The 143403-nt window shown below is 44.4% G+C and overlaps 7 protein-coding genes and 1 long non-coding RNA gene across 17 annotated transcripts; 3 read left to right on the top strand and 5 right to left on the bottom strand.

Moving 5' to 3' along the window:
• Window positions 1-3644: 3644 nt before the first annotated feature.
• LOC124006080 (serine/threonine-protein kinase PAK 1-like) lies at window positions 3645-24522 on the bottom strand. 4 transcript variants are annotated; one of them, XM_046315841.1, is made up of 16 exons: window positions 24354-24522; window positions 15198-15245; window positions 14310-14522; window positions 14049-14143; window positions 11308-11455; window positions 10975-11012; window positions 8458-8568; window positions 7522-7738; window positions 7276-7299; window positions 6461-6524; window positions 6074-6235; window positions 5685-5802; window positions 5323-5422; window positions 4938-5134; window positions 4711-4848; window positions 3645-4513 (listed from the first exon to the last, which is right to left on the bottom strand). In XM_046315841.1, exons 3-16 carry the CDS (start codon window positions 14494-14496, stop codon window positions 4427-4429), a joined length of 1686 nt encoding a protein of 561 aa, XP_046171797.1. In that variant the 5' UTR covers window positions 14497-14522; window positions 15198-15245; window positions 24354-24522; the 3' UTR covers window positions 3645-4426. The 4 variants fall into 4 exon arrangements, with proteins under 4 accessions (XP_046171797.1, XP_046171798.1, XP_046171796.1 ...); XM_046315842.1 differs by lacking the exon at window positions 15198-15245 and having other exon boundaries at window positions 14310-14516; XM_046315840.1 differs by lacking the exon at window positions 15198-15245.
• A 677-nt stretch (window positions 24523-25199) lies between these two features.
• Window positions 25200-29819, top strand: LOC124006096 (aquaporin-11-like). The gene is made up of 4 exons (XM_046315868.1): window positions 25200-25766; window positions 26405-26715; window positions 26808-26924; window positions 27211-29819. The coding sequence occupies exons 1-4, from the start codon at window positions 25444-25446 to the stop codon at window positions 27297-27299; spliced, it is 840 nt and encodes a 279-aa protein (XP_046171824.1). The 5' UTR covers window positions 25200-25443; the 3' UTR covers window positions 27300-29819.
• Window positions 29820-32204: 2385 nt separating this feature from the next.
• Window positions 32205-41523, bottom strand: LOC124005852 (methylosome subunit pICln-like). 3 transcript variants are annotated; one of them, XM_046315476.1, is made up of 8 exons: window positions 40872-41521; window positions 39494-39630; window positions 39284-39388; window positions 38900-39010; window positions 38759-38764; window positions 38462-38635; window positions 32586-32652; window positions 32205-32421 (listed from the first exon to the last, which is right to left on the bottom strand). In XM_046315476.1, coding segments are annotated over exons 1-8 (720 nt in total). In that variant the 5' UTR covers window positions 40991-41521; the 3' UTR covers window positions 32205-32420. The 3 variants fall into 3 exon arrangements, with proteins under 3 accessions (XP_046171432.1, XP_046171435.1, XP_046171434.1); XM_046315479.1 differs by lacking the exon at window positions 38759-38764 and having other exon boundaries at window positions 40872-41523; XM_046315478.1 differs by lacking the exon at window positions 32205-32421 and having other exon boundaries at window positions 32585-32652; window positions 40872-41522.
• A 6850-nt stretch (window positions 41524-48373) lies between these two features.
• LOC124004830 (remodeling and spacing factor 1-like) lies at window positions 48374-51196 on the bottom strand. 3 transcript variants are annotated; one of them, XM_046313646.1, is made up of 5 exons: window positions 50893-51196; window positions 49755-49822; window positions 49144-49318; window positions 48765-48982; window positions 48374-48614 (listed from the first exon to the last, which is right to left on the bottom strand). In XM_046313646.1, exons 1-5 carry the CDS (start codon window positions 50928-50930, stop codon window positions 48409-48411), a joined length of 705 nt encoding a protein of 234 aa, XP_046169602.1. In that variant the 5' UTR covers window positions 50931-51196; the 3' UTR covers window positions 48374-48408. The 3 variants fall into 3 exon arrangements, with proteins under 3 accessions (XP_046169602.1, XP_046169604.1, XP_046169603.1); XM_046313648.1 differs by lacking the exon at window positions 50893-51196 and adding an exon at window positions 50445-50652 and having other exon boundaries at window positions 49755-49825; XM_046313647.1 differs by lacking the exon at window positions 50893-51196 and adding an exon at window positions 50411-50652.
• On the top strand, window positions 50783-55632 carry LOC124004828 (GTPase IMAP family member 4-like). Of its 2 annotated transcripts, none has more exons than XM_046313645.1 (3): window positions 50783-51159; window positions 53538-54197; window positions 54447-55632. In XM_046313645.1, the coding sequence occupies exons 2-3, from the start codon at window positions 53669-53671 to the stop codon at window positions 54512-54514; spliced, it is 597 nt and encodes a 198-aa protein (XP_046169601.1). In that variant the 5' UTR covers window positions 50783-51159; window positions 53538-53668; the 3' UTR covers window positions 54515-55632. The 2 variants fall into 2 exon arrangements, with proteins under 2 accessions (XP_046169601.1, XP_046169600.1); XM_046313644.1 differs by lacking the exon at window positions 50783-51159 and adding an exon at window positions 52437-52600.
• Window positions 55633-58378: 2746 nt separating this feature from the next.
• Window positions 58379-59101, bottom strand: LOC124004914 (methylosome subunit pICln-like). Its single transcript, XM_046313730.1, has 3 exons — window positions 59082-59101; window positions 58689-58825; window positions 58379-58583 (listed from the first exon to the last, which is right to left on the bottom strand). Exons 1-3 carry the CDS (start codon window positions 59099-59101, stop codon window positions 58387-58389), a joined length of 354 nt encoding a protein of 117 aa, XP_046169686.1. The 3' UTR covers window positions 58379-58386.
• Window positions 59102-63910: 4809 nt separating this feature from the next.
• Window positions 63911-80683, bottom strand: LOC124004827 (remodeling and spacing factor 1-like). 2 transcript variants are annotated; one of them, XM_046313643.1, is made up of 17 exons: window positions 80441-80683; window positions 79231-79322; window positions 78987-79079; window positions 74412-74617; window positions 73369-73541; window positions 71695-73216; window positions 71248-71374; window positions 69151-69351; window positions 68829-68933; window positions 68629-68708; window positions 68489-68537; window positions 68286-68389; window positions 67253-67320; window positions 66642-66816; window positions 66252-66481; window positions 65917-66090; window positions 63911-65532 (listed from the first exon to the last, which is right to left on the bottom strand). In XM_046313643.1, the coding sequence occupies exons 1-17, from the start codon at window positions 80592-80594 to the stop codon at window positions 65003-65005; spliced, it is 4083 nt and encodes a 1360-aa protein (XP_046169599.1). In that variant the 5' UTR covers window positions 80595-80683; the 3' UTR covers window positions 63911-65002. The 2 variants fall into 2 exon arrangements, with proteins under 2 accessions (XP_046169599.1, XP_046169598.1); XM_046313642.1 differs by having other exon boundaries at window positions 68286-68392.
• Window positions 80684-106207: 25524 nt separating this feature from the next.
• LOC124006251 lies at window positions 106208-110314 on the top strand. The gene is made up of 4 exons (XR_006833748.1): window positions 106208-106266; window positions 106379-106817; window positions 107092-107137; window positions 108306-110314. It is a non-coding gene; the product is annotated as an uncharacterized LOC124006251 (long non-coding RNA).
• Window positions 110315-143403: the final 33089 nt, after the last annotated feature.

The raw sequence follows: 143403 nt of genomic DNA on the forward strand, positions 1-143403 counted from the left end.
AAATGCAACAGAAAAGTCCCACGTCTGTAATTCCGATGGTGTCCACAAGACAGCCACAGTGTATGTGCAAAGTTTCCGACGGATAACTTGAAGTATGAGCGAAACACGTGACATTTAGTGTGAAGTCACCCAGGTACATTTAGGCAAATCGTGAAGGTGCCATACCGGGTCAGTGGATTAATGCTCTCTATGGTAAAAGGAAGAAAAAAAGAGATTTGATGTAAAAAGGAGAGAAAGAGACAGTGACTAAAGCTGATCTGAGGTCCAGGTAAAGATTAGATTGAGGTTTATTGTCCTACAAGAGGAAATTCTTACAGCTCATTTCATTACACACACAAACCCCGTAGAAACACGGCAGGAAACAGTCAGACACTGTATATGGTAGGATGGGCTGGTGTTGTACCAGCAGCTATAGGATGCAAGGTCAATAAAACCCTGAGAGAACTGGACCAACAAAACCACTAACCCAGAAAGGACAGAGAGAGAGAGAGAAAAGAGATACGAAGGAAGATGTGATGTTTTGCTCATCATCTGCATGGGATACAGTGGATGATGTTTCGATGTTTGTATTAATGTATCATTAATGCCAGTTGACTAGTAGAAGTAGAATGAATCTGTACTTTGGAAAGTAGCCTAAACCGTAGAATTAGACTGAGTAGAACAGACATGGAACCCCTGACCTTGTCAATGACTGGTAAACTCATACACTCACAATGCCTGACGTTGAAAGGGGATTCCCGTTCTACCCATTCTTATTGTTATATGACCTACTATACACCATCTGCCCTGTACAGTAGGCTTAACAATGACCTTAGGCAAGGGCTACAGACAGTATGTGTGTGTCTATAAATAAACAGTGTTAAACTTAACAGTGACTCTCTGTTGTCTCCGTTGTTCATTCATTCTCTCCCAGCATCACCCCATAATCATCACCAGCTATACACCAGCACCAATAGGCCTCCCATCCAAGCTGAGCACCAATACACCAGGCACCGATACAAATCTTCAACCCAATACACCAGCACCCATCCCAGAAGCAGTTGACCTACCCCAGCACCAAGACCTATCACAGCACCAATGAAATATCTAACCTAATACAGCAACTAGGCTATTCGTGGACAGAGGGAGGGACGATAGATATATATGTAGGCTATGCTATGTACCCTCATATTCTCGGACTGTCACATACCCAACAGAATCAAAAAAGAGCGGACCCTGAAACAAACAGACCGTTAGATAGATCTGGTAAATCTAGAAATCTCCCGGTCAATTTAACCGTCTGGTCATTCCCTCCGTGTGTCGGTCCCTCCGGAGACAATGACGGCTCTACACAGCAGCAGACGCAATCTATCATTCTTCATTCAATCAACTGTTATGATCAGAGTGTCCAATGGTCACCCTACAGCCTATTCATGAATACTAACGAATAGTCAGTCATCGTTTTATTTATCTATTTGTAGAATAGCCCAGTAAACTACTGTTTTACCGTGACAGTGTTGCAGTAGGTTGTCTCTAGCGCAAGAGAGGATGATCTGCCTTTAAATACATGGGACTCGTTAACTAATAATAAAACAAGAAAAAACAAGAATCCTATTACCACCAGGCAACAATATATTCCAGACTTACCGGACGGTGATTATAACAGCTACTCGTCCGTTGTTATTATGTTATTATTTTATCTGTCTGTTTATCCGTTTAGTAGAAAAAAAAGCACGCGATCTGTGTTGCCGCAGCCTCCTGCAGTCTGGTGTTGGTATAATAACAGCCGCGTCTGTCTCGCTCCAGAGAAAGCACCTTAGCGAGAGAGAGAGAGAGAGAGAGAGAGAGAGAGAGAGAGAGAGAGAGAGAGAGAGAGAGAGAGAGAGAGAGAGAGAGAGAGAGAGAGAGAGAGAGAGAGAGAGAGAGAGAGAGAGAGAGAGAGAGAGAGAGAGAGAGAGAGAGAGAGAGAGAGAGAGAGAGAGAGAGAGAGAGAGAGAGAGAGAGAGAGAGAGAGAGAGAGAGAGAGACGGCAACTCCCACCTGTTGCTAACAGCACATGCATCTATAATTACACAGTAAGGAATAATGCTCCAAATAGGCTGAAACTATTACGCTCGTTCTTTGGCATCGAATGAAAAGGTTGTTGTTTGAAGCTCAGACTAGAGGGATGCAACATAACGGATTTAACCACACCGATTTTAAAGTGGTATAGTCTAGTTGATCATTATTTAGTAGCCTAGGCTAAAGTGTGTGGGTGCACCTCTAATCTTGGGCAGTGAAGCTCTTTGTAATCTGTAACACATTCATGTAATGCCAATAGTACATGGGTGATGGAGAAGGCCAGAGGGGTTAAACCTCTGTAGGAGGCAATGAGTGAGGATGCAAGGAGTATGCAATTGAGATTCTCCCAGAGATCGAGGAATAGACAGAGACCGGTAAACGAGGCAGAGAGGGGAAAAAAGGGATAGAAATAAAGAGCTGGTGGGTTGCGACACAGACGCACACATACCCTTTGTCTAGCCAGGCAGATTAAGACTGTGGCAACAGTAATTACCAGTTGAATCAGTGTCTTGAGTCTTATTTCCCATTCAGATAGGAACCCCACCCAGAGGAGGAGAAACACTTACAATAACACTTTATATAAACAGACCTAACCAGGGGTACACCCAACAGACCGAGACAGACAGACAGACTCTCTCCATAATAGAGATTTGTCTCAATCAAAATGAGACTTTTATAAGCATCATAATTATGTCTATAATACACAGGAAGAGATAACTATCGCCACCCTTATCTGAACTGGTCTGAACCAGTTCAACACTGTCTATCCCAGTTCTAAACCGGTCTAACCTCAGGTGGACTATATTATTCTGGGGAACTGAAAAGATTTTAAGGTTGTCTAGCCTCTTCTCACAGCCGCAGGAGCGTGCAGAGCACTAGAGGAGCGTGCAGAGCTCTAGAGGAGCGTGTAGAGCACCAGAGGAGCGTGTAGAGCACTAGAGGAGCGTGTAGAGCACCAGAGGAGCGTGTAGAGCACCAGAGGAGCGTGTAGAGCACCAGAGGAGCGTGTAGAGCACCAGAGGAGCGTGCAGAGCACTAGAGGAGCGTGCAGAGCTCTAGAGGAGCGTGTAGAGCACTAGAGGAGCGTGTAGAGCACTAGAGGAGCGTGTAGAGCACTAGAGAAGCGTGTAGAGCACCAGAGGAGCGTGCAGAGCACCAGAGGAGCGTGCAGAGCACTAGAGGAGCGTGCAGAGCACTAGAGGAGCGTGTAGAGCACTAGAGGAGCGTGTAGAGCACTAGAGGAGCGTGCAGAGCACTAGAGGAGCGTACAGAGCACTAGAGGAGCGTGCAGAGCACTAGAGGAGCGTGCAGAGCACTAGAGGAGCGTGCAGAGCACTAGAGGAGCGTGCAGAGCACTAGAGGAGCGTGTAGAGCACTAGAGGAGCGTGCAGAGCACTAGAGACTAGAGGTTGTCCAACTGTCTGCTAGAACTCTTCCACCGGTGACAGTTTAAGGCCGAGGTTTAGTTAACGCTACATTTTAAAAACAGAACAAACCTCCTGGTAGAAAGTATACTTCTTATTGGTACCTTGGTATTCTTCAACTCCATCTGAATAAAGAAAAACACGTTGCTAAACAAAGAAAGCAGACAATATTTTTCTGGTTGTTTTAGTTGGGTTTTTATGCAGTTTTTTCACATGTAATGTACATACTCTCTTCAGAAGTTTGGGACTAGTACCAGTCCAACATTGTACCATACCGATTGTACTGGAAAAATAGGATTTAGATATGTTCTTCTATACTGTATCATACACAGGCATCCTTCATGTACCATCATTATCATCATCATCACCATTTGTATTATTATTATTATGATTTGAGACATTCCATAAAAAGGTGTCATGCGTCAGTCAGCTAGACAGAGAGAGAGAGGGAGAGAGGAGAAGAGATAAGGAGATACGTTTGATCAGACTGAAAGACTGTCCCAAATGGCACCCTATTTTTGACAAAAGTAGTGCACTATTTAGGGTCTATGGTGCCGTTTGGGACTTAAACAATAACAGTACCACTTTGCGTCTCTTCCTTACACTGTAATCAACCAATCACTTCTCCCCAAAACAAAACACCTAAACACATGAAAATAACAGTCAGACATAAACAAACAAACAGTTCAAAGGTCAGATCAGATCCAGTCCAGAGCCACTGTCTGTTGAGAGTTCAGACACTTTCCTGCTGAAACTACAATTCCCATGAGTCTTTGGGCCTGGAACTTTTCTCCAATCCAATCAGTGTATTTGTACCAGCAATGACATCAGTAAGAGCGTCCTTCCCACAGTCACCATGATAGGTCAAGGGTTTGAGGGGGATGGGACACCCTGAAACACCCCCTGTCTGGGTCCATAGGCGAGAGGGGGGGGGGGAATCCATTGTGCTAGCATCTAGCAGGTTAGCGGTTAGCCTTGGCTGCTTCTTTGGCTGCCAGGATGAGAGGAGTCAGACTGGATAAAGGCTTGGCCACCTTCAGGAACTGGTGCTGTGGAGGAGGAGGAGAGAAGAGAGGAAAACGAGGAGAGGAAAGATGGGTTTAGTTTTATTAGTGGTAAAACTAGTCATGTGGTTTGATGCAGAAACCAACCTTATGCTTCTCTCTCTCTCTCTCTCTCTCTCTCTCTCTCTCTCTCTCTCTCTCTCTCTCTCTCTCTCTCTCTCTCTCTCTCTCTCTCTCTCTACCTGTAGTAGGTCATTAGCGCTCCCTCTCTTCTCCACATCCATCTCCAGGCAACAGGTGAGGAAGTCTCTGAAGACTGAGGACAGTTTCTCTGGGTTCTGAAGCTCTGGAGTCCCGTTGGTCGCAATCAGATACAACGCCTAGGAGATAGGACAGGACATACAGGGGCCGTTATAGGCACACAAAGACAGAGAGACACACACACATTCGCTCTCTCTCTACCTCTTACCCTGAGTGGGTTCTCATTGAGGTAAGGGGGTTCTCCCTCCACCATCTCTATAGCCATGATGCCTAGAGACCAGATGTCAACTTTAGGACCGTAAGCCTTCCTGGTCACCACCTCTGGAGCCATCCAATAGGGAGTCCCCACCATGGTGCTCCTCTTACTCTGCTCTGGAGTGATCTGGGCACAGAACCCAAAGTCAGCTAGAGAGGAGAGAGAGAACACACATGTTAGAATAGGACATTGCACTCTAATGCACATATAAGACTAAATATGCAATGGCACAGTGGTAGTGCTGCATTAGAACACAGACTATGAGCTCCCTCTGCTGGTCAAATGGAGACACTGCACATTAATGCCCCCATCTCCAACCCGTAAGTGTGTTACATACTGAGTTTCACTGATCCGTCTATTCCCAGAAGGATGTTGTCACTCTTGATGTCGCGATGGATCACCTGGTTAGAATGGAGGAACTCCAAGGCCTGCAGACACTGGAGAGAGAGAGAGAGAGAGAGAGAGAGAGAGAGAGAGAGAGATGTACAAAAGTGCTTAAGGCATCACTTTCTGAATTAGAAAGCAGGCCGACAAGCCATGTACACACACACACACACACACACACACACACACACACACACACACACACACACACACACACACACACACACACACACACACACACACACACACACACACACACACACACACACACACACACACACACACACACACACACACACACAAAGCAGCACTGACCTCCCGACACACAGCAGCGATCTGAGCCTCGTCCATACATGTTTCCGTGACAACGTCAGTCAGAGAACCTCCAGCCAGATACTCCATCACTACCCATAGTTCCTCCCCCACCAGGTAACTACAGAAACACAACAACCACGCCCATGTTACCATGGTAACATCAAATATCACCACTGTACCAGTTCGTCAATGGTAAGGGGAAGATAGATGATGTGAGGGACGGTTAGGGTGTGTCTGTGTGTGAAAAAGAAGAAGCCGAAAGACAAGATGAAGATATCTAGTCCTCACAACTAATATGTGTGTTTACATGTCAATGTGTGCGTTTAGGAGTGTGTGTGTTTGTAAGCGTGTCTCACCTGTCTAGTAAACGATGTGTGTGTGTGTCTCACCTGTCCAGGTAGTTAACAATGTTGGGGTTCTTGTTTTCCCTCATGACCAGGATCTCGTTGATGATGAGCTCCTTCTTCGGCTGCTGCTGCAGGTTCATCTGTTTAATGGCCACCTCCTGGCCTGTAGCGATGTCTATGGCTGTATATACCGTACCTGATGCACTGGAGGGAGAAGGAAAGAGAGGAGGGGAGAGAGACTTCTTTCATTTCAAAGTAAAGAAGTAAAGAAGTGAAGTGTGTGTGTGTGTGTGTGTGTGTGTGTGTGTGTGTGTGTGTGTGTGTGTGTGTGTGTGTGTGTGTGTGTGTGTGTGTGTGTGTGTGTGTGTGTGTGTGTGTGTGTGTGTGTGTGTGTGTGTGTGTGTGTGTGTGTGTGTAGTGTAGACTCACCCCTGTCCGATCTTCTCAAAGCGCGTGTATTTCTTCTTGGGGTCTCCCACACTGACTATACTCCCTGAGAGGAGGGAGGAAGGGAAAGAAGTGAGGTTAATAAATAGCCTGGTTCCTTTCTAGGTTTCTTCCTAGGTTTTGGCCTTTCTAGGGAGTTTTTCCTCGCCACCGTGCTTCTACACCTGCATTGCTTGCTGTTTGGGGTTTTAGGCTGGGTTTCTGTACAGCACTTTGAGATATCAGCTGATGTACGAAGGGCTATATAAATAAATTTGATTTGATTTGATAAATGAAACAGAAAGACAGAGTCAGACACAGACACAGACACAGACACAGACACAGACACAGACAGACAGACAGACAGACAGACAGACAGACAGACAGACAGACAGACAGACAGACAGACAGACAGACAGACAGACAGACAGACAGACAGACAGACAGACAGACAGACAGGGAAACAGAGAAGAGGCATAGAGGCAGAAGTGGGACCATTACAGTACAGAGACTCTCAGAGATTCCACTTTAAAACCACTGTAGGACCACGGCTGTCAGGGTCAGGTCAAAGACATGCTGGTCGGACTCAGACAGATGGTGAGAGAGGAAGAGGAGGAGAGAAAAAGAGACAGTAACAGACAGAACATCTTGTTAGGTCCACAGTTGGAGGTGAGACTGTCAGATGCTCAATTTAACAGAATCACTCAGTAACTCCAGGAGATTGGACAGTAGAGAGAGAAGAGGACCAATCAGATGCCAGGGTTGGATGGGAGGGTAGGAGGGTAGGAGGATGTCTGAGTGACAGTATTGTTTCTTACCAGTAGAGGGAGACCTGAGTACATCTGAGGCATGGAGCATCATAGGATGATATAGTTGAACTAGTTATACACACACACACACCTCATCCAATGGATTACAGAGTACACACACCATTCATCACTACAGAGTATCTTACGGAACAATGACAGGAGATAGTACAAGGGATCTGAAACCAGCAGCCAGTGCAGTTTACTTCTATTGCAACTGTCAGACTAGCTGTGTGTGTCTGTGCATGCGTTACTTACGCAGTTTCTCCAGTATCTCTTCATCAGACATCTTCTTCTTGCGTGTTTTGTCTGCGGGGCGTGGCAGGGAGGGGCCAGGAGCAGGACTAGGGGTGGGGCTAGTGGGGGGTGTGATGGCGGAGGTGGCGCCCTCCGGAGGTGGGGGGGAGATAGGCGAAGTGGCAACGTCTCTGGTGGGAGGAGCTGGGAGGGGATCTATCACAGAACGAGTGTATATCTGAGGAGAAAGAGAGAAGGAGAGAGGAGGAGGGAGGGAGGAAGGGAGGGCGGGAGGGAGAGTGTGAAAGAAGGGAGAGAGAAGGACAACGTTAGCCTTCTGAGCTATAGCTTATGCAATTGGTGGTCCACCAAACCAACTCAGTTACAGTTACTGTTCCTTATTTTACTGTGTCTGTGTGTCCCAGTCAGGTGCGCTAAGCTGCTAAATCACCGTGGCAACAGTGGCGCCATGGCAGTAGCCCTGTCTGAGACGCCACTTCAGTTCGGACCGAAAGAAAAGACCCCCTCTCAGCCAATCAGAGAACAGACTTCTCTAGGGGATTTCTCTGGTGTGTGTGTGTGTGTGTGTGTGTGTGTGTGTGTGTGTGTGTGTGTGTGTGTGTGTGTGTGTGTGTGTGTGTGTGTGTTTTCTGTGACAACAGAGAGGCAGTGTGAGTTTAGTATCTAAATTCAGCCCCCTGCTGCCGCCCATGATCGTCACACACACACACACACACACACACACACACACACACACACACACACACACACACACACACACACACACACACACACACACACACACACACACACACACACACACACACACACACACACACACACACACACACACACAATGCTGAGTCTGTTAGTGAGGAGCAGCACAAGGATAGTGTGACTTTATTTACCTTGTCTGGAGCCAGGGGGCTGAGTGTATGTGTGTGGCGTATGTCTTACTGATTTGGTGTGTTCTGGTCGGGGAGCGACAACAGGAGGGGGCGTGGCCTCATCTTCCTCGTCCTCAGATACGGTTGCTATGGCAGGCGTCTCTGACACAGCCTTGGAGCTCTGAAGAGGATGTAACATCACTTTCAGTTAGCTCACTTTCTTTTCCTGTTAATACTCACTCCTTCTCCATCTCCCCCTTTCTTCTCCTTCTGACTGACTGACAGCCAGGCAGATAGAGAAGGTGAATGGAGGAAAATATACGGATTCACAGACAGTGCAGACAAAGGGAGAGAATGAGGGATGGAGAGGTAAAGAGAGAGGGAGAAGTAGAGCCAGGGAATGTTGATTGGCACACCTCTCCATTTTGTCCTCTGCTCTCTCTTCCACCATCTCTTATCCTCTCATTCTCTCTGTTTATCCCGTTTTTCTCTACCCTCCAATCCTTTTTGCCATTCTTCATCTATGGCAGATGCTCTAAACACACATTGATAGTTGAGATATGTTCCTATCAAAATGCACCCTATTCCTTATATAGTGCCCTACCATGGCTCATAGGGCTCTGGATAGAATTGTGGTGATGGGCCCTGATCAAAAGTCAAATCAAATCTAATTGTATTTGTCACATACACATGGTTAGCAGATGTTAATGTGAGAGTAGCAAAATGCTTGTGCTTCTAGTTCCGACAATGCAGTAATAACCAACAAGTAATCTATCTAACAATTCCAAAACTACTACCTTATAGACACAAGTGTAAGGGGATAAAGAATATGTACATAAAGATATATGAATGAGTGATGGTACAGAGCGGCATAGGCAAGATACAGTAGATGGTATCGAGTACAGTATATACATATGAGATGAGTATGTAAACAAAGTGGCATAGTTAAAGTGGCTAGTGATACATGTATTACATAAAGATGCAGTAGATGATATAGAGTACAGTATATACGTATATATATGAGATGAATAATGTAGGGTATGTCAACATTATATTAGGTAGCATTGTGGCTAGTGATATATTTTACATAATTTCCCATCAATTCCCATTATTAAAGTGGCTGGAGTTGAGTCAGTGTGTTGGCAGCAGCCACTCAATGTTAGTGGTGGCTGTTTAACAGTCTGATGGCCTTGAGATAGAAGCTGTTTTCAGTCTCTCGGTCCCAGCTTTGATGCACCTGTACTGACCTCGCCTTCTGGATGATAGCGGGGTGAACAGGCAGTGGCTCGGTGGTTGTTGTCCTTGATGATCTTTATGGCCTTCCTGTGACATCGGGTGGAGTAGGTGTTCTGGAGGGCAGGTAGTTTGCCCCCGGTGATGCGTTGTGCAGACCTCACTACCCTCTGGAGAGCCTTACGGTTGTGGGCGGAGCAGTTGCCGTACCAGGCAGTGATACAGCCCGCCAGGTTGCTCTCGATTGTGCATCTGTAGAAGTTTGTGAGTGCTTTTGGTGACATGCCAAATTTCTTCAGCCTCCTGAGGTTGAAGAGGCGGTCTGTGTGGGTGGACCAATTCAGTTTGTCTGTGATGTGTACGCCGAGGAACTTAAAACTTACTACCCTCTCCACTACTGTTCCATCGATGTGGATAAGGGGGTGTTCCCTCTGCTGTTTCCTGAAGTCCACAATCATCTCCTTAGTTTTGTTGACGTTGAGTGTGAGGTTATTTTCCTGACACCACACTCCGAGGGCCCTCACCTCCTCCCTGTAGGCTGTCTCGTCGTTGTTGGTAATCAAGCCTACCACTTTTGTGTCGTCCTCAAACTTGATGATTGAGTTGGAGGCGTGCGTGGCCACGCAGTCGTGGGTGAACAGGGAGTACAGGAGAGGGCTCAGAACGCACCCTTGTGGGGCCCCAGTGTTGAGGATCAGCGGCGTGGAGATGTTGTTGCCTACCCTCACCACCTGGGGGCGGCCCGTCAGGAAGTCCAGTACCCAGTTGCACAGGGCGGGGTCGAGACCCAGGGTCTCGAGCTTGATGACGAGCTTGGAGGGTACTATGGTGTTAAATGCCGAGCTGTAGTCGATGAACAGCATTCTCACATAGGTATTCCTCTTGTCCAGATGGGTTAGGGCAGTGTTCAGTGTGGTTGAGATTGCATCGTCTGTGGACCTATTTGGGCGGTAAGAAAATTGGAGTGTGTCTAGGGTGTCAGGTAGGGTGGAGGTGATATGGTCCTTGACTAGTCTCTCAAAGCACTTCATGATGACGGAAGTGAGTGCTACAGGGCGGTAGTCGTTTAGCTCAGTTGTGCACTATATATGATTAGGGGCACCCAGGTGGCGCAGCACTCTAAGGCACTGTATCTCAGTGCTGTCACAACAGTCCCTGGTTCGAATCCAGGCTGTATCACATCCGGCCATGATTGGGAGTCCCGTAGGGCAGCACAGAATTGGCCCAGCGTCGTCCGGGTTTGGCTGGGGTAGGCCGTCATTGTAAATAAGTATTTGTTCTTAACTGACTTGCCTAGTTAAATAAAGGTTAAATACAAAATGTGAAATGAAATAGGGTGTGTCAGGAGACTTACGGCAGTGTTAGAACAGCTGTAGTTGTCTGAACTCTTGTCTGTAGAGGAGAAGGAAAACAGGATAAAGGAGGAGAAAACAAGACAAATAGTGTGCGTGTTCTGACAAATAGTGTGTGTGTGTGTGTGTGTGTGTGTGTGTGTGTGTGTGTGTGTGTGTGTGTGTGTGTGTGTGTGTGTGTGTGTGTGTGTGTGTGTGTGTGTGTGTGTGTGTGTGTGTGTGTGTGTGTGTGTGTGTGTGTGTGTGTGTGTGTGTGTGTGTGTGTGTGTGTGTGTGTATACATGTGAGTGTGAGTGTGTGTGTGTGTGTGTGTATACATGTGAGTGTGTGTGTACCTGTAAAGCTCATGTATTTCTGGCTGTTGTTGGTCTCCTTGGAGTCATAGAATTTGAGAACATCAAGGACAGCCTGAGGATTCTTCTTCTGTTCCAGCTTAGTGATGTTAGAGGTCTGGAGTAACCGAGCCCATTGCTCCGGCATGCCCTACACACGCAATGTTAGTAACAAGAGAGAGATGTCGTGTCTGCAGTGGTCAGAGAACTGGGTCATATCTCCATCCTACAGTATCATCCCCCACTCTGCTTCCCTCTCCCTCTACTCACTCGCTCCATTCCTCTTAAGATCTCCCCCTATGACAGACAGAGAGGGAGCAAGAGGCATTGAGGGTAATAGTGAAATAGAGTGGATGCGTCTGAAATAGTTCCATATTCCCTATAAAGTGCACACATTTTGACAAGGGCCCATAGGACTCTAGTCAAAAGTAGTGCATTAATATATTAATATATACACAGTGAGGGAAAAAAGTATTTGATCCCCTGCTGATTTTGTACATTTGCCCACTGACAAAGAAATGATCCCTCTATAATTTTAATGGTGGTTTATGTGAACAGCGAGAGACAGAATAACAACAACAAAAATCCAGAAAAATGCATGTCAAAAATGTTATAAATTGATTTGCATTTTAATGAGGGAAATAAGTATTTGACCCTTTTGCAAAACATGACTTAGTACTTGGTGGCAAAACCCTTGTTGGCAATCACAGAGGTCAGACGTTTCTTGTAGTTGGCCACCAGGTTTGCACACATCTCAGGAGGGATTTTGTCCCAGTCCTCTTTGCAGATCTTCTCCAAGTCATTAAGTTTCCGAGGCTGACGTTTGGCAACTCGAACCTTCAGCTCCCTCCAAAGATTTTCTATGGGATTAAGGTCTGAAGACTGGCTAGGCCACTCCAGGACCTTAATGTGCTTCTTCTTGAGCCACTCCTTTGTTGCCTTGGCCATGTGTTTTGTGTCATTGTCATGCTGGAATACCCATCCCCGATCCATTGTTAATGCCCTGGCTGAGGGAAGGAAATTCTCACCCAAGATTTTGTTTGATGGTACATAGCCCCGTCCATCGTCCCTTTGATGCAGTGAAGTTGTCCTGTCCTCTTAGCAGAAAAACACCCCCAAAGCATAATGTTTCCACCTCCATGTTTGACGGTGGGGATGGTGATTCCTAGGGTCATAGGCAGCATTTCTCCTCCTCCAAACACGGCGAGTTGAGTTGATGCCAAAGAGCTCCATGTATATGTGCTTTCTCAAGCAGGGGGACCTTGCGGGCCCTGCAGGAATTCAGTCCTTCACGGCGTAGTGTGTTACCAATTGTTTTCTTGGTGACTATGGTCCCAGCTGCCTTGAGATCATTGACAAGATCCTCCTGTGTAGTTCTGGGCTGATTCCTCACCGTTCTCATGATCATTGCAACTCCACAAGGTGAGATCTTGCAAGGAGCCCCAGGCTGAGGGAGATTTGCGAATAATCACACCAACTGTTGTCACCTTCTCACCAAGCTGCTTGGTGATGGTCTTGTAGCCCATTCTAGCCTTGTGTAGGTCTATAATCTTGTCCCTGACATCCTTGGAGAGCTCTTTGGTCTTGGCCATGGTGGAGAGTTTGGAATCTGATTGATTGATTGCTCCTGTGGACAGGTGTCTTTTATACAGGTAACAAACTGATATTAGGAGCACTCCCTTTAAGAGTGTTCTCCTAATCTCAGCTCGTTACCTACATAAAAGACACCTGGGAGCCAGAAATCTTTCTGATTGAGGGGGGGGGGGTCAAATACTTATTTCCCTCATTAAAATGCAAATCCTCCCTAAAACGCCTGGGCATGCTCCTGATGAGGTGGCAGATGGTCTCCTGAGGGATCTCCTCCCAGACCTGGACTAAAGCATCCGCCAACTCCTGGACAGCTCATCAGGAGCATGCCCAGGCGTTGTAGGGAGGTCATACAGGCACGTGGAGGCCACGCACGCTACTGAGCCTCATTTTTACTTGTTTTAAGGACATTACATCAAAGTTGGATCAGCCTGTAGTGTGGTTTTCCACTTTAATTTTGAGTGTCTCCAAATCCAGACCTCGATGGGTTGATACATTTGATTTCCATTGATCATTTTTGTGTGATTGTTGTCAGCACATTCAACTATGTAAAGAAAAAAGTATTTAATAAGAATATTTAATTAATTCAGATCTAGGATGTGTTATTTTAGTGTTCCCTTAATTTTTTTGAGCAGTGTATATAGTATATCACAAAAGTGAGTACACCCCTCACATTTTTGTAAATATTTGAATATTTGTATATCTTTTCATGTGACAACACTGAAGAAATTACACTTTGCTACAATGTAAAGTAGTGAGTGTACAGCTTGTATGACAGTGTAAATTTGCTGTCCCCTCAAAATAACTCAACACACAGCCATTAATGTCTAAACCGCTGTCAACAAAAGTGAGTACACCCCTAAGTGAAAATGTCCAAATTGGGCCCAATTCGCCATTTTCCCTCCCCGGTGTCATGTGACTCGTTAGTGTTACAAGGTCTCAGGTGTGAATGGGGAGCAGGTGTGTTTAAAAAAAAAAATATGACATTCACGGAGGAGGATGGTCCTCACCATCCTCCTCTGAGGATCCCCACTATTCTACACAGGCCATAGTTGATCAACTGAATCATTGTTAAACACCCTACTAGATACAGAACCTAGATCTCGAGCATGTAGACAGACCCTAGTAGAGCATAGATGTAGAGTACATGGACTCACTGTGAACTCTCCAGTGACCGCATCGAAGCCCACATGGATGGTGTGTTCAAAATCAGAAGGCAGAGAGATCTCTGGACGCTCCTTCTTCTTGTTGGCTATGAGAGAGATAAAGAGAGAGATAAAATTAGGAGAGAAAGGGAGAGAGGAGAGGCTCATGGGAAGGCTAACCATGCAAGCTAGCGCAAGGAATCCTGGGGGATTTGGATGTCTGTCTTCCCCCTGGTTACCTCCCTTCATTGTGCACGCGCACACAGGACTCACTCTTGTCTCCTCCTCCTGTCAGGATGGACCTGATGGAGCGATCTTTCTTCTTCCTGTCCTCTGGGTTGGGGGGGAGGGGCTTGGAGCCATGGGGGGCGGGATCTTTGCTGCAAGAGCCAATCAGAGTGCTGGTGTTCCTCATGGGCGGGGCTGGGGGCTTGTCCTCAATGTCCCCATTATCAGACATCTTCACCAATTACACGCCGGCTGCTCCTGGAACAACCAATCAACATTAGGTCACAGAACATTACCAGTCTACCAGCCTATCAACTAACATGACATTAGTCCACTAGCCAATCAACTGACAAAATATTTAGCCAATCAGCTGACAACACCAGTCCACTAGCCTGTCAGCTGACAGAACATTAGTACTCTAGCCAATTAGCTGACAGAACATTATTCCACTAGCCCATCAGCTGAGAGAGCATTAGTCAACTAGCCTATCAGCTAACATGACACAGGTAGTAGAGCTACCAGTCCATAGTTGACAAGCTGGTATTCTGTTTGATCCAGAAACACACGTATCATTTCCAGGCCAGTTTCCCGGTAACAGAGTGTGTGCGTGCATGCTGCAAACACTGACCACCGAGTCACAATCCAGGAAGAGAAAGACACACACAACCCTGCTACCTCTGCTCACAAACTAATTCTACGAGCCATTGAACTGAGGAGAGAAAAGAACAAGCTAATGACTGGTTGTACCACAAACATCTAAAAATGGCACACACACACACACACAGATTCTTACACACACAAAGTAATTCACATAGGGGATGTAGGCTAACCTGCTATAGTGAATGCTCTGGTGGACACAGTCTACCAAAGGGAACAACTATCGACACACACACAGGACAGTTTTACAGAGTTCATGTCAAGAGAAGAGCTTACCAAGAAAAAATGTCCAAAAGGACTCATTTGAGATAGAAAGTTGGAGCACTAAAAGAACAAAGCAGATTGGTTTATTTTAGCTCACTTTAATCCACTGTACAGGAGAATAACAGAGTTCATGTCGTCTCAATGCAGGAATGAACCAACTTCCACATGGTAAATAATGTGACATTTACATCTGATTTGTAATCATCTGGTACACTGACCTCATCATACCTCAGGGTTAGTGTGACAGAGTTAATATCGTATACCGCAATGCCACAGCTTGAAATGTCTCCCTTCCTGTCGCTGAATTGCTAGCTCTTCGGTGGTGTAGCTGTTGTCAAGCGGGCGGTCTCTCGTTTGCGAACCACTTGTTAGAGCGCAGTAAGAGGACTGGGACAGTGAAGGAAGCTACAGTACACTTCTAGACACAGTGACGCCTGTGTTACAATAGCAGTGGCTAGGTTCTGTCTGGCCTTACCCAGGTCTGTCTGTCTATCAGGCTGGAACTCTGATCTTGGCTTCAGCTTCTGTCTCCTCAGTCCTCCTTTAACTGCAGGGGGGGGTTGTATGTGTGAAAGAATGTGAGAGTGTGTGTGTGTGTTTGGACTTGAGTTCTGTTCTGCTGCCTTCCAGTCTTAATGAGGTCACAGTCTGTGATGTCAGAACGAGTCATGGGGTAGGAGGTGGGGTTTGTGGCTCACACACACACACGTCATGAAAGTGTGGAACTATAGTATTTTTCTCACACAAACACTAAACAGATGTATAAACAAATGCACACAGTCTACAATCACACACCTCTTCACATTCACAGCTCTGGTGACTAAGAGAGCAGCTGGCCACAAGGTGGATCACACACACATACTGTACTTGATATGGTTCTGTAATTCTAGAGCACCTTTGTCACCTCCTCCCTTCTTTCCATCTTCCCTCCCTCCTTCAGACATCAAACACATCCTCCCCCGTCTCACCTTCCCCCTTCTCCCCATCTAAATCCTCCTCTGGCGAGCAGACACAAGGGAGGTCTCAGATTTTAGTGTATACACACAACCCTGTCATCACACATCACCCTACTAACACACACACACACACACACACACACACACACACACACACACACACACACACACACACACACACACACACACACACACACACACACACACACACACACACACACACACACACACACACACACACACACACACACACACACACACACACACACACACACTGAGCAGAAGACTAATAAGAAGGTACATCTTGAGCTACGTCCCAAATGGCACTCTATTCCCTTTACAGTGCACAACTTTTGACCAGGGCCCATAGAGCTCTAGTCAAAAGTAGTATGCTATGTAGGGAATAGGGTGTCATTTGAGATGCATCTCTGGTGCTTTCCACTGACTGAGCTGACGCTATAGATATCAAACAGGGTTGGACTCAGATTACAACCCTGTCTCACCCCTGTCTGAATGTATTTTTTTTTTGTGACCAATTTAAAAAGTACAAAACACACACATTGTTTTGTTGTCTGACAGAGACAGTGGGTTAGCCTGCTGGTGTTCCTCCCTGCTGATCAGCTGAATTAGCTAAACCTCCACAGCCAGCAGGTGAAGAGAGGGGAGGCCTCAATACACCAAGCCCAAAAGACCTCACTATCCCTGGGGAGTTGAGGAGACAGAGACCCCCCCCCCCCCCCCCATGGTGCAGCTAATGACTAGACAGATCGAGCCTACGCTCATCGTTTTGTGTGTGTTTGTGTGAGATGACATTTTTTTCAACAAAAGAAAGAACAATATCAAGAGACAAAAATTAAGAAAGGAAGCAAGAAAGCGAGAAAAAGATCAAATAGTATTCCTGTCCCACCATGTTAATGAGACAGCCCCTAGGGCAGAGAGAGAGAGAGGCTTCCAATGCATATTTTACCATATTTTAAAACACACACACACACCAGGTTTCAGTCTTTCAAGTAGATGAGAGCAGACTGTTCTCTCTGATACATTAGCTTCTTGGTTTATTTAAATTCCCAAACAAAGATCAGAATTATCATCATTGTCATGAAAAGATATCAACGTAATCACAACATAATCGTGCTTTTATCGTCTAGGAAATATAGCTAGGTCACTGATCTGGAGAAAGTTATACATGCTTTTATTGTAACTCTTTGTATACACTCTTTGTCAATCAGTCACTCCATTGTCTACAGTTATTTCAAAATGCTCGCTCGGCTTTCAACTGGCACCAGAAAATAATATAATAATATAATAATAATATATGCCATTTAGCAGACGCTTTTATCCAAAGCGACTTACAGTCATGTGTGCATACATTCTACGTATGGGTGGTGCCGGGGATCGAACCCACTACCCTGGCGTTACAAGCGCCATGCTCTACCAAAATGTAACCATGTCAGCTTCTCTGGCTACCAGTCACTTTTAGAATAGATTTTAACACTATTAGTCATGTTTAAGGCTAGACTCGGTTTAGCCCCCATCCTATATATCATCCTGAGATCCTCCGGCAGGACACTGTTGATCATTCTAAAGTCTAGGTTGAAAACTAAAGGAGACTGAGCATTTGCCATTAGGGCCCCTAGACTTTGGAATGGTCTGCCAGGGGATTTCAGGCTTGCAAATTCACTGCCTCTTTTTTAATCCCTGCTTGAAGACACACTTTTATAAAAGATGATCTTAATGTAGGACTTCAATATATGCTTAAATGTGCCATTTTTTTCTATTGTCCTTCCTCGTTTCTTTGTTTATTTGTTAGTACTTTCATTTGATAATTTTATGATGTAAAGCACTTTGTTACTTGTATCGAAAAGCACTATACAAATACATGATTATTATAATAATGACTGTATGAATATTATGTATGAGGACAGAATGCTTATTATTTGAAAATAGATGGGTTCATAAAGAGAACTTGAAGGTGTGTGTGTGTGTCCCACTCCCAGGAGTCCCACAACAGGCCCGAGCAGATGGCAGAGAGGACATAGCCAAACACACAATTAGAGAGAGAGAGAGCAGCATAGCATAGCGCCTGCTGGCTGGCTGTGGAGGGGGAGGGGAGGGGGGGTACATTTTTGCATGAGTGGGGAACAAGCCAAGCCTGAACTGGACATGCAGTGAGAGACAGCGAGATATTGAGAGAGAGACAGTGAGAGAGAAGGTAAAGAGAAAAAAAAGAGGTTGTGGTACTGCCCTGGCGCACTGTCCTGCCCCCTCTGGTTGCCTGGGGTTACGGTGTTGATGGATGGACAGTGACAGGAAGACTCTCACTCTATTCACACACAATTCAAATGACCAAACTCACACAGACCAAAACCTGAGAGCTCTTGCTCTCGTTCCTTCTATTTCCATCCCCCTCTCTCTCTCTCACACACACACACACACACATCACCTCATCTCACTACAGGCACTCCACCATGCAGAACGGATGACAATTGATTCCAAGAGACATACCCCCTGTGTGTGTGTGTACCAGCTGGTCTATGATACTGCAGTGTTCTCTCACGCCTAAGAGCAGGAAATGAAGCCAAACAGAGAAAATCAACAACACTCTCTCATCCATGACCGACTGATGACATCACCAATCACCATGACGACCTACTACATCACCATGACCAACAAACTATACCGAACAAAAATAAAAATGCAACAATTTAAAAGGTTTTACAGAGTTACAGTTCATATGAGGAAATCAGTAAATTAAAGTTAATTAGGCCCTAATCTATGGATTTCACATAACCGGGAATGAAGATATGCATCTGTCCAGAAAAAAATAACTTTCTTCTGAAACTCGTCAGTCTATTCTTATTCTGAGAAATGAAGGCTATTCCATGCGAGAAATTGCCAAGAAACTGAAGATCTCGTACAACGCTGTGTACAACTCCCTTCACATAACAGCACAAACTGGCTCTAACCAGAATAGAAAGAGGAGTGGGAGGCCCCGGTGCACAACTGAGCAAGAGGACAAGTGCATTAGAGTGTCTAGTTTGAGAAACAGATGCCTCACAAGTCCTCAACCGGCAGCTTCATTAAACATTACCTGCAGAACACCAGTCTCAACATCAACAGTGAAGAGGCGACTCCAGGATGCTGGCCTTCTAGGCAGAGTTTGTCTGTCCAGTGTGTGTTCAAAAACAAGGACATTTCTAAGTGACCCCAAACTTTTGAACGGTAGTGTATATTTCCTTCATTCTTTCTTTCACTGGAGGACATTAAGTGCTTACAATCCAAAGATGCTTTGCAGCCCGGCACTGTGAGAGGTCTGTCCTCCTAATAACTCTAAGTGAGCTCAATGTCAGCTTAAGAGAAAAACACACACACAGCAGCCAGTGTTGATAAATCAGTGTATGTTGGCGTCTTAAAAATGTCAACCTGAGAAGGCTTTCAAATACACTTTAACATACACTCTCCTCTGGCTGTGTGTGTGTGTTTCGGGAATTGATGATGACAACAGTCAAGATTCCCAGTGTGCTCATAGGGCGTATCCTAGTGCGTGTGTGTGTGTTCAAATGTATGACTAGCCTTCCTCACCTTTCATCAATGCACTGTGTGTGTATGTGTGTGTCGCGGCTCTCCATGGGTGCCTAGAGATATCACAGGAATCTAGTCGCCAGCAGATTCTTAGGGTGGGGTGCATCCCAACATTCTACTGTGGCTCCCCCTTTTCCTCTCCTCCTTGACACTCCATCACCATGACATCATCATGAGTTCCACCAGGCGATTGTTTTGAATCACAAAGAAGAAAAAGATCCATCTTCTTTCTCTCTGTCTCCCTTTGCATCGCTCTCTTTACATCTGCTGTCTGTTCGTTTAACCGTGCCTAGAGAGACGCTCACACTGACTGCGTTCTCCTTTACCTCTGAAGATGTGTGTGTGTGTGCGCGAGCGCACATGCACGCATTGAAGAGGGAAGGGGGTGAGATGGATAGAGGAGTAGAAAGCAAGGGAGCGAAGCAGAGAGAAAGAGAACAATGCCAGTCCTGAGGAATACTAGGAGCTCCATTATTCACTAAAAAGTGTTTGAAGCTGATCCCTCTATTTTACCCCCTCTACCCCTTGCCCTCTCTCACCCTATTTCTCTGAGAAAAAAGGGAAGGGTGTGTGAGAGAGAGAGAATTGAATGAGAGCTGTGAGCCACTGACTAGTCTAAGTACCCAACACATAATCTCTCTCTCCTTCTCCCCCTCCCTGTGCCTGTCCAGAGTAAACTACAGGGAGAGGGCTGGTCAGTGACCTCACCACTGAACTACTCACTCCTCATATGATAACTATTAAACACAGAACTGGAACACACACACACACACAACCATACAGGTATGAGGGTCTCTGCCCACCAGCTGTCTGGCCCTGCCCACCAACCCAATCACCATAAATAATGCATGTTGCAAAGCCTGCTGGGAGCCCAGAGCTGCTCCACCCCCAAGAAAAGGAATGATATAACTAGACAAGTGTGTGTGTGTGTGTGTGTGTGTGTGTGTGTGTGTGTGTGTGTGTGTGTGTGTGTGTGTGTGTGTGTGTGTGTGTGTGTGTGTGTGTGTGTGTGTGTGTGTGTGTGTGTGTGTGTGTGTGTGTGTGTGTAAAAACGTATCTAGCCTAACTAGAGAACAAAAGTAGTTCAGCATGGTAGCAGGAGGCCCTTAACTATTCAAATGGTAAATATTTAAACTCCAACCACTGTTATGGTTTTATAAATGCATTGTATGCACATCGAGTATTGCTAGCTGCAGAGCTGTCTGTGATTGTTAGCAGATCTCCTGAGAGAGAGAGAGAGAGAGAGAGAGAGAGAGAGAGAGAGAGAGAGAGAGAGAGAGAGAGAGAGAGAGAGAGAGAGAGAGAGAGAGAGAGAGAGAGAGAGAGAGAGAGAGAGAGAGAGAGAGAGAGAGAGAGAGAGAGAGAGAGAGAGAGAGAGAGAGAGAGAGAGAGAGAGAGAGAGAGAGAGAGAGAGAGAGAGAGAGAGAGAGAGAGAGAGGTCCTTCTGTAGCTCAGTTGGTAGAGCATGGCGCTTGTAACGCCAGGGTAGTGGGTTCGATTCCCGGGACCACCCATACGTAGAATGTATGCACACATGACTGTAAGTCGCTTTGGATAAAAGTGTCTGCTAAATGGCATATATTATTATTATTATATTAGAGAGAGAGAGAGAGAGAGAGGTGTAAAATAGCCAGCAACTCTCAGAGACACTTTACCCTGCTACTAACCTGCTGGCTAGTCTTTCAATACATAGGTGTAGCCAGCTAACTAGTTAGCCAGCTAGCATGATAGCCAAAGAGAGATCAAATAAGGACTTCTTCCATATTCTGGCTATAGCAAACTACATTTTTGCCAACAAACTATCAATTGAATAAAACACTATCCCTTTAACACTAAACTAACACCCAAACTATCCCATTGGTTAGGGGACATAGTCACTTTAACTCTATCCTACCCGGTGCCCCTGCACATTAGCTCTCTACCAGTACCCCCTGTATATAGCCTCGCTACTGTTATTTTACTGCTGCTCTTTAATTATTTGTTAATTTTATTTTTTACTTATCTAGTTTTATAAAAATTGCATTGTGGGTTAAGGGCTTGTAAGTAAGCATTTCACTGTAAGGTGAAACCTGTTGTATTCGGCGCATGTGACAAATAAAATTTGATTTGGTTTAACGAAACACTATTCCTTTAACACTAAACTCACACCCAAACTATCCTACCCCAGACAGTTTGTGTTCCGCTGCTCAGACATTGCATGCATCAACCAATGGTTGCATGCCATGTCATAGACTATAACATACATGGTTAGCTGATACGTAAAATACCTATCCAGGTTTTGTAAGATCTAGCATGCATCAGCAATGTCTGAGCAGGGGAACACAACCTATCTATTTAACACCCAAACTTTCCCTTTAACACCAAACTATCAGACTCCTCAGACATTTCACCACACCGCCAGCCGACCAGATGGCAAAACAGCAGGGTGTGTGTGTGTGTGTGTGTGTGTGTGTATTTGAGAGGATAATGGTTATCAATGGAGGTCATCTGAGGTAGAGAAAACAGCTCAATTAATATAGAGAGGAGGTGAGATCCCTACTGCAGCTGTTCACGCATTCACACTCTAAGCAAGGCAAAAAGAGAGAAAGGAAGAGCAAGAGGACTTAACTACAGGTCCATAAGGTCAGCAGCAGGATGGGAATTTAAAGGTTATTTAAATGCTAATGCAGCACTACCTGTCACTGTGTGTGTGTGTGTGTGTGTGTGTGTGTGTGTGTGTGTGTGTGTGTGTGTGTGTGTGTGTGTGTGTGTGTGTGTGTGTGTGTGTGTGTGTGTGTGTGTGTGTGTGTGTGTGTGTGTGTGTGTGTGTGTGTGTGTGTGTAGAGGGAAAGAGAGAGAAGGTATAGGATGAGTAAAGTGAGAGAAAAGGATAACACTTACAAAAGAAGAGAGAGAGAGAGAGAGAGAGAGAGAGAGAGAGAGAGAGAGAGAGAGAGAGAGAGAGAGAGAGAGAGAGAGAGATATTTATAGTTGATAGCATTATTCTTGCTTCAGTGGTCAGGTTAGCTCTGATGCCAGTATTCTGTTCTCTACAGTACTACACTAGAAGGAGAGAGCTCAGGGTAGAAACAAATGATGGAAATACTCCCTCCCTCTGTGTGTGTCAGAGAGAGAACACACACACACACACAATTAAACCTTGGCCTGGCAAAAGTGTCCAACCCTAAACAGTCGGTCAGGTATAAATACCTGACAGGTGAGAGACAATGCAGCCAGGAGACCACATCCACGTTCTTACCCCCTTTACACCCCCACATCCTCCAGCATCTCTTCATATCACATTGATGAGGCTAATAATAACATTATTACACTGTTTTACACTTGTACATAACATGCACCCATCCCACTTTCCTCCAGCCAGCCAATCACATCTCACTTATTCCTCTACATATTGATGCCATTAAACCTTTATGGGGCACGAAGGTCAATGTTGACTCAGGCACATTAACAGAATTGAGACAAGACCAATGGTGAGAGAGACAACACTAAGATGGGGCTACATCCCAAATAAAAACACTATTCCCTATATTGTGCACTACTTTTGACCAGAGACCCCCATATAGGAAAAAGGGTGCCATTTGGGATGCAAACTGTGTTGTTTCCCCAACCCAGATTAGCCTAGTCTTCTTGGTTAGCCTGATATTCCTGATGTGTCATTTATTCAAAGTGCCAAGTCAAACTGAGTGAAAGCACTGTCACTAATCAGGCAGCTACAGCTACACTTATCTAGCCTACCCTCTCTTTCTGTTTCGTCCAGTCTTTTTCTCTTTCAGCCTGTCGGTCTCTCCCTCCCCCTTTCGCTCTTTTCTCCCCTCTCTGTCTCTCTATTCTCTGTCTGTGTGTGTCTGTCTGTCTCTCTCCCCCGTACGTGCTATACGGGATCCTTGGGACGTCCCTACCCTAAACCCTAATCTTAACCCCTAGCTTTACCATACCCAAACCTAACCATTTGAAATGTCAACTTCAATGGGGTAGGGACACCGGAAGGATCGGAAGGTTCCCCCATGACGCATAATGATTCGTTTCACATCTTTCTCATAAAGACATTAAATAAATGAAAATGTCTGCATTAAAATGGATACACTCTGTAATATCTAGCCTAGACTATACATGAGATCAGAACAGTTTAACCATGACATTTTTTTGCCAATTTTCATCCAGGCGATCAACACACGGAGTTTATTTCATTCAAATGATAACTGTATATTCCCAAATGTTTCAGTCATACCGTTTGGCCCTGAAGCGACAGACAACTGGTCCACGCGCGCACACACACACACACACACACACACACACACACACACACACACACACACACACACACACACACACACACACACACACACACACATATACACAGGAGCTCCACCGCCACACACATAATGCACCCCGTTCCTTTCTCCCATGGGCAACATCGGTGTAACGATAAATCTGTGTCGCGGCCCCAAGTCCATCCACTGATATAGCTACTGTATGTACGTTCCCTTTCCGTTAGACTGTAGCGCGGTGAGCACGCTCCTCATGCCTGCCTGGTGGTAACAGTCCTGTAATGTACCGGTAAAGGAAGGTAAAACTAAAAAGACTGTCATGCCCGGTTCTGTCTGTGGATAAAGGAATAGGAGAAACTCACCTCTCGTCGTGTCTTTTGAAAAATTCCTGATGGCGATCCGATCTCTTTGCCAGCACTCACACACATGCATTCGCTCAAGTCGCTTCAGTTTTTTCTTTCTGCCCAATTTGCCAAACCCTTCTTCTATCGCTCTGCCCAGGCTCTGCCAATCCCTGGCTATTGTTAGATACACACCACCCTGCTACATAGCAACGCCCGCCCACTATACTCGTTTATAGAATGCCAGCGGGTCAGGCTGACGCTCAGTCGTGTGCTTATTGGTCTGTCTGGCTGTTTGTTTCACTGGGAGGTGAGGTGGGTCTCACCATGAGTTTCCCGATTACTTTTGGGGGCTGCATCTCAACAGTATATGTATATCGCTTCCTATCCTTGTGTTCTCTCCTTGTGCCCACTTTATTCATCTGTAGGCTACAGACTTGACAGGTGCAAAGGTCAATCACTGGGCTGGATTTTACATTAGCCTTATTTAGACTTATCAGCATAATTTATCATCAGACTAATCACTGAATCTTCTGAAGGAGAGGATATAAGGAAAGCATGAGAGAACACGTGTGTGTAATTGAGTGAGGGTGATGGGCATAGACATAGGCCTGTCTCAAAAAGCATTCTATTCTCTTTGTAGTGCACTACTTTTAACCAGGGCCCATAGGGCTCTGGTCAAAATAAGTGCCCTATATAGGGACCTAGGGCCATTTGGGCCATACATTACATGTACATGGTATGACATCATTGAATCTGTATAGCTACTGTTCTCTCTGGTGGTGGGTGGGGGGATCACACCACATAGCCTGGCCACGTTATAGCAGCAATGGGCATGGAGGTAGCAGCGCAGTGTAGAGAGAGACATAGAGGAGAGCAGGTAGCCAGAGAAACGAAAGAGGAGGGAGGGAGGTAGCCAGTTGCGCACCAAATGAGCTCAAGCTCATCATCATCTACAGCAGAGCGCATCTCTGATCACACACACACACACGCGCGCACACGGTAGCCTGCTGCAGCCGTAAGAAAACAGATCCAGAGGAGCACGCGAGAAGTCACATAAAGAGAGAGAGGCGGAGAGACTGAGGAGAGAGGCAGACATCTGCAGATAGAGATGTCAGGCGTTGTGGTGTCTCTGTGTCTGCTAGCGGTCTTTGTGCTGCTGTGTGAGCTGAGCAGGAGAATCTTAACCAAGCTACTAGCTCCCAGAGGGCTGTGTCTGTCTGCTGTTTACGCAGTGGAGCTGGTCTCTACGCTGCAGCTGTGTATCTGCAACCTAGAGCTGCGTCTATTGGGGGAGGTGGGCCGGCTGCAGCCTCAGTTCTGTCTCAGCCTCACATACCTGGCATCTGTGGTCCATGGCCTCACCTTCCATGGAGCCCTGGGGAACCCCTGTAGCACGCTGGAATACACCTACCGGGGACGCCTCACTGCCAGGTTCTATTATATTCTACTGTATTCTATTGTTGTCTCTATCTAATGGATACATTATCTATTCTATAATTGTCTCCATGTAATGGATACATTATCTACTCTATTGTTGATTCTATGTAATGGACACATGATCTATTATATTGTTGTCTCTCTGTAATGGATACATGAACTATTCTATTGTTAATTATATGTAATGGATACCTATTTTAGTATATTCTTTATAATAGATAGTATTGGATGAAAAATCTATTATATTCAAAGTAAAGTGTACACTACCGTTCAAAAGTTTGGTGTCACTTAGAAATGTCCTTGTTTTTGAAATATTTTTTTTTTTGTCCATTAAAATAACATCAAATTGGATCAGAAATACAGTGTAGACATTGTTAATGTTGTAAATGACTATTGTAGCTGGAAACGGCTGATTTTTAATGGAATATCTAAATAGGAAACAGAGGCCCATTATCAGCAACCATCACTCCTGTGTTCCAATGGCACGTTGTGTTAGCTGAACGGTAGTGTATATTCTGTTAAATTCTATGGGTACATATTCTATTCTATGCATAATGACATTCTATTGCCGTCTTTCTATAATGGATATGTATTATATGGATACATATTCTATTCTACTCTATTGTATTCAGGAGCGGCGTGCTGAGGATGGTGTGCCAGTTCATGGCAGCAAGCGTGGCTCGTACCATGCTACAGGGGCTGTGGGCCCTCGGTCTCTCTGACCTGCACCTGAGACACACACTCCAGGGCTTCCAATGCATTAGCCCCATCCACACAGACACACACACCAGCCTGGTGCTCCCCGGCCCTCTGGTCACCGCTGCAGCTGTGGAGCTGGCAGGGGCCTTTGTCATGCAAACCGCCTTCACACACACACACACTATGGACCAGAGGTACCGGGTACATGCCATAGCAGCACTCACCGCTACCTTGACCTATGCAGGTGGGTTACCGTGTTTAACCCTGTGTGTGTGTTATTGTTGCAGGTGTCAGTGATAGGAACAGTGTTTAAGCCTTTGTGTGTTTGTGTTGCAGGTGGCAAGATGACCGGGGCTGTGTTTAACCCTGCGTTGGCCCTCTCCACCCAGTTCTCCTGCAGTGGGCACTCCTTTCTGGATTACTGCCTGGTCTACTGGCTGGCTCCTCTATTAGGTACGCACACACACACACGCACGCACGCACGCACGCACAAACACACACACACACACACACACACACACACACACACACACACACACACACACACACACACACACACACACACACACACACACACACACACACACACACACACACACACACACACACACACACACACACACACACACACACACACAGGTGAACTATGGGGTCACTTTCTTTTCTGTTTTTCTGACATTACTCCCACTCTCTTCTTCCCTCCTCTTTTCTAACCCCCCCCCTCCCCCACACCCTGCAGGTATGATGTGTTCGGTCCTGTTGTTTGATCAGATGTTGTCTGGTAGAGCTGATCCCTACCGCTCCCTTCTGGCTAACAAGAGGAAATGACCCTGGGTCATTTTCATTAGTGCACATGTAGCAAAACCGTTTTGTAACAGAATACATTTAACTACATTTAACTAACTTTTAGACAAGTTCAGGTAGTTCCTCCCCTTTTCGGTTAGTTTTCTTCTGTCTGGTGTCTACGGCCCTGGACCCACCATCAATCCCTATGAACCGAAGACCCTGATGCATAGTGACCTCTTTAAAACTAAGCACATTCAAACAAAAAAAAGACTATATATTGAGATGTTTTTTTATCTAGTATGATTTGTGCAGTGGTGGCTGGTGGCACTTAACAATTGGTCTGGAACGTAATGAACCATTTAATTTACTCGAATCCAGACATTTTTATGAGCTATCTTCCTCTGGATTGATGTAAAAAAAAAGATTTCTGTAGTTAGTAGTGTTAGTAGCATATTTAAAACTATTTGAGATAGTATTTTATGTACAGTTCTTCAATAGATATGCCTATGGTCAACTTGAGGAGTATTGTCAACCTTTCCAAGTCACCCCGTTCCTCCGCAGTCCACACACTCCACTGGCTTCCAGTCAAAGCTCACATCTACTACAAGACCATGGTACTTGCCTACGGAACAGTAACAGGAACTGCCCCTCCAATCTACCTTCAGGCTCTGCACAAATCCTACACCCCAACCCGAGCACTCTGTTCTGCCACCTCTGGTCTCTTGACCTTCCCCCACACCTATGGGAGGGAAGCTCCCGCTCAGCCCAGTCCCAGCTCTCCTCTGTCCTGGCACCCCAATGGTGGAACCAGCTAGAACAGCAGAGTCCCTGCCCATCTACAAAAACATCTGAAAACCTACCTCTTCAAAGAGTATCTTAAATAAGTCCACAGTATCCCCCCCCCCCACACACACACACAAAAGTATTTTGTGAACTAACACTCACACTTTACTTTTCCCCCTTACTAGCTGTGACTTGGCTGAAAGCTACTTTGAGGAAAAACATGCTTGCTATTACTGTGATATGTGGTTGTCTCACCTAGCCATCTTAAAATTAATGCACTATAAGTCACTCTGGATAAGAGTCTGCTAAATGACAAAAATGTAATTTAAATGTATGCAAACTGGGTCAGACCTAGGTGAATGATAAAAAAAGGTGCTCTGACAATAGTTTTGATGATTTAAGTTGGTGAAATTAACAGTTAAAATGGTCAGAGTTGAGTTGCTTTTCCAATCCTTAAGCTGTGAGTGAGTGTAGCTCCGGTGGCCTGCTACACCAGACACTTAACTTTTGCAGATCAAGAGTTGCTCCTATTTATTTAAATGAAACATGGACGTAAACGCTCTGTGAGAGGCTTGCGCTGCTCAGCGTAAAATGACGCTCTGGCTCAATTTTTATGATTGACACAGCTTGTTCCCAAGGCCAATAGTTTTAATTGGCTCTCGCTCTGCTCGCGCTGCTAAAAGCTTGAGCATAGCAAATAAGAAACCTTGGTTTCTGTGGCCACGGGTGGTCTAGTGCAGTGGTCCCAAACTTTTCAAAACAATATCTATGGGCTAAAAAAATCCAAATTTAAAAAAGGAACTGATGCAGAGGTGCCGTCAGGGATTTTGGGCCCCATGAAAAGATATCACATTGGGCCACACCACCACAGGCCATACCAACCCTGCGCAATTGCTGTAGCCACACACCTCCAGAACCCAATCGTCCCATTCAAAGCTTTAAATAACTCTAGCTTTGCAGGTTTGCAACTCTCTTGTAGTCCAATATTTATTGACAGTGAGCTGTGAAAATATAACACTGTGCAGACATGCATGCAACATTCTGCATACAGTGGAATTCACTATTTGATGCAAGACTGATACCCTCTATAAGAAATGTGCTAAAGGCCATCATCTTTTACAGTCAACATGTCATTTTAATGGTAAAATTCTTGAATGGAGAATTCTCTTAACATTAATGAATAACTTAAAATAAATATAACTTAAATATACATTAACCTCTTCAATTAAAATAAATTAACATTATCACCTATAGAATGATATAACAAACAAAATAATAAAATCAGAAGTATATTTTTTAAACTGTTTTCAGTCTGTTCTCAGCCTGTGGGCATCATGTGTGTAGTGATCCAATATCCATAGCCATGCCATTTAAGAGTTATCACTGGACCATGCTCAGCGTTACTCACCAAGAGCCCAGCGCCGAGCCTTTTTGCTGGCAAAGTCACTGATCAAGTCTTTGATATCCAGTTTTCTAGCTAATTGACTTTCAATGGACAGAGGGGCAAGACTGCAAAGCCTGTCCTGGGACATAGTGGACCTCAAATCGTTTTTAGCTTACTGAAAGCTCTCTCGCCACCAGCAATAGTAATAGGCTGTGTGCAAAATATACGTAAAGCAATGCACACTTCTCCAAAAATGCTTTGCAGCTGCATCTTACAAATTGCATTCGGGAGACCAAGAGGGGCAGGTTAGGGGGGAAAGTGGCAGCATATACAGTGTTCAGGTGTCAGGAGACCAAGAGGGGACAAGTTAGGGGGGAAAGTGGCAGCATTTACAGTGTTCAGGTGTCAGGAGACCAAGAGGGGACAGGTTAGGGGGAAGTGGCAGCATATACAGTGTTCAGGTGTCAGGAGACCAAGAGGGGACAGGTTAGGAGGGAAAGTGGCAGCATATACAGTGTTCAGGTGTCAGGAGACCAAGAGGGGACAGGTTAGGGGGAAGTGGCAGCATATACAGTGTTCAGGTGTCAGGAGACCAAGAGGGGACAGGTTAGGGGGGAAGTGGCAGCATATACAGTGTTCAGGTGTCAGGAGACCAAGAGGGGACAGGTTAGGGGGGAAGTGGCAGCATATACAGTGTTCAGGTGTCAGGAGACCAAGAGGGGACAGGTTAGGGGGAAGTGGCAGCATATACAGTGTTCAGGTGTCTTACTTCATTTTGAAACTCAGGTGTCAGATCTCTGGAATACTTCATGATCAGTGGTTGGCACACAGAAGAGACTTTATCCTCACGAATATGTCCAACTTTCAGAACAGCAGAAAATGATTCTACAATTTTTTGCAGTGGTGTGGAACCAAGTGTCTAAGTCACTTATGTTGTCCATAGCAGTAAAAAACAGTATTCCAAAACTGCTGCACTGTCCTGAGCCGTCTCCTCTTGAGAGGTCTCATCATGGAATCTCCTCTGGCGGCTGTGTTCCTTGCCCGCATCTCTTCCTTTAAGGCTCTGATATTGGCTGCCTCTGTGTCAAGTGAGATGTTTCCTGACTGGAGAATCACATTCCTGTGATTATGCTAACTGACATGTCATTCAACACAATGCTGCTCACCTCCTTCAGTTGGGAGTAGGGCTGGTTCAGGGGTATGGGGATGAGGAGACAGGGCTGGTTCAAGAGTATGGGGATGGGGTGACAGGGCTACTGAGCCTGAAGATGCATCTGTTGGGCCTGGCACTAGGCAGGGGCAGGGAGAACTGATTTAGTATGAATAGCTTGCTAAAAGTTGCCTGCATTGATTAAATCTCAGCTGAAAGAGAGGCTCAAAATGTAAACACTCAGAATTTTCTGTGAAGATATTAACTCACTAATGTTAGGGGATCAAAAGTAGCCTATTTCACTACGGACTACGCTACCAGGTTAATTTCCACCACTCACGGACTACACCCACCTTCCTTTGTGAACAATTCGGTGACATACTGTCGCCCTTCCTTTTCTCTCTCCAGTCTTTTTCATCTATGGAAACCAGATTTTTCTTTAGGAAGCTGAAACATTATGCTCCACTGGCACTCCTCACTCGCAATTCACTGCTAGCAAGTACCGTTCGCGCCTGGTTTGGGGGCAGAGGCTCTATGGATTTTTACTTTTTTGCCAAAAACAAGAAAAGAAACCGTTAGTTTTATTAGTACATTGTAAATAAAAAATATATTAAATGATAGATGAATAAATTAATGTTGAAAAAAAATGTACCTAATGTTATAATACTTGTTTAGGGCCCCTGTCAGTCACAGGCCCATAGAATCGTCCTACCTTCTCCCACACATATGCAGCCCCTGAACTGATACACTACCCATTTTTGAAATTGCTCCTTGTGCATTCTATTATACATTTCAAGAGTAAGTTTAAAGCCAGACTGAGACCCCTCGCCCCACAGTTTGGGAACCACTGGTCTAGCGGTCTAGGCTACTGTCTCTGGTGGTCATTTACAGCCTACCGTTTGGAATCCGGCCCAAAGCAATTTCAGCACACTATCCTATCTATAATGAACAAAAAAAAACAACATGCAACAATTTAAAATAATTTGCTGAGTTACAGTTCATATAAGGAAATCAGTCAATTCAAATGCATTTATTCGGCCCTAATCTATGAATTTCACAACTGGGCAAGGGCGCAGCCATGGGTGGGATTGGGAGGGCATAGCCCCCCCAGACAATCCCACAGGTGAAGTGTCTTGGGCTGGTGTGGTTACATGTGGTCTGCAGTTGAGGCCGGTTGGACATACTGCCAAATTGATAGAGAAATGAACACAAAATCACTGGTGGACATTCCTGCAGTCAGCACTCAAATTGCATACTCCCTCAGCTTTAGACATCTGCAGCATGGTGTTCTGTGACGAAACATCACATTTTAGAGTGGCCTTTGTCCCCATCACAAGGTGCATCTGTATAATGATCATGCTGTTTAATCAGCTTCTTGACATGCCACACCGGTCAGGTAGATGGGTTATCTTGACAAACGATCACTAACAGGGATGTTAAATTTGTGCATATGGAACATTTCTGGGATCTTTTATTTCAGCTCCTGAAACATGGACCAACACTTTGCATGTTGCGTTTATATTTTTGTTCAGCATAATAAAACAGACTTCAATATTAAAACATTTGCTGACACCTCAGCGTAGCTCCTATGTTTACTCCTCTGGAATGTGCACATAACACAAACACACTGTTATTCATACAAAAACTATTTATTTATTGAAGAGATTTCATACAAAGACAACACTGCTCCCTGTTGGGGAAAACTCAGTACAACTGGTCTTCAGGTACAAAACACAAGAGAGAATATATATGTGTGTGGAAAATGATGCCTTGGGGACAGGAAGTGGAGAGGTTGTATTCTCCTATCCCACAATGTACCACAAGTGCTTTGACTGGCTGAGATCCATCTGAAAGAAGCAGAGGGAGCAAAAAATGACAGTGAGAGACTTAGCTACAGTATGGTAAAGCAGGTCCATAAAGTTGACAGCAGGATGTGGATTTAAAGGTGATCACACAAAACATCACACTAGCATACTGATAATTATAACGTAGTATTATGATATGTTTTTACTAGTGGTCTATGTCTGCATCTTCAAACTGTCCAGCCACCGTCGACCCTGCATCCACCTCCACCCCATCTGCAAAGACAGACATAGAAATAGAATGACTAGAACAGCCAATATACTGATTATCATGAAACACATGCAGCTTTCTTCATGCTCATGTGTTCATAACGGGTGTGGGCTATGCTCTGAACTATATACCCGCTGGTCAGAGTGAGAAAAAGAAAGTGAAAGTGTTTTTGTTTTTTTCTCTTTCAAGATAGGGGCTCTGAATGCCTTGGAAGACAAAGTACATGTGACAAAGTCACACAGGAAAAAAACATTCATACTGGAAATTCCAGCAGTGTGTGTCAAACAAACCTGGCCAGATTGATTTACTATACTGAGTTCTATTTACTTACTACGTTAAGTTACAGCGCATTCATAAAGTATTCAGACCCCTTGACTTTTTCTACATTTTGCTACGTTACAGCTTTAGCGCCAGAGGAGATGGTAGCCGTTTTACAGGCTCCTAACCAATTGTGCTATTTTGAATGTTTTTTGCTTTGTTTGTAACTTATTTTGTACATATGTTTCTGCCACCTCTTATGACTGAAAATAGCTTCTGGATATCAGATCAGCAATTACGCACCTTAAACTGGACAAAGATTTTTTCTTTAATGAGTCGGACGCAAAGAATTTACTCCAGATACTCGACCAGGCTCAAAGAGAAGACACCAGTACAGGGTACACAGGTCCATGTCTCTTGTGATAATTAGTTGGTCGAGTGGGTAACCCGCCTCTACCATCCGTCCTACTGGCCAACGTGCAATCATTGGAGAATAAACTGGATGATCTCCGTTCAAGACTATCCTACCAACGGACATAAAAAAAACTGTAATATCTTATGATTCACAGAGTCGTGGCTGAACGACAACATGGATAACATACAGTTGGCTGGTTTGTCTGTGCATCGGCAAAACGTACAGCTGGGTCCATTAAGAGGGGTGCGGTCTGTATATACTGTCAATAACAGCTGGTGTGCGAAATTAAATATTAAGGAAGTCTTGAGGTTTTGTATCATGATAAGCTGTAGACCACACTATTTACCAAGAGAGTTGATCTATATTTATCATAGCTGTAGAGTTACCACCACAAACCGATGCTGGAACTAAGACCGCACCCAACGAGCAATATTGCCATAAGCAAACAAAAAAATGCTCATACAGAGGCGGCACTCCTAGTGGTCAGGGACTTTAATGCTGGCAAACTTTAATCTGTTTTACCTAATTTCTACCAGCATGTTACATGTGCAACAAGTAGAGAATAAAAAACATATACACACATATATATACACACACAAATATAATGGCATATATATATATATATATATATATATATCACACACACACACACACAAAATAAAGGGAACACTTAAACAACACAATGTAACGCCAAGTCAATCACACTTCTGTGAAATCAAACTGTCCACTTAGGAAGCAACACTGACAATAAATTTCACATGCCGTTGTGTAAATGGAATAGACAACAGGTGGAAATTATAGGCAATTAGCAAGACACCCCCAATAAAGGAGTGGTTCTGCAGGTGGTGACCACAGACCACTACTCAGTTCCTATGCTTCCTGGCTGATGTTTTGGTCACTTTTGAATGCTGGCGGTGCTTTCACTCTAGTGGTAGCATGAGACAGAGTCTACAACCCACACAAGTGGCTCAGGTAGTGCAGCTCATCCAGGATGACACATCAATGCGAGCTGTGTCAAGAAGGTTTGCTGTGTCTGTCAGCGTAGTGTCCAGAACATGGAGGCGCTACCAGGAGACAGGCCAGTACATCAGGAGACGTGGAGGAGGCCGTAGGAGGGCAACAACCCAGCAGCAGGACCGCTACCTCCGCCTTTGTGCAAGGAGGAGAACTGCCAGAGCCCTGCAAAATGACCTCCAGCAGGCCACAAATGTGCATGTGTCTGCTCAAACGGTCAGAAACAGACTCCATGAGGGTGGTATGAGGGCCCGACTTCCACAGGTGGGGGTTGTGCTTACAGCCTTGTGAGACCTTATGCTACTGCGGTTGGCCCTGGGTTCCTCCTAATGCAAGACAATGCTAGACCTCATGTGGCTGGAGTGTGTCAGCAGTTCCTGCAAAAGGAAGGCATTGATGCTATGGACTGACCTGCCCGTTCCCCAGACCTGAATCCAATTGAGCACATCTGGGACATCATGTCTCATTCCATCCACCAACGCCACGTTGCACCACAGACTGTCCAGGAGTTGGCCACCTCATCAGGAGCATACCAAGGCGTTGTAGGGAGGTCATACAGGCACATGGAGGCCACACACACTACTGAGCCTCATTTTTGACTTGTTTTAAGGACATTACATCAAAGTTGGATCAGCCTGTAGTGTGGTTTTCCACTTTAATTTTGAGTGTGACTCCAAATCCAGACCTCCATGGGTTGATAAATTTGATTTCCATTGGTAATTGTTGTGTGGTTTTGTTGTCAGCACATTAAACTATGTAACGAAAAAAGTATTTAATAAGAATATTTATTAATTCAGATCTAGGATGTTATTTTAGTGTTCCCTTTATTTTTTTTGAGCAGTGTATATATATTTTTTAAACCTCTAGACCATCTTTACTCCACAGAGACGCGTACAAAGCTCTCCCTCGCCCTCCATTTGGCAAATCTTAACATAATTATATTCTTCCGATTCCCATTCATAAGCAAAAACCCACAGTGACCGTCCCTACATACCCCAACCAGAAGCCATGGATTACAGGCAACATCAGCACTGAGCTAAACGATAGAGCTGCCGCTTTCAAGGAAAGCGAATCTAACCCTGATGCTTATAAGAAATCCCGCTACACCCTCAGACGAACAATCAAACAGGCAAAGCGTAAATACAGGACTAAGATTGAATCCTACAAGACCGGCTCCGGGCACTGTTCGGATGTGGCAAGGCTTGCAAACTATTACGGACTACAAAGGGAAGCTCAACCGCGAGCTGCCCAGTGATACAAGCCTACCAGACGAGCTAAAGGACTTTGAAACAAGCAACACTGAAGCATGCATGATAGCACCAGTTGGTCTGGACTACTGTGTGATCACGCTCGCCGTAGCCGATGTGAGTAAGACATTTAAACAGGTCAACATTCACAAGGCCACAGGGCCAGACGGATTACCAGGACGTGTACTCCGAGCATGCGCTGACCAGCTGGCAAGTGTCTTCACTGACATTTTCAACCTGTCCCTGTCAAGTCTGTAATACCAACATGTTTCAAGCAGACCACCACAGTCCCTGTGCCCAAGAGCACAAATGTAACCTGCCTAAATGACTAAAGAAGCATAGCACTCACATCAGTAGCCATGAAGTACTTTGAAAGGCTGGTAATGGCTCACAACACCATTATCCCAGAAACCCTAAATCCACTCCAATTTGCATACAGCCCCAACAGATGACGCAATCTCTATTGCACTCAACACTGCCCTTTCCCACATGGACAAAATGTCCATGTGAGAATGCTGTTCATTGACTACAGCTCAGCATTCAGCACCATAGTGCCCTCAAAGGTCATCATTAAGCTAAGGACCCTGGGACTAAACACCTCCCTCTGCAACTGGATCCTGGACTTCATGATAGGCCGCTCCCAGTGGTAAGGCTAGGCAACAATATATCTGCCATGATGATCCTCAACACAGGGGCCTCTCAGGGGTGCGTGCTTTGTCCCCTCCATGACTGCATTGCCAAGCACGATTCCAACACCATTATTAAGTTTGCCGACAACACAACACGATAGGCCTGATCACAGACAACGATGAGACAGCCTATAGGGAGGAGGTCAGAGACCTGGAACTGTAGTGCCAGGAGAACCTCTCCCTTAACTTGATCAAGACAAAGGAGATGATTGTGGACTACAGGAAAAGGAGGGCCGAGCACGCCTCCATTCCCATCGACAGGGCTGTAGTGGTGCAGGTTGAACGCTTCAAGTTCCTTGGTGTCCACATCACCAACAAGCTAACATGGTCCAAACACACCAAGACATTCATGAAGAGGGTACAAAAATGCCTATTCCCCCTCAGGAGACTGAAAAGTTCTGGCATGGGTCCTCAGATCGTCAAAAAGTCCTACAGCTGCACCACCGAGAGCATCCTGACTGGTTGCATCAGCACCTGGTATTGCAACTGCTCGGCCTCTGACCGCATGGCGCTACAGTGGGTAGTGCATACGGACCAGTACATCACTGGGGACAAGCTTCCTGCCACCCAGGAAAAGGGATACAACCTTTATACCAGATTGTATCAGAGGAAGGCCATAAAAATTGCCAGACTCCAGCCACCCTAGTCATGGACTGGCTACTATTTTTTAACTCTCCGTTTTCTTAAAACTGGATTGTTGGTTAAAGGCTTGTTAGTAAGCATTTCAAGATAAGGTCTACTCCTGGTGTATTCGGCACAATTTTTATTCTAAAATTAGGTCAATCTACACACAATACACAAAACAAAAACAGGTTAAGACATTTTAGCAAATGTATTAAAAAAATAACTTATTTACATCAGAATTCAGACCCTTTTCTATGAGACTTGAAATAGCATCCTGTTTCCATTGATCATCATGGAGATGTTTCTACAACTTGGGAGTCCACCTATGGTAACTTCCAACTGATTGGACATGATTTGGAAAGGCACAGACCGGTCTATATAAGGTCCCACAGTTGACAGTGCATGTCAGAGCAAAACCCAAGCCATGAGGTCGAAGCAATCATCTGTAGAGCGCCGAGACAGGATTGTGCCGAGGCACAAATCTGGGGAAGGGTACCAAAATATTTCTGCAGCATTGAAGAAGTTTGGAACCACCAAAACTTTTCCTAGAGCCGGCCGCCTGGTTAAACTGAGCAATCAGGGGAGAAGAGCTCCAGTGGCAACAGCCTCCTGGGACTAGACAGCGCTACTAGGGGAGGTTCATGTATCATGAAATAAACTAATACGGTACTCTGGTGAATGTGATCAGCACGCAGAGCTGGATGCGTGTCCCTGCTGAGGACACCTCAGACAAGGTTAAAGGTCAACTGAAGGGGTGTGTGACCCTGGCGAGGGGGGTTGGACCCCTTGCATCCCAATGGTCTACCCTCTGGAGTTGCCCTTCATCAGGAGACACAAAGTGGCTGGGGAGAAGCACCTAGAGTGCTGGGAGGAGGAGTGGAGTCGCACCATGGTTCTGTTCTCTGGAGAACCATCCGGTGCTCAAGAGGAGTATTAACTGTACTGGCTTATTAGTTGCCAGTATCAGGCCGACTTCAATGCTCTTATTTTAACTTCTAGAGGACTCCATGGCTAAGCTTCCTCATCTGACAGATGCTTGTTCCATTCAAGCCAGTCAGGATATTCTAAGACCAAGTAGCTAGCCTGGTAATATTTTTGTAACCTATATCAATGTTTTTGCATGCATCTTTTATTGTATTATGTTATGTTCTCTTTGTTATGTACTTGCTGTTATGTAGTGACTATGTAAAGCGGGATCATTGTCACTCTGTCCTCAAGTGCCATCCAGGCTGTATCACAACTGGCCGTGATTGGGAGTTCCATAGGGCGGCTCTCAATTGGCCCAGCGTCGTCCGGGTTTGGCCGGTGTAGGCCGTCATTGTAAATAAGAATTTGTTCTTAACGGACTTGCCTAGTTAAATAAATCTTGTGGTTATTACAATACACACCACATCTAACAAGCAGAGCCGAGAAATTCAGTTTCAAGAACCTCCACTGTGTATTATTTACATCCCATTCATTCAACTTTGCCTGTGTGGTTATAATATTTCAGTGTGTGTGTGACCTACCCTTGTATCCTGTGTTTGACTATGTGTGTGACCTATTCTTGTACGTGTGTGTGACCCACCGTCAAACTCTCCATTGGTCTCATCAGTGCGGACCCCAGCCATGTGAAAGGTGTTTGCGACAGACTGAGCTAACATGCCCTCCAGTCTCTGTAGAGTGGCCTGGCCTTCAGCCCTCAGCCCCGACACACCCTCCTCATATGTACAGAATGACGGGATATCACCCTGACCATGCTCTGGGGGACAGAGAGAGAATACCACCAGTGAGTGCGTGTGTACCTGTGTAGTAGTAGTAGTAGTAGTAGTAGTAGTAGTAGCAGCAGCTGGTAGGGTGAGTGCCTAGTTGTTAGGCTTCTTACCTGCCTCTTTTCCGTTGGAAGGGAGAAAGAAGGTGGAGATACAATGTTAATATTATCTTCTTGATTACTCCATCTATGTGAGTTCATGAACTGTATGTTAAAGTGTGTCTGTATGCTTGTATAAATGAGTGAGTTACACACCTGCCTCCTCCACATCGTACTCATCTCCGTCAAAATCCCCGTTGGAGTCTTCGTCATCTGGGTCTGGGTGCAGGGCCTGACACTCACACATCGCTGAAAACATAGACTCCACTGGACACACACACACACACACACACACATTAGGGAAATCCTAGCTGGCATAGCGATTCCAAACTAGAGCTGCATGTCAAAAAACTGGAGACAAAAGCTTTAGACATCCATAATGCATGTGTGTATAGAGATGTTTGAACTTGTTATTGGCTATTGTACAGCACTGGTTACATTATATGTGGAAGATGTTATTATCTGTGACCTGCTTAATAAAGATGCATTGACTTAAATTTAGCCCTGCACAACTAGACATCCCTCTCCCCTCACACTTACATGCTGCCTTGTCGCTAGGGACGAAGCGGATCTCTGTGATCCCTTCACACTCATCATCCTCATCCTCATCCTCCTCATCATCATGGGCATTCTCCTGCATCTCATCTGGGGAACACACATACACACACTTTAGGATCTTCTTACTCGATCACAAGTTTGCGTTTCACTGCGGGTTTGATATTGACACTGATGGACAGGTGTGTCTCTCACCGTTGAGTTTTGCATTGACCATGACATATAGATGTTCCTGTGGGTAGGCACTGAGGTCTCGTGAGATGGCGTGAAGGCTGATAGTGGGGTACTCCAGAGAGAAGCCCATCCCTGACCCGTCAAACCACGACAACCGCCTGGAAAACACAGGAAAGCAACATTCCCACTCAGCGTCAACAAAAAGGAGATGATCGTGGACTTCAGGAAACAGCACCCCCCCTATCCACATTAACAGGACCGTAGAGGAGGGGGAAAGCTTCAAGTTCCTCGGCATACACATCACTGACAAACTGAAATGGTCCACCCACACAGATAGTGTGGTGAAGAAAGCGCAACAGCACCTCTTCAACCTTAGGAGGCTGAAGAAATTTGGCTTGGCACCTAAAACCCTCAAACTACCTGCCCAGAGGGTGGTGCGGTCTGCCCAACGCATCACCGGTTTCAAACTACCTGCCCTCCAGGACACATACAGCACCCAATGTCACAAGGCCAAAAAAAGATTATCAAGGACAACAACCACCTGAGCCACTGCCTGTTCACCCCACTACCTTCCAGAAGATGAGGTCAGTACAGGTGCATCAAAGCTGGGACCGAGAGACTGAAAAACAGCCTCTCTCAAGGCCATCAGCCTGTTAAAATGGCCATCACTAGCACAGAGGCTGCTGCCTATATACAGACTTGAAATCACTGGCCACGTCAATGGAACACTAATCACTTAAACAATGTTACATATCTTGCATAACTCATCTCATATGGATATACTCTATACTATTCTACTCAATCTTAGTCTATGCTGCTCTGACATTACTCGTCCATATACTTATACATTCTTCATAATCATTATTTTACTTAGATGTGTGTGTATTGGGTATATGTTGTGAAATTGTTAGATATTACTGCACTGTCAGAGCTAGAAACACAAGCATTTCACTACACCCAAAATAACATCTAAACACATGCATGTGACCAATAAAATTTGATGACTATTATATGGTGGAAACTCATTGTATTTCCTTGATTCATCTTGTCCCCCCTCCTTGCCTCCTCAAAACGGAGGAACCTCAGATCTTCCCGGCCAATGTGCTTTGAGAAGGAGACAAGGAGGAAGGATGTGAGGTAAGGAGAAGTGATTAATCAATTAAATATAATTGAGATCCACGTCAAGTAATTGACTAGTTAGCTAACATGATGCAAAATTCAAGTTCAAGGTGCTCAAGTTGAAGTTTATAAAAATAAAACATGTTAAGTGTATATTTTCAAAGAAAAAACACTAAGGAAACATGTAAGTCTTGAAACTTCCTGATTTTAGAAATTAGCTAGCATGCTAACAAACAAATGTCAACTGGCTAATTAGACACCACACCAAAGCGTCACATACGTTTCAGCAACGTAGAGAGTCCCTGTGCCGAGACCCTTCCCGTCCAACACCGCCGTCGTCTCGCCTTGTTCATGCCGGACTCCCTCGGTGGGTGGGGGGACACTCATTAGCAGAACCATCCTCGGAAACCGATGGGGGACGGCAGAGAACTCTCTTTTGGGTCGGTCCACAACACTGCACTTCTGTGACCAGGCTGGCTAACTTCGTTTCCCAAAACTGCCTATTTAACTCTGTCTGAACAGAAACGGATAGCTAGATGTCTGTGCAGGCAAGACAAAATAAAAGACGATATAGCTATCGATAGCCTGAAGAGTTAACGAGTCCGAATATTTATTTAGACATTCCCCTGAAACGTTAGTGCCATTAGCTTGCTCGGTAGCATTTACTCGACCCAGCTCCCACTGCTCGCTAGCAGGTAGCTAACGTCACCGTTCTTATTATAGTTCAGTTGTAACAACTACGCATCCCTGCCAAGAAAATAAGTTGCGACAAAGTAAATATGGCTTGTAATAAAAAATGTAAGCTCTTATTGGTCTTATTTTTTTAGGTTCGGGTTCTTTATTATAGCTCAGGGTTTCAAATAGATACATTGTAGAAATAGGCGAGGGTTATGACGCTGTGGAAACGAGTGACGGAGAAGAGAAGGAACAGCGACGGCAAGACAACATTACCGCTAACTACAGGTCGGGGGGTGTACGAGGAAGTGATGATTTTCCTCTTCCTACGAGCCGCGCGAAAAGTTAAAAACAACATAACTACTTGGCCAAAGGTATGTGGACACCTACTAGTCGAAAATATAATTTCAAAACCATCAGAGGCAATAGAGATGATCAGGGATGTTATCTTGATAATTGTGTGATTTGGACCATTTTCCTGTATTGCCAAGCATTCAAAATATAACTACTAAGTACTTTAGGTGTCAGGGAAAATGTATGGAGTAAAAAGTACATTATTTTGTTAAGAAATGTAGTAAAGTAAAAGTTGTCAAAAATATAAATAGTAAAGTACAGATACCCCAAAAAACAACTTAAGTAGATACTTTAAAGTATTGTTTACTTAAGTACTTACACCACTGTCTAGAATGTCATTGTATACTGTAGCGTTAAGACTTCACTGGAACTAAGGGGCCTAGCCCGAATCATGAAATACAGCCCCAGATCATTATTCCTCCTCCACCAAACTTTACATTTGGCACTATGTAATAGAGAAGGTAGCGTTCTTCTGGCATCCACCAAACCCCGATTCATCTGTCGGACTGGCAGATGGTGAAGCGTGATTCATCACTCCAGTGAACATGTTTCCACAGCTCCAGAGTACAATGGCTGCAAGCTTTACACCATTCCAACCGACGCTTGGCATTGGGCATGGTGATCTTAAGCTTCAGTGTGGCTGCTCGTCCATGGAAACCCATTACATGAAGCTCTCGACGAACAGTTGTTGTTGTTGCTTCCACAGGCAGTTTGTAACTCTGTAGTGAGTGTTGAAACCGAGGACAGACTATTTTTATGCTCTTCAGCACTGGCAAACTGACTTTTTGGAAAGGTGACATCCTATGATTATGCCACGTTGAAAGTATCTGAGTTCTTCAGTAAGGCCATTCTACTGATAATGTTTGTCTATTGAAATTGCATTGCTGTGTGCTTGATTTTATACTCCTGTCAGCAACGGGTGTGGCTGAAATAACTGAATCCTCTAATTTGAAGCGGTGTCCACATACAGTGCATTTGGAAAGTATTTAGACCCCTTGACTTTATCTACGTTGTTATGTTAATACCTTATTCTAAAATGGATTAAATTGTTTCCCCCCCCCTCAATATACACACTACCCATGATGACAAAGCAAAAACAGGTTAGACATCTTTAGGCAAATATATTTAAAAATATATTAAAAAATAAACAGAAATATCACATTTACATTAGTACTCAGGCCCTTTACTCAGTACTTTGTTGAAGCACCTTTGGCAGCGATTACAGCCTTAAACCGTCTTGGGTATGACGCTACAAGCTTGGCACACCTGTATTTGGGGAGTTTCTCCTATTCCTCTCTGCAGATCCTCTCAAGCTCTGTCAGGTTGGATGGGGAGCGTCGCTGCACAGCTATTTTGAGGTCTCTCCAGAGATGTTTGATCGGCTTCAAGTCCAGTCTCTGGTTGGGCCACTCAAGGACATTCCACATTCTGCCACATTCTTGTCCCGAAGCCACTACAACGTTGTCTTGGCTGTGTGCGTAGGGTCGTTGTCCTGTTGGAAGGTAAACCTTCTCCCCAGTCTGAGATCCTGAGCAGGTTTTCGTCAAGGATTTCTCTGTACTTTGCTCTGTTCATTTGTCCCTCTCCTGACTAGTCTCCCAGTCCCTGCCACTGAAAAACATTCCCACAGCATGAAGCTGCCACCGCCGTGCTTTACTGTAGGGATGGTGCCGGGTTTCCTCCAGATGTGACGCTTGGCATTCATCAGACCAGAGAATTTTGTTTCTCATGGTCAGAGTCCTTGAGGTGCCTCTTGGTATACTCCAAGTGGGCTGTCATGTGCCTTTTACTGAGGAGTGGCTTCCCACTGACTACTCTACTATAAAGGCCTGATTGGTGGAGTGCTGCAGAGACTGTTGTCCTTCTGGAAGGCTCTCCCATCTCTACAGAGGAGCTCTGCCAGAGTGACCATCTGGTTCTTGGTCACTTCCCTGACCAAGGCCCTTCTCTCCCGATGGCTCAGTTTGGCTGGCCAGCCAGCTCTAGGAAGAGTCTTGGTGGTTCCAAACTTCTTCCATTTAAGAATAATGGAGGCCACTGTGTTGTTGGGGACCTTCAATGCTGCAGACATAGTTTGGTACCCTTCCCCAGATCTGTGTCTTGACACAGTCCTGACTCTGAGCTCTATGGACAATTCGTTTGACCTCAGGTCTTGGTTTTTGCTCTGACATGCACGTCTTCTTCTTCTATGGTATATTTGCGATCACACAATTGAATGTGCATACCGCCACCTATTCAGCAGGATGGAAACAGGATTCCCCCCCGAAACCAAACTACCAAAAAAGTAATTAAGAAATTAAAATAAATCAAACTTATTTTAAAAGTAAATAAAACAGATGTGATCACAGGAACTTGAGAGGGCGGGTCTTCCAGAGCCAGTACCCCTTGCAAGTCTTTCAATGTAAAATTCTTGAATCCCAAAAACGTTTCACCTGCAGCCACAATAATGTCTAGTTTCTTCGACTTCTTTGAGACTTGTGCTGTACAGTTTATAACTGGCAATGAATACAATGAAATCCACCTTAACAGGGCATCTTTTGTCTGGAAGCAAACATTTACAACAGGCTGCGGTGTATCCACTAACATCTCTTCACTAGCATCACTTGTTTTCTTAATTCTTTGAATCTCCTCCACATGGAGATTCGATTGACCGCTCTAACTTTTATCACAATTTCCTTCACCCTTACTGGGCTCTCCAGGAACTCAGGATCATGATCCCCACCACAATTGAAACACCGTCGCCCTTCTACACACCTTTCTTCTGTATACTTTGTTTATCTGCACACACTTGAAACATGGCCAAATCCTTCACAATTCTTACACTGCAGTGGTTTGGGGACGAAAGCTCTTAAAGCATATCTTACATAACCATTGCTCTTTATCAAAAAACAACAGAACCGACAGACTTTATTTTTCTCTATTCACCCAGCGGGTCAGACGCCGGGCACTAACCACACCAGGAATTCTCTTCGGGTATTCAAGCTGAACATCCGTCGTCAACTCCTTTGACGGGTGCTCTACTCCGAAGTTCAAAACACAAAACTTATGTGGTCTGGATTCTTTTGAGGCCCACTGTAATCTTCCTCTGCTCTTCAGAAAAACAATTAATCAAATTAAGACCACTCCTGGTTACTCTGACATGCTCCACTTTTTGAAGTGCATACTTCAAGATTTGACACTTCAAACGGGTTTCCCCACATACGCATCCTTACTAATCAAACGCTTCCCAACATTCATTATCATTTACACACGTATCCTCCACTCCAATTTTAGACTATTTCCTTTTTGTTCCAGTTTCGATATTACTCTTGTTCATTCTGAACATTAGTCTTCACCAAATGTACTCGACACGCAACTTAATTCCAACTCAGCATCCACTTCAGCCATCTTCCTCTCCACAATTCCATCCTCTGACGTGCACAGTCAAATGTGGGACCTTATATAGACAGGTGTGGGCCTTCCCAAATCATGTCCAATCAATTGAATTTACCACAGGTGGACTCCAATCAAGTTGAAGAAACATCAACGATGATCAATGGAAACAGGACTGGAGCTCAATTTCGAGTCTCATAGCAAAGGGCCTGAATACTTATGCAAACATTTTTAAAAACCTGGTTTTGCTTTGTCGTTATTGGGTATTGTGTGGATTGAGGAATTTTTAAAAATGTAATCCATTTTAGAATAAGGCTATAACGTAACAATGTGGAAAGTCAATACTTTCCGAATGCACTTTATATTGGCTATCAGGAGTCCAGCAGGCCCGCTTGCCATCTCCTCGGGCTCAACCTAAGTCTTTGTATGTGCCCCACAATGTTACCCTATTCCCTATAGTAGGGTTCTGGTCAAAAGTAGTGCACTATATAGTGAATAGAAGTGCCTTCATCTTCCTGGTTTAAGATCTATTCAGCTTTCTTTTGTGTCCAGATCTAGTTGTTTTCCTGCAGAGGAGTGGTTGTCTAAGTGGTCTGGCAGGACTGTGTTGCGGTTACCATGGCCATAGGTAGTGGTACTGTCTGAGTTTACTTGGTTCTATACTTTGCTCTGGTGCATATCAACTTCAATATGCACCAGAGTTCCTCTGTGGAGATGGGTGAACCTTCCAGAAGGACAACCATCTCTGCAGCACTCCACCAATCAGGCCTTTATAGTACAGTGGCCAGACGGAAACCACTCCACAGTAAAAAGGCACATGACAGCCCACTTGGAGTTGGCCAAAAGGACCATGGGAAACAAGATTCTCTGGTCTGATGAAACCAAGCTTGAACTCTATGGCCTGAATGCCAAGAGTCACATCTGGAGGAAACCTGGCACCATTCCTACAGTGAAGCATGGTGGTGGCAGCATCAGGCTGTGGAGATGTTTCTCAGCAGCAGGGACTGGGAGACTAGTCAGGATCGAGTGAAAGATTAAGGGAGCAAAGTACAGAGACATCCTTGATGAAAACCTGCTCCAGACCGTTCAGGACCTTAGACTGGGGGTGAAGGTTCACCTTCCAACAGGACAATGACACTAAGCTCATAGCCAAGACAACACAGGAGTGGCTTTGGGACAAGTCTCTGAATGTCCTTGAGTGGCCCAGCCAGAGCGCGGACTTGAACCCGATATAACATCTCTGGAGAGACCTGAAAATAGCTGTGCAGCAACACTCCCCATCCAACCTGAGAGAGCTTGAGAGGATCTGCAAAAAATAGGAGAAACTCCCCAAATACAGGTGTGCTAAGCTTGTAGTGTCATACCCAAGACAACGAGGCTGGAATCGCACCCAAAGGTGCTTCAACAAGGTACTGAGTCAAGGGTTTAAATACTTATGTAAATGTGATATTTCAGTTGAATGTTTTTATAAATTTGCTAAATATTCTAAACCTGTTTTTGCTTTGTCATTGAGTATTATTGCACGTAGAATTATGAGGAAGAAAAACAATACATTCTTGAATAAGGCTGGAGCGTGACAAAATGTGGAAAAGGTCAAGGGGTCTGAATACTTTCCGAATGCACTGTTTACACTGTAGTCTTTATCTGATACGGCATTATCAGTCAAGGGTAGGTAGCCTAGTGGTTAAGGGCGTTGGGCCAGCAACCGAAAGGTCGCTGATTAGAATCCCCAAGCCGACGAGGTGAAATATTTGTTGATGTTTCCTTGAGCAAGACGCTTAACCCCACTTGCTCCTGTTAAGTTGCTCTTGATAAGAGCATCTGCTAAATGACTTAATGTGAAAATCAAGTAGAACATAATCACAAATCATTTGTAGACCGAAAGAAGCCCAAATAGATATAATATTTGACTCAAACAATGACTAAAACTATTTCAAACCTTGCTTCCATTTGTATACGATACCTGGGAACAGATTTCCAAAATTAAAGTAACTTTGAACTGATTGGGGGGCCAAATAAAACCACTATTTGTATAGTAAAATATTTCAAAAGCAGATGACAAGGTGCATTTGTGAGATGCTTGAATATTGGTTTTTAATAACTTATAAAACACCTATGTTACAGCATCAACTATAAACATACTGTACATACACTGTGGAGGAATAACAGGGTGATTTCTTTTTTTCAGACTAAACATTTCAAAATATTTGATATTTTGGGGGGGGGGGAGAAAACATAAGAACAATGAGCTGGAATGATAGAATCTATAAAGAGGTTCAGATGGAACTCTGAGGATGAAAACAGAACAGACAGTGGACTGAGGACCAGATACAGCATTCACACCTGGGGCCATATTCATTAGGGCACACAGCAGCAAAACATTTTGCAAGTTCAGGTAGTCCCTCCCTGTTTCAGTCCTTTTTCGGACTTATGAATATGACCCCATCTTCTCAAATAGTAGTAGGTTGTAGAATGTATAGACTGGAATGGAGAGTAGTAGACTTCTGTGGATAAATTATTCAGTCCTCACTGAGTGAGAGAAGGAACACTTCAACTAACACATAAAAGTCAACAGTGAATTGATTTACTGAACATAGCTAGTTAGATAATTTGACAGTGTCCATCTGCCAGCCCCCACTGTAGTTGTAACTGTGGTCAAATCTGAAATGTGTCATTTGAGATGAATCAGCCTGTATGAATCTATTTCTGGTAGTTCTCTTCCTGGTTCACAGCAGAGCAACAAGAGCAGCTCTTCCATTGGTTTAAAACATCCAACTCACTATTTTCTGGGATTATTAAACACTTCAGTCCATTCGCTCTCTCCTTCATGGTATATAGAACACAATTTTAGAGGGAGACAGAGAAGAGAGAAGGGAACATCTAGTATTTTACAGGATCAGCAGCCGAGCAGAACAGCTAAGGAGGGTGTCTGTCTGGTGCTCAGGACAGTCCTTCACCCTTTGGCCGTGTATTGTGTTGTGTGTCTGTGTGTTGGGTGGCGCTAGTGCGTTTGGTCCAGTAGTTATTCATCCTGTTTAGAGGAAGGGAGGAGGAGGGAAAGGAGAAAGGGAAGGAGGGATGATGAGGTAATGAGAGATCCAGTTGAAAGGTTGTTGGTGAAAGGCAAGAAAGTAAAACAAAATATAACGAAAAGTCTATGTCATCATGCGTCTGACTGGTCAGGAGGTGGGGGGCTGTTAGACCTGTTCTGCCCAGCTTTGGCTGCTCTGTCCCTGGGTAAGGCTGCACTCTCTGCCCCAGGCTGTGTTGAGCCTCTAGAGGCCTGCTGTCGATTAGGGCTGTTTGATTCCTTGTCTTTTGATGATGGCTTTCTCAGCTTCTTCTCCTCTTCATCCTCTTCTTCCTCGTCCTCATTTTTTCCCTCTTTCTCCTCCTCTTCATCAGAGTCGATGCGGTTAAGTCGTTTGCGGATAGGACGATCTTCCTCGGATGACGACTGAGCTGGAGAGACGACGGCGCCGGGGTTTAGCCTTATCCTTATTGGTGGTTGCCTGGGAACACTCGGATTCTGACGTCTCGCGGTAGTTCACCTCCCGCTTCCGGCCCCTCCTTAAACCACACCTCTTCCTGTCCCCATCGCTGTCCCTCAAATCACTGGTCTCTACAAAGAGAGAGAGAAGCAGAGAGAGAGAGAGAGGGGAGGGAGAGAGTTGTTTTACTTTCAACTGAACATGTTCTTTAACATCCAGCACCAAACCTCTGGATTTCTGTGTGTCTTCTTTTCCCAACTCATATTCCAAGCCTTACTCACCCATCTCCTCTTCACTCTCCTCCTCCTCCTCCCCCCATCCTCTCCTCTGTCTGCGTGGGCGTTTCTTGCACTTTGCTGCGGTCCTGGAGGTTCTCTGTTTAGGTGCCCGTCTCTGTGCCCGTGTAGACTGGCTTACGAAGCCCGGGTCGCTGGCAAAGCTGTCCACATCACTGGCTGCTTCCTCATCACCTGACGCTACAAACTCCTCCTTCTCCGTACTACACACACAAACACACACGCGTTAAAAGTTTGCATTTATAGTGCTCAAACAAAATATGACTTTACAATATGGGGTGTAGCTCCAAAGAGTAGCACCCACCCATACATATATACACAGAATTACTAGGACTGACTTAAGGCCAGTCAGGCACAAACACACCTGGCGCTGAGCTGAAACTCCTCCTCGCTCTCTGCAGCCGTGCTGTCGCTCTCCAGGTCGTTGAGTCTCCTTCTCTTCCTGCTCCTGGTGGGAGGGGCCTGAGCTGTGGTTGGTCCTCGTTTCTCCTTCCCCTCCTCCGATAGGATGGTGGTAATGTCCTTACCCTGCCCCACCTCTACACACAGGACCACAGGGTTACACAGGCAGTCCACTTTTCTGTCATCTAAAACCTCTTGTTCCTCATCCAAAATGACACCATATTCACTTAATATAGTGCACTACATTTGACCAGGACCCTTAGGGCTAGGTTCCCAAACCTGACCCCAATTATTCTCACGCATAATAGAGAGACACGTGATGGTATACAAATGTAAGCAATGTTTGAAATGATGAAGTTTTAGTCAAATATTATATCTGTTTGTGCTTCTTGGGGTTAATTTGCAATCTACAACTTATTAGTAATTATGTTCTGGCCCCCCGACCTTCCGCTTAAGAAAAAAATCATCCCACAGCTGAATCTAGATGATGATCTCTGATATAGAGAATATGGTGCCATTTGAGACAGCCATTCAGTTCTCAGTCTACACACTCACTCCCTCTCTATTTCTCACCTCCTCCATCCTCATCTCTGACGTCTTCCTCTATCGCTTCATCAATGGCGTCATCAAAGTCATCAAACCTGGAACACACAGACACCACACACACCAGGGTTTACGTTTTCCTAGTCAGTCCTGGGAAAACGAGGAGCCGGACACACAGTGGAGAACGACTGCCCCCTCTCATTTAAGAGAGAGGGGGCAGTTGTTTTACAAACAGACAGTTAATACTGTTAATATTATCCAGCATACACAGTACATTGTGTATTTATAGTAAGCCCTCAGCAGTTGAAGTCATCCCCCTCCCCAGTCCTGAGTTGCCTCAGAGCCATAGCCTTTACCCGGGTGGCAGGTAGCCTAGCGGTTAAGAATATTAGGTAGCAGCCTGCCTGTTGGCTCTTGGTCAGGGTAGCCAATCCTTCTCCTTGAACTTTTAATTCATTTTAGACATCTCCTAACTTTTGCCACACACGGAGGGAGGCGCTGTGACTGTAGCCTGTAGTATATTGCCGCTCTGATGACATATGATGGGCTATCAACAAGCTACACACGCCATGCTCCACTCTCGTGAAAAGCAAGAGCAGCAGCATCAATTATTCAATTTCTCTCTCTACTGCAGCAGTCGGATATGAACGTGCCCTTCCGGACAAGTCAGTTACACTTACACATACCTGAGACCCATGACAATCATATCAGATCCGACCCAGACCCATGACAATCATATCAGATCCGACCCAGACCCATGATATTATTTATAATTCTGGATCCGGACTTGCTCAGGTCCCAGATCGGGTCTCAGGTACAGGTGAATCCGTGAAGATCTCTAGCTCAAACTGAGCATGTTATGTCTCCATGAGACGCCATCTTAACTGACTTCACTTGGTTTCAATGCGCTATGGAGTCTTCACATAGGAATGAACGGTGTCATGTGATCGATGGCTTTGTCCATTCATATATACAGTCATTGGGACAACGTGACCGAGAAGATTTAAATTTCCCGGCCATTTGAGAAATTTACCAGACCCATATGTTCTGGGTGCGTAACCCATTAGGGTGTCCACCAGCAGTGCTCAATTAAGGAGCTAATAAAACATCATTTTCAAACATTTGCCAAAATGCAATTCGTAGAAAAACGCCATTCTATACCGAGTACCTGGTGCGAGCAGTTTCATATGTGACAGAGATGAACATCTCTGTTAGAAACTTCGAATGAAGGGGAATCTGAAGACGCAACTAGGATGGGACACTAAAAATGACTAGGATTGCGCCTTTGGCATCTGCACAACGAAAAAAAGTTGATATGAAAACCAATGGAACAGCAGAGAAATGCTGGTTTCAATGGCATAGGAGGAAGTCTTTATAAAATAAAATGCCTCCACGGTTCTATAGTGTGATTTTTCCGAGGCTATTTTGAAGCAAGGTAAGACATGCCTCATAATATAGAGTCAAATATTCAGGTTTCAAACAATTAAGTATGTGTTTTAAAATGCGTACTGCCTCCAGCTCACAATGCAAAGTAGTGGGTGACATGCTCTTAGCCTGCCTACCATAGCCCATGCACTTGAATGGCTTCAATTACCAGTTGAGAAAAAAACAAATAATAGCTCTTTATAAATCGTGGCTAACAAAAATGTTTTTAACACACAACTGCATTTAGAATTGTTCCGCAATGCCATGTTTCATTCTAGCAGCAACATAAATTAACCTATAGACCGACGGTCAAATGCATTTACAGCGACTGATATTTACATCAATGAATTCGACTAAATTTCAATGGGATTGTTTTTTCTCCTGTTCAATTGGCAGGTAACAATTTTATTTAGCTGCTTTATTTCATTTATTTTTCATCTGCCAAAAGCCGGCAATTACGGGCTTACTGGTGCTCTTCCATGCAGTCCCTAGGAGGGGTGCGTCACTTGAGTGGGTTTTAGTCACTGACATGGTCTTCCTGTCTGGGTTGGCGCCCCCCCCCCTTTGGTTGTGCCGTGGCGGAGATCTTTGTGGGCTATACTCAGCCATTCTGATAGAACATTCTGAACATACAGTGCGGTAAAAAAGTATTTACCCCCTTTCCGATTATATGTTTGCATATTCTTTGATAATGAATGTTATCAGATCGTCAACCTGAGTTTACAAATAACCACCAAAAAAATGTATACTTATTTTATTTATGTAAGTGACAAAGTTATGCAACACCCTATTCCACTGTGTGAAAAAGTAATTGCCCCCTTACACTCAATAACTTGTTGTGCCACGTTTAGCTGTAATGACTGCAACCAAAGGCTTTTCCTGTAGTTCTTGATGAGTCTCTCACATCATTGTGGAGGAATTCTGGTCCACTCTTGGATGCAGAACTGCTTTAACTCGGCGACATTTGTGGGTTTTCAAGCATGAACTGCTCGTTTCAAGTCCTTCCACGACATCTCAATTGGGATTAGGTCTGGACTGATAAGGCAATTATAATTGTATTGGCCTTGATTTTAGGTTATTGTTATTATCTCCCAGTGTCTGTTGGAAAGCAGACTGAACCAGGTTTTCCTCTAGGATTTTGCCTTTGCTTAGCTCTATTCCGTTTATTTTTATTTTAAAAAACTCCATAGTCCTTGCAAATGACAAGCTCATAACATGATGAAAGAAAGTGAAACTGTTTTTCTCTAAGGAAGTGGGAGGGGCTCTCAATACCTTGAATGACAATCACACAGGAAAAAGACATTCATACTGGAATTTATAGCAGTGTGTGTCAAAACCTGGCCAGATTGGTTTACTACACTAAGTTATACTGTATACTATACTTCGCTAAAACTTCAACAGACTGTTCATTGTATCACCTGAACATTAGTAGTGGAAGATGGCAGCGGCTGGTGAGTATTTACGGCTTGTTGCTAGTGCTACTCTCTGACATACAAAACTACAGCGCATTTCAATCTGATATCAGTAACGTAATCTAGGTGTGGTTTCAGCAGGTTGTAGCACACCTTGGATAAACATTTTAAAGGCTCTATAGCCCTGATACAACAGACATTGTTCAAAATAGAGCTCGCCAGTTGGTAGTCCTAGAACCTGGAAATTAGTTACCTCTGGCCTGCCATTCCTATGGGAGAAATGAATGGGGTTTTGAGATAAATCCTGAAAATAAGGTTTGAGGTTAACACAGGTTTGGGAGATTTTATATGTTTTGTTATACGTGATATCAGTCAGTGAATTATTAAGGCTTTTGTTCTTGTTTTGATTACATAAATGCTTCAAAATTAACAAAGAGTGACAAACTGATTAAGATTTTCATAGAACAAAGCGTGCAAGATATCCCAAACCTGTGTTTGCCATAGACCGCCATTTATCCCCCCGAAAAAACATTAATTTCCCCATAAATTTTGTCCAACGAACCATAGCATAGTTAATGCCTCCAAAAAGACGCCATTGCTCTCCATGGGCTTAAAATCTGTACTTTAAATCGAATCAAACTTAATCTCCCTTACGTTGACCATTTCCAGCGGTTTAACTACCGACAACTAACGACAAAACAGATTACTATAATATTTGTAATAATTTTGTGCACAGGTTTTGAATTTGCCGTGTTGCATATAGAATTTACTCAAGGCCAGGAGCCCCACTACTTTTGTGGACAAAAAACTAAAACATGTCTGTGAAGACCTTTTTAACTATGAACCACAGCTAACTGGTGTTTACTCTTACTGATTTTAATCTGTGATTTTATAGCTTTTTTATGAATCTTGCTGATTGGTTATTCAGGCTTAAGTATTTAAATAAATAATTATAATTAAATGTTTTGTGTGGCAGTGGTAGAGCGCGTGGCGGTGGTGCTGCTGGGTGGGAGATGGGCTGGGAAGAGCTCCAGTGGCAACAGCCTCCTCGGACTAGACAGCTCTACTGGGGGGTTCAACGTGGGGAAACAGACCGACACATGCATCATGAAGGAAACTAAAATAGACAGTACTCTGGTGAGTGTGATCGACACGCCGAGCTGGATGTGGGTCCCTGCTGCGGACACCTCAGAGGAGGTTAAAAGTCAACTGAAGAGGAGTGTGACACTGGCCGAACAGGGTGGACACCCTGCCTTCCTATTGGTCTACCCTCTGGGGTCGCCCTTCCTCAGGAGACACAAGGTGGCTGTGGAGGAACACCTAGCACTGCTGGGAGAGGCAGAGGAGGTGTGGGGACACACCATGGTTCTGTTCTCTAGAGGAGACTGGCTGGCCGGTAGGGGGACCTCTATAGAAGAACACATTCAGACGGCTGGGCCAGAGCTCCTATGGCTCTTAGAGAAATGTGGGAATAGGTACCATGTCATTAACAACAAGGAGAAAGAGATGGAGAAGGTGAAGGAGCTACTACAGAAGATTAAAGAGATGGTACGAAATAGGGAAGAGATGGCAGAAGAGAGAGAAGGGATGCCGCCGGTGAAAAGGAGGAGGAAAAGCATGGAGGAGCCAAATCAAAGTGAGTGCACCTCATAAAAATCATATATTTATGCAGGATATTCAACCTCATCATGTCAAAGGAGCCCCAAAAGGACAGGACTGGGTTGCCCTATTATACTTGTGCTATATTTCAGGTGATTTAGTGTACATTTGAATCTATTGTTCAGTGTTCAGGTTGACGTTAGAATGGCATCTTTAGGTTGAAAAATGTCTCCTCAGAGAAATATTTAGCCACAGCAATTCAGTGTTTTTTCACTCTGTTTTGTAGTGACTGGAGAGAAGTCAGCGGCAGGTGGAGAAGTTGGAGAACCATCCGATGCTCAAAAGAAGGACTAACTGTACTGGATTAGTTGCTAGTATCAAGCTGACTTCAATGCTCTTATTTTAACTTATAGAGAAGGACTATTCAACCTTTTCTTGCCCAGTGACGACCTCCCAGGCTAACCCGCGAACCCCCATCATACGTTAGCAGATTTTTATTTTTAATATTCACATCTTGTCATATCATCAGCTGAATGATAAGGGCAAGGAGAATAAGCCTAGTGAACATTTTAAAATTAATAGATTTGGTAGATCGTTTACTTTGACCTCCCCACATTATAATTGGAAGAGGAAGTGTAACTCTTAACATAGCCTATTAGCTAGAAAGGTAACTTCAAACACATTTTTGCTAAGAGCATCTGTTTAGCTAGTTCAAGAAAGGTTAGCCATGTGCTGGCAAAAATGTATATCCAAGTCAAGAAAGCTTACCAGCAGCAAGTGGCACTACCTCACTAGTAGCCTAGCCACGGATGCTTTTTCAAAGCCCATGTCAGATGCAATTGGCTCCAATTAGTGTAATTTGCTCAATATTAGGAGTTATAAAGTTGACATCATTAGAAAGATGATATGCTCCTCTTTTCTACTGTAGGTATGTAATTCCAAATTAGTTTGTTGTTGCTTACGATATTTAGAAAAATGATTGAAATAAGAAATCTACTAATATTTTTGCTGCGGACCCCATGCCGCGGACCCCCGGTTGAATACCCCTGTTCTGGAGGACTCCATGGCCAAGTCCACTCTCATCTGACAGACATGCTTGTTCCAAACAAGCAGTTGTTTTAAATTATATCAATGTTTTGTATGCATATTTTACTGTGTTATGTTCTGTATGTTAGTCATTTTCTGTTATGTATTGTGTGATCATTGTTACGCTGTCCTCTGGCAATATCTGGTGGCTGTTACAATACACAACACCATTAACCCTCTAGAGTCGAAGCCCTGTCTAAGGAGGCGGGAGGGTTCTAAACTAACATATGGACTTGTTTTAAGACGGTCATACCAAGGATTATTTAGCTATTTGATTTTTAATTTTATGATCCCTTAAGGTATCAAAAAATATATAATAACAATTTGGGATGAAACATTGAATTTTACATTACTGCTATTAGCCAATAAAAATGCATTGAATCTCAGATTAACTTTATGGAACAACAAATAGTCCCCCTGAGGTGTCTATCCTGCAAGACATCTGAAATATATACAGTTGAAGTCGGGAGTTTACATACAGTGTACACTAAGACTGGAGTCATTAAAACTTGATTTTCAACCACTTGTTAACAAACTATAGTTTTGGTAAGTTGGTTAGGACATCTACTTTGTGCATGACACAAGTAATTTTTCCAACAATTGTTTACAGACAGATTATTTAATTTATAATTCACTGTATCACAATTCCAGTGGGTCAGAAGTTTACATACAAGTTGGAAGTTGACTGTGCCTTTAAAGAGCTTGGAAAAGTCCAGAAAATTATGTCATGGCTTTAGAAGCTTCTGATAGGCTAATTGACATAATTTGACTCGATTGGAGGTGTACCTTTGGATGTATTTCAAGGTCTACCTTCAAACTCAGTGCCTCTTTGCTGGACATCATGGGGAAATCAAAAGAAATCGGCCAAGACCTTCGAAAACAAATTGTAGACCTCCACAAGTCTGGTTAATCCTTGGGAGCAATTTCCAAATGAATGAAGGTACTACGTTCATCTGTACAAACAATAGTACGCAAGTATAAACACCATGGGACTACGCAGCTGTCATAGCGCTCAGTAAGGAGACGTGTTCTGTCTCCTAGAGATGAACGTACTTTGGTGCGAAAAGTGCAAATCAATCCCAGAACAACAGCAAAGGACCTTGTGAAGATGCTGGAAGAAACACGTACAAAAGTATCTATATCCACAGGAAAACGAGTCCAATATTGACATAACCTGAAAGGCCACTCAGCAAGGAAGAAGCCACTACTCCAAAACCGTCAGAAAAAAGCCAGACTACGGTTTGCAACTGCACATGGGGACAAAGATCGTACTTTTTGGAGAAATGTCCTCTGTTCTGATGAAACAAAAATAGAACTGTTTGGCCATAATGACCATCGTTATGTTTGGATGAAAACGGGGGAGGCTTGCAAGCCGAAGAACACCATCCCAACCGTGAAGCACGGGGGTGGCAGCATCATGTTGTGGGGGTGCTGTAGGAGGGACTGGTGCACTTAATAAAATAGATGCCATCATGAGGGAGGGACATTATGTTGATATATTGAAGTAACATCTCAAGACATCAGTAAGGAAGTTAAAGCTTGGTTGCAAATGGGTCTTCCAAATGGACAATGACCCCAAGCCTACTTCAAAAATTGTGGCAAAATGGCTTGAGGATAAAAAAGTCAAGGTGGCCATCACAAAGCCCTGACCTCAATCCCATAGAACATTTGTGGGCAAAATTGAAAAAAGCGTGTGAGGAGGCCTCAAGGAGGCCTACAAATCTGACTCAGTAACACCGCCCATCCTGTCAGGAGGAATGGGCCAAAATTCACCCCAACTTATTGTGGAAAGCTTGTGGAAGGCTACCTGACACGATTGACCCAAGTTAAACAATTTAAAGGCAATGCTACCAAATACTAATTGAGTGTATGTAAACTTCTGACCCACTGGGAATGTGATGAAAGAAATACAACTATTATTATTAACTACTATTCTGACATTTCCATTCTTGAAATAAAGTGGTGATTCTAACTGACCTAAGACAGGGAATTTTTACTAGGATTAAATGTCAGGAATTGTGAAAAACTGAGTTGAAATGGGTGGATATATGTATAATATTTTTTTACATGTATTTAGCCCCTTATTTTAGACACTAAACTGCTGTATCTCCATATTTACACTTTCATGCATTTAAAAAAAAACTGGTACCGGGGACCTTCATGTGAGGCTTGTGAGCATCCTAGATCAAAACGCAGAACAAAGTAATGTTGGTAAGAAGCTCATTTTTCAATAGAGTGGTCACAATAATGTGTAGGCCAAACCGTTGAGACGCTACATCTTTTTTGCAGCCCATGCAAAAAAACATCCCTATCTTCAACAGAGATTATAATGGGGATTTGTTATTATGTGAATTCAATTTCCACCGGGCCATGAACATTTTAGACTAAGGGTTAACAACACAGCCGAGAAACTCAATGTTTCAAGAACCTCCGCCGTGTATTATTTATTTCCCGATCAATGAAATGTTGCCTCTTGGATTCTATAAAGTACTATTTCAGTGTGTGTGTGTGACCTACCCTCGTATCATGTGTTTGACTATGTGTGTGACCTATGTTTGTGACCCACCCTCAAACTCTCCATTGGCCTCATCAGTGCGGACCCCAGCCACATGAAAGGTGTTTGCGACAGACTGAGCTAACATGCCCTCCAGTCTCTGTAGAGTGGCCTGGCCTTCAGCCCTCAGCCCCGATACACCTTCCTCATATGTACAGAATGACGGGATATCACCCTGACCATGCTCTGGGGGACAGAGAGAGAATACCACCAGTGAGTGCGTGTGTACCTGTGTGTGTGTAGTAGTAGTAGTAGTAGTAGCAGCAGCTGGTAGGGTGAGTGCCTAGTTGTTAGGCTTCTTACCTGCCTCTTTTCCATTGGAAGGGAGAAAGAAGGTGGAGATACAATGTTAATATTATCTTCTTGATTACTCCATCTATGTGAGTTCATGAACTGAATGTCAAAGTGTGTATGTGTGTGTCTGTATGCTTGTATAAATGAGTGAGTTTACACACCTGCCTCCTAGCGATTCCAAACTAGAGCTGCATGTCAAAAACTGGAGAGACAAAAGCTTTAGACATCCATAATGCATGTGTGTATAGAGATGTTTGAACTTGTTATTGGCTATTGTACAGCACTGGTTACATTATATGTGGAAGATGTTATTATCTGTGACCTGCTTAATAAAGATGCATTGACTTAAATTTAGCCCTGCACAACTAGACATCCCTCTCCCCTCACACTTACATGCTGCCTTGTCGCTAGGGACGAAGCGGATCTCTGTGATCCCTTCACACTCATCTTCCTCATCCTCCTCATCATGGGCATTCTCCTGCATCTCATCTGGGGAACACACAGACACACACTTTAGGATCTTCTTACTCGATCACAAGTTTGCGTTTCACTGCGAGTTTGATATTGACACTGATGGACAGGTGTGTCTCTCACCGTTGAGTTTTGCATTGACCATGACGTATAGATGTTCCTGTGGGTAGGCACTGAGGTCTCGTGAGATGGCGTGAAGGCTGATAGTGGGGTACTCCAGAGAGAAGCCCATCCCTGACCCATCAAACCACGACAACCGCCTGGATAACACAGGAAAGCAACATTCTCACTCAGCATCAACAAAAAGGAGATGATCGTGGACTTCAGGAAACAGCACCCCCCCTATCCACATTAACAGGACCGTAGAGGAGGGGGAAAGCTTCAAGTTCCTCGGCATACACATCACTGACAAACACTAGTCACTTTAACAATGTTACATATCTAGCAAAACTCATCTCATATGGATATACTCTATACTATTCTACTTAATCTTTGTCTATGCTACTCTGACATTACTCGTCCATATACTTATACATTTTTAACATCATTATTTTACTTAGATGTGTGTGTATTGGGTATATGTTTGTGAAATTGTTAGATATTACTGCACTGTCAGAGTAAGAAACATAAGCATTTCACTACACTCGCAATATCTTCTAAACACATGCACGTGACCAATAAAATTTGATGACTATTATATGGTGAAAACTCAATATATTTCCTTGATTCATATTGTCCTCCCTCCTTGCCTCCTCAAAATGGAGGAACCTCAGATCTTCCCGGCCAATGTGCTTTGAGAAGGAGACAAGGAAGAAGGATGTGAGGCAAGGAGAAGTGATTAATCATGTTATGATGCTGTGGAAACTAGTGACGGAGCAGAGAAGGAACAACGACGGCAAGACAACATTACCGTCAACTACAGGTCGGGGGGTGTACGAGGAAGTGATGATTTTCCTCTTCCTACTAGCCGTGCGAAAAGTTAAAAACAACATAACTACTTGGCCAAAGGTATGTGGACACCTGCTAGTCGTAAATATAATTCCAAAATCATGGGCATTACTATGGCGTTGGTTCCCCTTTGCTTATATAACAGCCTCCACTGTTCTGGGGAGGCTTTCTACTACTAGATGTTGGAACTCGTTTCATTTCAGCCACAAGAACATTAGTGAGGTTGGGCGCTGATGATGGGCAATTAGGTCTGGCTTGCAGTCTCCGTTCAAATTCATCCCAAAGGTGTTCAATGGGGTTGACGTCAGGGCTCTGTGCAGGCCAGTCAAGTTCTTCCACTCTGATCTCCATAAACCATTTCTGTATGGAACTTCGCTTTGTCATGCTGAAACAGGAAAGGTCCTTCCCCAAACTGTTGTAACAAAGCTGGAAGCACAGAATAGTTGAGAATCAGTGGTGGAAAAGGTATCCAATTGTCATACTTGAGTAAAAGTAAAGATTAATTAATAGAACATGACAAGAAAAAGACCCAGTAAAATACTACTTGCGTAAAAGTCAGTATTTGGTTTTATTTGGTATTTGCTAAAATATACTTAAGCATCAAAATTAAAAGTATAAATCTCATATTCCTTATACTAAGCAAACCATTTTACATGTTTTAATTTACAGAAAGCCAGGGGCACACTCCAACATACATACATAATTTACAAATGAATCATCTGTGTTTAATGAGTCCAGAGGATCAGAGGCAATAGAGATGATCAGGGATGTTATCTTGATAATTGTGTGATTTGGACCATTTTCCTGTATTGCCAAGCATTCAAAATATAACAAGTACTTTAGGTGTCAGGGAAAATGTATGGAGTAAAAAGTACATTATTTTGTTAAGAAATGTAGTAAAGTAAAAGTTGTCAAATATAAATATATAAATGTGCTTGATTTTATACTCCTGTCAGCAACAGGTGTGGCTGAAATAACTGAATCCTCTAATTTGAAGCGGTGTCCACATACAGTGCATTTGAAAGTATTTAGACCCCTTGACTTTATCTACGTTGTTATGTTAATACCTTATTCTAAACTGGATTAAATTGTCCCCTCCCCCTCAATGTACACATTACCCATGATGACAAAGCAAAAACAGGTTAGACATCTTTATGCAAATATATTTAAAAAATAAACAGAAATATCACATTTACATTAGTACTCAGGCCCTTTACTCAGTACTTTGTTGAAGCACCTTTGGCAGCGATTACAGCCTTAAACCGTCTTGGGTATGACGCTACAAGCTTGGCACACCTGTATTTGGGGAGTGTCTCCTATTCCTCTCTGCAGATCCTCTCAAGCTCTGTCAGGTTGGATGGGGAGCGTCGCTGCACAGCTATTTTGAGGTCTCTCCAGAGATGTTCGATCGGCTTCAAGTCCAGCCTCTGGTTGGGCCACTCAAGGACATTCCCGAAGCCACATTCTTGTCCCGAAGCCACTACAACGTTGTCTTGGCTGTGTGCGTAGGGTCGTTGTCCTGTTGGAAGGTAAACCTTCTCCCCAGTCTGAGATCCTGAGCAGGTTTTCGTCAAGGATTTCTCTGTACTTTGCTCTGTTCATTTGTCCCTCTCCTGACTAGTCTCCCAGTCCCTGCCACTGAAAAACATTCCCACAGCATGATGCTGCCACCACCATGCTTTACTGTAGGGATGGTGCCAGGTTTCCTCCAGATGTGACGCTTGGCATTCATCAGACCAGAGAATTTTGTTTCTCATGGTCAGAGTCCTTGAGGTGCCTCTTGGTATACTCCAAGTGGGCTGTCATGTGCCTTTTACTGAGGAGTGGCTTCCCACTGACTACTCTACTATAAAGGCCTGATTGATGGAGTGCTGCAGAGACTGTTGTCCTTCTGGAAGGCTCTCCCATCTCTACAGAGGAGCTCTGCCAGAGTGACCATCTGGTTCTTGGTCACCTCCCTGACCAAGGCCCTTCTCTCCCGATGGCTCAGTTTGGCTGGCCAGCCAGCTCTAGGAAGAGTCTTGGTGGTTCCAAACTTCTTCCATTTAAGAATAATGGAGGCCACTGTGTTGTTGGGGACCTTCAATGCTGCAGACATTGTTTGGTACCCTTCCCCAGATCTGTGTCTTGACACAGTCCTGACTCTGAGCTCTATGGACAATTCCTTTGACCTCAGGTGTTGGTTTTTGCTCTGACATGCACGTCTTCTTCTTCTATGGTATATTTGCGATCACACAATTGAATGTGCATACCGCCACCTATTCAGCAGGATGGAAACAGGATTCCCCCCCGAAACCAAACTACCAAAAAAGTAATTAAGAAATTAAAATAAATCAAACTTATTTTAAAAGTAAATAAAACAGATGTGATCACAGGAACTTGAGAGGGCGGGTCTTCCAGAGCCAGTACCCCTTGCAAGTCTTTCAATGTAAAATTATTGAGTCCCAAAAACTTTTCACCTGCAGCCACAATAATGTCTAGTTTCTTCGACTTCTTTGAGACTTGTGCTGTACAGTTTATAACTGGCAATGAATGGGTATTGGGTATCGGGTATTGTGTGTAGATTGAGGAAAAAAATGTATGTAATCCATTTTAGAATAAGGCTGTAACGTAACAATGTGGAAAGTCAATACTTTCAGAATGCACTTTATATTGGCTATCAGGAGTCCAGCAGGCCCGCTGCCATCTCCTCGGCTCAACCTAAGTCTTCGTATGTGCCCCACAATGGCACCCTATTCCCTATAGTAGGGTTCTGGTCAAAAGTAGTGCACTATATAGTGAATAGAAGTGCCTTCATCTTCCTGGTTTAAGATCTATTCAGCTTTCTTTTAAATAATAACATATGCCATTTAGCAGACGCTTTGTTTTCCTGCGGAGGAGTGGTTGTCTAAGTGGTCTGGCAGGACTGTGTTGCGGTTACCATGGCCATAGGTAGTGGTACTGTCTGAGTTTACTTGGTTCTATACTTGGTTCTATGGTGCATATCAACTTCAATATGCACCATAGTTCCTCTGTGGAGATGGGTGAACCTTCCAGAAGGACAACCATCTCTGCAGCACTCCACCAATCAGGCCTTTATAGTAGTGGCCAGACGGAAGCCACTCGACAGTAAAAAGGCACATGACAGCCCACTTGGAGTTGGCCAAAAGGCAACTAAAGGACTCTCAGACCATGAGAAACAAGATTCTCTGGTCTGATGAAACCAAGCTTGAACTCTATGGCCTGAATGCCAAGAGTCACATCTGGAGGAAACCTGGCACCATTCCTACAGTGAAGCATGGTGGTGGCAGCATCAGGCTGTGGAGATGTTTCTCAGCAGCAGGGACTGGGAGACTAGTCAAGATCGAGTGAAAGATTAAGGGAGCAAAGTACAGAGACATCCTTGATGAAAACCTGCTCCAGACCGTTCAGGACCTTAGACTGGGGGTGAAGGTTCGCCTTCCAACAGGACAATGACACTAAGCTCATAGCCAAGACAACACAGGAGTGGCTTTGGGACAAGTCTCTGAATGTCCTTGAGTGGCCCAGCCAGAGCGCGGACTTGAACCCGATATAACATCTCTGGAGAGACCTGAAAATAGCTGTGCAGCAACACTCCCCATCCAACCTGAGAGAGCTTGAGAGGATCTGCAAAAAATAGGAGAAACTCCCCAAATACAGGTGTGCTAAGCTTGTAGTGTCATACCCAAGACAACGAGGCTGGAATCGCACCCAAAGGTGCTTCAACAAGGTACTGAGTCAAGGGTCTCAATACTTATGTAAATGTGATATTTCAGTTGAATGTTTTTATAAATTTGCTAAATATTCTAAACCTGTTTTTGCTTTGTCATTGAGTATTATTGCACGTAGAATGATGAGGAAGAAAAACAATACATTCTTGAATAAGGCTGGAGCGTGACAAAATGTGGAAAAGGTCAAGGGGTCTGAATACTTTCCGAATGCACTGTTTACACTGTAGTCTTTATCTGATACGGCATTATCAGTCAAGGGCAGGTAGCCTAGTGGTTAAGGGCGTTGGGCCAGCAACCGAAAGGTCGCTGATTAGAATCCCCAAGCCGACGAGGTGAAATATTTGTTGATGTTTCCTTGAGCAAGACGCTTAACCCCACTTGCTCCTGTTAAGTTGCTCTTGATAAGAGCATCTGCTAAATGACTTAATGTGAAAATCAAGTAGAACATAATCACAAATCATTTGTAGACCGCAAGAAGCCCAAATAGATATAATATTTGACTCAAACAATGACTAAAACTATTTCAAACCTTGCTTCCATTTGTATACGATACCTGGGAACAGATTTCCAAAATTAAAGTAACTTTGAACTGATTGGGGGCCAAATAAAACCACTATTTGTATAGTAAAATATTTCAAAAGCAGATGACAAGGTGCATTTGTGAGATGCTTGAATATTGGTTTTTAATAACTTATAAAACACCTATGTTACAGCATCAACTATAAACATACTGTACATACACTGTGGAGGAATAACAGGGTGATTTCTTTTTTTCAGACTGAACATTTCAAAATATTTGATATTTTGGGGGGGGGGGGGGGGGAGAAAACATAAGAACAATGAGCTGGAATGATAGAATCTATAAAGAGGTTCAGATGGAACTCTGAGGATGAAAACAGAACAGACAGTGGACTGAGGACCAGATACAGCATTCACACCTGGGGCCATATTCATTAGGGCACACAGCAGCAAAACATTTTGCAAGTTCAGGTAGTCCCTCCCTGTTTCAGTCCTTTTTCGGACTTATGAATATGACCCCATCTTCTCAAATAGTAGTAGGTTGTAGAATGTATAGACTGGAATGGAGAGTAGTAGACTTCTGTGGATAAATTATTCAGTCCTCACTGAGTGAGAGAAGGAACACTTCAACTAACACATAAAAGTCAACAGTGAATTGATTTACTGAACATAGCTAGTTAGATAATTTGCCAGTGTCCATCTGCCAGCCCCCACTGTAGTTGTAACTGTGGTCAAATCTGAAATGTGTCATTTGAGATGAATCAGCCTGTATGAATCTATTTCTGGTAGTTCTCTTCCTGGTTCACAGCAGAGCAACAAGAGCAGCTCTTCCATTGGTTTAAAACATCCAACTCACTATTTTCTGGGATTATTAAACACTCCAGTCCATTCGCTCTCTCCTTCATGGTATATAGAACACAATTTTAGAGGGAGACAGAGAAGAGAGAAGGGAACATCTAGTATTTTACAGGATCAGCAGCCGAGCAGAACAGCTAAGGAGGGTGTCTGTCTGGTGCTCAGGACAGTCCTTCACCCTTTGGCCGTGTATTGTGTTGTGTGTCTGTGTGTTGGGTGGCGCTAGTGCGTTTGGTCCAGTAGTTATTCATCCTGTTTAGAGGAAGGGAGGAGGAGGGAAAGGAGACAGGGAAGGAGGGATGATGAGGTAATGAGAGATCCAGTTGAAAGGTTGTTGGTGAAAGGCAAGAAAGTAAAACAAAATATAACGAAAAGTCTATGTCATCATGCGTCTGACTGGTCAGGAGGTGGGGGGCTGTTAGACCTGTTCTGCCCAGCTTTGGCTGCTCTGTCCCTGGGTAAGGCTGCACTATCAGCCCCAGACTGTGTTGAGCCTCTAGAGGCCTGCTGTCCATTAGGGCTGTTTGATTCCTTGTCTTTTGATGATGGCTTTCTCAGCTTCTTCTCCTCTTCATCCTCTTCTTCCTCGTCCTCATTTTTTCCCTCTTTCTCCTCCTCTTCATCAGAGTCGATGCGGTTAAGTCGTTTGCGGATAGGACGATCTTCCTCGGATGACGACTCCGATTCCCCTTCATCGTTATCATCCTCCTCATCTTTAGTGGAGGGTCTGCTTTTCTTCAGCAGAGCAAGACGTTTCCTCCGCTGTTCTATCAACACCTTCCTCCGCTTCCCTCGGCCCATCGTCTCTCCTCTCCTCTTCTTTCCCCTTGTTCTACTCTCCTCCACCTCTTCTCTCCGCCTCTTTCCCCTCATTCTCTTCTCTTCCTCCTCAGACTCTCTGGAATGGGAGGATTCTGAAATAGAGGGAGCGAGCGGCGGAGTCAGACAGCAGCAGGAGTTAACCCCGCATTCAGACACTAGCGGCAAAAACGTTCCTTTGCCCGGCGCAATGGAATCGATGGCTCTATTTTCTCTGCGTCTGGTGACGTGTTTTCCGCTTCATCCAGCCAACCAGAAAATGTTGGTTTAGGGACAGTGGTCGGTTTAGATTGGTTTAAATTTAGGAGGGGGAGGGGTGGAACGTTATCGGCACGCTTTCACTTGAAGAAGCGTTTTTTTTCCGCTAGTGTCTGAATGCGGGTTGGTTATGAGTTGTTTACATTCACTAAATGACAGTCTGTCAAGTTCCACATGGACCTCCCTAATTGAGGGCAGGGATGGTAACCATAGTAACTGACCATCGCTGTTTGAGCTGGAGAGACGACGGCGCCGGGGTTTAGCCTTATCCTTATTGGTGGTTGCCTGGGAACACTCGGATTCTGACGTCTCGCGGTAGTTCACCTCCCGCTTCCGGCCCCTCCTTAAACCACACCTCTTCCTGTCCCCATCGCTGTCACTCAAATCACTGGTCTCTACAAAGAGAGAGAAAAGCAGAGAGAGAGAGAGAGAGAGAGGGGAGGGGAGGGAGAGAGTTGTTTTACTTTCAACTGAACATGTTCTTTAACATCCAGCACCAAACCTCTGGATTTCTGTGTGTCTTCTTTTCCCAACTCATATTCCAAGCCTTACTCACCCATCTCCTCTTCCTCCTCCTCTTCACTCTCCTCCTCCTCCTCCCCCCATCCTCTCCTCTGTCTGCGTGGGCGTTTCTTGCACTTTGCTGCGGTCCTGGAGGTTCTCTGTTTAGGTGCCCGTCTCTGTGCCCGTGTGGACTGGCTTACGAAGCCCGGGTCGCTGGCAAAGCTGTCCACATCACTGGCTGCTTCCTCATCACCTGACGCTACAAACTCCTCCTCCTCCGTACTACACACACAAACACACAGGCGTTAAAAGTTTGCATTTATAGTGCTAAAACAAAATATGACTTTACAATATGGGTGTAGCTCCAAAGAGTAGCACCCACCCATACATATATACACAGAATTACTAGGACTGACTTAAGGCCAGTCAGGCACAAACACACCTGGCGCTGAGCTGAAACTCCTCCTCGCTCTCTGCAGCCGTGCTGTCGCTCTCCAGGTCGTTGAGTCTCCTTCTCTTCCTGCTCCTGGTGGGAGGGGCCTGAGCTGTGGTTGGTCCTCGTTTCTCCTTCCCCCCCTCTGATAGGATGGTGGTAATGTCCTTACCCTGCCCCACCTCTACACACAGGACCACAGGGTTACACAGGCAGTCCACTTTTCTGTCATCTAAAACCTCTTGTTCCTCATCCAAAATGACACCATATTCACTTAATATAGTGCACTACATTTGACCAGGAGCCTTAGGGCTAGGTTCCCAAACCTGAACCCAATTATTCTCACGCATAATAGAGAGACAAGTGATGGTATACAAATGTAAGCAAGGTTTGAAATGATGAAGTTTTAGTCAAATATTATATCTGTTTGGGCTTCTTGGGGTTAATTTGCAATCTACAACTTATTAGTAATTATGTTCTGGCCCCCCGACCTTCCGCTTAAGAAAAAAATCATCCCACAGCTGAATCTAGATGATGATCTCTGATATAGAGAATATGGTGCCATTTGAGACAGCCATTCAGTTCTCAGTCTACACACTCACTCCCTCTCCATTTCTCACCTCCTCCATCCTCATCTCTGACGTCTTCCTCTATCGCTTCATCAATGGCGTCATCAAAGTCATCAAACCTGGAACACACAGACACCACACACACCAGGGTTTACGTTTTCCTAGTCAGTCCTGGGAAAACGAGGAGCCGGACACACAGTGGAGAACGACTGCCCCCTCTCATTGAAGAGAGAGGGGGCAGTTGATTTACAAACAGACAGTTAATACTGTTAATATTATCCAGCATACACAGTACATTGTGTATTTCATCTACACAACGAAAGAAAGTTGATATGAAAACCAATGGAACAGCAGAGAAATGCTGGTTTCAATGGCATAGGAGGAAGTCTTTATAAAATAAATGCCTCCACGGTTCTATAGTGTGATTTTTCCGAGGCTATTTTGAAACAAGGTAAGACATGCCTCATAATATAGAGTCAAATATTCAGGTTTCAAACAATTAAGTATGTGTTTTCAAAATGCATACTGCCTCCAGCTCACAATGCAAAGTAGTGGGTGACATGCTCTTAGCCTGCCTACCATAGTCCATGCACTTGAATGGCTTCAATTACCAGTTGAGAAAAAAACAAATAGTAGCTCTTTATAAATTTCTGGCTAACAAAAATGTTTTTAACACACAACTGCATTTAGAATTGTTCCGCAATGTCATGTTTCACTCTAGCAGCAACACGTTTGACAAGTGACATGCCGCTCATAATAGGCTCGGTATGCTGTGTGATAAATAAACACATTTAATTTCACAAAATTTAGCAAATTAACCTATAGACCGACGGTCAAATGCATTTACAGCGACTGATATTTACATCAATGAATTCAACTAAATTTCAATGGGATTGTTTTTTCTCCTGTTCAATTGGCAGGTAACAATTTTATTTAGCGGCTTTATTTCATTTATTTTTCATCTGCCAAAAGCCGGCAATTACGGTAACCCTTGCAGACAAGCACACTATGAGACGGGAGTGTCACCATGACAACATGTGACTTATTTGAGCTGTGCTGTCACTTCTCTTTCTCATACACACACCTGTAGCTGATACACTTCCTGGTTCTGGTAGACCTCCTTCCCAGGTTTTTGGTATTTTTTGCATCTTTCTTCTTCACCAGTTTCTCCTCTTCTTCCTCCCCTTCCTGCTAGAAACACATAACACACAATTTCAGATTATGATAAATTTTTTTGGCCTTCTAGACTAATTTTGCCTGATAGTACACACACAAAATTAGGCTTACGGGAATGATGTTCTCCACACTGATTCCCACATACACCAGACGCTCCCTCCTACAGAGACAAAAAACACAGGAATTCCACAACCATTTCAGTGTGTGAGACTGCGTGTGACGTGTGAGACTGTGTGTGGACTGTGTGTTACCTCCTCTCAGCTCGGTCTCTTTTCTTCAGAGCGCAATCCAGATTTTGCAGCTGCTCCTCTAGTCTGTCACACAGCAGTTTCTACATAGACCAGGGACAGTGTTAAAACACGCACGCACGGACAAACACACACGCACTCTCTCTCTCTCTCTCTCTCTCTCTCTCTCTCTCTCTCTCTCTCTCTCTCTCTCTCTCACTTACGTGTTGGCAGGGTGGGCAGAACCATTCTCCCTCAGGTATGACCATGAGAGGGGGTCTGAGGCAGGCGGTGTGGTAACCACTATCACATGAATCACACAGCAGGATCTGCAGCAGAGAAACACACGGGTTGGTTTCAAACAGAGTGTACACACCTTCAGGTGCTGGGTGTAAATAAACTCATGAAATCAAGAATAGATAGTGATCTGCAGAAGGGAAACAGTTGGCTTCACAGTAAAGCACACACAATATACCATAAGTAATTCAGATGCAGAGACGTAAAGAAACAAAGAAAACAACCATCTCCTCCACACACACATCTCACCAGTTCGGGGTGGTTGGGGAGTCCACAGTGGCTGCAGGGATCTTCATTAGGCATCTCCTCTGATTGGCTAGAGTCATCTGAGTCACAAATACTTCCCTCCCTCCCTCTCTCCTCCTTTCTCCCTCTCTCCTCTCCCTCATTCGGTTTGCATCTCTTCGCTCGAGTGTTTGACCAGCGGGGGCCTCGTTGCCTTCGTCTGCTCTGTAGACACACGCACAAACGATTACAATCAATCACATTGATAAACAACATTTTCTTGACTATGATCATTTTGATATTCATACAAAGCCTTACACATCACTTAGATCTTATGTGTCGGAAAGATATCAATTTGTCTCTGTGGATGGTTTGTCCTCTGACAAATCAACTGTAAATTTCGGTGTTCCTCAAGGTTACGTTTTAGGACCACTATTGTTTTCACTATATATTTTACCTCTGTTTATGAATGACATCCCCAAATGTTAACTTTCACTGCCATACGGATGACACACAGCTGTACATTTCGATGAAACATGGTGAAGCCCCAAAATTGCCCTCGCTGGAAGCCTGTGTATCAGACATAAGGAAGTGGATGGCTGCAAATGTTCTACTTTTAAACTCGGACAAAACAGAGATGCTTGTTCTAGGTCCCAAGAAAAAAAGGTCCCAAGAAAAAAAGAGATCTTCTGTTGAATCTGACAATTAATATTGATGGTTGTGCAGTCGTCCCAAATAAAACTGTGAAGGACTTCGCCGTTACTCTGGACCCTGGTCTCTCTTTTGACGAACATATCAAGACTGTTTCAAGGACAGCTTTTTCCATTTACGTAACATTGCAAAAATCAGAAACTTTCTGTCCAAAAATGAATCCATGCTTTTGTCACTTCTAGGTTAGACTACTGCAATGCTCTACTTTCCAGCTACCCGGACAAAGCACTAAATAAACATCAGTTAGTGCGAAACACAGCTGATAGAATCTGGACTAGAACCAAAAAATTTGATCATATTACTCCAGGTGAACGGAAAGGCACTGGAGCAACGAACCGCCCTTGCTGTCTCTGCCTGGCCAGTTCCCCGATCTCCACAGGGATCCTCTGCCTCTAACCCTATTACAGGGGCTGAGTCACGGGTTTACTGGTGCTCTTCCATGCCGTCCCTAGGAAGGGTGTGTCACTTGAGTGGGTTTTTGTCACTGACGTGTTCTTCCTGTCTGGGTTGGCACCCCCCCCCCCCTTGGGTTGTGCCCTGGCGGAGATCTTTGTGGGCTGTACTCAGCCTTGTCTCAATATGGTAAGTTGGTGGTTGAAGATATCCCTCTAGTGGTGTGGAGGCTGTGCTTTGGCGAAGTGGGTGGGGTTACATCCTGCCTGTTTGGCCCTGTCCGGGGGTATCGTCAGATGGGCCCATAGTGTCTCACGACCCCTCCTGTCTCAGCCCCTAGTATTTATGTGTCAGGGAGCTAGGGTCTGTAATATCTGGAGTATTTCTCCTGTCTTATCCCGTGTCCTGTGTGAATGTAAGCTCTCCCCACCCCCACCCAAGGACCATGCCTCAGGACTACCTGGCCTGATGACTCCTTGCTGTCCCCAGTCCACCTGGCCGTGCTGCTGCTCTAGTTTCAACTGTTCTGCCTGCGGCTATGGAACCGACCTGTTCACCGGACGTGCTACTTGTCCCAAACCTGCTGTTTTCAACTCTCTAGAGACAGCAGGAGCGGTAGAGATACTCTGAATGATCGGCTATGAAAAGCCAACTGACATTTACTCCTGAGGCGCTGACATGTTGCACCCTCAACAACCACTATGATTATTATTATTTGACCCTGCTGGTCATCTATGAACATTTGAACATCTTGGCCATGTTCTGTTATAATCTCCACCCAGAAGAGGACTGGCCACCCCTCATAGCCTGGTTCCTCTCTAGGTTTATTCCTAGGTTCTGGCCTTTCTAGGGAGTTTTCCTAGCCACCGTGCTTCTACACCTGCATTGCTTGCTGTTTGGGGTTTTAGGCTGGGTTTCTGTACAGCACTTTGAGATAGCTGATGTAAGAAGGGCATTATAAATACATTTGATTTGACTTATAAATGAGTAAATTGACTTTTAAAACAAAGTAGTTACCTTTACAGTCCTGCTTTGTCCCTCAGGGTTTGCTCTCTTCTTTTGCCATTGAGCAGTCTTCTCCTCCTCTTCTTCCCTCCTCACTCCTGGGGGTGCGTCTTGGCTCTTCACCTTGTTTGGGCTGGGTCTGTAGGTAGGATTGATCAGTAAAATATCTAAATATCAAATTACAGAACAATAGAGACCACTCCAAACACCACCAGCAGAGCTGGGGCACAGTTGGAGAAGATGGCCAAAGACAGTCAGAAGTGGAAAGCCTTTGTTGCTGCCCTATAAGCTATCAGGCACGACGGTGATGAGTGAGTGCGTGGTATTACAGCAGAATATTGTATCTATTGTTCAGCTCTACATGACAAATTGTCACCTCAGTTGTTGTGATGAAAGAAGTTATGTTATGGTAATAATCATTGAGACATTGATGGGAAGAGATTTAATCATGGACCTTACCTGCAGATCCGAGCCGATCTCCGCAGAGACCTCCCATCTCCCTGCTCCTCCGCCTTCTTCTCCTCTTCTCTCACGTTCTCTATCCTCTGGTTGGGAGGGATCTTTATCTTCAGCCTGATCCCTTCTTTCTGCAGCTCAGAGGAGGCCTCAAGGGGACCCGGCCGGTCTGCTGCTCCATGCCCAGCTCCCCTCACCCTGGCATGGGCTGGTGTGTCTGTGCTGAGGGCCTCTCCCTGGTCCATCGGTCCTTCTACAGTCTGGCTGCTCTCTGACTCCTGCTCCTTCTTTCCTGAAGTACTCTTCTTCTCCTCTTCCTCTGTTCCATGGCATCCCTCGCGGTTCTCCATATGGAGGGTGGACTTTTTCTCTTTCTCTTCTTTCTCTTTTGTGTTGTCATCCCTCTCTCCAGACAGGTCTCCATCTAACCTCTCCCTTGCTTTCTCAATTCCATCCTCTCCTAATCTCTCACTGGATCTCTCTCCTTTCTCCTTCCTTTCCCTCTCATCTCCTCCTGCCTGTCTCTCCTGTCCTCTAGGCTCTAGGGGTGTTGGGGCTCCAGTCTCTCCCCAGCCAGGACTCTTCCTCACCAGGACTGACTGCCTGCTCCTCTCCTTGTCTGGAGCGCTGGCCATCTCAGCCCCTTCCTCTGCCCCAGGTCTGGTTCTGTCCGTACAGAACAATCCACCATCTTGTTGCTGCGAGGCTGACCTGCAGATGACCCCCACATGACCTATACCCCCTGTGAGCCCTCCAAGCCCGTTTAGGGGAGCCCCCCCATTGGTCAGCTCCTCTGGCAGTGGGACAGCTAGGCCCCCAGGTGGCGCTGACTGCCTCCCCAGCTGCTCCTCCTTGGTATGTGTTACTGAAGGGTTACGGACAATGATGCTACTGCTAGTACTGCTGCTATGGCTGTTGTTGTTGTGTTGGTTGCTGTGCATGTCATTGTTGTGATGCGTGTTGCTATGGTGACGGTTAGCGCCAAAGAGCTCTCTCTTCTTCAGTGGTATCTTGGCCTGCTGGTCGGTCCTCAGGGCCCGCTCCGCTTCCTCCTTCACAGGATGAACTTCCTGTTTTGTCGTTGCCGAGACGGGCGCCATGACGACGGAGACAGCGTTGCTAGGGGAGTTGTTAAGCATTTGGGTCTCCTCTTTGATGAGTGCGGTGATGGTGCTCACTCTGTTGTCAATCACTTCTGACCTCTCCTCCTTCCTCACACTCTGTGTCTCTCCCTCTTCTTTCTCATCACATTTTTTCATTTCCTTTTCTTCCTTCATCTCAACTGCAATGTTTTCCTCTTTCACTGAGAATAATGGTTCAGACTTGGTTGGGTTTTCCTTCTCTGCTAACGATGCCATGTTGTCATCCGTACTAGTGGATTCTGGGTAGGTAGATGATCTACTCTTTTCTCGCTTATCCTCCTCTTCCTCCTTCTCCCTCTCTTTACTCTTGTTCTTGTCTTCCTCAGCCTTCCTCTTCTGTCTTGCCTTCTCTTCCTCCTCCTTTACCTCTCCTCCAGCCTCACCTTGAAAAATCATCACAGATGTTGACATGTTATATTGCAGCTCTGGTTCCAACATTCATTTATAATAACAATTATAATATGTCAGTAGTAACAACACAATCATAATAATAGTAACTACACCATCATATTTCTAGTAACAACAGAACCCATACCCTCCTCTGTGTGTCTTCTCCCCCTCTCCACAGTTTTGGCAAAGTTGGATCCTCCCTCCTTATCTTTGTCCATCTCTTTCTTTCTCTCCGTCTCTCCCTCCTCTTTCTCCTTGTGTTCTGGGTCCAGCTGGGTCTTCAGGAGGTCCAGAGCATCGGCCAAGTCGTTCCGGGTTCTGAAGACGAACAGAACATTCTGAACATACAGTGCGGTAAAAAGGTATTCGCCCCCTTTCTGATTTTCTCTATTTTTGCATATTATTTGATAATGAGCGTTATCAGATATTTAATCAAAAACTAATATTAAATAAATGGAACCTGAGTTTACAAATAACCACCAAAAAAATGTATACTTATTTTATTTATGTAAGTGACAAAGTTATGCAACACCCTATTCCACTGTGTGAAAAAGTAATTGCCCCCTTACACTCAATAACTTGTTGTGCCACGTTTCGCTGCATTGACTGCAACCAAAGGCTTTTCCTGTAGTTCTTGATGAGTCTCTCACATCATTGTGGAGGAATTCTGGTCCACTCTTGGATGCAGAACTGCTTTAATTTGGCGACATTTGTGGGTTTTCAAGCATGAACTGCTCGTTTCAAGTCCTTCCACGACATCTCAATTGGGATTAGGTCTGGACTTTGACTAGGCCATTCCAAAACTTAAAATGGGTTGCTTTTCAAACTTTTTCATGTAGACTGATCAACAACTTCAGGAAGCGTTTGGTTGGAGTCATTGCAGTTAAAGGTGCAACAACCAGTTATTGAGGTCGCAATTACTTTTTCACAAAGGGGCACTGGGTGCTGCATAACTTTTTTTAATGAAATATGTAATTGTTGTGTTATTTGTTCACTCAGGCTCCCTTTATCTAATATTAGGTTTAGGTTGAAGATCTGATAATTCAGAATCAAAAATATGCAAAAGTAGAGAAAATGAGCAAGGGAGAAAATACTAATTCACAGCACTGTATATACAGTATACCCTTTCTCTCTTCTCAGATGCTCCAACTAGGGTTCCAAAAAATATATGCATCCATCCATCATTACCTGACGATACATCTCCAGGTGGATCCGTCCCAGTCGTCCTGTTCCTCTGTATACAGGCGAATGTTGTGTTGGGCGTCAGTCTGCAGCCAGTACATCAGACCCTGTCTGTCTCTGCCCAAGGGCTGCAACCTCATTGCCTCCGCCTCCTCCTCGTTCACCAACGTCTTGAACTTCAGGTTGTCATCAAACTGGATCTCACACAGGTACTGGGGTCAGAGAGACGAGGGGGTTAGGGTTAGACAGAGAGAAGAAAACAGTACAGGGCCTTCAAAGTATTCACACCCCTTTACCTTTTCCACATTTCATTGTCATTTCTTGTCAACGATCTACACAAAATACTCTAATTTCAAAGTGGGGGAAAAAATGATTAATGGAAAACAAATATATGTTAAGAATCACCTTCAGCAGCAATTACAGTTGTGGGTCTTTCTGGGTTTGTCTCTAAGAGCTTTGTCAACCTGGATTGTATAATATTTGCCCATTTTCTTTCTTTTTAAAATTCTCCAAGCTCTGTCAAGTTGGTTGTTAATCATTGCTAGGACAGCCATTTTCAAGTCTTGCCATAGATTTTAAGCTGGATTTAAGTAACAACTGTTACTAGGCCACTCAGGAATATTCAATGTCATCTTGGTAAGTAACTCCAGTGTATAATTGGCCTTGTGTTTTAGGTTATTGTCCTGCTGAAAGGTGGATTTATCTCCCAGTGTCTGTTGGAAAGCAGACTGAACCAGATTTCCCTCTAGGATTTTGCCTGTGCTTATCCCTATTCTGTTTCTTTTTATTTAAAAAGAAAACTCCCTCATCCTTGCCGGTGACAAGAATGCCCATAACATGATGCAGCCACCACCATGCTTGAAAATATGAAGAGGTGTACACAGTGATGTGTTAGATTTGCCCCAAACATAATGCTTTGTATTCTGGAGAAAAATATATTTTTCAGAATTACTTTAGTGCCTTATTGCAAACAGGATGCATGTTTTGTAATATTTTTTTATTCTGTACAGGCTTCCTTCTTTTCAATTTGTAATTTAGGTTAGTATTGTGGAGTAACTAAACTCAGCAAAAAAATAAACGTCCCCTCTCTGTCATCTGCGTTTATTTTCAGCAGACTTACCATGTGTAAATATTTGTATGAACCTAACAAGATTCAACAACTGAGACATAAACTGAACAAGTTCCACAGACATGTGACTAACAGAAATGGAATAATGTGTCCCTGAACAAAGGGGGTTGGGGGTCAATATCCAAAGTAACTGCCACCAGCTGCATTAAGTAAAAGAGGTCGACCGATTAATCGGGGCCGATTTCAAGTTTTCATAACAATCGGTAATCAGCATTTTTGTACACCGATTTTGGCTGATTACATTGCACTCCACGAGGAGACTGCGTGGCAGGCTGACTACCTGTTATGCGAGTGCAGCAAGGAGCCACGGTAAGGTGCTAGCTAGCATTAAACCTAACAATAAATCTTAACATAATCACTAGTTAACTACACATGGTTGATGGTATACTAGTTTATCTAGCTTCTCCTGCGTTGCATATAATCGATGCGGTGCCTGTTAATTTACCATTGAATCACAGCCTACTTCGCCAAAGGGGCATTCGCGAAAAAAGCACTGTCGTTGCACCAATGTGTTTCTAACCATAAACATCAATGCCTTTCTGAAAATCAATACACAAGTATATATTTTTAAACCTGCATATTTAGTTAATATTGCCTGCTAACATGAATTTATTTTAACTAGAGAAATTGTGTCACTTCTCTTGTGTTCTGTGCAAGCAGAGTCAGGGTATATGCAGCGGTTTGGGCCACCTGGCTCGTTGCGAACTGTGTGAAGACCATTTCTTCCTAACAAAAACCGTAATTAATTTTCCATAATTGTACATAATTATGACATAACATTGATGGTTTTGCAATGTAACAGCAATATTTAGACTTAGGGATGCCACCAGTTAGATAAAATACAGAACGGTTCCATATTTCACTGAAAGAATAAACGTTTTGTTTTCAAAATGATAGTTTCCAGATTTGATCATATTAATGACCTAAGGCTCGTATTTCTGTGTGTGATTATACTACAATTAAGTTTAGGATTTGGTAGAGCAGTCTGAGTGAGCGGTGGTCGGCAGCAGCAGGCTCGTAAGCATTCATTCAAACAGCACTTTCCTGCATTTGCCAGCAGCTCTTCGCTCTGCTCCAAGCATTGCGCTGTTTATGACTTCAAGCCTATCAACTCCCGAGATTAGGCTGGCAATACTAAAGTACCTATTGGAACATCCAATAGTCAAAGGTATATGAAATACAAAATGGTATAGAGAGAAATAGTCCTATAATAACTACAACCTAAAACTTCTTACCTGGGAATATTGAAGACTCATGTTAAAAGGAACCACCAGCTTTCATATGTTCTGAGCAAGGAACTTAGCTCGTTAGCTTTTTTTACATGGCACATATTGCACTTTTACTTTCTTCTCCAAACACTTTGTTTTTGTATTATTTAAACCAAATTGAACATGTTTCATTATTTATTTGAGACGAAATAGATTTTATTGATGTATTATATTAAGTTAAAATAGGTGTTCATTCAGTATTGTTGTAATTGTCATTATTACAAATATATATATGTAATAATGACCATTTTTATATAAATATATATAAATCGTCAGATTAATCGATATCTGTTTTTTTTGGTCATCCAATAATCGATATTGGCGTTGAGAAATCATAATCAGTCGACCTGTATTAAGTAATGCAGTTCATCTTCTCCTTATGGACTGCACCAGATTTGCCAGTTCTTGCTGTGAGATGTTACCTCACTCTTCCACCAAGGCACCTGCAAGTTCCTGGACATTTCTGGGGGGGAATGGCCCTAGCCCTCACCCTCCGATTCAACAGGTCCCAGACGTGCTCAATGGGATTGAGATCCGGGCTCTTCGCTGGCCATGGCAGAACACTGACATTTCTGTCTTGCAGGAAATCACGCACAGAACGAGCAGTATGGCTAGTGGCATTGTCACGCTGGAGGGTCATGTCAGGATGAGCAGGGTACCACATGAGGGAGGAGGATGTCTTCCCTGTAACGCACAGCATTGAGATTGCCTGCAATAACAACAAGATCAGTGTGATGATTCTGTGACACACCGCCCCACACCATGACGGACCCTCCACCTCCAAATTGATCCCGCTCCAGAGTACAGGCCTCAGTGTATCGCTCATTCCTTCGACGATAAACGCAAACCCGACCATCACCCCAGGTGAGACAAAACCGCGACTCGTCAGTGAAGAGCACTTTTTAACTGTCCTGTCTGGTCCAGCGGCGGTGGGTTTGTGCCCATAGGCGACGTTGTTGCCGGTGATGTCTGGTAAAGACCTGCCTTACAACAGGCCTACAAGCCCTCAGTCCAGCCTCTCTCAACTTATTGGAGGACAGTTGTTGTTGCCATCCTGTACCTGTCCACTGCGAGGACCATCAGCTGTCCGTTCTGTCTCCCTGTAGCGCTGTCTTAGGCGTCTCACAATACAGACATTGCAATTTATTTCCCTAGCCACATCTTCAGTCCTTATGCATCCTTGCAGCATGCCTAAGACACATTCACGCAGATGAGCAGGGACCCTGGACATCTTTCATTTGGTGTTTTTCAGAGTCAGTAGAAAGGCCTCTTTAGTGTCCTAAATTTTCATAACCGTGACCTTAATTGCCTACCGTCTGTAAGCTGTTAGTTAGTGTCTTAAAGGCCGTTCCACAGGTGCATGTTCATTAATTATTTATGGTTCATTGAACAAGCATGGGAAACCGTGTTTAAACCATTTACACTGAAGATCTGTGAAGTTATTTGGATTTTTACGAATTATCTTTGAAAGACGAGGTCCTGAAAAAGGGCAGTGTCATTTTTTGCTGAGTTTACTATGTTGTTGATCCATCCTCAGTTCTCTCCTATCACAGCAATTCTGTAACTGGTTTAAAATCACCATTGGTCTCATGGTGAAATCCCTGAGCAGTATCCGTACTCTCCGTCAACTGAGTTAGGAAGGACGCATGTAGCTTTGTAGTGACTTTTTAACCCATCTTCTTTGCAGTTTCGTTGTTGTATCTGTGTTTGAAATTCACTGCTCGGCTGAGGGATCTTACGGGTTATTGTATGTGTGGGGTATAGAGATGAGTCATTCAAAAATCATGTTAAACACTATTATTCAACACAGAGTGAGTCCATGCAACTTATTATCTGACTTGTTAAGCACATTTGTACTACTGAAGTTTAGGCTTGCCATACAAAGGGGTTAAATACTTATTGACTCAGCTTTTAATGTTGTATTAAATATGCAAATATTTCTAAAAACATTATTCCACTTTGACATTATGGTGTATTGTGTGTAGATCAGTGACACAAAGTCTACATTTAATAAATTTTAAATTCAGGTGGTAACACACAAATTTTGGAAAAAGTCAAGGGGTGTGAATACTTTCTGAAGGCACTGTATATTATCAATATACTGTTCATACAGAGAGTAGATGTCACAGCAGACATAAAGAGGTAGACTAGTGTGATAGTCTGCACAAGGTGTGTGTGTCTTACTTTGAGGATGCTGGTTTTGCACTCCATGCTCAAATCCTGGTAGCCCTTGTGTTCCAGCTCCCAAGCCCAGCTACTGTTGATGTCCTGACATACCTGTGTGATAAATATACAGTAATTACAAGTGCGCACACACACACACACACACACACACACACACACACACACACACACACACACACACACACACACACACACACACACACACACACACACACACACACACACACACACACACACAGCTCACCTTAGCCAGGTACCTCTCCCACTTGTCTGCAGACACAGACTTGCCAAGCTTCCTCAGGAGCTTGACATGCAGCTCCACCAGTGGCTTGGAAACTGAGAGAGATACACACAGAGAGATAATACATTTTGTTATAAAACTAAACACAGTCATAACACCAGCTTGTATAACACTACACACCTATTACAACACCCAATGTGCTGTGGGAATACAAAAAAAATCCACATTCTCCTTCATTTATTCGGACCTGTGTAATTCACATTGATTCACATGTTCTTATTCTCAAAGATCTAGCTAACAGTGGCACGGGTGGAGGTAAGATCAACAATAACTGTGATTCATTGTCATTTTTTGCATGAATATAAAAAACACGATGTGTTTGGTGAACAAGGGAGGAAATGTGGAAAAAGCTAACAACGTTATCACAGAAGTCTACATACAGTTGACTAACTAGCTAGCTAGTAACAACACATTTCCCACAGATACTGTAACGTTAGTGGCTAGCTTGGTACGCCACACACTGCTAGCCAGATAGCTAGCTGGCTAAATCGTGACAAGAAAGCCTCAGTAGCTACCATTGCCTCTAAAGAGGATTTAAAGAGTTAGAAACTGTGGCAAATGTACAGTCTGAGGAATTTGAAATCAGCGGTATTTTATTTGAATGAATTGATAGCCACCAGCAAAACTAATGTTAGCTTGGTTTAGCATGAAGTTGGCTAGCTCGGCTACATCACGCATTGCGCCTGCGCGAAATTGACAGTCAGCCACCCTGTACCAAGTAACGTTCGTGTTTTTATCGGACTATTTTGACAACTGTTTACGACACGATTTTCCACAATACGAGATCGATTCTATTCAAACGTTATTTACTCATACACACTGGGGCTAAGTTTGATACTTTTCTTGCACTAGTATGGGCAGGCAAGCATGGAAAAGTACACCTGATCGCTAGCTAGCTAACAAAATTATGCTAACTAGCTGGTTTGGTAATTCAAGCAGGAATGGCAAGTTCGCTACTTATCAAATAGCTAAGTAACGGTACATCTAGCTAGCTACATCAATCGATAACGTTAGCCAGTTATACCCAGGCACATGTCACAGTGCGTGTGTGGAACCCCCCAGCCAGCTAGCTGTACTGGCTCCCCCCTGACCACCCAGCTAGCTAGCAAGTCAGTGATGAGGATGCTGAGACCCTCTTCCTCTCCCTTCCTACCTGTCGATGTGTCCCGGAGATACCTCTCCATCTGCGGAAACGTGAGTTCGGGGAGGTCCAGGGCTTGTCCGTAGCGCTCCAGGAACGAGCAGACCACTGCGAAACTGGGACAGAGACCGGGGTTTGAGCCCTGCGCTGCCGCTAAAGCAGCCATTTTTCAGCCGGGGAGTAGGATGAGAATGAACGGAGTAGGGAGGACAGAAAAGAGCCCAGAATTCAGCGCGCCAACATCGCATCGTGGGTGGCTCTGTGACCAGGTAGTCCCCCCCCCCCAGGGACGCAAGTTTCAAACATCAAGAATGTTCTTGTTGTGGTTTATTATCTAGGCCCATATGATTACTAAACATTTCATGACCTAGTAGGACAATTTGTCATATAGCTAGCAGGCATATTTTAGGTGCTCTACAGTCTATATGTCATAACGTTGCGGTCATCGTGCATAATATAGCTAGTCCTTTTATTTCACATAGCTACGGTAGTTGGCGAATTACGTCAGTGGATACAATATTCACAGCAATGTCCACACTGTAACGTCACCCGTTTATGTAAAATACAAATGTGATTTGTGGAAAAAGACAGGAGGACCATCACTGGTTGGATGCGGATCTTGCGCACCCCACCGGTGTTAATGCGGCGTGTGATTGGATAGAATATTTGACGGAGGGGGGCGTGTACAGAAGCTCGAGGGAAGGTAGGCAACTCTACATACAGTGCCTTCATCAAGTCAATACGGGTGGGTATAATTTGTGGAACGATCGAACAGGAATCTGTTCCAAAACTTCGTAAATAACAAGGATGTCAACAAACAACGCATACAAAGTTGTATAGTGGCAGATTAAGATACCAGGTAGGGAGTGGGATAATTAATTTCGTTTTTACTCACCACGTTTATTCCGGAAAATGTCTGTCCTCACTCTGGTGGCCAATGGACTAACATTGAGAATAAGCTACGCGGTGAGTTGATGCCTATTCGTCAACATGCTACTTTGTATGCGTTGTTTGTTGGCAACCTTGTACTATACGCCGTTTTTGGAACAGATTCCTGTTGGAACGTTCCACAAATTAGAGTGAGAATCTGTATTTAATAAATACAAAATCTTGACCATCTACACACAATAATGACAGAATGAAAACATGCTTTTAGATATTCTCGCAAATGTATTGAAAATGAAATACAGAAATATTTAATTTACATAAGTATTCACAATACTTTGTTGAAGAAGCTTTGGCAGCGATTACATCTCTAAGAGCTTTCCACACCTAGATTGTGAAACATTTGCCTATTATTCTTTTCAAAATTATTCAAGCTCTGTCAAATTGATTGTTAATCATTAGGTCGGGTGTGATTTGGATGGGCATTCTAGTTTTTCAATTTCTTTGTTGGCCTTGTATGGTTCCCAATCAGAGGCAGCTGTCTCGAGTTGTCTCTGATTGGGGATCATACTTAGGCAGCCGTTTTTCCACCTTTAGTTTGTGGGATCTTGTTTGTGTGTAGTTGCTTTCTTCACTGCATGTAGCTTTACTTTTGTATTTTGTTTTTTCGGTGTCATTTAATAAAAGTAAAATGTACGCCTACCACGCTGCACCTTGGTCCGATCCATCTATAAACGAAAAAAGCAGATAGAACCAGGTTTTCCTCTAGGATTTTGCCTGTGCTTAGCTCCATTCCATTTATTTTTAATCACGAAAAACTCCCCAATCCTTAACGATGACAAGCATACCCATAACATGATGCGACCACCACTATGCTTGAAAATATGGAGCGTGGTACGCAGTAATGTGTTGTATTGGATTTGCCCCAAACATAACACTTTGTATTCAGGACAAAAAAGGAGAATTGCTTTGCCACATTTTTGCAGTATTACTTTAGTGCCTTGTTGCGAACAGGATGCATGTTTTGGAATATTTTAAATTCTGTACAGGCATCCTTCTTTTCACTCTGTCAATTTCACAGCCATTAAACTCTAACTGTTTTAAAGTCACCATTGGCCTCATGGTGAAATCCCGGAGTGGTTTCCTTCCTCTCCGGCAACTGAGTTAGGAAGGACGCCTGTGTCTTTTGTAGTGACTGGGTGTATTCATACCATCCAACGTGTAATTCATAACTTCACCATGCTCAAAGTAATATTCAATGTCTGCTTTTAATTGTTTTACCCACCTACCAATGGGTGCCCTTCTTTGCGAGGCATTGGAAAACCTCCCTGGTCTTTGTGGTTGAATCTGTGTGTGAAATTCACTCCTATTGAGGGACCTTACACATAATTGCATGTGTGGGGTACAGAGATGAGGTAGTCATTACAAGGTATGTTAAACACTATTAGTCCATGCAACTAAGTATGTGACTTGTTAAGCAAATTGTTATTCCTGAACTAATTTAGGCAAGGCGTAACAAAGGGGTTGATACTTATTGACTCAAGATATTTCAGCTTTTCATTTTGAATTAATTTGTAAACATTTCGAAAAACACAATTCCATTTTGAGATGGGATATTTAATCGAAATGTAATACATTTTAAATTCAGGCTGTAACACAACAAAATGTGGAAAAGGTCAAAGGGTGTGAATACTTTCTGAAGGCACTGTTAGCTACAATGTTTGCTACCAGACACTTCTACATTGAAAACATTTAATAAAACATTTCAAAACAAAGAGATTCTGACTCAAATCAATGAATATATCATAGGCTAGAAAAAAAACATCTACAGTATAAACATTTCTAACAGACATTGAAAATCATTTTGAGGAGACTGGAAGGCTTGGTTTTACTTGGGGTGGCGGGTAGCCTAGTGATTAGAGTGTTGGGCCAGTAACTAAAAGGTTGCTAGATTGATTCCCGAGGTGACAAGATACAAATCTGTCATTCTGCCTTGAACAAGGCAGTTAACCCACTGTTCCTAAATAAATTAAATTACATTTTAAAAGCCTAAAAGAAGCCTTCATACAGTATTTCAAATAGTTTAGAGCAGCTTAGTAGTAGCAGCTTCTAAAACAAAATTTGCACTTTTTTATATACAGTGGGGCAAAAAAGTATTTAGTCAGCCTCCAATTTTGCAAGTTCTCCCACTTAAAAAAATGAGAGGCCTGTAATTTTCATCATAGGTACACTTCAACTATGACAGACAAAATGAGGGACAAAAATCCAGAAAATCACATTGTAGGATTTTTAATGAATTTATTTGCAAATTATTGTGGGAAATAAGTTTATCTCAATACTTTGTTATATACCCTTTGTTGGCAATGACAGAGGTCAAACGTTTTCTGTAAGTCTTCACAGGGTTTTAACACACTGTTGCTGGTATTTTGGACCATTCCTCCATGCAGATCTCCTCTAGAGCAGTGATGTTTTGGGGCTATTGTTGGGCAACACAGACTTTCAACTCCCTCCAAAGATTTTCTATGGGGTTGAGATCTGGAGACTGGCTAGGCCACTCCAGGACCTTGAAATGCTTCTTACGAAGGCACTCCTTCGTTGCCCGGGCGGTGTGTTTGGGATCATTGTCATGCTGAAAGACCCAGCCATGTTTCATCTTCAATGCCCTTGCTGATGGAAGGAGGTTTTCACTCAAAATCTCACGATACATGGCCCCATTAATTATTTCCTTTACACGGATCAGTCGTCCTGGTCACTTTGCAGAAAAACAGCCCCAAAGCATGATGTTTCCACCCCCATGCTTCACAGTAGGTATGGTGTTCTTTGGATGCAACTCTGCATTCTTTGTCCTCCAAACACGACAAGTTGAGTTTTTACCAAAAAGTTATATTTTGGTTTCATCTGACCATATGACATTCTCCCAATCTTCTTCTGGATCATCCAAATGCTCTCGAGCAAACTTCAGATGGGCCTGGACATGTACTGGCTTAAGCAGGGGGACACGTCTGGCACTGCAGGATTTGAGTCCCTGGCGGCGTAGTGTGTTACTGATGGTAGGCTTTGTTACTTTGGTCCCAGCTCTCTGCAGGTCATTCACTGGGTCCCCCCGTGTGGTTCTGGGATTTTTGCTCACCGTTCTTGTGATAATTTTGAGCCCACGGGGTGAGATCTTGCGTGGAGCCCCAGATCGAGGGAGATTATCAGTGGTCTTGTATGTCTTCCATTTCCTAATAATTGCTCCCACAGTTGATTTCTTCAAACCAAGCTGCTTACCTATTGCAGATTCAGTTTTCCCAGCCTGGTGCAGGTCTACAATTTTGTTTTTGGTGTTTTTGACAGCTCTTTGGTCTTGGCCATAGTGGAGTTTGGAGTGTGACTGTTTGAGGTTGTGGACAGGTGTCTTTTATACTGATAACACGTTCAAACAGGTGCCATTAATACAGGTAATGAGTGGAGGACAGAGGAGCCTCTTAAAGAAGAAGTTACAGGACTGTGAGAGCCAGAAATCTTGCTTGTTTGTAGGTGACCAAATACTTGTTTTCCACCATAATTTGCAAATAAATTCATTAAAAATCCTACAATGTGATTTAAAAAAATAAAAAATCTAATTTTGTCTGTCATAGTTGAAGTGTACGTATGATGAAAAGTACAGGCCTCTCTCATCTTTTTAAGTGGGAGAACATGCACAATTGGTGGCTGACTATTTACTTTTTGCCCCACTGTAGATCATTTTCAAAAATACATGATTTTTTTAAGTGCTGGTCCCATGTTTCAAGAGCTGAAATAAAATATCCCAGAAATGTTCAAAACTTCAACAAGCATTTCTCAACGGCTGGCCATGCCTTCCTCCTGGCTACTCCAACCTCGGCCAACACCCCCCCCCGCTCTTGCTGCGGACGATTCCCTGATCCACCTCTACGCAGAGAACACCATTCTGTATACTTCTGGCCCTTCCTTGGACACTGTGCTATCTAACCTCCAAACGAGCTTCAATGCCATACAGCACTCCTTCCGTGGCCTCCAACTGCTCTTAAACATTAGTAAAAACAAATGCATGCTTTTCAACCATTTGCTGCCTGCACCCGCACGCCTGACTAGCATCACCACCCTGGATGGTTTCCGACCTAGAATATGTGGACATCGATAAGTACCTAGGTGTCTGGCAAGACTAAACTCTCCTTCCAGACTCATATCAAACATCTCCAATCTAAAATCAAATCTAGAGTCTGCTTTCTATTTCGCAACAAAGCCTCCTTCACTCACGCCGCCAAACTTACCCTAGTAAAACTGACTATCCTACCGATCCTCGACTTCGGCGATGTCATCTACAAAATAGCTTCCAATACTCTACTCAGCAAACTGGATGCAGTTTATCACAGTGCCATCCGCTTTGTTACTAAACCACCTAATACCACCCACCACTGCGACCTGTATGCTCTAGTCGGCTGGCCCTTGCTACATATTCGTCGCCAGACCCACTGGCTCCAGGTCATCTACAAGTCCATGCTAGGTAAAGCTCCGCCTTATCTCAGTTCACTGTTCACGAGGGCAACACCCACCCGTAGCATGCGCTCCAGCAGGTGTATCTCACTGATCATCCCTAAAGCCAACACCTCATTTGGCCGCCTTTCCTTCTAGTTCTCTGCTGCCTGTGACTGGAACGAATTGCAAAAATCGCTGAAGTTGGAGACTTTTATCTCCCTCACCAACTTTAAACATCTGCTATCTGAGCAGCTAACCGATCGCTGCAGCTGTACATAGTCCATCGGTAAATAGCCCACCCAATTTACCTACCTCATCCCCATACTGTTTTTATTTATTTACTTTTCTGCTCTTTTGCACACCAGTATCTCTACCTGCACATGACCATCTGATTATGTATCACTCCAGTGTTAATCTGCTAAATTGTAATTACGCCTTTTGCCTCATGCCTTTTGCACACAATGTATATAGACTCTTTTTTTCTTTTTTTTTCTACTGTGTTATTGACTTGTTTATTGTATACTCCATGTGTAACTCTGTGTTGTTGTCTGTTCACACTGCTATTATTTTTCTTGGCCAGGTCGCAGTTGTAAATGAGAACTTGTTCTCAACTAGCCTACCTGGTTAAATAAAGGTGAAATAAAAAATACAAATAAAATATGAACTGCAACTCAGCAAAATCTTTGAAATTGTTGCATTTATATTTTTGTTCAGTGTATATGGTGATACTGATGTCAACATGTAGGCTAGAACATACATGGGCAACTAAACACTAACCCTCTGCTTATAGCTCTCCAGATTTCAGATCCTTCAAAACTACAAACATCAAATTGAGATCGGCTTTCTATGTAGGCCTAGTCTACCCTATTCACATATGCTCAGTTCGCAGGCCCTGCTCTCCTTCTTTCCTTAAACTGAGCCAGGAAAGGTAGTCTTAAGGAAACCAACTTGATCTTGCAATAGCTCACATTCTGTTTCCCTCTAAACTAAATGTGAGTGCAGCGATCAGTCTGATTGACCAGGCTAATGGAGAGGAGCAGTGGCTAGTTGGGGTTGTAGTGACGCCTAAAAGTCCAGCAGGTGGAACCATTTTACTGATATGTAGACTATTAGATCAGGCTAGATGGAAAACAAATCTCCACTACAACTACCCAACATCATCCCCAGAGATCTGACCTGGTTAGCACTGTGTTTGGGATGGGATTCACATGGCTGTTGTCCATAAATCAATGCTGTTGTCAGAGGACTTTTTCTACTCTAGTCTGACTGCGTAATCTTTCCAAGTCTTGTTGAAGGACGTCCATTTCTGACCAGACTGTCGTCAGCCTCTTCCAGCCTGATCAATTCATCAACCACATCCAACTGCCTGTTACAATGTTATAGACTATGTCAACCACAAGCATCCTCTACCTCTCCGCACTACTTTGACTAGAGCCCTATGGGCCCATATCAAAAGTAATGCACTACAGTACATAGGGACCCATTTGGAACACATACATTATAGAACCATCTCAACCACAGGCTACTCTATGGGCACAACTAACCTGATTAGCCTACATTGTTATCTGGCAGCAGGAGGCTACTTTCTATATGTGTATGACACATCTGTTTGCAGTAAACCAGCAGACTGTACGTTTATCAGATCAGACTGACCTAGAATGAAAATATGTCACACAAACATTTGTACAATTTATTTACTATTTATTTCTATTATAATCCTACTCAGAGAGCAGACATACCCTGTAAACTTGACAATCAGATTACAATCAGACTTTTAAGCCAAGCTCTTTCCTCAAATCTCACCTCAACCCTTAAATCACATTATGACATTAGGATTACCAGTTTATTTTATGAATGTAAAATGTCAGAATAATAGTAGAGAGAATGATTTATTTAAGCTTTTATTTCTTTCATCACTTTCCCAGTGGGTCAGAAGTTTACATACACTCAATTAGTATTTGGTAGCATTGTCTTTGCATTTTCTTTTTACTTTGGTCAAATGTTTCGGGTAGCCTTCCACAAGCTTCCCACAACAAGTTGGGTGAATATTGTCCCATTCTTCCTGACAGAGCTGGTGTATCTGAATCAGGTTTGTAGGCATCCTTGCTCACATGCGGGGCGGCAGGGTAGCCTAGTGGTTAGAGCGTTGGATTAATAACTGGAAGGTTGCGAGTTCAAACCCCCGAGCTGACAAGGTACAAATCTGTTGATCTGCCCCTGAACAGGCAGTTAACCCACTGTTCCTAGGCTGTCATTGAAAATAAGAATTTGTTCTTAACTGACTTGCCTAGTTAAAAAAAAAAAAATTAAACACACTTTTTCAGTTCTGCCCACACATGTTCTACGGGATTGAGGTCTGGGCTTCGTTATGGCCACTCCAATACCTTGACTTTGTTGTACTGAAGCCATTTTGTCACAACTTTGGAAGTATGCTTGGGGTCATTGTCCATTTGGAAGACCCATTTGCGACCGAGCTTTAACTGATGTTTATAAATATAATAAATAATATATGCCATTTAGCAGACGCTTTTATCCAAAGCGACTTACAGTCATGTGTGCATACATTCTACGTTTATGAGATGTGGCTTCAATATATCCACATAATTTTCCTCCCTCATGAAGCCATCTATTTTCTGAAGTGCACCAGTCCCTCCTGCAGCAAAGCACCCCCACAACATGATGCTGCCACCCCCGTGCTTCATGGTTGGGAGGGTGTTCTTCGGCTTGCAAGCCTCCCCCTTTTTCCTCTAAACATAACAATGGTCATTATGGCCAAACAGTTCTATTTTTGTTTCATCAGAACAGAGGACGTTTCTCCAAAAAGTACAATCTTTGTCCCCATGTGCAGTTGCAAACCGTAGTCTTTTTAATGGTGGTTTTGGAGTAGTGGCTTCTTCCTTGCTGAGGTTATGTCGATATAGGACTCGGTTTACTGTGGATATAGATACTTTTATACCTGTTTCCCCACAGCATCTTCACAAGGTCCTTTGCTGTTGTTCTGGGATTGATTTGCACTTTTCGCACCAATGTACGTTCATCTCTAGGAGACAGAAAGCGTCTTCTTCCTGAGCGGTATGACGGCTGCGTGGTCCCATGGTGTTTATACTTGCATACTATTATTTGGACAGATGAATGTGGTACCTTCAGGCGGTTGGAAATTGCACCCAAGGATGAACCAGACTTGTGGAGGTCTATATATTTTTTTCTGAGATCTTTGCTGATTTCTTTTGATTTTCCCATGATGTCAAGCAAAGAGGCACTGAGTTTGAAGGTAGGCCTTGAAATACATCCACAGGTACACCTCCAATTGACTCAAAAAATGTCAATTAGCCTATCATAAGCTTCTAAAACCATGACATAATTTTCTGGAATTTTCCAAGCTGTTTAAAGGCACTGTCAACTTAGTGTATGTAAACTTCTGAACCAATGGAATTGTGATACAGTGAATTATAATTGAAATAATCTGTCTGTGAACAATTGTTGGTAAAATTATTTGTTTCATGCACAAAGTAGATGTCCTAACCAACTTCCCAAAACTATAGTTTGTTAACAAGAAATTTGTGGAGTGGTTAAAAAATGAGTTAATGACTTCCGACTTCAACTGTTCCTCAGCCAAATGTAGATTAATATATTTGCACTGCAGACTGCAACCAGGGCAGTCCAGGGCTGTTTCCCAAAATAATCGTAGCACTAAGATCATCTTATTTCCATTGAAACAAAATGGACGAAAGATCTTCTTAGTGTTACGATGCTTTTGGGAAACCCAGTCCAGTTCTGAAGAATGTTGAAGGACAGACAGACACACAGACAGAATTTGCGTAACAGATGTCTCCTTCCATATGTTCGCAGAACAAAATCAAATCTCATGAGTTCTATTTAGCTGACGATTATATTAGCAGCAGCAGCTGATGATGATATTAGCAACAGGAACAGGCTGGAAATTACTTTGAAGTTTAAGGTTGGGGATAAAATTGTCAGAACACTTCCTCCAGTCATGTCCAGTAGAAGGCGCTGTGTCCCTCTGTTCTGCAGGTCATACTGAATTTGTCCCAAATGACACCCTTTTTCCTATTTAGTGCATTTCGTTTGACCAGGTACCTGGTTGAAAGTAGTACATTATATAGGGAGGGAATAGAGTGCCATTTTGAACACAAAGCTGGAGGTTTAGCTGGTGTCTCCACAGAGGAGAGGAGGGAAAGCTGTTGTTTATAAATCATCGACACAGAGGGCTTAGCAGCAACACAGGGAAGCACACAAAGGGAACACACACATACTAAAAATGTATGCTCTCATTGTAATGTAAATTGTCTTGGGTAAAAGGGTCTGTTATGTAGCATTACGTTATATGTCTACAGGCCTATCGGTTCCTCTGAACCTTCTGAAGGGATAAGAAAAGGTTATGTTTAAAAGTTGTGTTCTGTTACTAGTGAGTCTAGCATAGGGAGATGTGAATGAAAGTACATAGGGAGCTTTCCACAGCAAAGGACAGTCAGTCAACATGATTTTAAATGTACAAAATCAACATAGCACCTTTTCCCCCTTTACATACTGTCTTGAGAGAGGAAGAAAAGCGAGAGAGAGAGAGTTCTCATCTTTAGTGTCTGTATCATTTTAAATCTATCGTGTGAACCCAGGAGGGACATATGTTTGACATTAGTTTCACCACCATCAGACCAACTGTCTGCAAACATCATTCACAGACACATCATCATGGCACAGACCAATGAGAAAACCAGTCATCTTACACACCATTAGTTATAGAATCAGTAATCGGACACCATTGACTATAGACCCAGTATAGCACACATCTTTGGTTATACAGTGGGTATCATACACTGGGGGGATAAAGTATTTAGTCAGCCACCAATTGTGCACGTTCTCACACATAAAAAAGATGTGAGAGGCCTGTAATTTTCATCATAGGTACACTTCAACTATGACAGACAAAATGAGAAAAAAAATCCAGAAAATCACATTGTAGGATTTTTTATTAATTAATTTGCAAACGTATGGTGGAAAATAAGTATTTGGTCAATAACAAAAGTTTCTCAATACTTTGTTATATACCCTTTGTTGTCAATGACAGAGGTCAAACGTTTTCTGAAAGACCCAGCCACGTTTCATCTTCAATGCCCTTGCTGATGGAAGGAGGTTTTCACTCAAAATCTCACGATACATGGCCCCCTTCATTCTTTCCTTTACACGGATCAGTCGTCCTGTTCCCTTTGCAGAAAAACAGCCCCAAAGCATGATGTTTCCACCCCCATGCTTCACAGTTGGTATGGTGTTCTTTGGATGCAACTCAGCATTCTTTGTCCTCCAAACACGACAAGTTGAGTTTTTACCAAAAAGTTATATTTTGGTTTCATCTGACCATATCTGACCATATGACATTCTCCCGTCCCTGGCGACGTAGTGTGTTACTGATCGTAGGCTTTGTTACTTTGGTCTCAGCTCTCTGCAGGTCTTTCACTAGGTCCCCCCCATGTGGTTCTGGGATTTTTGCTCACCGTTCTTGTGATAATTTTGACCCCACGGGGTGAGATCTTGCGTGGAGCCCCAGATCGAGGGAGATTATCAGTGGTCTTGTATGTCTTCCATTTCCTAATAATTGCTCCCACAGTTGATTTCTTCAAACCAAGTTGCTTACCTGTTGCAGATTCAGTCTTCCCAGCCTGGTGCAGGTCTACAATTTTGTTTCTGGTGTCCTTTGGCAGCTTTTTGGTCTTGGCCATAGTGAAGTTTGGAGTGTGACTGTTTGAGGTTGTGGACAGGTGTCTTTTATACTGATAACAAGTTCAAACAGGTGCCATTAATACAGGTAATGAGTGGAGGACAGAGGAGCCTCTTAAAAAATAAGTTACAGGTCTGTGAGAGCCAGAAATCTTGCTTGTTTGTTGGTGACCAAATACTTATTTTCCACCATAATTTGCAAATAAATTCATAAAAACAAAAAACTACAATGTGATTTTCTGGATTTTTTTTTCTTCTCATTTTGTCTGTCATAGTTGAAGTATGATGAAAAGTACAGGCCTCTCATCTTTTTAAGTGGGAGAACTTGCACAATTGGTGGCTGACTAAATACTTTTTTGCCCCACCGTACGTATTCACCCCCTTTGAATTTTAATTCACATTTTATTTTGTTACAAAGTTAGTGGATTCGGCTATTTCAGCCACACCGGTTACTGACAGGTGTATAAAATCGAGCACACAGCCATGCAATCTCCATAGACAAACACAGGCAGTAGAATGGCCTTACTGAAGAGCTTAGTGACTTTCGACGTGGCACTGTCATAGGATGCCACCTTTCCATCAAGTCAGTTCCTAACATTTCTGCCCTGCTAGAGCTGCCCCGGTCATCTGGAAGTCCTGTTATTGTGAAATGGAAACGTCTAGGAGTAATAATGGCTCAGCCGCAAAGTGGTAGGGCACACAAGCTCACAGAACAGAACCGGCGAGTGATGTAGTGCGTGAAAATCATCTATCCTCCATTGCAACGCTCACTACCGAGGTCCAAACTGCCTCCAGAAGCAATGTCAGTGCATGGAACTGTTCGTCGGAAGCTTCATGAAATGGGTTTCCATGGCCAAGCAGCGTAAGATCACCATGCGCAATGCCAAGCATCGGCTGGAGTAGTGTAAAGCTCACCGCCATTGGACTCTGGAACAGTGGAAACACGTTTTCTGAAGTGATGAATCACGCTTCACTATCTGGCAGTCCGACGGTGGATTCTGGGTTTGGCGGATGTCAGGAGAACTCTTCCTGCCCTAATGCATTGTGCCAACTGGGGCTGTTCTTCATGGTGCGGGCTAGGCCCCTTAGTTCCAGAGAAGTGAAATCTTAACGCTACAGCATACAATGACATTCTAGACAATTCTGTGCTTCCATCTTCGTGGCAAAAGTTTGGGGCAGGCCCTTTCCTGTTTCAGCATGAGAATGCCCCAGTGCACAAAGCAAGGTCCATACAGAAATGGTTTGCCGAGATAGGTGTAGAAGAACTTGACTGGCCTGCACAGAGCCCTGATCTCAACCCCATCGTACACCTGGGATGAATTAGAACACCGACTGCGAGCCAGGCCTAATCACCCAACATCAGTGCCCAACCTCACTAATGCTCTTGTGGCTGAATGGAGGCAAGTCCCCGTAGCAATATTCCAACATCTAATGGAAAGCCTTCCCAGAAAAGTACAGGCTGTAATTGCAGCAGAGGGGGGAGCAACTCCATATTAATGCCCATGATTTTGGAATGAGATTTTCGACAAGCAGGTGCCACATACGTTTGGTCATGTGGTATACTTAAAAAAATATTCAAGGTGTTGGGGGTTAGGGCTACCCAGCTAGCATTAAATGTTTCCACAACTTTAGAGAACATTCCCTTAGGTAATTTACTAACGTTTTCATAGGAATGTGGAGAATGGAGGAATGGAGACCATTTCCTTAATGTCCAATAGTACTTACTCAGAATGTGGTTACCATGTTCTCAGAATTTTAGATATGCTCTAGACACATTTCATGGGAATGTGCAAGAAAATTTGTGTCCAGTTTTCTGAGGGTTAGGAGAATATTCCATCAACGTCCCCCCAAACATAAACAGAACATGGTTGTCATGTTCTCAGAACATAAAGATATTAATGTTGTAGACATATTTCATGGGAACATTGCAAGAACATTCATGTGCCGGTTTTCTGTGGGTCAACATTGATCCATTCATAGCTCTTTGTCTGTTGGCAAGGTTAAGGATACTCACACACTTTTAATATACAGTGTTTTCATCTTTACTTCAAAGTTTATTCACCCTATTGCTTACACCTATCAAGTGTTTTCATCAACATAAGTGCCTAGGTAGGAGGGTTTAGGGTTTCTTCTGGACAGGGCCTTTCTACAGTATACTGGCCCAATAAGCACACACCCTAGAGATATCCCTTATTGGGACAGTGGTTAGGGCGTTCGTCACTGGTAGCCAGCTAGGGGAGTCACCCTACTCTCATAGTCTCAACAAAATACACTCACCTGCCAGTTTATTAGGTACACATCTAGTACCTGGTCAAACCCCCCTCTTGCCTCCAGAACAGCCTGAATTCTCAGGGGCATGGATTCTACATGTCGGAAGCATTCCACGGGGATGTTGGTCCATGTTGATGCGATGGCATCACACAGTTTCTGCAGATTGGACGTCAGTACACCACCGACACCAGACAAGCTGTGGCCATGAACACATGCTGCTTACGCCAAATTCTGACTGCATTCAGCATGATGCAACAGAAACTGGGATTTGTCGGACCAGGCAAAGTTTTTCCACTCCTCAGTGTTAGTGATCACCTGCCCACTGGAGCCGCTTTTGTCTTGTTTTTAGCTGATAGAAGTGACTCACTGTCTGTAGGAGCGATCCATTTTCATGAACGGGGTGGTGTACCTAATAAAACTGACCAGTGAGTGTATGCTAATGTCATTATTTGGCAACAATTACAACACACCTATCTGATCTTATTAAAATGATTAAAATGATATATATGGTGTATATTTAAAAAATATGATAGAGTTCTCTTTGAGATGCTCAGCTACAGTGTATGTATAATTAATGAATACTGATCATTTATGAGGTAGTGGAAATGTGTTCGTAGTTCAGGTTCAATTAAAAACTTGTTTTAATTAGATCTGATAGGTGTGTTGCAACTGTTGCCAAATAATGGCATTGAGACTAGGGTGATTCCCCCAGTGGGTCTTGAATCCAGGTCATCAGCACCAATAACAAACACCCTAAACACTGCCCCAGTAAGGGATATCTCTAAGACAGTATAGTTAGGCCTTTCCCTTCCATAAAAACCCTACCCCCTCCTCCCTCTCCCTAGGCACTTGTGTAGATCTGAAACAACTTTATAGGTGTACGACTGTAAGAAATAGGGTGATCATAGTCATTCAGGAGTATCGTTTACAACAGGTTAACATGCCCCACCAACATTAGACAACTATACTGAAAGCCTAAATTGCAGAAATAAGTCAATCAAATCAATGATGAGAATAGTCAAATAACCAGTACTTGACACAGACATGGTGGTGTAGGATGAAGATTGGTGTACTGTGAATCAAGAGATTTTGAGTTCAAATTCCAGGTAAGGAATAATAATAATTGTGAACATGCACAATCTATGTCATAGTGTTAAATATGTAAATTGACAACGCTGTATGTTAAAAGTGCTCTGTGTGTATCCCTTTCCGACAGACTATGCACTGTGAATGGATCAGTGCTTCACCAATCAGGGCCTTGGTTGCCTTAGCAACATGTTCTGTGTGTGTTTGATAGAATATGCCCCTGACCCTCAGAAAACTGGTCACAATATTTTTGAAACGTTCCCATGAAGCTTGTCTAGATCATTCAAATGGTATATTCTGATAACATGGCAGCCATGTTCTGTATATGTTTGGTGGGATGGTGATGGAATATTCTCCTGAACATCTGAAAACTGGATACATTCATGTTCATGAAACATTTCATGAATTGTGTCTTGAACAAAAATACTGTATATTCGGACAATATGGTAACCGCATTCTGGATATATTCTGTTTGATTCTAATGCCAAAAAGGTTCTCAGATGGTTTTTGCTAATATACATAGAATGTTCCCCTACCGAATGAAAAACTGGACACAAATATTAGTGCTACATTAGAACTTTCTCCCTCCCTAGAATTGTTAGCCGTGTAGACCGCAATTTAAGTCATTTCATAGATTTTTAAGCAGCTTTAAATGAAAACTTTAACTTGGCCACTCAGGAATATTCTGTCTTCATGGTAAGCAACTTCAGTGTAGATTTGGCCTTGTGTTGTAGGTTATTGTCCTGCTGAAAAGTTAATTATTCTCCCAGTGTCTAGCAGACTGATGCAGGGTTGTGAAGTAAGCATTTCACTGTAAGGCCTACACCTGTTGTATTCAACACGTGACAGAACATTTGAGTTGATTTGAGGTTTTCCTCTCGGATTTTGCCTCAACACCATGTGAAAAGAGCCAAGGGGGTGAATACTATGATACCCACTGTAGATGTGATTAGGTGTAGATGTGATTAGTTCCGATAACAGGGTAGCGTCCATAAAACTCTCATCTGCCCCAGAGTCAATGAGGACCCGGAGATACTTAGACTGGTCTCCCCACAGCAGAATCACAAAAAAAAGGAGTATGGGTAATGGGAATTAGAGAATTCCAGGTCTGGCTCACCAATGCACTCATACCTACTAATGAGTCAGGTCTCTTTACTGGGCAGGTAGCTATGTAGTACCCGACCTCCTCACACGACCTCCTCACTCCTGCGTTCCCGTAGATGCCCATCAATCCTAATGGTAAGTGTGATGAGGCAAACAAGGTCCAAAGGTAACTCCCGAGCTGCTAGCTCGTCTTTTATCTCCTCTGAAAGTCTGAAGGAAGGTATCGAACAGGGCCTCTGGATTCCAAGCACTCTCGGCGACCAACGTGCGAAAATCTACCACGTATTCTGCCACACTACGGAAGTTTTGATGTAACTTCAGTAGTTTTCAGGCCGCCTCTCTCCCTGGCACCGGAGAATCGAACACCTTCCTCACCTTCGCAATGAAATCGTCCAGATTATAGCAAACGGCAGATTGTTGCTCCCAAAGAGCCATAGCCCAGGAGAGCACCCTTCCAGACATTAGCGTAAAAAGATATGCTATCGTCGACCGATCCGAAAGGGACAAAGCTGGCTGAAGCTCAAAAATAAGGGAGCACTGGGAAAGAAACACCGGCAGGTTCCAGGATCCCCATCATATCGCTCCAGAGGTGGTAAGCAGGGTTCTCGGGGAGCTGGGGTAGGCTGAACAAACCCACCACTGGTAGGGGGGTTACTGAGCGACTGGGAGGTCTCAGATGTAGCATGCTGTCTGTGAGACAATTCAAGGAACTGCTCCATTAATGCATTTAACCCCTGGTCATGGCGTTTCGCCAGAGATTGGAAGCCTTCCATAAGGTTCTGAAGTGGCTCCTCATGTTTTTTCAATGGTGGCTCCCTGCAGGCGGACAACGTGGCGGAGCAGGTCTGCATCTGCTGGGTCAGTCATGGCCAGTTCGTACTATAACGACACAGGGCGAGACCCAGATGCAGACACAGGAGGCAGTCTCTGATATTTATTGAGCAACAAGGGGCAGGCAAGAGGCAGGCCGATGACAGGCAAGAGTTCATCACCATGTCGGAGTCCAAACGGTACAGGGCAGGAGGCAGGCTCGAGGTCAGGGACAGGCAGAATGGTCAGGCAGGCGGGCTCAGTGTCAGTACAAGCAAGAGGTCAAAACAGACTACGAAAACCATGATCTCAGGAAAAAACACACTGGTAAGCTTGACAAGGCGAACTGGCAACAGACAGAGAACACAGGTATAAATACACTGAGGGTAATAGAGAAGATGGGTGACACCTGGAGGGGGGTGGAGACAATCACAAGGACAGGTGTAACAGATCAGTGTGACAAATGGAGAAGATTGAAGAGCAGGAAATAACTTTCTATAAACTCTTTGCTCAACTAAATACTGGAGCAACGATCCACCTTGCACCACAGTCCATTTACTCGTATGTCATAAATTCTCTTCACCAATACCATAATAACAATAGTTGACCCATAGGTGCATCCATCAGGGGACATGGATATTTTTCTTGAATGTTAATTTCTTTATGATATTGTGCTTGAATCTGTCCTGTAGACTTGTAGCAAAAGGGTAATAACTGTAGCCCAGAACCCCCCTCCCTCTGATATACAGTACATTCCCAGGTGATGCCTGCTGTCATATGTCTCTGTGGTGCCCTAAGGTTGAAGTAGTGAAAGGGGGTGCAAGTGAGTTTAAGAAAGACGGTCCGTTTGAGAGCTAGTTATGGTCTTCAGTCAGCTGTCTAAAAATGGCAGCCAACCCAGTGCACTATGGGTCCTGGTCAAAAGTTGTGCACTATATAGGGAATAAAACTTAAGAAATCAGATTAAGAAATCAGGAAATCTGTCATACATTTTTACAGAGTCGTCAATTTTACATTGATACTAAGATGCAGTATTTTCCCCAGTGAAGAATGAAAACGATTTGCAATTGTTGAATGACTACAAACACTTTATTTGAAGAAGCCCTACTGTTGACCAATCACAGATGAAGGGGCGTAGCTTGACTTACCTCAGTTTCTGGGGTGTCCACGAATAGACCAAAACGAACTGTTTTCAGATGGGAAGCAAGTGGACTATCAGGTATGAAGATAAGACCCAGATGCAGATCACGTCGAATAAACAATAGTTTAATAAGTCAATAGGGGCAGGCGATAGACAGGTCAAGGCAGGCAGGGGTCAGTAAACCATAGGTGGAGCAAAGGTACAGGTCAGCAGGCATTTTCAGGGGCAGGCAGAGTGGTCAGGCAGGCTCGGAGTCAGGACAGGCAACAGTCAAAACCAGGAGGGCGAGAAAAGAGAGACTGAAGAAGCAGGCGCTAAGACATAAATCGCTGGTTGACTCGCACAAACAAGACGAACTGGCAACAGACAAAAAGACAACATAGGTCTAAATACACAGGGGATAATGGGGAAGGCGGGCGACACCTGGAGGGGTGTGGAGACAATCAAAAGGACAGGTGAAACAGATCAGGATGTGACAGGACAACTTAATTTAAGTTGAAGGCCGACCGGTGTACTGCAAGCTGCCATCACCAACAAAATGTGTTATTTTTTTAATCATTTCTTCCAAGGACAAACAGTTCCAGTCGATAGTTTGGACACACCTACTCATTCCAGGGTTTTTCTTATTTTTACTATTTTCTACATTGTAAAATAATAGTGAAGACATCAAAACTATGAAATATGGAATCATGTAGTAACCAAAATCAAAATGTATTTTATATTTGAGATTCTTCGAAGAAGCCACCCTTTGCCTTGATGACATCTTTGCACACTCTTGGCATTCTCTCAAACAGCTTCATGAGGTAGTCACTTGGAATGCATTTCAATTAACAAGTGTGCCTTGTTAAAAGTTAATTTGTGAAATTTCTTGTCTTCTTAATGTGTTTGAGCCAATCAGTTGTGTTGTGACAAGGTAGGGGTGGTTTACAGAGATAGCCCTATTTGGTAAAAGACCAAGTCCATATTATGGCAAGAACAGCTCAAATAATCAAAGAGAAATGACAGTCCATCATTACTTTAAGACATGAAGGTTAGTCAATCCGGAAGATTTCAGTCACAAAAACCATATAGCGCTTTGATGAAACTGTCTTTCATGAGGACCGCCACAGGGAAGACCCAGAGTTACCTCTGCCCCAGAGGATAAGTTCATTAGAGTTACCAACCTCGTAAATTGCAGGCCAAATAAAAGCTTCACAGAGTTCAAGTAACAGACACATCTCAACATCAACTGTTCAGAGGAGACTGCGTGAATCAGGCCTTCATGGTCGAACTACTGCAAAGAAACCATTACTAAAGGACACCAATAAGAAGAAAATACTTGCTTGGACCAAGAAACATGAGCAATGGACATTCGACCCGGGAAAAGATGTCCTTTGGTCTGATAAGTCCAAATTTGAGGTTTTTGGTTCTAACCGACGTGTCTTTGTGAGATGCAGAGTAGGTGAATGGATGATCTTCACATGTGTGGTTCCCTCCGTGAAGCAAGGAGGAGGAGGTGTGATGGTGTCAAGGCACACTTAACCAGCATGGCTATCACAGCATTCTGCAGTGATATGTCATCTTATCTGGTTTGCGCTTAGTGGGACTATCATTTGTTTTTCAACAGGACAATGACCCAACACACCTTCAGGCTGTGTAAGGGCTATTTGAACAAGAAGGAGAGTGATGAAGTGCTGCATCAGATGACCTGGCCTCCAGTATCATCCGACCTCAACCCAATTGAGATGGTTTGGGATGAGTTGGACCACAGAGTGAAGGAAAAGCAGCCAACAGGTCTCAGCACAACTCCTCCAAAATGGCTTCGGAAGAAATGGCAGCAGTTTTATGGGTGCCCAACCAATTTTGCTATTATGTGGGGGTTTTTCGCGTTATTTGTAACTTATTTTGTACACAATGTTTCTGCAACCATATCTAAGTTTGCAGACAACACAACAGTGGTAGGCCTGATCACCGACAACGACAAGACAGCCTATAGGGAGGAAGTCAGAGACCTGGCCAGGTGATGCCAGAATAACAACCTATCCCTCAACGTAACTCTCTGTTTATCATATATGCATAGTCATAGTTATCATATATGCATAGTCACATTAACTATACATTCATGTACATACTACCTCAATTGGACCGACCAACCAGTGCTCCCGCACATTGGCTAACTGGGCTATCTGGATTGTGTCCTACCCACCACCCGCCAATCCCTCTTTTACGCTACTGCTACTCTCTGTTCATCATTTATGCATAGTCACTTTAACCATATTTACATGTACATACTACCTCAATCAGCCTGACTAACCGGTGTATGTATGTAGCCTCACTACTGTATATAGCCTGTCTTTTTACTGTTGTTTTATTTATTTACCTACCTATTGTTCACCTAATACCTTTTTTGCACTATTGGTTAGAGCCTGTAAGTAAACATTTCACTGTAAGGTCTACATCTGTTGTATTCAGCGCATGTGACAAATAAACTTTGATATGATTTGAAGACTATTGGAAAAAATATTCCAGGTGACTACCTCATGAAGCTGGTTGAGAGAATACAAAGCTATCATCAACTTGTTTAACACTTTTTTGGTTATTTCATGATTCTATGTGTGTTATTTCATAGTTTTGATGTCTTCATTATTATTCTACAATGTAGAAAATGGTAAAAATAAAGACAAACCTTTGAATGAGTAGCTGTGTCCAAATTTTCGACTGGTACTGTACAATTGGTGTACTAGAAGCTATTTTTAATACCATGATTGTCTTGGATTATTTTTCCATTCACTTCAGAAGCTGCCAAAAAATGCCTACGGTTCAGCGGTTGGGTTTGAACTTCCGTGTCTTCAATGAGATGGGGCAGTCGTTCCGTGGCTTCAATAAGGGGAGGCAGTTGTTCCATGGCTTCAATGAGAGGGGGCAATCGTTCTCCCCTGCCTTTTCCCTATGTAGAGAAAACAAACGTTTCAGCTGCCAATGTCCTTAGGTACCTAGGGCTCACACCTCTGTGGAATTGCTGTTGCCTCTTGGTGAAAACGTTATACCTTTTCAACTTGATCTTGCATGTAGTGTATGACTGAAGGGTTTGTTTTATTGAAGAAGACACTCTCAAACACTTACACTATACAAAAATATAATTGCAACATGCAACAGTTTAAAATATTTTACTGAGTTACAGTTCATATAAGGAAATTAGTCATTAGGCCCTAATCTATGGATTTCACATAAGTGGGAATACAGATACCTTAAAAAAAAGGTAGGGGCGTGGAAAAGCAGAAAACCAGTCTGTATCTGGTGTGACCGCCATTTGCCTCATGCAGGGTGTTAGAGTTGAGAGTTGATCAAGCTGTTGATTGTGGCCTATGTTGTCCCACTCCACTTCAACTGTTGTGCAAAGTTTCTGGATATTGGTGGGAACTGGAAAATGCGGTCGTACATGTCGATTGTGAGCACTCCAAACATGCTCAATGGATGACATTTCTGGTGAGTATGCAGGCCGAGGAAGAACTGGGACATTTTCAGCTTCCAGGAATTGTGTACAGATCCTTGTGAAATGGGGCCGTGTATTATCATGCTGAAACATGAGGTGATGGCGGCGGATGAATGATACAACAATGGGCCTCAGGATCTCGTCACGGTATCTCTGTGCATTGAAATTGCCATCGATAAAATGCAATTGTGTCCATAGCATATGTTTGCCCATACCATAACCCCACCATCACCATGGGGCACTCTGTTCACAACGTTGACATCTATCCGGCGCCGACAGAGATGGCCGCCTTGCTTCGCGTTCCTAGGAAACTATGCAGTTTTTTTTTTACGTGTTATTTCTTACATTAGTACCCCAGGTCATTTAGGTTTCATTACATACAGTCGAGAAGAACTACTGAATATAAGATCAGCGTCAACTCACCATCAGTACAACCAAGAATATGTTTTCCGCGACGCGGATCCTGTGTTCTGCCTTACAAACACGACAACGGAATGGATCGCATGCAGCGACCCAAGAAAACGACGCACCACTCTCCAGCATTCTTCTTGCCAATGTCCAGTCTCTTGACAACAAGGTTGACGAAATCCGAGCACGGTTAGCTTTCCAGAGGGACATCAGAGACTGCAACGTTCTCTGCTTCACGGAAACATGGCTCACTGGGAAGACGCTATCCAATGCGGTGCAGCCAACGGGTTTCTCCACGCATCGCGCTGACAGAAACAAACATGTTTCTGGTAAGAAGAGTGGCGGGGGCGTATGCCTCATGACTAACGGGACATGGTGTGATGAAGGAAACATATAGGAACTCAAATCCTTCTGTTCACCTGATTTAGAATTCCTCACAATCAAATGTAGACCGCATTATCTTCCAAGAGAATTCTCTTCGATTATAATCACAGCCGTATATATCCCCCCCCCAAGCAGACACATCGATGGCTCTGAACGAACTTTATTTAACTCTTTGCAAACTGGAAACCATTTATCCGGAGGCTGCATTCATTGTAGCTGGGGATTTTAACAAAGCTAATCTGAAAACAAGACTCCCTAAATTTTATCAGCATATCGATTGCGCAACCAGGGGTGGTAAAACCCTGGATCATTGTTACTCTAATTTCCGCGACGCATATAAGGCCCTGCCCCGCCCCCCTTTCAAAAAAGCTGACCACGACTCCATTTTGTTGATCCCTGCCTACAGGCAGAAATTAAAACAAGAGGCTCCCACGCTGAGGTCTGTCCAACGCTGGTCAGACCAAGCTGACTCCACACTCCAAGACTGCTTCCAGCACGTGGACTGGAATATGTTTCGTATTGCGTCAGACAACAACATTGACGAATACGCTGATTCGGTGTGCGAGTTCATTAGAAAGTGCGTCGAAGATGTCGTTCCCATAGCAACGATAAAAACATTCCCTAACCAGAAACCGTGGATTGATGGCAGCATTCGCGTGAAACTGAAAGCGCGAACCACTGCTTTTAATCAGGGCAAGGTGTCTGGCAACATGACTGAATACAAAAAGTGCAGCTATTCCCTCTGCAAGGCTATTAAACAAGCTAAGCGTCAGTACAGAGACAAAGTGGAATCTCAATTCAACGGTTCAGACACAAGAGGCATGTGGCAGGGTCTACAGTCAATCACGGACTACAAGAAGAAACCCAGGCAGACTAAATCACTTTTTTGCCCGCTTTGAGGACAATACAGTGCCACTGACACGGCCTGCAACGAAAACATGCGGTCTCTCCTTCACTGCAGCCGAGGTGAGTAAGACATTTAAACGTGTTAACCCTCGCGAGGCTGCAGGCCCAGACGGCATCCCCAGCCGCGCCCTCAGAGCATGAGCAGACCAGCTGGCCGGTGTGTTTACGGACATATTCAATCAATCCCTATACCAGTCTGCTGTTCCCACATGCTTCAAGAGGGCCACCATTGTTCCTGTTCCCAAGAAAGCTAAGGTAACTGAGCTAAACGACTACCGCCCCGTAGCACTCACTTCCGTCATCATGAAGTGCTTTGAGAGACTAGTCAAGGACCATATCACCTCCACCCTACCTGACACCCTAGACACACTCCAATTTGCTTACCGCCCAAATAGGTCCACAGACGATGCAATCTCAACCACACTGCACACTGCCCTAACCCACCTGGACAAGAGGAATACCTATGTGAGAATGCTGTTCATCGACTACAGCTCGGCATTCAACACCATAGTACCCTCCAAGCTCGTCATCAAGCTCGAGACCCTGGGTCTCGACCCCGCTCTTTGCAACTGGGTACTGGACTTCCCACTGAAGTCAGTTACGACACCAAACTGCAGTCAGCTCAAGACCTGGTGAGGACGACGAGCACACAGATGAGCTTCACTGAGACGGTTTCTGACAGTTTGTGCAGAAATCCTTCGGTTGTGCAATCCCACTGTTTCATCAGCTGTCTGGGTGGCTGGTCTCAGACGATCCCATAGGTGAAGAAGCCAGATGTGGAGGTTCTGGGCTGGCTGAGTTACATGTGGTCTGCAGTTGTGAGGCCGGTTGGACGTACTGCCAAATTCTCTAAAACGACATTGGAGGAGGGTTATGGTAGAGAAATTAATATTAAATTCTCTGGCAACAGCTCTGGTGGACATTCCGGCAGTCAGCATGCCAATTGCACGTGCCATCAAAACTTGAGACATCTGTGGCATTGTGTTGCATGACAAAACTGCTCATTTTAGAGTGGCCTTTCATTGTCCCAAGCACAAGGTGCACCTGTGTAATGATCATGCTGTTAAATCAGCTGCTTGATATGCCACACCTGTCAGGAGGATGGATTATATTGGCAAAGGAGAAATGCTCACCAACAGGGATGTAAACACATTTGTATACAAAATGTTAGTGAAATAAGCTTTTCGTGCGTATTGAACATTTCTGGAATATTTTATTTCAGCTCTTGAAACATGCGACCACAACTTTACATGTTCCATTTATATTGTTCAGTGTATATCTGAAATGCACACATTTAGGCTACAGTACAAAGTGATACAAATATTGTCCAGATCGTATGGCTTTTCAACTTAAATCTAAGTATGACAGTCATCTGAATAAACTTTATTGGGGATGACCTTTTAAACTGTGGCAGGGTTGGCTGGCTGTAACATCCCCCAGATGTTATGGCAGTATTGAAGCTATGTGCAGCCCAGTTTCAATATGCTGGCTGCAAGATACTGTAAACCAATATCATTGGGCTGTAATGGGCTTGAGCATCAATCAAACTTTATGAGAAATTGCTCTGTTCAAAAGATGTCAGAGATGGTTCAGCTCTTATCTTAGTAGTAGTAGTATAAGTAGTATATAGACCTCTGACCTCTGTCATTCTACTTGACCTTACTTGACCCTTTTTTCATGTGATGTTTTCAAAGCATTAAAGTAGCATTCCATTCTCCTTTTCACCTCAATTATCACCTGATTTCTTGAACAAAGGGCAGTAGGTGGTCCTGACATTACATGGCACATTCAACCATGGCATAGCACTCACCAACAGATAATAATCTACTTCTAACACTTACAGCATGTTGCGAGTTCACAAAGAAGACCTAAGCAGATACTTGACGCTATGTGTTGTTAATCAGTTTCTAATAACACACTTCTAACACTTACAGTGCCTTCGGAATATATTCAGACCCCTTGACTTTTTCAAAATTGTGTTACTTTACAGCCTTATTCTAAAATATATATTTAAAAAAATCCTCAGCAGTCTACACACATTACCCCATAATTGCAACCATCTCTGCAGCACTCCACCAATCAGGCCTTTATGGTAGAATGGCCAGACGGAATCCACTCATTAAAAGGCACATGACAGACTGCCTGGAGTTTGCCAAAAGGCACCTAAAGACTCTCAGTCCATGAGAAACAAGATTCTCTGGTCTGATGAAACCAAGATTGAAATCTTTGGCCTGAATGCCAAGCGTCACTTCTGGAGGAAACCTGGCAGCTTCGCTACGGTGAAGCATGGTGGTGGCAGCATCATGCTGTGGGGATGTTTTTCAGCGGCAGGGACTGGGAGACTAGTCAGGATCGAGGCAAAGTTGAATGGAGCAAAGGACAGAGAGATCCTTGATGAAAACCTGCTCCAGAGCACTCAGGACCTCAGACTGGGGCGAAGGTTCACCTTCCAACAGAGTGTACAGGTGTGGCAAGCTTGTAGCGTCATACCCAATAAGTCTCCAGGCTGTAGTCGCTGTCAAAGGTGCTTCAACAAAGTACTGAGTATAGGGTCCGAATACTTATGTAAAGGTGATATTTCCGGGTTTGATATATAAATTAGCAACAATTTCTAAAAACCTGTTTTTGCTTTGTCATTATGGGGTATTGCTTGAGTAGATTGATGAGGGGAAAAAACTATTGAATCTATTTTAGAATAAGGCTCTAACATAACAAAATGTGGATTTTTTCCCCAATGCACTGTATATAGAACCAAAACAGGCTGCGGAGGCCACTTGCTCAAGCATGACAGTTGCAAGTAGGCCTATAAGCAAAGACTGTCAAAACACTACTGTATGTATCAAGGGCTCTTGAGTGGAGTAGCGGTCTAAAGCACTGCTTCGCAGTGCTAGAGGTGTCACTACAGATCCTTAGTTCGATCACGGGCTGTATCACAACATCCCGTGATCATGAGTCCCATAGGGCTGCGCACGATTGGTCCAGCGTCATCCGGGTTAGTGGAGGGTTCGGGCGGGGTAGGCCATCATTGTAAACAATAATTTGTCTTTTACTGACTTGCCTCGTTAATTTTCAATCTATCCTTGTCCCAATATGTAATTCCAACATGTCTTAAGATGACCAACATTGTCCCAGTTCCCAAGAACTCCAAGTTAAATAAAGGTAAAAAAATGTGTGGTCATAATTATATTATACATTCTATCAGCCAGGGAACAAGAGGCTTGGCTATTTATGTGTTCAGTCCTGTATTTCTAACTACTTTACCTGTCTTTAGGTCTCGAGAGGAAGACATGAAGACTAGTTCATCTATACCGTACCACTTTTCCATATATATGTTCATTACACATATGAATCCATGAATTCCTGACAGAACAACGGCTACCATGGCTAGAAGAAGAGATATCAGGGATTTGGAAAGAGGGGGTCTCAAAGGAGCATAGGGTGTGTGTGTGTATGTATGTGTGAGTTTGTGTGTGTGTCTCAGTCACCAGATCTCAACCCAAATTGAACCCTTATGGTGTTTTCCACCACCATCAACAATGGAATTTCTCATGGAATAATGGTGTTGCATCCCTCCAATAGAGTTCCAGACTCTTAGAACAAGTAGATCTATGCCAAGGAGAAATCGAAGCTGTTCTGACTCGTGGTGGCCCAACACGCTATTAAGACACTATGTTGGTGTTTCCTTTATTTTGGCAGTTACCTGTATGCGTGTGAGTACAGTATGTGTTGGTGTGCGCATGTCAAATCAAATTTTATTTGTCACATACACATGGTTAGCAGATGTTAATGCGTGTGTGTGCGTGTGTGTGTGTGTGTGTGTGTGTGTGTGTGTGTGTGTGTGTGTGTGTGTGTGTGTGTGTGTGTGTGTGTGTGTGTGTGTGTGTGAGAGAGAGAACTGAGCAGCAGCAGCAGCAGTCTTGTAAAGCTATCTCTCCGTGAGAGATGATTAATAGTCTGTTCTGTTGTTTTCTCTTCTTCCTCCAGGAAACTGACACAGTGTAAAGGATCAGAACAGAGCAGCAGAGTGGAGGTGAAACCAGGCCCCTGTCGAAAGTATTGCACTACGTAAAGGAATAGGGTGCCATTTGGGACGCAACCCATGATCTGCTGCTCTCTTATTAACAACTGAGGCTGGGTAGAAATATGTGGTAAATATGTACAAGGGAACAGCTAATGGGGAACAGGGCGCTCAACGATAGGGACTGGAATCCAATGATAGAGTGTACCCAGGACACACTTCAAAATAGTCTACTTTTGTGTTGTTGGAACACTCAAAACAGAGAGAGATGTCTATAATAAAGCTCAGGATTTATACCATGATGAGCAAGAGATTGAGCGTGAGAAGATATTTATCTGCTGGGTTAACCATCAGTTGGTCCTTATGGGAGTTTTCCTGCATAAGCCCTATCATTGGATTCTAGTTTAAGTTAGTCCACTGACCACAGTTACACCTAACAGTACATATGAAGTTCCTCCTTTTTTGTTGTCACTGCCCTGACCCTTTTCATTTGGGGTGGATGTCAACATGTTGAACTGATGTTTCTGTGTGAACTGACATTTCTCTCTCTCCATCTCTCTGACGTTTCTGTGTTAAGAACATCTGGAGTGAAGAATATGGCACTGTCCTCCATTCTTCCCCTTCTTCTCCCCAGTCTTCAAGAACACGTATTTCTCCTTCAGAGGGCACAAGTGGGCCATAAAAAGCCAGTCATTAAATTTGCAACACTTTTGCCATAAATCAAACACATGCATTTATGGAGAAATGGAGAAAGGTCATGACCAGAGTCAGACAACTTCACTCTCTGGAGAAAAAAACACTTGATGGATTTGAATCTAATGCATAAGGTACAACATCATCATCAGTGAGAAGAAAATATCTGCGTCCCAAATGGCACCCTAGTCCCTATTAAAGTACACTACTTTTGACAAGAGCACATAGGGGCATGGCCCCCTCTTCCCTGTAAACTACACTACGTATGACCAGAGTCCAAGGGTCCTGGTCAAAATAAGTGCCCTATATAGGAAAAACGTCAAGGGTCAAATCAGAGGTTATGCTCTGTTATTGGTCCAGCGCTGCCATAACAAACTCTGAGTTTGTTAAACCTCTCTTCATAAGGACAATTGTGTTTGTGGTAAAAGCAGTTGGACACTGAGGAATTAACATTAATCATGCCTCCACTGTCCTTATCACGACTCAGGCTAAGACCCCGATGCAGACACAGGAGGCGGATAGTACGAGACTCAGAGTTTATTACAGTACAAGGGGCAGGCAAAAGGTAAGTCAAGGCAGGCAAAATGTCATAATCCAAATCAGAGTCAGGCAGGTACAGAACGGCAGGCAGGATCAGGGTCAGGACAGGCAGAATGGTCAGAACTAGGAAGACTAGGAAAAACAAAAACAGAAGACAAAGGGCTGTGAGACAGGGGTTTAACTCTAGATACATGGAAAGTGGGATGTATACCGGAGAGTGCAGGGCAACAGAAGGCGAACAGAAGAGGGGCTCAGGACCATAGAGATGGGAATGGGTTGATAAAATAGGGGGGAAGTTTGCGGGACTCCAGCTGGAGGGGCAGATCCCGAGTTGAAAGCCCTTTGCCCAAGACTGTAGCGGGGAGCAGGGTCCGGTGGCAGTCTGCCTGTCGTCGATACCTGGAGGTGGTCTTGAGAAGAGCGGCCCGGGCTCTCTTCCAGGTACAGTGACAGTGACAGAGGAAGGTATGCTGACCTCTTCCTCTTGCTCTGGGAAGAGTGGGGTCTGATTTCCCACGGAACACTTGAAAGGCAAGAGACCCGTAGCAGACCAGGGAAGGGTGTTGCGGGAATATTCTACCCACATGAGTTGCTGGCGCCAGGTGGTGGGATTGGTGGAGACGAGGCAACAAAGTGTCATCTCCAAGTCCTGACTGGCTCGCTCCGACTGGCCGTTAGACTGGGGATGAAAACCAGAGGACAGGCTGGTTGACGATCCAATGAGGGTGCAGAATGTCTTCCAGAACCGGGATGAGAACTTAGGACCACGATCAGAGACCATGTCGACTGGAAGTCCATGGATCTGGAAGACGTGTTGCACCAGCTGGGCCGTCTCTTTAGCTGAGGGCAACTTAGGAAGGGGGATAAAATGGGTGGCTTTGGAAAACCTCTCCACCGCCGTAAGGATGGTTTTGCCATCTGATGGAGGGAGATCCGTGACGAAGTCTAAGGATATATGGGACCAGGGCGGTGAGGAACAGAGAGTGTTTGAAGGAGGTCTTGTTCTGAGCACACACAGTGCAGGCGGCAACAAACACGCAGAAGTCAGGAACCATGGTGGGCCACCAAAAACATTGTCGGACTAAATCCAAGGTCCGATGGGAGGAAGGATGACAGGTGAGTCTCGAGGAATGTGCCCATTCCAGAATCTGAGAATGGGCAGAGTCCGGAACAAACATCCGCTTAGCTGGGCCCCCCTCCCCCGGGGTAGGAACACTGCGCCTTGCAGACCAGACTCTTGATTCCCCAGATGATAGCAGCTGCTAGACAGGAAGTAGGGAGGATGGTCTTGGGGTCCAATGGTGTAGTAGCGGGGCTGTACAGAAGTGAGAGCGCGTCAGGCTTCACATTCTTGGACCCCAGGAGGTAGGAGATAGTGAAATAGAAACAAGTGAATAACGGGGCCCATCTTAATAACAGGGCCCACAAACACAAATCAGTTCAACATGTCACTGAGCACATCATTGACCAGGGCCTGGAACACTGCAGGAGCGTTGGTCAGTTCGAACGGCATCACCAGGTACTCATAGTGCCCACTAGCCATGTTAAAGGCTGTCTTCCACTCGTCTCCTTCCCATATCCAAACCAGATGGTAGGTGTTCCGAAGGTCAAACTTGGAGAAGATGACTGCCCCCGGATGGATTTGGACTGGCCTCCCCACAACAGGGTAGCAGAGAGGGGGTTACGAGTAGTGAGAGATTGGAAACTCCCCGTACGGCTCACCAGTGTACTTGTACCTACTGATGAGCCTGGTCTTTTAATAAGAAATGTCCCGTAGCTCCACAATACAGGAAGCTCTTGGTGTTTAGTCTGTGTAAGCGCCCAGCAGGAGACAATCTAGCCCTGCCCAGTTGCATCGGCTTCGGAGGAGGCGAGTCATCAGCCCTCTGTGATTTCCGAGAGAACTCAGGTGACATCGGATTCACTCGGAAATGTAGACTTCTGGGATTTCCTCGGAGGCGGGGTGGAAATCAAGTACGAGCGAGGGAGACAGGGAACAGACTCCCTCTCCCTCCTATGTTACCGTTGCTTCCCATCGATCTGGATGGTCAAGGCTATGAGGGAGTCGAGGTCCATGGGCAGCTCCCGGGCTGCGAGCTCGTCTTTAATCACCTCCGATAATCCGTGAAGAAACGTGTCGAAACGTTCCAGGCACTCTCAGCTGCCAATGTGCGAAAATCCACTGGGTAGTCTGCCACACTATGGGAGTCTTGATGTAGTTGGAGCAGTGTACGAGCAGCATCTCCCCCGGAGGATCGAAGACTTTTCGTACCTCTACCACAAACTCCTCCAGACTGAGGCAAACAGTGGACTATTGATCTGACACGGTTGCACCGACACATGCAATCGGTTGGTCAAGGCAGGCAAAGAGTCTTAATCCAAATCAAAGTCAGGCAGGTAAGGGATGGCAGGCAGGATCGGGGTCAGGACATGCAGAAAGGTCAGAACTGGGAAGACTAGAAAAAAACAAAACTAGAGCACAGGAAACACTGGAACACGCTGGTAGGACTTGATGGGACAAGACGAACTGGCAACAGACAAACAGAAAACGCAGATCTAAATACTCCTGAATGGGGCTCCCGAGTAGCACAGCGCTCTTAGGCACTGCATCTCATTCCAGGCTATATCACAACTGCCTGTTATTGGGAGTCCCATAGGGTGGCGTACAATTGGCCAAGCTTTGTCCGGGTTAGGTTTGGCCGAGGTAGTCTATCATTGTAAATAAGAATTTGTTCTTAACTGACTTGCCTAGTTAAATAAAGGTTAAATAACACATTTAAAAATACACAGGAGCTAATGGGGACAAATGGGAGACACCTGGTAGGGGGTGGAGACAAGCACAAGACAGGTGAAACAGATCAGGGTGTGACAGTACTAGTCCATTTGTAACCTACAAAGCATTACATGGGCTTGCTCCTACCTATCTCTCTGATTTGGTCCTGCCGTACATACCTACACGTACGCTACGGTCACAAGACGCAGGCCTCCTAATTGTCCCTAGAATTTCTAAGCAAACAGCTGGAGGCAGGGCTTTCTCCTATAGAGCTCCATTCTTATGGAACGGTCTGCCTACCCATGTCAGAGACGCAAACTCGGTTTCAACCTTTAAGTCTTTATTGAAGACTCATCTCTTCAGTGGGTCATATGATTGAGTGTAGTCTGGCCCAGGAGTGGGAAGGTGAACGGAAAGGCTTTGGAGCAACGAACCGCCCTTGCTGTCTCTGCCTGGCCGGTTCCCCTCTTTCCACTGGGATTCTCTGCCTCTAACCCTATTACAGTCACTGGCTTACTGGGGCTCTCTCATGCCGTCCCTGCAGGAGGGGTGCGTCACCTGAGTGGGTTGATTCACTGTTGTGGTCATCCTGTCTGGGTTGGCGCCCCCCTTGGGTTGTGCCGTGGCGGAGATCTTTGTGGGCTATACTCAGCCTTGTCTCAGGATGGTAAGTTGGTGGTTGAGGATATCCCTCTAGTGGTGTGGGGGCTGTGCTTTGGCAAAGTGGGTGGGGTTATATCCTTCCTGTTTGGCCCTGTCCGGGGGTGTCCTCGGATGGGGCCACAGTGTCTCCTAACCCCTCCTGTCTCAGCCTCCAGTATTTATGCTGCAGTAGTTTGTGTCGGGGGGCTAGGGTCAGTTTGTTATATCTGGAGTACTTCCCCTGTCCTATTCGGTGTCCTGTGTGAATCTAAGTGTGCGTTCTCTAATTCTCTCCTTCTTTCTTTCTCTCTCTCGGAGGACCTGAGCCCTAGGACCATGACCTGACATGATGACACCTTGCTGTCCCCAGTCCACCTGGCCATGCTGCTGCTCCAGTTTCAACTGACCTGAGCCCTAGGACCATGCCCCAGGACTACCTGACATGATGACTCCTTGCTGTCCCCAGTCCACCTGGCCATGCTGCGGCTCCAGTTTCAACTGACCTGAGCCCTAGGACCATGCCCCAGGACTACCTGACATGATGACTCCTTGCTGTCCCCAGTCCACCTGGCCATGCTGCTGCTCCAGTTTCAACTGTTCTGCCTTATTATTATTCGACCATGCTGGTCATTTATGAACATTTGAACATCTTGGCCATGTTCTGTTATAATCTCCACCCGGCACAGCCAGAAGAGGACTGGCCACCCCACATATGCTCTCTCTAATTCTCTCTTTCTTTCTCTCTCTCAAAGGACCTGAGCCCTAGAACCGTGCCCCAGGACTACCTGACATGATGACTCCTTCCTGTCCCCAGTCCACCTGACTGTGCTGCTGTTCCAGTTTCAACTGTTCTGCCTTATTATTATTCGACCATGCTGGTCATTTATGAACATTTGAACATCTTGGCCATGTTCTGTTATAATCTCCACCCGGCACAGCCAGAAGAGGACTGGCCACCCCACATAGCCTGGTTCCTCTCTAGGTTTCTTCCTAGGTTTTGGCCTTTCTAGGGAGTTTTTCCTAGCCACCGTGCTTCTACACCTGCATTGCTTGCTGTTTGGGGTTTTAGGCTGGGTTTCTGTACAGCACTTTGAGATATCGGTCCTCCCCTCCCGCTCCGTGGCTTGACGACTCATTGCGAGCTCACAGAACAGGGCTCCGGGCAGCCGAGCGGAAATGGAGGAAAACTCGCCTCCCTGCGGACCTGGCATCCTTTCGCTCCCTCCTCTCTACATTTTCCTCCTCTGTCTCTGCTGCTAAAACCACTTTCTACCACTCTAAATTTCAAGCATCTGCCTCTAACCCTAGGAAGCTCTTTGCCACCTTCTCCTCCCTCCTGAATCCTCCTCCCCTCCCCCCTCCTCCCTCTCTGCAGATGACTTCGTCAACCATTTTGAAAAGAAGGTCGACGACATCCGATCCTCGTTTGCTAAGTCAAACGACACTGCTGGTTCTGCTCACACTGCCCTACCCTGTGCTCTGACCTCTTTCTCCCCTCTCTCTCCAGATGAAATCTCGCGTCTTGTGACGGCCGGCCGCCCAACAACCTGCCCGCTCGACCCTATCCCCTCCTCTCTTCTCCAGACCATTTCCGGAGACCTTCTCCCTTACCTCACCTCGCTCATCAACTTATCCCTGACCGCTGGCTACGTCCCTTCCGTCTTCAAGAGAGCGAGAGTTGCACCCCTTCTGAAAAAACCTACACTCGATCCCTCCGATGTTAACAACTACAGACCAGTATCCCTTCTTTCTTTTCTCTCCAAAACTCTTGAACGTGCCGTCCTTGGTCAGCTCTCCCGCTATCTCTCTCAGAATGACCTGCTTGATCCAAATCAGTCAGGTTTCAAGACTAGTCATTCAACTGAGACTGCTCTTCTCTGTATCACGGAGGCGCTCCGCACCGCTAAAGCTAACTCTCTCTCCTCTGCTCTCATCCTTCTAGACCTATCGGCTGCCTTCGATACTGTGAACCATCAGATCCTCCTCTCCACCCTCTCCGAGTTGGGCATCTCTGGCGCGGCCCACGCTTGGATTGCGTCCTACCTGACAGGTCGCTCCTACCAGGTGGCGTGGCGAGAATCTGTCTCCTCACCACGCGCTCTCACCACTGGTGTCCCCCAGGGCTCTGTTCTAGGCCCTCTCCTATTCTCGCTATACACCAAGTCACTTGGCTCTGTCATAACCTCACATGGTCTCTCCTATCATTGCTATGCAGACGACACACAATTAATCTTCTCCTTTCCCCCTTCTGATGACCAGGTGGCGAATCGCATCTCTGCATGTCTGGCAGACATATCAGTGTGGATGACGGATCACCACCTCAAGCTGAACTTCGGCAAGACGGAGCTGCTCTTCCTCCCGGGAAGGACTGCCCGTTCCATGATCTCGCCATCACGGTTGACAACTCCATTGTGTCCTCCTCCCAGAGCGCTAAGAACCTTGGTGTGATCCTGGACAACACCCTGTCGTTCTCAACTAACATCAAGACGGTGGCACGTTCCTGTAGGTTCATGCTCTACAACATCCGCAGAGTACGACCCTGCCTCACACAGGAAGCGGCGCAGGTCCTAATCCAGGCACTTGTCATCTCCCGTCTGGATTACTGCAACTCGCTGTTGGCTGGGCTCCCTGCCTGTGCCATTAAACCCCTACAACTCATCCAGAACGCCGCAGCCCGTCTAGTGTTCAACCTTCCCAAGTTCTCTCACGTCACCCCGCTCCTCCGCTCTCTCCACTGGCTTCCAGTTGAAGCTCGCATCCGCTACAAGGCCATGGTGCTTGCCTACGGAGCTGTGAGGGGAACGGCACCTCAGTACCTCCAGGCTCTGATCAGGCCCTACACCCAAATAAGGGCACTGCGTTCATCCACCTCTGGCCTGCTCGTCTCCCTACCACTGAGGAAGTACAGTTCCCGCTCAGCCCAGTCAAAACTGTTCGCTGCTCTGGCTCCCCAATGGTGGAACAAACTCCCTCACGACGCCAGGACAGCGGAGTCAATCACCACCTTCCGGAGACACCTGAAACCCCACCTCTTTAAGGAATACTTAGGATAGGATAAAGTAATCCTTCTCACCCCCCTTAAAATATTTAGATGCACTATTGTAAAGTGGCTGTTCCACTGGATGTCATAAGGTGAATGCACCAATTTGTAAGTCGCTCTGGATAAGAGCGTCTGCTAAATGACTTAAATGTAAATGTAAATGTATATCAGCTGATGTACGAAGGGCTATATAAATACAATTTAGATTTGATTTGATTTGATGACTGCCATTTGTCAACACCATGGTGGAACTAGCTGGAGAAGCCTGCCCAGAACAGAGAGTGATGGAGTAGAGAGCTCTTAAGTAAGTTTTTCAACACTGTATCACATCCTACAGGCTCAAGTTAGGCGATCCTTCAAGAACTTACAACCTACATCTACAGTGGGTATCATAAGTATCCACACCTTTGGATTACTTCACAATTTATTATGTTTCAAAGTGGGATTTAAAGGGATTTAATTGACATTTAAACAAATAAATTGAACATTTCTTTAAAAATTCGGAAAAATTAAACATCAATATACTTTGATTAGATAAGTATTCCCCCCCTGATTCAATACATGTTAGAAACACCTTTGGCTGCGATTACGTCTGTGAGGCTTCTTGGGTGAGTCTCTAAGAGCTTTGCACACCTGGATTGTGCAATATTTTCCAATTATTATTTTCAAAATTCTACAAGCTCTGCCAAGGTGTTGGGGTGATTGCTAGACAGCAATTTCCATGTCTTGCCATAGATGTTCAATCCTATTTAGATCCATCTGTAACTTGGCCACTCAGGAACATTGAATGTCTTCTTTGTAAGCAACTCCAGTGTGTGTGTGTGTGTGTGTGTGTGTGTGTGTGTGTGTGTGTGTGTGTGTGTGTGTGTGTGTGTGTGTGTGTGTGAGAACCTGCCTGAGAGCAGCACATGTGTATGGGGCTCCTGCCAGACAGAGTGGGAAATGCACAAAACAAATGGTAGGAATCCACAGTGGCCAAATATCTGGCCCTCCTCCTCTTCCTCCATCTCCTGCCAACCTCCTCCTGCTCCTGCTCTTCCTCCACCCTAACCAGAGGCTTAAACCACATCATAAACCCTGTTTCCTCTTGGGAAATCTAAATAGTGTTGTGATAATAGTGGGGATTGTTTTGTTACATTATTAATCACATCCCTCCTGTGATGTTGTGTAGCAGCTATTTCCACCCAATAAAGCAGGCTAGTGACTGAGACAGTGCCCCAAATGGCACCCTATTACCTACATAGTGCACTACTTTTTCCCCGAGCTATATGGGCCCTGGTAAAAAGTGGTGCATTCTTTAGGGAATAGTTTGCCATTTAGGACGGAAGTTGATTCAGAACACTGGATTGACAACCTCTGAGCTTTTCAATGTTGTGTGAGTGTTCTTATTCATCAAACAGTGCGGCTCTAGTTCCTGTCCGTGGTGATGGTCGTAGCTGGACAATTCATCACAGAACTAGAATAGAACAGAGAAGACGGGCCACATGTGGTTGTGTAACCCGCAGGATATGTACCTGGGTGTCCCACAGGAGCAACACACATCTTTGACCATGAGGAAAATCCCCTTTTGGGCCAAGAGCAGATGGGCCGAGGGCAGACACTAGTTTTGAAGTTTGCAGGCGGGGAAACCTCATCACATGACCATAACCGACTCATGTCCGCTACATTCAGCCCCCTTTGACCCACAGGGCTCCGGTTTCAAAGAAGTTCACTATATATGGAATAGGGTGCCATTTAGGATGCAGACAAAGACTGTTTGAAAGTACACCAACATGCAGGTGTCGTTATCAAGGGCCCAAGGTATCCTAATATCAGGGAAAATTGGTTGGACTGGAGGCTAGAAACATGAACACAGGGTTGGGTATCTCATTATCATAGTTTAGTGGTAGTTATACAGTGCATAAGGAAAGTATTCAGACCCCTTTCCTTCTTCCACATTGTGTTACATTACAGCCGTATTCTTTTTTTGCAAAAAAACAGAAATACCTCATTTACATAAGTATTCAGACCCTTTGATTTGGAAAGGCACATACCTGTCTATATAAGGTCCCACAGTTGACAACACATGTCAGAGCAAAAACCAAGCCATGAGGTCGAAGGAATTGTCTGTAGAGCTCAAAGACAGGATTGTGTCGACGCACAGATCTGGGGAAGGGTACCAAAACATTTCTGCAGCATTGAAGGTCCCCAAGAACACATTCTTAAATGGAAGAAGTTTGTAACCAGCAAGACTCTTTCTAGAGCTGGCCGCCGGGACATACTGAGCAATCGGTCAGGGAGGTGACCAATATCCCGATGGTCGCTCTGACAGAGCTCCAGAGTTCCTTTGTGGAGATGGGAGAATCTCCCAGAAGGACAACCATCTCTGCAGCACCACCAATCATGGTAGAGTAGCCAGACGGAAGCCACTCCTCAGTAAAAGGCACATGACAGCCTACGTGAGGTTTGCCAAAAGGCACGAAAAGGACTCTCAAGATTCTCTGGTCTGATGAAACCAAGAATGAACTCTTTGGCCTGTATGCCAAGCGTTACGTCTGGAGGAGACCTGGAATCATCCTTACGGTGAAGCATGGTGGTGGCAGCATCATGCTGTGGGGATGTTTTTCAGCGGCAGGGACTGAGACTAGTCAGGATCGAGGGAAAAATGAACGGAGCAAAGTACAGAGAGATCCTTGATGAAAATCTGCTCCAGAGTGCCCAGGACCTCAGACTGTTCACTTTCCAACAGGACAACGACCCTAAGCACACAACCAATGTAGTGTGTTCTTTTTAAGAACATCATCAGGCAAACAGATGGTTTGGAAACCATAACAGTCCTATCAAATCTAACCCAGGCTATCTTCAGACCTGACAAATCTAACCCAGGCTCTCTTCCGACCTGACAAATCTAACCCAGACTCTCTTCAGACCTGACAAATTTAACCCAGGCTCTCTTCAGACCTGACAAATTTAACCCAGGCTCTCTTCAGACCTGACAAATCTAACCCAGACACTCTTCAGACCTGAACAATCTAACCCAGGCTCTCTTCAGACCTGACAAATCTAACCCAGGCTCTCTTCAGATCTGACAAATCTAACCCTCCTAAAACACTTCACAACCAGGAAGCACATCACCTTACATGTACAATGAAATTGACCGACCAGGTAAATCCAGCTGAAAGCTGTCACTTGTTAAATCCACTTCAATCAGTGTAGATGAAGGGGAGGAGACAGAGGTTAAAGAAGGATTTTTAAGCCTTGAGACAATTCAGACATGGATTGTGTATGTATGCCATTCAGAGGGTGAATGGGTAAGACAAAATATTTAAGTGCCTTTGAACAGGGTATGATAATAGGTGCCAGGTTTGTGTCAAGAACTGCAACGCTGCTGGGTTTTTCACGCTCAACAGTTTCCCATGTGTATCAAGAATGGTCCGCACCCAAGAGACATCCAGCCAACTTGACCGAACTGTGGGAAGTATTGGAGTCAACATAATCCAGCATTCCTGTGCAACGCTATCAGCGGAGCCTTGTCTGGCAGTGAAACTGTTAATTCAGCCTCATTTACTGCCTTTTAAAAACATAGCTGATATGGCTGACTGCGATTTCTACTGACAATTGAGATGTACAAACTATGGCATAAGGGGACGACGAGCGGATAAGCGGCAATCCGTAATTTCGATTAATACATTAATGAGCGAGCTAGGACGGACATTATCAATATAGCTATTTGTTCAGCACTTTTGAAATGTACAGCAACAGAATTCAGAACATGGGCCTTTCTTACAGTATTCTCCCTGTACACCAAGTCAGAACCGTAGGATAAATAAAGGGGGCATAAATGCAGACAATGGAAGCTCTTACAATATTCGATGATGACATTTCTCTAAAACAGGCTATAGGCTACATGTGCACCACCAAGTCAGAACAGTAGGCTAAGTTATGAGTGGAAAAGAGACCAAATAATTAAGGTGAGGCACATGGGCTACTAACAGTTTACTACAAAACATACACTTAGAATTGCTTTCTTAGCTACAGTGTACATATTTCCTTGGCATAGGGCATAATTTATGCAGCATCATACAATACATTTTTGGACTCACCTTGTTGTGCTGTGCTCCCTTGAACAGGAAGGTGGCGTGGCGATCCTTCTTGGGCAAATTTTGTCATCATACTTTGTCATCAAAGTCTGGCATTCTCTGGCTTTATTGTGCTTTCAAGACAACTGGGAACTCTGCAAACACCTGCCCTCCCGTCCAGCATCACTACTCTGGACGGTTCTGACTAAATACATAGGTGTCTAGTTAGACTGTAAACTCTCCTTCCAGACTCACATTAAGCATATTCAATCCAAAATTTAATCTAGAATTGGCTTCCTATTTTGCAACAAAGCATCCTTCACTCATGCTGCCAAACATACCCTCGTAAAACTGACTATCCTACCGATCCTCGACTTCGGCGATGTAATTTTCAAAATAGCCTCCATCACTCTACTCAGCAAATTGGATGCAGTCTATCACAGTGCCATCCGTTTTGTCACCAAAGCCCCATATACTACCCTCCACTGTGACCTGTATGCCCTCGTTGCCTGGCTCTCGCTTCATATTCGTCGCCAAATCCACTGGCTCCAGGTCATCTATAAGTCTTTGCTAGGTAAAGCCCCGCCTTATCTCAGCTCACTGGTCACCATAGCAGCACCCACCCGTAGCACGCGCTCCAGCAGGTATATTTCACTGGTCACCCCCAAAGCCAATTCCTCCTTTGGCCGCCTTTCCTTCCAGTTCTCTGCTGCCAATGACTGGAACAAACTGCAAAATTCACTGAAGCTGGAGACTCATATCTCCCTCACTAACTTTAAGCACCAGCTGTCAGAGCAGCTCACAGATCACTGCACCTGTACATAGCCCATCTGTAAATTGCCCATCCAACTACCTCATCCCTGTACTGTTATTTTTATTTTTTATTTTGCTCCTTTACACCCCAGTATCTCTACTTGCACACTCATCTTCTGCACCTCTATCACTCCAGTGTTTAATTGCTATATTGTAATTATTTCACCACTATGGCCTATTTATTGCCTAACCTCCCTTATCCTACCTCATTTGCACGCATCGAATATAAACGTTTTCTATTGTATTATTGACTGTATGTTTGTTTATTCCATGTGTAACTCTGTGTTGTTCTTTATGTTGCACTGCTTTGCTTTATCTTGGCCAGGTCGCAGTTGTAAATGAGAACTTGTTCTCAACTAGCCTACCTGGTTAAATAAAAGTGAAATAAAACAAATAAAAAACGATACCACGGCAGTCAGCCAATCAGCATTCAGGGTTCGAACCGCCCAGTTTATAATGTGCTAACCTAAACCAGGTGGAAACTGCATTCCTAAGGTTCATATACTATTTTATTCTTTGAGGAAATCTTAATCCCTTAAATAAGTGATTAGCAACTTATCTACAATCACCTTAGGACTTACCTCTCTCTTATCCTATTGCTTATGCTAAGGTGTGTCTACGTGTCCACTAAATAAGTAAAGTAAGCCTTGTCCAAGCAAGAATGGTCCATAGGGTAGGAGCCTATCTCCTGTTTCTGTAGCATGAGGCAGATTGAAGAACACCCCCTGGAATGAACACTAGTCAGTCGCAAAACCAGGGACTGAACCCCTATCCATCTCCTTAAATAACTAAATAAATATTTTCATCAAATTCACTACAGAGTAATGTTGTCTCTTGTGAAATGTCAAGTGTGAGTTGAAGAGCTCAGATATGCAGTGTCTATCTCTGTCTCCGTTCCCTTTCAACCTTTCAACGCAGTAGTGGAAAACTAATTAGCCACCGCTCTGTGATGTAGCTAATCTCGGGGACTGTCCCATATGGCACCCTATTACCTATACAGTGCAGTACTTTTGACCAGAACCCTATGGGCCCTGGTCAAAGTACTGCACATCAGGGATAGAGCAACATTTGGGATGCAGCCTCATTGTCAAAGCTCATTTATCCACGTATAAACACTTACTGAGAGCTAACCGTTCATTGTTTACAGAACAGTTGTCATGAGAAAGGTTGAGGGAAAGACATACCAGCAATTATTACTAACTTTAAAAGCAGTGTTTTAGTTGTCATATACAGTATTGGGACTGAAGAGTTACATGTCAACATAAGCAGACACTCATTAGCCCTGGACCTCACAGGTAATTTACTTCCAGGTGCTGAGTGTTGTTACACACACACACAGACACACAGACACACACACACACACAGACACACACACACACACACACACACACACACACACACACACACACACACACACACACACACACACACACACACACACACACTATGATTAAAATACATTTTCAAAGTGAATAATACATTTTTCAGTCATACTTCTCCATCCCTTGTGTTCTGAATGAAACATGTTTAAGCCTGGCTATAACATTCATATGTGGAAAGGAGAAAGAAAAATCTTTTTTTGTGGCGGTTTTATCCTGTACAGACAACAACCGCCAGTAGTTGAGTATACTGTGTGGCTTGGAGGCGTCCACATACTTTAACAAAGACACTCCTATCCACACTTGATCTGGATAGTAAACCTGATTTATTATATTATTGCACTACACTTAAAACACCTAGAATGTCAAGCACACTCCCATATATCTATCAATTTTTATCTATCATACATCTATAATGTTCTTTTATCTGTTATTTTGCTGACTTGTCACAAAGGCAGCAACAGTACGTGGTGGTGGAGGAGTAGTTTGAACTAAGGTAGGATGATTAATTTGTCCTCCGTTGTTTAAAACCCGTTCACTCATATTGACTCAAAGTATCAAATAACCCCTCAAGGCCTAGTATCAAGACACTGTGGTTGTGTTCCAAATATATAGTGCACTACTTTGGACCAGGGCCCAGTGCACTAGTCAGGGAATAGGGTGCCATTTGGGACACAGGATATGCCATAATACACTCTTAGAATAAAGTGTTCCAAAAGAGGTCTTTGGGTGTCCCCATAGAATAACACTTTTTGGTTCCATGTTGAACCCTGTGGGGAAAGAGTTCTAAATAGAACCCAATAGGATTCTACCTGGAACCAAAACGGTTCTACCTCCAACAAAAAAGGGTTATTCAAAGGGTTCTCAGATGGGGACAGCCAGAGAACCCTTTTAGGATCTAGATAGCACCTTTTTTTCTAAGAGTGTAAAGTACAAGTACTAAATCCACACTGTACTGAACCTGTTGAGGAAGAGGGACAGAAAAAGCCCTCCTGCTTGTACCAGAACCAACAATTACCTCAACACATCACTATGTTACAGCATCTCCGCTGGCCCCTGGCCCCTACACACAGACAGGCAGTGGGAGAAAACTTGGCACCTGAGGAGGTAAAAATGTACTGTATATGCAGCTACAGACAGAACATGTGCCCAAATGGTATCCTATTCCCTATATAGTGCCCTACTTTTGACCAAGGCTAATAGGGCTCTGGTTAAAAGTAGTGCACTATATAAGGAAAAGGGTGTCAATTGGGACGCAGACGGAGGACTTGGCACCTAAAGATAGAGATTTACTGTATCTACAATGTGCCTGCCTGTCTGCGCACATGGTGTAATTCCTTCTCCCAAGTTAGGTGTGGCTGTGTTAGTGTGAGGGACTCCTCAGTGTTTTAGGTAGGTTAGTGTCAGCATTGCAGGTAAGTAGACAACCCAGGGTACAAAGTATTCAGTCAATAAGGACAAATATCCATGTGAGATGACAATAGGTGAGGTGGAACAGAGCCACACTCAAACACAACATGGGCCCTCACACCACACACACACCTCTCTATCTTTACGGTGAGAGAGGAGAACGCATAGACACGTCCACGGATGCACCAGACGTTCTAGCCTACTACATGGATTGGATTTTTAGATGGGGATTGAAGCAATATTTGACTCAATAGTTGAATTTTCATAACTTATCTCTGTGCTATTGTCATTGTGGTACAGAAAGTCATTATTTCCATGTCATGAGTTGTATTTTATAGACATAAAACATTACATTCTAATTGTTAGTCATTTATTTTAAAGGTGGCCACAGGGAATGGAAACAGAGGGACAATAGAACTCTTATCCACAACTCTGTTTCTCCTATTATGTTCTTTCCTATGTAGAGGCCAACTATGTGTAGACTAAACCACTGCTGGCTGTTTAAACAAAATGCCTATGAGTGCTCTTGCCACTAGAAATACTCTGGATTTACTATTATAGTTGTACAGCAGTAGTCCAACGCACCAATGAAGTCCCTCACTTAAACATAAATTAAGTCACTACTTAAACATATCTGCTCAGAGCAATACACAACTAAACACAACTCCACTGTAGGGGTTCGTATGTATATTGAGATGAGGGTTGCATCCCAAATAGCACCCTATCAAACTTTTCACCAGGGCCATAGCCGCCATCGAGCTCTAGACAAATGTAGTGCACTATATAGAGAATTACGTCAGAGAACACTGAAGAGTTGCACATGGTCTTCTGTGACTTGGCATACTGAGATATTGTACGGTGTCTTTCTATGTTGGTGTGAGTCACGTATCTTCATGTAGTTAAAGTCTGATGCAGTTTTCAGTATTTGTGTCTACAGCTGTAAGAATCTGCTTTCAAGAAAGAAAAACAACGAGACCCTCTTGTCTATCTATGTTTATGACATAGGTTGCGTTTTTGCGTCCCAAATATGGGACAAAGCCACAGTCTAATGCAGACTCTGGGAAGCTAATTCAACCAGTTGGCTACTATAGAGTCTTTTGTCAAGGTTCTCTCAGACAGAGACAGACAGTCTGGTTTAACGGACCAATAGAATAATCCCAAAACTGTAAACCTCACCATCTGGCGCAAAGTATTTGAAAGACTTAAAAATATATATATATTAACCCAGATATGTTCTGGTCCTAGCTGTAGCCATAGTCTGGGTCTGTTAACACGGAAATGTCAGGGGCCAGAAGAAACAGAATGGCCTTGGAACAACACTGGAGAGAGATGGAAGGAGGGAGGGAGGGAGGGAGAGAGACAGAGAGAGTGGAAGAGAGAGACAGTGGGGGGGTAGAAATAGAGAGTGGGAGAGTGGGAGAGAGAAAGAGAAGGGGGAGGGTCCAGGCCTTGGAACAACACTGGAGAGAGATGGAAGGAGGGAGGGAGGGAGAGAGGCAGAGAGAGTGGAAGAGAGAGACAGTGGGGGGTAGAAATAGAGAGTGGGAGAGTGGGAGAGAGAAAGAGAAGGGGGAGGGTCCAGGCCTTGGAACAACACTCCACTGGAAAGAGAGTGAGACATTGAGAGAGAAAGAGAGAGAAAGAGAGAGAGACAGATATGGAGCTTAAGCCCCACCTTAAACATATATATCAACGAACTGGCAAGGGCAAAAGAACAGTCTGCAGCCCCCGGCCTCACCCTACTAGAATCTGAAGTCAAATGTCTACTGTTTGCTGATGATCTGGTGCTTCTGTACCCCACCAAGGAGGACCTACAGCAGCAGCTAAACTTTCTGCACAGATTATGTCAGACATGGGCACTGACAGTAAATCTCAGTAAGACTAATATAATGGTGTTCCAAAAAAGGTTCAGTTGCCAGGATCACAATTACAAATTCCATTTCGACAGTTGCCCTAGAGCACACAAAAAAACATACATACAGGAAATTGTTCAAGACCCCTTCCCTTATTCCACATTTTGTTATATTACATCCTTATTCTAAAATGGATTAAATAAATGTCCTCATCAATCTACACAGAATACCCCAGCATACCCCAAACATGTTTTTAGAAATACCTTATTTACATAAGTATTCAGACCCTTTGCTATGCGATTCGAAATTGAGCTCAGGTACATTCTGTTTCCATTGATCATCCTAGAGATGTTTATACAACTTGATTGGAGTCCGCCTGTGGTAAATTCAATTGATTGGGCATGTTTGTAAAAGCACACACCTATCTATATAAGGTCTCAGAGTTGACAGTGGATGTCAGAGGAAAAACCAAGCCATGAGGTTGAAGGAATTGTCCTTAGAACTCCAAGTAAGGATTGTGTCGAGGCACAGATCTGGGGAAGGGTAACAACATATTTCTGCAGAATTGAAGGTCCCCAAGAATAAAGTGACCTCCATCATTCTTAAATGGAAGAAGTTTGGAACCACCAAGACACTTCCTAGAGATGGGAGAACCTTCCAGAAGGACAACCATCTCTGCAGCACTCTACCAATCAGGCCTTTATGGTAGCCACGGAAGCCACTCCTCAGTTAAAGTCACGACAGCCCGCTTGGAGCCAAAAGGCACGTAAAGAACTCTTAGACCATGAGAAACAAGATTCTCTGGCGTAATGAAACCAAGATCTAACTCTTTGGCCTGAATGCCAAGCGGAGGAAACCTGGAGGAAACCTGGCACCATCCCTATGGTGAAGCATGGTGGTGGCAGCATTGCTGATGCAATGTTTTTCAGTAGCAGGGACTGCTGTAGAGTGCTCAGGACCGCAGACTGGGGCGATGGTTCACTTTCCAACTGGACAACGACCCTAAGAACACAGCCAAGACAACACAGGAGTGGCTTCGGGACAAGTCTCTGAATGTCCTTGAGTGGCCCAGCCAGAGCCCGGACTTGAACCCGATCGAACATCTCTGGAAAGACCTGAAAAAAGCTGTGCAGCTGCGCTCCCCATCCAAACTGACAGAGCTTGAAAAGATCTGCAGAGAAGAATGGGAGAAACTCCCCAAATACAGGTGTGCCAGGCTGTAATTGCTGGCAAAGGTGCTTCATCAAAGTACTGATTAAAGGCTGAATACTTATGTAAATGTACTATTTCAGTTTGAATTTTTTATTACATTTGCAAAAAAATCTAAAACCCATTTTTTGCTTTGTCATTATGGGGTATTGTGTGTAGATTGATGAGGGGAAAAAACTATTCAATCAATTTTAGAATAAAGCTGTAGTGTTACAAAATGTGGAAAAGTCAGGCCTCCCGGGTGGCGGAGTGGTTAAGGGCGCTGTACTGCAGCGCCAGCTGTGCCATTAGAGCTCCTGGGTTCGCACCCATGCTCTGTCGTAACCGGCTACGACCGGGAGGTCCGTGGGGCGACGCACAATTGGCCTAGCGTCGCCCGGGTTAGGGAGGGCTTGGTTGGTAGGGGTGTCCTTGTCTCATCGCGCACCAGCGACTCCTGTGGCGGGCTGGGCGCAGTGTGCGCTAGCCAAGGTGGCCAGGTGCACAGTGTTTCCTCCGGCGCATTGGTACGGCTGGCTTCCGGGTTGGATGCGCACTGTGTTAAGAAGTAGTGCGGCTTGGTTGGGTTGTGTATCGGAGGACGCATGACTTTCAACCTTTGTCTCTCCCGAGCCCGTACGGGAGTTGTAGCGATGAGACAAGATAGTAGCTACTACAACAATTGGATACCACGAAAAAGGGGTAAAAAAAATAATAAAAAAAATAAAATAAAAAACGTGGAAAAGTCACGTTTTAAGGTGAGACCCAGTGATAACATCGAATTAATAACAGTTTATTAATCCAACAGGGGCAGGCTAAAGACAGATCCAGAGCAGGATCAGAGCAGGGGTCAGTAATCCAGGTAGGTGGGGTAAAGGCACAGGACGGCAGGCAGGTTTAAATTCAGGGTAGGCCGAGATTAGTAATCCAGATAGGTGGGGCAAAGGTACAGGAGGGCAGGAAGGCTCAGGGTCTCAGCAGGCAGAAAAGGTAAAAACTAGAAAACAGGAACAATCGAGAGAAAGGGAACAGAGGGAAAAAAGCTGGTAGGCTTGACGAAACAAAACAAAGAGAAAAACAGAGAAACAGAGAACACAGGTATAAATACACAGCGGATAATTGGGAAGATGGACGACACCTGGAGGGGGGTACAGAGAATCACAAAGACCGGTCAAACAGATCAAGGATGACAGTTACCCCCCCACTAGGGGCGCCCCCTGGTGTCAACCAGGTATCCTGGAAAAAGGACTGTGAGACATGGGTTTAACTCAGGACACATGAAAGATGGGGTGTATACGAAGGGTCCGGGCCCACAGAAGACGAACAGCAGAGGGGCTAATCATTTTAGAGATGTGAAACGGGCCGATAAACCGGGGGAAGAGTTTGCGGGATTCCACCCGGAGGGGCAGATCCATTGTGGATAGCCATACCTTCTGCCCGAAACGATACCAGGGTTCCGGGGTCCGATGGCGATCCGCTTGTCATCGATATCTGGAGGTGGTCTTGAGAAGGGCCGACCAGGCTCTCCTCCAGGTACGCTGACATCTGGGCAGAAGGTATGCCAACATCTTCTTCCTACTCAGGGAAGAGTGGGGGCTGATACCCAAGGGAACACTCAAATGGCGATAGGCCCGTGGCAGAGCAGGCAAGGGTGTTGCGGGTGTTTTCCACCCACAAAGCTGCTGGCTCCAGTTGGTGGGGTTGGTGGAGACCAGGCAGTGTAGAGGAGACTCAAGGTCCTAGTTGGCTTGCTCCGACTGGCCATTGGACTGGGGGTAGAACCCAGAGGACAGGCTGGCCGACGACCCAATGAGGGTAAAAAATGCCTTCCAGAACCGGAATTAGAACTGAGGCCCCCGGTCGGACACCATGTCCACAGGCAGTCCATGCTACACCATGAGCTGGGCCGTCTCCTTGGCAGAGGGTAGCTTGGGGAGAGAAATGAAGTGAGCGGCTTTGGAAAACCGGTCGACCACAGTCAGGATGGCAGTGTTGCCCTCAGACGGGGGAGACCCGTTACGAAATCCAGAGATATGTGGGACCAGGGATGGTGGGGGACAGGTCGGCTGGTATTCTGGTTGCAGAAGACCAGCCAGAGGTTGTAGAGGAGTCTTGTTCTGAGCACAGACCGTGTAGGCGGCGACAAACGCGGCGACTTCCGGAACCGTAGTAGGCCACTAAAAGCGTTGTCACATGAAGGCCAGGGTCCGACGGGAGCCCAGGGGGCAGGCAAGCCTGGAGGAATGGGTCCACTCCAGGACCACAGAGCGGACAGTGTCAGGCACAAACATCCGATTATCAGGGCCCCCCCAGTGTTCAGCAGGACCACTGCGCCTCCCGGACCTGTTTCCCTATACCCCGGCTCAGTGCCATCACCAGGCATGAGGTGGGAAGGATGGTCTCGGGCTCCAGGGTGGTAACCGTATAGAGGCAAGACAGGGCATCCAGCTTGACGTTCTTGGAACCTGGCCAGTAAGAGAGGGAAAAGCTGAACCGGGTAAACAACAGGGTCCATCTCGCTTGCCTGGAGTTGAGGAGCTTGGCGGTGCAGAGATACTCCAGATTTTTGTGGTCGATCCACACAGTGAAAGGATGTTCCGCCCCTTCCAGCCAGTGCCTCCGTTCCTCCAACACCATCTTACTGCGAGAAGCTCTTGATTCCCCACATAGTAGTTCCTCTCTGTGGCTTTGAGGCGGTGGGAGAAGAAGGAGCAAGGATGCAGATGAAGGTCCAGTGAAAAACGTTGGGAGAGGATAGCCCCCACACCGACATCCGAAGCATCGGCCTCCACCATGAACTGACGGGAAGGGTCAGGATGAACCAAGATGGGAGCAGTGGTGAAGCGGTGTTTGAGGTCCCGGAATGCCCGGTCAGTGGCAGAGGACCACGTGAACAGAAAATTGGTAGAGGTGAGTGCAGACAGAGGGGAAGCCAGGGTGCTGTAATCCCGGATAAAGTGGGGATAAAAGTTGAAATACCCCAGAAAACGTTGCAGCTGCACCCTGGACGTAGGCTGAGGCCAATCCACCATGGCTCTCACCTTTCCGGGATCCATCTGGACACTCCCAGCAGAGATGATGTAACCCAGAAAGGGGAAGGTGGATCGATGGAACTCGCACTTTTCCGCCTTCACAAACAGCTGATTCTCCAGAATGCGTTGAAGAACAGGCCGGACGTGGAACACGTGTTCCTGGGGGGAGCGAGAAAAGACGAGGATGTCATCAATGTAGATGAAGACGAACCAGTTCAACATGTTGCGGAGAACATCATTTACCAGAGCCTGGAACATAGCAGGGGAGTTGGTGAGGCCAAAAGGCATGACCAGATACTCGTAGTGGCCGCTGGCCATGTTGAAGGTGGTCTTCCACTCGTCCCCCTCCCGTATCTGCACAAGGTGGTAGGCGTTCCGTAGATCCAGCTTGGAAAATACAGTGGCCCCCTGGAGCGTCTCGAAGGCAGAGGAAATGAGTGGTAGCGTGTAACGATTCTTAACAGTAAATGTCATTGAGTCCCCGATAGTCAATGCATGGGCACAGGGTCTTGTCCTTTTTCTCCATGAAGAAGAACCCTGTACCGGTGGGAGAGGAAGAGGGATGGGTAAATCCTGCAGGTAGGGAGTCCCCAATGTAGGTCTTCATAGCCTTGGTCTCTGGTCCCGACAGAGAGTACAGACGTCCCCGGGGTGGCATGGTGCTAGAGAGAAGGTCAATTCCGCAGTCATAGGGTCGGTGTGGCAGAACGAAGTGGCCCGGACCTTGCTGAACACCTCCCGGAATTCCTGGTACTCCGCGGGGATGGCGGAGAGGTCCGGGGCACCTTCCGAGCCTCCAGGAAGACGTCCCGGGGAAGGTTGCACTTACTTCCAACAATGGGTGTGTCACAACGGACTCCAGCCCAGGATGGCACCCGTAGAACAGTTGATGAGGGGATTGTGTTGCTGGAGACAGGAGAATCCCAAAACCACGGGAATCTGAGGAATCTTGATGAGCAGAAATTGAATAGTCTCGTTGTAATTCCCTGACACCCGTAGGTTGATAGGAGTGGTATTATAAGTGACCTGACCTGTAGAGTGCCCGTCCAGCGCTCTAACATCTATGGGAATGGAGAAGGGCTGAGTGGGGATGTTCAGCTCGGAAGCCAGAGTAGCGTCCAAAAAGCTCCCATTGGCCCCAGAGTCAATGAGGACGCAGAGAGATTTAGACTTAGGTTTAGGTTTCCACACAGCAGAATGGCATGAAAAGGGGTGCGAGCAAGGGAAGCAGAAAAGTTCTCCATATGGCCCACCAGAGTACTCTCTCCTACCGGTGAGCCTGATCTTTTCAAAGGACAAGAGGACACAAAATGACCAAGAGTCTCACAATACAGACAACACTTTGTGTTGATCCTGTATTGCCATTCCGCTGGCGATAGCCCAGCTCTGCCTAGTTGCATAGGCTCGGGAAGCGGTGATTCGGCCATCTTCGGCGAATCTCGGGGGAGGTCAACGGGACCATCGGGGACTTCCGGGATAACTCGGAGGACAGGTGGAATCCTTGGATTGTGAGCGAAATGTAACTTCCTCTCCTTCCGTCATTCCCGTAATCGCCCATCGATGCGGATGGTCAACGTGATGAGGAAATCAAGCTCCGTAGGTAACCCCCAAGCAGCTAGCTCGTCCTTGACCTCCTCCGAGACGCCGTGAGAGACAAGGCAAGAGACAAGGCAAGAAGCGCCTTCTATGCCATCAAAAGGAACACAAAATTTGACATCCTAATTAGGTTCTGGCTAAAAATACTTGAATCGGTTATAGAACCCATTGCCCTTCATGGTTGTGAACCAAGAATTCACAAAAAGGGACAAACACCAAATTGAGACTCTGCATGCAGAAGTCTGCATATATACAATGTAAAACACCAAATAATGCATGTAGAACAGAATTAGGCCGATACCTGCTGATTATCATAATCCAGAAAAGAGACATTAAATTCTACATCCACCTTAAAGGAAGTGATTCCCAAATCTTCCATAACAAAGCCATCACCTACAGAGAGATGGAGAAGAGTCCCCTAAGCAAGCTGGTCTTGGGGCTCTGTTCACAAACACAAACAGACCCCACAGAGCCCCAGGACGGCAACAAAATTAGACCCAACCAAATCATGAGAAAACAAAAAGCAAATTACTTGACACATTGGAAAGAATGAAAAAAACAACAGAGCATACTAGAATGCTATTTGGTCCTAAACAGAGAGTACACCGTGGCAGAATACTTGACAACTGTGACTGACCCAAAATTAAAGAAAGCTTTGACTATGTACAGACTCAGTGAGCATAGCAAAGGCCGCCGTAGGCAGACCTGGCTCTCAAGAGAAGGCGGGCTATGTGCACACTGCCCACAAAATTAGGTGGAAACTGAGCTGCACTTCCTAACCTCCTGCCAAATTTATGACCGTATTAGAGGCAAACATTTCCCTCAGATTACAAAGACTCTAAAATAATTTGAAAACAAATACAATTTTGATAAACTCCCATATCTATTGGGTGAAATGCCTCGGTGTGCAATCACAGCAGCAAGATTTGTGACCTGTTGCAACAAGAAAAGAGAAACCAGTGAAGAACAAACAAGATTGTAAATACAATCAAAATTTATGTTTATTTATTTTCCCTTTTGTACTATTTGCACATCGTTACAAAACTGTATATAGACATAATGACATTTGAAATGTCTTTATTCTTTTATAACTTATGTGAGTGTAATGTTTACTGTTCATATTTTATTGTTTGTTTCACTTTTGTTTATTATCTACTTTACTTGCTTTGGCATGTGTTTTCCATTCCAATAAACTGAGAGAGAGAGCGATATATATATATATATATATATATATATATATATATATATATATATATATATAGAGAGAGAGAGAGAGAAAGAGAGAGAGAGAGAGAGAGAGAGAAGGATGACCGGGTCTTGGAACAACACTCCACTAGAGCAGATGGGATGTCATCCTCATTATCCTCCTACCCAGTGGAAACCTGGCATCAGGAAGCACAGGGAACCCCATCTACGTGGCACAGGAGCCGCTTCCCAGAACCCAAGGAACAGCCAGTAGGGAGTGGACTTGGAACCCTCGGCAGGTAGTGGCGGATGAGAAAGAGGCCAAGGAGAGTCTGCTCTACTGTGGCCCTGCAATACTGTACATTACTCTTTTGTTAGACTTCTGTGCAGCTTTTGACATTATCGATCATAGTCTGCTTCTGGAAAAACATATGTATTATGGCTTTACACCCCATGCTATATTGTGGAAAAAGAGTTGCCTGTCTAAAAGGACAGAGAGGGTGTTCTTTAATGCAAGCCTCTCCAACATAATCCAGGTAGAATCTGGAATTCCCCAGGGCAGCTGTTTAGTTCCCTTACTTTTTTCAATCTTTACTAACAACATGCCACTGGTTTTGAGTAAGGCCAGTGTGTCTATGTCTACAGATGACTCAACACGATACATGTGAGCTACTATAGCGACTGAAATGACTGCATCACTCAACAAAGAGCTGGAGTTAGTTTCAGAATGGTTGGAATACGTTAGTCCTAAATATTTCCAAAACTAAAAGCATTGTATTTGGGACAAATCATTCACTAAACCCTAAACCTCAACTAAATATTTTAATGAATAATGTGGAAATTAATAATGCAGTAACCCTGGATTGTAAATTGTCATGGTCAAAACATATTGATACAACAGTAGCTAAAATGGGGATAAGTCTGTCCATAATAAAGCGCTGCTCTGCCTTCTAACAACACGCTGTTCTGCCTTCCTACAGGCCCTAGTTTTGTCGCCCCTGGACTACTGTTCAGTAGTGTGATCAGGTGCCATAAAGAGGGACTTAGGAAAATTACAATTGGCTCTGAACAGGGCAGCACTGCTGGCCCTTAAACGTACACAGGGTGCTAACATTAATGATACGCACAGAAGCGCTAGCACACGCACTCTACACACACATACATTGTAATATTGTTGTATGATGGTATTGTACATTTTGTATTGTAGATATGTAGTGGTGTAATAATGTTATGATGTACTGCTTTATCTTTTGTTTTATATGTAATGTAATGTGTTTGGACCCAAGAAGAATAGCTGCTGCCTTGGCAGAAGCTAATAGGTGTCACATCTGCTATTGCAACGCTCTCTACTGCTCATCCTGTGACTCCTTGACCTGCTACCACTCCCCCAGTACTCTCTCCCTCTCTCTCTGTGTGTGTGTGATTGTGTGGGCAGAGTCAGGTGTGCTGGAGTCAGAGTAGATCCCCACCAGCTGCAACCTGTTCCATAATCAAGAACTCTACAAATACTCATCCCTGCCACTTCTACGCTGCCAGATCGTAATGTCTGCTCAGTCAGTCTCCGTTTCTGGCCGTTTGTTACTATTCAGATCCTGTCATCCTGTTGTGCCTGTTTTCTTCTCCGCTACAGTTCTGCCTGCTCTGACTCTGGTCCCTGTCTCCAGCCCCACGTCTCATCATCCTGCTACTCTGTCCTGGATTCCCCACTCCACTACTCCCTTGGATTCCCCTCCAGACCTGCTTACCCTGTCTCAACCCCTTTCGCTCCAGCCTCAGCCTCTGCACCTGGTTTCCAGCAACCCGCCCGAGTGTCCCCTGATCTGCACTCCATCTTCCCCCTGTGTCAATAAATACATTGGTTACCTCATCCCAGTCTCCTCGTCTGAGCCTGCTCCCCTATTCCACTCCACATAACAATAAGGATCCCTAATAAATACAAAATATAAAGAGACAACTCAACCAACTCATCTTTTACTTGGCTGGCTCATCCTTGGTCTGGCTCATCCTTGGTCTGGCTCATCCTTGGTCTGGCTCATCCTTGGTCTATCTGGTACAGCTAAGGCATCAACATCATGAAGCAATGGGGTTTGTTTTGTTTGTGGCTAAGCTGATTTAAGTGTTAACTCTCAGGAAATTAGCTGTTTTGATTTTCAATCCCTATTAGATTCCCATCACAATCATAACTCAGTATGTTGAGACATAGAAGACATGGGCTCTGTAGGAATCTCTTAAGCCTGAGGTTACATCCCAAATGGCACCCTATTCCCTAGGGCCCTGGTCAAAAGTAGTGCACTATAATAGGAACAGTGCCATTTGGGACGCAATCTAAGTGGTATGCTGTCCACTACAGTATTTATTTGGGTCAGTGTTTTTCTTATGCTCTGGGAGAGTTCAGTGCTCTGTAGGACAGGGGGACGTCTCTTTGTAATCAGAACGATGATGTTGTAAAACAGGACTCACTTGACTTGTAATAAAAGTCAGTGACCCTCTTCTTGAAGAGGTACGGTGTTGCAAATATCAAGTGTTCCTTACAGCTGGGTGCTAAATGCAAATCTCAAGCACAGTCATGAAAAAGCACAGTTGGGTTAACACTGGACATGCAACCTTCATAGTGTGTGGGGTTTAATTTTCTGCATACAAATGTGTGTTAGCAGTGCAGTAAAGTACTTAAGTAAAAATACTTTAAAGGATTATTTAAGTTGTATCTGTACCTTACTTTACTATTTATTTTTTTGACAACTTTTACTTCACCACATTATTAGATAAAATCATGTATTTTTACTCCATACATTTTCTCTGACACCCAAAAGGACTCGTTACATTCTAAATGCTTAGCAGGACAGGAAAATGATCTAATTCACACACTTATCAAGAGAACATCCCGGGTCATCTCTACTGCCTCTGATCTGGTGCTCAATAAAAACAAGAATTCTGTCTGTGATCCTTATTATCCATTAATACAAAAAACTAGAACATTTTGTTGTCTGGTTTGCTTACTATAAGCAATTAGAAAGTATTTATATTTTTACTTTTGATACTTAAGTTTATTTTAGCAATTACATTTACTTTTGATATTTAAAACTTCTCTGGGATATGTGGGACGGTAGCGTCCCACCTCGCCAACAGCCAGTGAAATTGCATGACGCCAAATTCAAAACAACAGAAATGCCATAATTCATATTCCTCAAACATACAAGTATTTTACACAATTTTAAAGATAACCTTCTTGTAAATCCAGCCACAGTGTCCCATTTCAAATAGGCTTTACGGCGAAAGCACACCAAGCGATTATGTTAGGTCAGCACGATAAAGTCCATAATTTATGTCCAAATACCTCCTTTTTGTTCGTGTGTTTAGCCCAGTAATCCAAATGCATAATGCGCGATCACTTGTTCAGTCGAAATTTCAAAAAAGTTATATTACAGTTCGTAGAAACATGTCAAACGATGTATAGAATCAATCTTTAGGATGTTTTTATCATAAATCTTCAATAATGTTCCAACCTGGAGAATTCCTTTGTCTTTAGAAATGCAATAGAATGCAGCCACCTCTCACAGGCGCACATGATCAGCTCATGGCACTCTGCTTGACCCCTGACTCAAACAGCTCTCATTCTCTCCTCCTTCACAGTAGAAGCCTGAAACAAGGTTCTAAAGACTGTTGACATCTATTGGAAGCCCAAGGAAATGCACATGAATTACTTAAAAATCATACAATGTGATTTTCTGGATTTTTGTTTTAGATTCTCTCACAGTTGAAGTATACCTATGATAAAAAAATTACAGACCCCTACATGCTTTGTAAGTAGGGAAAACCTGCAAAATCGACAGTGTATCAAATACTTGTTCTCCCCACTGTAGGTGCTCTTCTTTGCGAGACATTGGAAAACCTCCCGGATCTTTGTGGTTGAATCTGTGTTTGAAATTCACTGCTCGGTTGAGGGACCTTGTAGAAAATTGTATGTATGGGGTACAGAGATAAGGTAGTAATTCAAAAATCACATTAAACACTAGTATTGCACACAGGTATGCTAACACTAGTATACAACTTATTATGTGATTTGTTAAGCCAATGTTTACTCCTGAACGTATTTAGTCTTGCCATGACAAAGGGGTTGAATACTTTTCAGCTTTTCATTTTATATTAGTAAAAATATAATTCCACTTTGACATTATGGGAATTGTGTGTATGCCAGTTTTGTATTGTACTTACCCAGAAAAGCCTTGAACAGGAATACCTACCCAAATTTACCTGAGGTACAATCAGCCATCCACTATTTTTCTATTTCTAATAAATATATTAAATCCCTCTCTTCCTCCCCTAACCCAACCCCTCCATCTTTTTACTTTGCTTCTTTACTTTTAATTAAACAATAAAGTTTTTTAAAATTAAAATAAAGTTTCAGAAGAGAAAAGGAACCTTTAACACCTCTCCCTCTTTAACACCTCTCCCTCTTATCCAAAAGAGAAAATTGGTGATGAGGGCCAGGTTCAGGATGTCTTTAGCCGGAGCCCTGCACCTCTCCTCCGGGCCATAACCCTCCCAGTCAACCAGATACTGGAAATATGGTCAAACCCTCAGAAGGCGTCTCACCGTATATGCTGGCTGGCCATCGATGACATGGGGTGGAGGATGGGCCTAGAAGCAGAAGACAGAGGACAGTGAGACAAGGGTTTAATCCTGGAAGCATGAAAAGTAGGGTGTACACACTGGGTACGGGGCAACAGCAGATGGACAGCAGTGGGACTAATGACTCTAGAAATGGGGAAAGGACCAATGAAATGGGGGGAAGGTTTTCGGGATTCTACCCAGAGGGGTAGGTCCCGAGTGGACAGCTAAACCCTCTGCCCGACAGCGAGGAACCAGAGTCTGGTGGAAGTCCGCTTGTCGACGTTACCTGGAGGTGGTCTTGAGAAGAGTCGCCCTAGCTCTTTTCCAGGTATGTTGACAGCGGCAGACGAACGTCTGAGCTGAAGGTACGTTGACCTCAACTTTTTTGCTCTGGGAAGAGCGGGGACTGACACCCAATAGCCGAGCAAGGGAGAGTGTTCCTGGCATATTCCACCCAGACCAGTTGCTTACTCCAGGTGGTGGGGTTACTGGCATATTCCACCCAGACCAGTTGCTTACTCCAGGTGGTGGGGTTACTGGCATATTCCACCCAGACCAGTTGCTTACTCCAGGTGGTGGGGTTACTGGCATATTCCACCCAGACCAGTTGCTTACTCCAGGTGGTGGGGTTACTGGCAAAAAGACACTAGAGTGCCATCTCCATATCTTGATTGGCTCGCTCCGACTGGCCGTTAGATTGGGGATGAAACCCAGAGGACAGGCTTGCTGACAACCCAATAAGAGTGCAGAACGCCTTCCAGAATTGGGACGAGAACTGAGGACCAAGGTACGAGACAACGTCAACCGGGAGTTCATGGATATGGAAGACGTGCTGCACCATAAGGCACAAACAGACAGTTATCCGGTTCCACCCCCCCCCCGCCCTAGTAAATAAGAGAGCCTGCCTGGAATTAAGGCACTTGACTGTGCAGAGATATTCCAGATTCTTGTGGTTGGTCCAGACCAAAAACGGATGTTCAGTTCCCTCCATCCAGTGTCTCTACTGCCATCTTGACCACCAGGAACTCTCGGTTACCCACGTCGTAGTTTCTTTCTGCACAGTTGAGTCGATGGGACAGGAAGGCACAGGGATGAAGGTTTTAGTCCTGGGCAGATTGTTGTGACAGGATGGCCCCGACTCCAACATCCTAAGCATCCACATCCAACACAAATTGACAGGACGGGTCCAGATGGATGAGGATGGGTGCTGTTGTGAACCAATGCTTCAGGTCCACAAAGGCTTTGTTGCCAGCTGGAGACCATGTAAACGGTACTTTGAAAGAGGTGAGTGCAGAGAGGGGGGCCGCCAGGGTGCTGTAAGCAACACCTAGAGGGGTGGAGACAATCACAAGGACAGGTGAAACAGATCAGGGCGTGACACCTCATCCTCCACTCAACAGACACAATGAGAAGTAGGGTAGAAAAGGACTGGAAGTCCTGAGATATTTACTTACTCACTACGTGTCACGCCCTGATCTGTTTCACCTGTCCATGTGATTGTCTCCGCCCCCTCCAGGTGTTGCTGATTTTCCCCTGTGTTTTTATCCCTGCTTTTCCTGTCTCTCTGTGCCAGTTCGTCTTGTATGTTTAGTCAAGTCAACCACCGTGTTTTTCCCATACTCCTTTTGCTATTCTCCTTTTTCTAGTCCTCCCGGTTTTGACCCTTGCCTGTTTCTGAGCTCGGTACCCGCCTGCCTGACCAGTCTGCCTGCCTTGACCACGAGCATGTCTGTCACTCTGTACCTCCTGGACTCTTATCTGGTTTTGACCTTTTGCCTGTCCACAACAATTCTCTTGCCTACCTTTTTGGATTTTTAAAAATTAATATTGTAAGACTCCAACCATCTGGGTCTCCTGTGTCTGCATCTGGGTCTCGCCTTGTGCCTTGATACTACATGTTATAGAAGAGTGCAGAAGCTCTGAACTATCCTAAAGGTTATGGAAAATTGGCTCTTTCAGTATTTTGTTCAGTAGGTTTCCACTAGGAGAAAGCCCCCACTGCTATGTAAAAGATAATAGAACGACTACACCATAGCAAATATTACAGTAATGTCTGCAAAAACACTACAGTAATACCACTGTTTTTTTAATACAGTATTTATACAATAGTAAACTGTAAATACTACAGTATACTACAGTCATGTCCACAACACAACAGTGAATACTACAGTAATGTCAGCGAAAACACTACAGCTAATACGCAAACATCCTTTCACTGTCAACTGCGTTTATTTTCAGCAAACTTAATATGTGTAAATATTTGTATGAACATAACAAGATTCAACAACTGAGACATAAACTGAACAAGTTCCACTGACATGTGACTAACAGAAATGGAATAATGTGTCCCTGAAAAAAGGGGGGTTCAAAATCAAAGTAACAGTCAGTATCTGGTGTGGCCACCAGCTGCATTAAGTACTGCAGTGCATCTCCTACTCATGGACTGCACCAGATTTGCCAGTTCTTGCTGTGAGATCTTACCCCAGTCTTTCACCAAGGCACCTGCAAGCTCCCGGACATTTCTGGGAGGAATGGCCCTAGCCCTCACCCTCTGATCCAACAGGTCCCAGACGTGCTCAATGGGATTGAGATCCGGGCTCTTTGCTGGCCATGGCAGAACACTGACATTCCTGTCTTGCAGGAAATCACGCACAGAACAAGCAATATGGCTGGTGGCATTGTCATGCTGGAGGGTCATATCAGGATGGGCCTGCAGGAAGGGTACCACATGAGGGAGGAGGATGTCTTCCCTGTAACACACAGCGTTGAGATTGCCAGCAATGACAACAAGCTCAGTCCGATGATGCTGTGACACACCGCCCCAGACCATGACGGACCCTCCATCTCCAAATCGATCCCACTCCAGAGTACAAGCCTCGGTGTAACGCTCATTCCTTCAACGATAAACGCGAATCCGACCATCACCCCTGGTGAGACAAAACCGCTACAGTGAAGAGCACTTTTTGCCAGTCCTGTCTGGTCCAGCAACGGTGGGTTTGTGCCCATTACAACAGGCCTACAATCCCTCAGTCCAGCCTGTCTCAGCCTACTGCAGACAGTCTGAGCACTGATGGAGGGATTGTGCATTCCTGGTGTAACTCGGGCAGTTGTTGTTGCCATCCTGTACCTGTCACGCAGGTATGATGTTTGGATGTACCGATCCTGTGCAGGTGTTGTTACACGTGGTTTGCCACTGTGAAGATGATCAGCTGTCCGTCCTGTCTCCCTGTAGCGCTGTCTTAGACGTCTCACAGTACGGACATAGCTATTTATTGCCCTTGCCACATCTGCAGTCCTCATACCTCCTTGCAGCATGCCTAAGGCATGTTCACGCAGATGAGCAGGGACTCTTTCTTTTGGTTTTTCAGAGTCAGTAGAAAGGCCTCTTTAGTGTTCTAAGTTTTCATAACTGTGACCTTAATTGCCGACCGTCTGTAAGCTGTTAGTGTCTTAACTACTGTTCCATAGTTGGATGTTCATTAATTGTTTATTGTTCATCGAACAAGCATGGGAAACAGTGTTTAAACCTTTTACAATGAAGATCTGTGAAGTTATTTGGATTTTTACGAATTATCTTTGAAAAACAGTGTTCTGAAAAAGGTACGTTTCTTTTTTTGCTGAGTTTATAGTGTTTATGCCATAGTATACTATAGTATTTTTCATGTCAGAATCCCCTCAAACCTGTATACAACAGACACAGACAGAACTGGGCCTCTTGGTCTGATATGAGGTCTTACTGCACAGGGGATGATATCTTTGAAACCTGCTCTGTCTACATCAGACACTCAGGTTCTCAGAGAATACATTTATCTCAGCTCTACACAGGCCAGGAAATCCTTACAGTCTCCAGAGGAACTCAAGGAAGAGGAGGAACCCCAGAGTTCCTCTGAGAGGAGAGGCAGGAGTAGAGGGGGAGGAGGAGGAGAGGAAATACTCTGGAGAAGCTCTAAGAGGACAGGGGGAGTAGGAGGAGATGGAAAAAAAATAATGTAACAGGATAAAGGGGAAACAGCACTAATGATTTGTGCAAACTGTTGGATCCACTTCAGGGAAGACATACCTTTGAAAAAGTTGGTTTCCTCTCTAAGGTGCAAAATAGTACAATTCTCAGTGGGTAGTTACTGAACATATGTCATATACAGTATGAATATCACTTGCTGTAGGTGCAGACTTTTTGAACAGCACATTTCAAAATATTGCTGGCCCTTAGGCTATATCGTGTATATATGGGCCCTATTCAGTCACAATCTATTATCAGGTTTCCAGGGTAAGATAAAAGCCTAATTTTAGCAATGCAAGAGAACATATTTCAATTCTAAATAGTTGTCTTCCCAGAGACAACCGAGACCGAGAATTACAGTGTGTAACGGCGTTCTTCGTTTGTTGAAAGAAAGTCGGACCGAAATGCAGCGTGGTGGTTACTCATGTCTTTAATGAAACAATCGCGATACATGAAATAACTTCTACAAATACAAAACAACAAACGGAACGAGAAATCTAATTACAGCCTATCTGGTGAACACTACACAGAGACAGGAACAATCACCCACGAAATACAAAGCGAAACCCAGGCTACCTAAATACGGTTCCCAATCAGAGACAACGAGAATCACCTGACTCTGATTGAGAACCGCCTCAGGCAGCCAACCTATGCTACACCCCTACTCAGCCGCAATCCCAATACCTACAAAACCCCCAATACGAAACACAACATAAACCCATGTCACACCCTGGCCTGACCAAATATATAACGAAAACACAAAACACTATGACCAAGGCGTGACACAGTGTTTCACCAGTGAGAAGTTGTGGTTGAATATGCCCTGTAATATTCTACTATCTTTCTTCTAAATTCTCTGTATACGCCCCAGATGGTCTAAATACACTGGAATACTGAATGAACCCCTTTAAACAAAAGGCCATATAATAAATATAACTATTGTCTTTCCTTTGTTTAGGTCTCTGGTCAAAAGTAATGCATTATACAGTATAAGGAATACATACCATATCTGTGTCAAGATGACAACGTGTGTTTTAGCCTAAACATGACAGAGGGATACTTTTATGACCTGACCTGGGAAACAAGAGATGATGACCTACATAGAACCATCCCTATTCAAAGGACAGTGCAATAAACAACACATTTTACTTTCTCATTCTCACACTCCTTCACGTGCCTCGATTGGGCTCGATTTTGTATCAACATGTTTCCCTTTCTTAGTCCTTCACAGAAGGATGTATGTCCGCATCACAGTGCGGCTCCATAGTAGACAAAGTTTAGATTTACTACAGCTTCAATGAGTCTATTTTTGGAGAAGGTATGATATGCACTACAACTCCACCAACTCCATCCAGCTATATGGCACAGCCACAAGTATCATGACACAAGGTGAGACCCAGATGCAGACACAGGAGGTAAGTGGTTGGAGTCCTACAATGTTTATTAATCCAAAAGGAGTAGGCAAGAGAATGGTCATGGACAGGCAAAAGGTCAAAACCAGATCAGAGTCCAGGAGGTACAGAGTGGCAGACAGGCTCTTGGTCAAGGCAGGCAGAATGGTCAGGCAGGCGGGTACAAAGTCCAGAAACAGGCCAGGGTCAAAACTGGGAGGACTAGAAAAAGGAGAATAGCAAAAAGCAGGAGAACGGGAAAAACGCTGGTTGACTTGGAAAACATACAAGACGAACTGGCACAGAGAGACAGGAAACACAGGGATAAAAACACTGGGAAAAATCAGCGACACCTGGAGGGGGTGGAGACAATCACAGGGACAGGTGAAACAGATCAGGGCGTGACAACAGGCAGCTATGGACTCCATGTTAGCTTCCTGGGGACTTGCCTGCTGAGCTGAAGCCTGGTTTGAGGCCTATATATAATATACATTACAACTCTACCAGGAGGAATCACTTCACCTCAGACTCATTGTCATTCCTACTATAGCAAGCTATATGACACAGCGAGAGCTAGTCACGGAGTCTACAAGTGCGCCCCAAATGGCACTACTTTTCACCCGAGCCCTATCAGCCCTGGCCAAAAGTAGTGCACTAAATAGGGGAATAGGGTGCCATTTGGGACAAACCCATCATTAACGTCTTGGGGGCTCGTCCTGCTGAGCCGAGATCTGGTTTGAGGTATGTGATGAAGGCTTGGGTCAGAGCTGAGGGCCCTGTTCTCCTCTACTCATCTAGGCTGAATATCAAATGACACCATATTCACTGCATAGTGCACTACATTTGACTAGAGCCCTGGTCAAAAATAGTACACAATATAGGGAATAGGGTGCCATTTGGGATGCAGACCTACAGTCTTAATTACATTACTATCCTCTTCATCACCACCTGTCATCGCCTGGATCGCCATGGAAACATTTCACTCAGAGCCCCCTGACATCATGCTGTTATTATAATATAATGTCATAACTTTACATTAACCAAATCTTTAAGGAAACACTTGTTTCTATTGAGTCACTTCATCAGCATTACCACAAATGAGAAACAATAATACAACATGTAAAATCCTCCCTCCCACCCATTTACATTTACATTTACATTTAAGACATTTAGCAGACGCTCTTATCCAGAGCGACTTACAAATTGGTGCATTCACCTTATGACATCCAGTGGAACAGTCACTTTACAATAGTGCATCTAAATCTTAAATGGGGGGGGTGAGAGGGATACTTATCCTATCCTAGGTATTCCTTAAAGAGGTGGGGTTTCAGGTGTCTCCGGAAGGTGACACCCCCTATTAGCCTGGTCCCAGATCTCTTTGTGCTTTTTCTTACTCCATTGTCATTCCCAAGCCAAACATGTTTGGCACAACACTTTCATAATAAGAATTTGGTAAAGAAGCTGACACCCCATCCTTTGATTGACTTGAAGTTGAATTCTAGTTTAAGTTTGGTTTACACTGTAATGTGTTATGTAGGCTGCAAGTATGTACAGGTAAGGGTTTGGACAGGATGGATGAGAGCCGGGTGAGATTCTCTTCATAAAGCATAATTTTCTTGACTGATCTATTGTCAAGTCCTATCAACAATATTTAATTGCAAAAGGATTAAGCCATACCATTGTTGAAATAGTTTCTGATAAAGACTAAATGCCACACACACAATCAAAGCAGTTTGTTTGACACTTGTCAATAAATAACAATATTTATGGTGCAGTAAAATTCAGGGAGTAAAATTACCAGACAGATTCAACCCAGATAATTGGATCACTGCATGGGCTTCAAACATAAGATCATGATGAAAATGATTGTAATGTTTTTATGTGTATATTTGTTAGTAAAACTTTGAATTCCTTGTATGACTTATCAAAACAATTTGCATGTATTTCTAATCATCCACACAGTGCTATAAAGCACAATAATAAATTATTTATTTCATAGCACATTACAGACTCCTTTGAAACACAACAGCTGGATCGAGATTTTGGATTGAGGCTAATATCCAACACAATGTAA

This window comes from Oncorhynchus gorbuscha, linkage group LG19 (genome assembly GCF_021184085.1).
Source record: "Oncorhynchus gorbuscha isolate QuinsamMale2020 ecotype Even-year linkage group LG19, OgorEven_v1.0, whole genome shotgun sequence".
Lineage (NCBI taxonomy): Eukaryota > Metazoa > Chordata > Actinopteri > Salmoniformes > Salmonidae > Oncorhynchus > Oncorhynchus gorbuscha.

Coding starts and splice junctions, on each gene's coding strand:
- LOC124006080 (XM_046315842.1), bottom strand. CDS start 14,496: ATGTCTGATAATGGGGACATTGAGGACAAGCCCCCAGCCCCGCCCATG. Junction 6,525..7,275: donor ACTCAGGTCTCCCTCTACTG/GTAAGAAACAAT, acceptor CCCTCCTCTCAG/GGAGTATAGTCAGTGTGGGA. Junction 4,849..4,937: donor TCAATGAGAACCCACTCAGG/GTAAGAGGTAGA, acceptor CCTATCTCCTAG/GCGTTGTATCTGATTGCGAC.
- LOC124006096 (XM_046315868.1), top strand. CDS start 25,444: ATGTCAGGCGTTGTGGTGTCTCTGTGTCTGCTAGCGGTCTTTGTGCTG. Junction 25,767..26,404: donor CGGGGACGCCTCACTGCCAG/GTTCTATTATAT, acceptor TATTGTATTCAG/GAGCGGCGTGCTGAGGATGG. Junction 26,716..26,807: donor CGCTACCTTGACCTATGCAG/GTGGGTTACCGT, acceptor TTTGTGTTGCAG/GTGGCAAGATGACCGGGGCT.
- LOC124005852 (XM_046315476.1), bottom strand. CDS start 40,990: ATGGTTCTGCTAATGAGTGTCCCCCCACCCACCGAGGGAGTCCGGCAT. Junction 39,389..39,493: donor GGTCAATGCAAAACTCAACG/GTGAGAGACACA, acceptor TGTGTTCCCCAG/ATGAGATGCAGGAGAATGCC. Junction 32,653..38,461: donor GACCAATGGAGAGTTTGACG/GTGGGTCACACA, acceptor CTGTCTTTGCAG/ATGGGGTGGAGGTGGATGCA.
- LOC124004830 (XM_046313646.1), bottom strand. CDS start 50,930: ATGTTCATCTCTGTCACATATGAAACTGCTCGCACCAG. Junction 48,983..49,143: donor GAGTTTCAGCTCAGCGCCAG/GTGTGTTTGTGC, acceptor TTGTGTGTGTAG/TACGGAGAAGGAGGAGTTTG. Junction 48,615..48,764: donor GGAGAGTGAAGAGGAGATGG/GTGAGTAAGGCT, acceptor CTCTCTTTGTAG/AGACCAGTGATTTGAGGGAC.
- LOC124004828 (XM_046313644.1), top strand. Junction 54,198..54,446: donor CATGGAGGAGCCAAATCAAA/GTGAGTGCACCT, acceptor TCTGTTTTGTAG/TGACTGGAGAGAAGTCAGCG.
- LOC124004914 (XM_046313730.1), bottom strand. CDS start 59,101: ATGTATAAGTATATGGACGA. Junction 58,826..59,081: donor ATGTATAAGTATATGGACGA/GTAATGTCAGAG, acceptor TGTGTTATCCAG/GCGGTTGTCGTGGTTTGATG. Junction 58,584..58,688: donor GGTCAATGCAAAACTCAACG/GTGAGAGACACA, acceptor TGTGTTCCCCAG/ATGAGATGCAGGAGAATGCC.
- LOC124004827 (XM_046313642.1), bottom strand. CDS start 80,594: ATGGCTGCTTTAGCGGCAGCGCAGGGCTCAAACCCCGGTCTCTGTCCC. Junction 79,080..79,230: donor GGGAGAGGTACCTGGCTAAG/GTGAGCTGTGTG, acceptor TTTATCACACAG/GTATGTCAGGACATCAACAG. Junction 66,091..66,251: donor GGAGGAGGAAGAGGAGATGG/GTGAGTAAGGCT, acceptor CTCTCTTTGTAG/AGACCAGTGATTTGAGTGAC.